This window comes from Lampris incognitus, chromosome 2 (genome assembly GCF_029633865.1).
Source record: "Lampris incognitus isolate fLamInc1 chromosome 2, fLamInc1.hap2, whole genome shotgun sequence".
Classification (NCBI taxonomy): domain Eukaryota; kingdom Metazoa; phylum Chordata; class Actinopteri; order Lampriformes; family Lampridae; genus Lampris; species Lampris incognitus.
In genome coordinates, this window is record NC_079212.1 from 23,415,841 (window position 1) to 23,560,019 (window position 144,179).

The 144,179-nt window shown below is 42.8% G+C and overlaps 4 protein-coding genes across 7 annotated transcripts; 3 read left to right on the forward strand and 1 right to left on the reverse strand.

Annotated features, from left to right (window-relative positions):
• The first annotated feature begins 1,150 nt into the window (after positions 1-1,150).
• On the forward strand, positions 1,151-20,223 carry lima1a (LIM domain and actin binding 1a). 2 transcript variants are annotated; one of them, XM_056274124.1, is made up of 11 exons: positions 1,151-1,402; positions 3,922-4,108; positions 5,190-5,235; positions 7,619-8,095; positions 14,093-14,159; positions 16,071-16,165; positions 16,425-16,490; positions 16,743-16,794; positions 17,415-17,479; positions 17,710-17,843; positions 18,078-20,223. In XM_056274124.1, exons 1-11 carry the CDS (start codon positions 1,198-1,200, stop codon positions 19,234-19,236), a joined length of 2,553 nt encoding a protein of 850 aa, XP_056130099.1. In that variant the 5' UTR covers positions 1,151-1,197; the 3' UTR covers positions 19,237-20,223. The 2 variants fall into 2 exon arrangements, with proteins under 2 accessions (XP_056130099.1, XP_056130100.1); XM_056274125.1 differs by having other exon boundaries at positions 1,296-1,603.
• Positions 20,224-21,666: 1,443 nt separating this feature from the next.
• Positions 21,667-101,485, reverse strand: spryd3 (SPRY domain containing 3). Its single transcript, XM_056274112.1, has 11 exons — positions 101,381-101,485; positions 100,553-100,678; positions 98,959-99,034; positions 92,873-92,997; positions 92,244-92,379; positions 91,944-92,132; positions 48,323-48,472; positions 32,191-32,248; positions 26,600-26,719; positions 25,664-25,803; positions 21,667-24,105 (listed from the first exon to the last, which is right to left on the reverse strand). The coding sequence occupies exons 1-11, from the start codon at positions 101,437-101,439 to the stop codon at positions 23,971-23,973; spliced, it is 1,314 nt and encodes a 437-aa protein (XP_056130087.1). The 5' UTR covers positions 101,440-101,485; the 3' UTR covers positions 21,667-23,970.
• A 4,395-nt stretch (positions 101,486-105,880) lies between these two features.
• On the forward strand, positions 105,881-110,689 carry igfbp6b (insulin-like growth factor binding protein 6b). The gene is made up of 4 exons (XM_056273962.1): positions 105,881-106,418; positions 107,362-107,396; positions 108,453-108,572; positions 109,184-110,689. Exons 1-4 carry the CDS (start codon positions 106,082-106,084, stop codon positions 109,295-109,297), a joined length of 606 nt encoding a protein of 201 aa, XP_056129937.1. The 5' UTR covers positions 105,881-106,081; the 3' UTR covers positions 109,298-110,689.
• Positions 110,690-112,122: 1,433 nt separating this feature from the next.
• On the forward strand, positions 112,123-121,082 carry pip4k2ca (phosphatidylinositol-5-phosphate 4-kinase, type II, gamma a). Of its 3 annotated transcripts, XM_056273141.1 has the most exons (10): positions 112,123-112,515; positions 112,906-113,003; positions 113,298-113,394; positions 115,105-115,254; positions 116,813-116,959; positions 117,188-117,226; positions 117,338-117,451; positions 118,767-119,034; positions 119,357-119,460; positions 119,680-121,082. In XM_056273141.1, exons 1-10 carry the CDS (start codon positions 112,357-112,359, stop codon positions 119,758-119,760), a joined length of 1,257 nt encoding a protein of 418 aa, XP_056129116.1. In that variant the 5' UTR covers positions 112,123-112,356; the 3' UTR covers positions 119,761-121,082. The 3 variants fall into 3 exon arrangements, with proteins under 3 accessions (XP_056129116.1, XP_056129115.1, XP_056129117.1); XM_056273140.1 differs by having other exon boundaries at positions 117,188-117,451; XM_056273142.1 differs by lacking the exon at positions 117,188-117,226.
• Positions 121,083-144,179: the final 23,097 nt, after the last annotated feature.

Here is a 144,179-nt window from a genome sequence, read left to right on the forward strand (position 1 = left end):
TAGTGTATAGACTATAGAACAGTGCAATATATCACAATGCAATTCCATATCATATGGAAATCATATCATATCCATTCCATATCAATTCCAATATCCATGACAAGTGTACAGACGGGCTATATGTTACGTCTGACTGTGTGGTGTCTTTTGTGACAGTTTTTAATGTCAAAGTAAATGATGTATTTTGAGAACCGCTTAGGTTAAAGTCAAAGTGTTGTAAGTCTATCGTTCTGTTAAGGCCAATTCGTACTTTCCGCGTCCACGTGACGTAAATGTCGTCATCCGCCCATGTCCGCGGACGTCCACGCGCAGCCCAAAATTTGTGACCGCGCCGACTGCGCATGCTCCCGATAACAAAATGGATGCTCATTTTGGAGAGGTTGTCCGCCGTTACCCACATCATTAAAAGAATACAAAGACTCAAATGTACGTGACCCTGTTTGTATATTAAGGCCAAATGGTGTTGAACCCCTGGCTTGGGAGAGATGAAAATGCCTGCCGTCAAAAGTGGAAATATCTGCGAGACAGATGTATAAAGCCAAGAGAAAGCCGCAAAGCAGGAGCAGCGATGCAGACTGGAGTGCCCACATACTTTCCGCTATTATGGATCCCACTGCTTTTCCGAAAAGACCCGCCCCTGCTTTGCCTGATTGGCTAACTCTACTCCTAATCCCATCCCCTAACCCAGCCTTAACCAACCTAACCAATGGAGGCAACGAGTACTAGCCAATCCTAGCATTTGAATGCTACGCAGGGCAAGTCTTGCCAAGAAAAGCAGGGGCTATTAGATGGGCTCTGGCTTCATCAGGCATACTGCGCATGCGTGAAACGTCAGACAACGCGGACCAAGTCAGAGGGTGGGAGAACCAGGCTTAGTTTAACAACGCCAAGGCAAACAAAAGGTTTAGCCAAAGCATTGTCATTTTAATGACGTTGGCCGATTCTGTGAAGACTCACGATGATGGAGGGGAAGAGCATGGGTGCAATGATTAAGGCCGAACAGTTTGGTTTTTTTTTACAAGGCACACAAAAAAGACGCTAGCCATCACCAGCTCAATTAGAAGGAAATGAAAACTTAAGATAGTATGTCATTTGGAGTTTGAGCCCTTTGTGGGCAGTATCTGCCCCCTCCCTTCGTTTTGTGAAGTCAGTAAGGATTATGAATGAATGAGTCACTTCCTTTAAACCCTTGACCTTATGAGAAAGCAAGGAGCCAGGAGTCTGCAGTTTGCTCAGTTCCAGGAATCGAGTGTGGGATTCCCCCTCCCCTCTCCTTGTCTGCCATGCTGCTCAACACCAGCCCATAGGCTATTCGCCTCCCATACCTTCAAATTGCCCCCTTCCGCAGAGACACACGGTGTTGTCGATTGGACGGGGACGGTTTTGTACCTGTCAGGTGTAGGTGAGTGCTGGATCTTCATTGGTTTAGATGAGATTAGAGGGAGCGGTAAGACTCCTCCCATTTCCCTATCTAGACAAAAGCAGACTGCTGCAAGCAGCAAATTGTTTGGGGGCACTGAAGAGTCAGGGAAGGAAATTAAAAACTGAACAACTGAAGAAACATTAAGTAGTGAAAGAATTGGGATACTACTGAACTTCACAGGTAGGCAAATGGAAAGTCTTTATTTAGATGTGTGTATGGGTTGTGTGTTAATTTTTTTAATGAAATTATGTATGAAGATGAACTGCTTTTAGCTTCTTTCTCATTTGTCATGTGATTTTTTTGAAGCTTGATATTCCATTTCACATTCTCAAGTGCCCAGGCAGGTACCTGCCATATTTAAACACAAAGCTAGGGTTGAACGGCTCAACGTGTTTCTTTTGTCATTTTGTAGTAAACTTTGAAAACCCCGCTTTTGCATAGTCAGCCAAGATCTTTGTATGCAGATTTGTTTTTTCTTTCTGTATTTCATGATATAACAAGTCTAAATGCACATGCAGATGGAACAATGTGCTGGCCTCCTCATTTTTTCCCCCCCTTTTGTATTGATCCTGCTTTGACACAATGGGAATCCAAAGCCCAGTGCTCCTTTTAGGCAGGTGGATAACTCTTGTTTGTACTGTGTGTATCGGGGGAACACCAAGGAGTCCCCAAAACCATTGGTCGTAGAACTAATGAGAGCTGGCCTAATTAGTAGACATCCTACAATAGCCCACCCGCTGAACGACTAGCAGATGAGCAGGGACCCCAGACACTCTGCTGGCATTGGCTCACTTGAGTTATTCATTTGGAGCGTGTATAACTCAATGACAGTTAGGCAGCCAGCGCCGCTGCGTGTGGCTGCTTGTCTGGGGCTCTGGGCCGTGGAGGCACTTATACTGGGGAAAGCAAAGGCAGGTAGAGACGTGTGAATGTGTGAATAAACAGCATTTATGACACTTTTTTGAGTGATGTAGTCACATCAGTTGTCTTGTCTGCCGGTAACAGCCCTTGGGCCTCTGCAGGAGCGGTGTCATAGAGGTATACTCAGAGGCGGAACAGATGGTGAACGGCTTACTCATACACAAGCACGAGCCTGTGCTTTGAATTGTAATGGATGGACGGATGGATTGTATTATACACAAAAATATATATATACGCTGAAAATAGGCTTATTATGTTGATTGCTTAGCTTAGTGTAGACCCGTGCGAATGTAAAAGGTTAGGGGTACTTAGTGATTCATAGGCTATGTTGGATGCTACATGGCTTTGTTGATACCTTCATGGTGCTGAGTGAAACGGGCAATAAGTGAAATAGGCAGTTTATTCACATTTTCACCAATTTTCAATGACTTCTTCATAACTTTAAGCTTAATTTCCATGACCCAAAGGAAGTGTTATTCTTTATGCGTTGCCACTGAAAAGGTGTTTGAACATTAATATATATATAGATATAGATATATATTTTGGGGAAAAATGCTATATGTGTCTATATATAATCAAGTGACAGTGAGTCAAGTAAATTTACTTGACTCACTGGATTATTTTGCTCCTTATTTGTTGAGCATTTTCCCTACCATTGAGTGTTTCTTTTAACAAAGTTATATATGCTGTGGAAGTCGGTCTAAATTTCAAATACTGAATACGAAGCTCTCTAGAACAAACGAGTAAAGGGGAAGGGGTTTTTACACAGGCAGCAGTCCATTCTCAGGTAGTAGTCTATTCTCAGGTAGTAGTCTATTCTCAGGTAGTAGTCTATTCTCAGGTAGTAGTCCATTCTCAGGTAGTAGTCCATTCTCAGGTAGTAGTCCATTCTCAGGCAGTAGTCCATTCCGATAACTATTTCCTACTCGACAGAATTAGTTACAAGGGAAGGACGCTTTGAGCGTGAAGCTCAGATCATCAGATGGACACTTGTGTGCGGTCGACACGATAGTTAATTAGCTGATACAATGTGCATGCACGCCCACGGTGGAAATGCTGAAGCCCCGCCGCAATGGTTACGCACGCTGTTCATCTATTTATTTATTTTTTTTATTGCTCAACCAATCTTTAACAGACTTGACACTATTTGTCAGATTTCCATGATTTTTACTGAAACGTTTCCACAATTATAATTAAAATATTTTGTCCAGGGTCCGGAAGACAGTATTTTCACATTTTTCCGACGTGCAAATTTAATTGGCTATTTTCCAAATGTACTGAGTTTTCCCAGGTTTTCACGACTGCATGAACCCCGAAAAGAAGTTTGTAACTATGCAGTTGTTTTTTGTTTTGTCATACGGTTTTGTTAGGATATCATAGTTAATATTCAAATGTCTTGTTTGTCCAAATCCCCCTCTTCCCAGAAGCACTTGGGGGGGAAAACCTCCCCGGCAGCAACAGGGCAACATCTAGCAAGACATTTCCTGTCCGTGCTTGTGGCTGTTTGTGAGTCTTTTCTGCCTTTCTGTGTTGTCGTTCGACGCAGTCCGTTTCTTGTTTGTGTTTCCTCCCCCCAGATCTGTTTTCTGCCACGCGGACGAACGGACAGACAGACAGACGTCACAGAAAGACAGCCGAGATGGCCTCCGCCGCTCCATTCAGCCGTAGGCAGTGGGCATCCCAGTCCCTCAGGGTCACCGCCCAGGAGTTGTCCATTGTGTCCTCCAGGGGTAAAAACAATGCCATCGCTGAGCGTTTCTCCAAGTAGGAATCGATTTCTTTCACCTTTTTTTTTGCTCCCTGTCTGTCTCTGACCAATCTGTTCGATCCTTTTAATAAAAATATGTTTTCGCATCATTTGCCGACCCATCCAGAACATTAACCAAGCCATGGTTGTCAGGTTGCGTTTTTCCGTTCTCCTCTTTTCCATAGAACCCAGTTCATTCACACACACAAAAGCCCAAACCAGTCAGTCCAGTATGGTAATATACAAATTCCATGTAAAAATACTTGCACTTTACCCATTAAAGTGGGAATTACTTTCATGTGGAAACACCACCACCCTTCAGGGGTTCTCTGTTACCAGCTAACCTAAAGTATCGTGTCGGAAATCTAAGGAACAGACCATTACATGCCAGCGCCTCCTCCATGCTTTTACTCCACTTGTCCACTAGGAGCCACTGTTTTTCCATCACTGTGGGTAGAGGCGAGTGTTTTCTTTGTGTGGTTTTTTTTCTTTTTTTTAAAGGAAAGTTGAAAGTCCAAGGTAGAGTAAATATGGTCAGAAATATAGACAAAGGCACTTGTAACTATGTGATTAAATTTTACCTAATAACTATGTGTAACTATGTGATTAAATTTTACCTTTTCCAAATTTTACCATTGTACATCACCTTGGATGAGTGTCAGCTAAGTGCCAAAATGTGAAGTGGGTGTAAACAGCCAAGTACTGTTCTCCACTGAAGTACAGGCACGCCAGTAAGTGATGGAGTGTCTCTTCTTGAGGCGTGATCCGATTACGACTTAGATTAGTTTGCCTTCAGTTTAGATGCAGAAGTGGACAAACGTTGAATCCCAAGGATCTCCTCATCCCAATTTTCCCCACCTCAGATTTCTCTGCCTCTTCAAAAAGCCAATATAAGCTGAAGCTTCTCCTATCTGGACTCATCCTTTCAAAACCAGCTTGTCTAGGAGGAAGGCAGCGATGTTTTTACGGTCCCACATGAGAGCGCTGTAGAGCAGGGCAAGACGAGATGCTGTTGTCTTACTGTGGCGCTGTTCCCCTAATGGTCACACTCTTTTATTTGAGGCCTACCATTCACTTCCTTTCTCTCCTTTCAATCAGGTACCAGATGGCCGCAGAGGAGGGAAATGCAGAAAGAAAGAAAACAGTATGTACCAAATACAATGAAAGAAATGCCCTTTTGTGACACAGAATCATGCTACTGCCAGTATCTCTCTCTTTCTCTCTCTCTCACACACACGTACAGTTGCAAGCAGGTTGCCCACATGTTGCATTTGAAGGCTAGTAAAGCTTTAATCCTTATTTAGTGGCTATAATCTGAAGGTAATACACTTCCCTTTTGAAGGTAGAGCAGCAGCTCCACCTGCATCAGTATTACCATGAAAGACCCATAATAGTAGCTGAGCCATAATTGGACACGTATTGATGATGAGGACCAACGACTCCTCTGTGTCACCCAGCCTACCTATGTGGTTAGTGTTGTTGGCACCTGTTTAGACACATGCAAGCTCAGGAGATGGCCGCTCTGTCCTTAGCGGGGGACGGAAAGCCTCTTTGCAATCTCAGGTAGGTGTCTTTGCCTTTACATTTAAGTCCTTTTATACGTAGACATTTACGGGATATCTCTTTTAAACATGGAAAACGCAGCCATCTCTTTTGGCACTAGGTGACCATTTTATTGCCTATTTTGTGATCCTGACCACATCATGGTGTTGGATTCAATATTTGATGTGCAACTGTTCTTTGACAAAGCAACGAAGTGGATTTGAATGTTACATACTCTACTTGGGGGCGTAAAGCTTCCTGCAGAAAGTCAATCCGTTAACCCATGAAAGGAATGTCAGCATAGGAAAAGCAGCAAAATTAGACATAGTTGGTTTAGAAGACTTCAAAGAGAGAGTCTAGCAGAGGTGGGGGCGCTGATCTCAAGCCCTTTTACCTCATTAAGTAATTTCAGAGATGGAATCGTAGTCAATAAGGCAGGTAATGAAGGAGATTTAATGATTCTTTGTCTATGTTCCTCTTCTTAAATGGGCTTAGCTACAAGTCAGTCAGGTTTCTTTGCAGTTTAGCCAGGGAGGATTTTTTCCAGATGCCTCTTTCTACCTTGTTCCCCCCCATTTCCTGGACTTTTTTCTCCTCTTTCCTTTCACTGACTTTCTGTTTCTGATTTTCTCTCCCTCCCTCTCTCTTTCCCTCTTCCCTCACTGTCCTCTGTGTTTCTCCACTGTGTAGGGGGTGGGCTCACTCCTTCATGCTGATCTGAGCTCTTCTCCTCACATCTGGGACAGCTTGTAGCATTTCCAGCCAGTCAGGAGACACACACACCCACACATACGCATGCACACATATACACACACACATACAAAGGACACCGCTCCACCGACTGGACTGCCAGGTTGTCAACCTCTCTCAGGTTTTTACATGATTCTTTTTGCAAGGAGTGTTTTGTTCAACTCTGTAACAAAGAGAGTCAGTTGAACTATGTGTAAGCTTTCTATTCTTTATTCAGCAAAGCCAGGCTAAAGGATGTGCACGCTGACTTGCTAATGGGTCTTTGTTTTGTTTTTGTAAAGTTGTTTTTAATTTCTGTTTTCTCCTGCTGTCTAACTAGTCTCCAGTCATCACTTTTCTGAGTGTCACTAGTTAACTTGTTCCAACGATTGCATGTTTGTGGAAAACGGTATGTTTAGTTTGTTAGTTTTAATCTGATTCGGCAGTTTTCTAGAGGATGAAATGGTATGATTTCAGCTATGATGAGAGTCACTCAGTAAATCCAAAAACTGTTTAACTGAGTAGCTAGCACTAGTCAGCCTATTTTCTCTATCAGAGTTAAAGAAAAAGGCTTGGTTATCATATTTTAGGTCTTGAGTGTGGCTATTTCTGCAGCCGGGTGTGTCGATGTGTGATAGCTCCACTCTATTCTTCCTTCTCAGTACTTTTAAGCAATGGTCTGTCTAAATGTTCCACTACTAAGCATTATGATGAGGCTAGACAGGCTATACTAGAGCACATTATGGGCAAGGCTACCTGTCTGACCAACAGCTCGTATCCATCTGTAGACAAAACGCCTGGGTTGACTTGCTAATACTGATTAGAGCTTGTTTAAACTTACCCGGGTACCAGATTTGTGGGGCTTTGCCAAATAGGGCAAGATGATGAGGTTAACATGCAGTTAAAATGTTCCCAAGAAGGTTAATTAAGCAGAATTTTTCTGTGATTTAAAACGTACCTTCTCTCAATGTGTGGGCCCCACCAATCTGCTGTTCTGAGGAGTTTAAAACAAATGCTATATTTGCAAATACAATTGACAGCAGGTCTGTCAGATAAGCACATGATCGCGACCTTGTGTTTTACCATCTCAACCTGTATTTGTTGAATTTATCCTGATGTAAATTGGGTTACTGGCACAGAGGTCTTCACATGATGGATACACGTGTATCTGAATGGGCCATGGTGAAACCAAACTTGGGTTCTTGGCAGAGGTTTCATTTTGTGTAAATAACAACTGAGTGCTTGTTTCTCTCCAGGTTACAGAGCCCTTGCCAGTGACATTACGTGGTGGGAATCTCAACATCCTGAAGAAACGCTGGGAGCAGCAGCAGCCTTTGGACACGCCCTGCAACCCCATCGTACCTTTGCCACGTGACGCCTACTCGGCAGCTTCGAAACCTAGACCTGCTTCACAGATCGAAACCCAGCCTGACACCTTGAAAACTCCCACCCACTCTCAGCAACCGGACTGGGATATCCAGGCCAGGGCCCACAGCCGGTCTGAGCCCGAGACGGAGATTCATACCCAGACCGGTGAATCTCTGTCCAGTCAGCCCTTGACAGCCAATCTGTCCTTCAGCTCAGAGGATCAGGCAGACATGGAGAGGATGTCCAAGAGAAACTCTGAGAAGCCAGAGGGAGCAGCAGCTGAAGTGCCCGCCTCTGAGAAGCCCAACATCCCCCTCAACAGCCTAAAGATGATGTTTGAGAAGGGAGAGATCCTGACCGACAAGGCAAGTCCGCCATCTATGATGGTGACTTACTTTCTCCCTTATTTTTGCATTTTTATTTCATTTAACTTCCTCATTTGGTGGACACTTTTATCCAAAGTGACATTATTTCCTGAAGCTTTGATGATTTTTTCCCCTTCTTGTCTGTTTGTATGTATGTTTGTGTGACTGCACAAGAGTGGAAACACTCCCAGTGACCAGAATCAAGTGTTCATGTCTACACTGCCATGAGAGTTGATCAGACGTGTTATTTTTTTAATTTTTTTTCCACGTTTGTCATTTCCATTGGCCTGTACCTCCCTAGCTGTTATCTATCAATGTTACCATTGTCCCTTTAGTTAGTGAGGCATGAGCCAACAGTTTGAAGACTCAAATGCTCTTTATTTCCGGTGGAATCAGTTTGAGTAAAGAATGTCTGCTTGTTCTTCCCAGAAGTCAGACCCCCTTGTACGGTCATGCTGCTCATCACATGGTGCTGCTTTGCTTCACTATGCACCACCCAAACACACTCAGCTGACTAGATATTTACACATCTTCCCGGGAAAGTAACTTTAGCTGGACCTCATGAACGGCTATTGTACATCTTGTGCTCCGAGGGCAGTAAAAATGAATGAGCTAGATCTCCAGTCATACGTTCCTTGAAGGCATGTTAAATGTAAAATGGTCATACTTCCGGTGGGCCATGAAAACAGGCATGCTGGATTTCCTCAAAACAGACCAGACAGACAAATTCATGCTTATCAACAAAACTCTCCCTGGTCTGCCCCCCCACTATATCTTTTTTTACTTGCTGCAAACATGAGCTACTGCTTACACTACCCATTCTGCCAACCATATTCTGTTGAAAATTCCCCAAACTATTGACACTTCTTGATCTATCATCATTCCAGTATGCTGCAGCTAGAGACGGGAATGAACTTCCGAAAAATACCAAAGTTGGACAATTTCATTCCCAAATCAGCTTGTAAGACGGCTATCTCAAGCATTTTCATGAATACCTGTAAATGCTTTTCTAACCAAGAACATCTATTGTCTTTTCCCCCCTCCCTTTCTCTGATCCTCTGCCTGCTACTGATTATTGTTATCTATGATGACTGCTTGTTTGCAAGTCTTTGTCAATCTTTTATGCATTTTGCATGCATAAAAGATTTTACACAGTGCTTTTGTCCTTCTACCGTAATTCCTTTTACCCTACCCCCTTTCGCAAAGAGTCTCTGCCTCTTATCAGGCTGCCATTATGAATAAGAAACTGTCCTTAATAACTTGCCTGGTTTTTAATAAAGATCAAATCAAATCAAACTATTCTGCCCAGATGGAACATGCATGTAGCAGAATAATAACAATGCTAGTATTAGAGCTCACATATTCTACTAAAGTCTGCTGAAGAAACTGAAGACTAAATCTATGTTGTAGCATGGCTTACTCTTCTTCAGTAACCAAATTAATTCAGTGTGCAAAAGTTTGAGAATCATTCAGACTAGATGTTGTGTGCAGAGCAGTTCCCATGACGTGAGCAGGCTCATATGAGATGCTTGGTGACCAGACACACCTCAGCTGCTCCCAATTTAAGTATGAATCTGAGCCACAGACACAAGAGCCACTCCTCTCCCTTTTTAGAAGCTGTTTACACATGATTGGGAATCTTTTGTCTAATGAAGTTAGCAGTTTTTTTTCTATCTAGGCCACCAGAACAGCAGGCATAAGCTTATTCACCACTGGCTAGGAAGCCAGTGATGTTGACTGACCCCCTTTTTGATGTTGAACCAGGGGACACTTCCAGGGATCAGAGACCATAGAATATGGCTAAGAAACGCAGTACAGACTGCGTTGTGCCACACCAAGAGAAATTGTTTAAAATACCGTGGAGCGTTAAATCAAGATGCCTGTACAGTAGATGCAGACATGTTCAAAGAGCTCCTCCAGTGGCCTCTGTCCTTTCACTGCTGACGTAAAGGGGCTGGAGGGCTCATGACTTCAGACAGCTGATCAACTCACTGGGCCTCTTCAGACGACTTTATCTCCCCCAGGGCATCACAGCTAGACCTACCCCCCCTGCCCTCCTCCCCTTCATCAATCATCCCCTCTGTCCTCTTTCCCCTCATCTAACTCTGTCTCCAGCCACCCCCCCCAACCCACTTTCTCCTTTTGCTCCTGACAATTTTCACAACCCACTTTCCCTTTCTGCCTCTCTCTCATTTTTCCTCTTTGAACCCACCATTTTTCTATGTGAACCATCCCTCTCCTCGCCTGTGTTTGTGTGTGTGTATGAGGGGACTCGTGCAGTCACGAGGCTGATACACTCTAAAATTAATTGACCTGGCCCCTCCTCTCTCCACCCGAACCCCCCCTACCCCTCTTTCCAGCACAGCCAGCCCCAACTGCTCCAACCCCCACACCCACCCCTCCCTCCCACGGTCATCCCCCTTCAGCAGCTGCTCCTCTTCCACCCTCCATAATTGGTCCGCCCCTGTACGCCTGCCTCTTTTATTCTGAGGCGAGGGAACTGTGACACAGTGTTAAAAAAAGAGCCCACCCTTTTCCAAATCCCTATCCTCCCCCTACACACACACACACGCACAGTACCGCGTCATCATCCTCATCCTGCCACACCCCCTTAAATTCAAGCCCCCTACCCCAAGAACACCTGCTCCCAATTGCCCAGCCACCTGCCCTTCCCTCCCTCCCACAGCAGCCATCCCTCCGCTCATGACTCCTTTTTCTCCTCCTCATCCTCCTCCTCCCCCAGACCACCCCTAAATGCCCTGCCCTATGCCTCCCCTTGTCTCTGACTACAGAGGGGGCACAGGAGCCAGATTGGAGTCTGCCCCTCTCTATGTTGGTGTGCGCTTCTCTGCCTTTCTGCTCTGGAGCTGATTTCCCATTGCAGGACACCTACCATACCATTGTAGGTAGGTCGGCATTAAGTTGGCTGATAGATTGGACTCTCAAAACTGACTGAAGAGATCTCTATAGTGACTTCTCCTCTCATCTGGATCATCTGCATCTGTCCAGCCATCCATTCATCTCTCTCTCTCTCTCTCTCTCTCTCTCTCTCTCTCTCTCTCTCTCTGTCTGTCTCTCTCTTTCTCTCGTGTGTGTGTGTGTGTCAACAGAGCTGGTCTTCTTCAACCGAAGGTAGCTATGGTGTTAAGTTGTCTCTGTTTAGCGTCCATATGGTGTTTTGTTGGTCTCCTTTGTTTGGCCTCTGAACAGAGCTACATTTGATGGGGGCGAGTTTTATTGCTACAGCGCTGAAACACTCTCCACATAAACAGTTCCTGTTTTCACTTCTCCATCGGATTAGAATGTTTTTCATCGAGCTTGAATGAAGTCTTTTGATGCCACAGCAGCACACTGACTTTTCACTGGCGTGAAAGTAGCCTTGATAAAGATGGCTTCTGAAGTGCCATATCGTGGGGTAGTTTGTACTTGTCAGTAGTTCCTTTCAGCTGTTTTAACTCATGCTGAATGGTGTTATTGTGTAGTTTGGCATGGTTATTCTGCAGGCTTTGCTCTAAAGGTCTGTTGAATTAGTCTATATGTAAATACAGGGGTCATAGCCTGCCTGCCGGCCTTTTTGTTTATCAAAAAATGTAATGTAAGAGAGTATTATTACTGAGGGGTGTGTTTGTGTGTGGGGGGGGCAGGGTGGGGTCAGTCCGTACGAGAGCTTTAATAGTATCAGGATTAGTGGCAGAGTCTTTGTCTAGTCCAATGATCAGGCCTCCTGAGACCCAGCCTGGCTTTCCACAGCCCGGCTGTCTGTTTACATCCTACTTCTGGTGCCACACAACACACAACACACACACACACACGCACACACCACCCCCTCACCTCCAGTCTTTGGACGATAATCCACGCTTGGGGATAGAGCCCTTATTATGATGATGGTTTTTAGAGACATTTTGTATCTGCTTATTTTGGTGATTTTTAATTTCTGTAATACCATTCATTAGTGATCAAATACCCTCTTTCCCTCCCGAATGTGCATGTTTCTATTTGTGCGAGTACACAAATATGTATGGGTTCATGGTGGTTCAGGACTTTGACATAGACCCAACTGCTGATAACTTCACCCGTATACTCCATCCATCTCACCCTGGTCACCTGTTTAACCCATAACCTGCAGCTCCTCAACTCTGGAGGTTGGTGAGGAAATGGAAAAGGTTTACTCACTTAATTGTGTGGTTTGTCCCCCCCCCCCCCCATGACAATAGATATTAGCAAATAGGAGAAAAGTGTCAAAAATTACAGTCCAACAAAAAAAGAAATTTTTGAAAGTAATACAAGTGGCAGTCTTCATCCCGTTGTGTTTTGGTGGCATTTAGCAAGAAGGAGATGCATAGGGAAGGCATGAAGGAGAATATCATTTCCAGTTAAACTCAACTACTGTAGTTAAAATGCAATACCAAAATAATTCCATTTACTTAAATGCAAATTACATGCATACAAACAGTTTGAGCTTCGGTATATGTATTTTTCATGTCTAAAATTGATTTACCTGAATTCAAAGTCCTAAATTGGTCTCAAACACAGTATTGTGTGTAATTTTAGAGATCAGCTTTGTGTGTGGAAGAATTAATTAGTTTTTCCTCAGTGTACTTTTCTTTTCTGTTGGAGCTACTGTTCTTTTAGTTATGTGTAAGTAACATGAGAAAAGGTCCCATAACTTTTTGAAGCCTGTAGAAATGATGTGCCTGCTTGACTAAACAGGCGATACCATGTGAGACACAACAGTCTAGTGACCGGGTGGAAAAGTCAAGGAGATGTGTGCATGGTGCTGGTAAACCCGCGGGCCAGCAGATGAATCTTACCCTCGACCGACTCACAGGACAAGGTGTACTGGAGATGAACCCATCAAACAAGTGTCAGAGTATTGATTGAGGTGACTGAGTTTAGTCTTTTGTAGGCTAAAGGCTGCAGCTTGAAGCCTTTGTCTTTGTGCAGGCCAGGTGCAGGACTGTGGGCCAAAGTCCTGAGTGTCAGGATCACTATGACCTATAGTTAAATCTGCATTAGAGTCTGGAGGAGTATGATGTGAGCTCTGACCTTGTTGAAGAGGTAGTTGACCCATTGGCAGAGCTGCCTGTGGGTGTGGTTTGACCGTGTTGCCAGAGTCCTATCAGCTCGTCTACCATCACCAAATGGATTTGGTTTTACCATGACCGTACACTCAAGTCTCCTGTTTGAGTTGAACTATATGAAAGAAATTCTTAAATTTGAGTCTTTAAGGTATAATTTAGAGAATTTTGCATAAAGGCCTGTTCCTCATTGAAAATTCCTTGTACTTTTTTTTTTTTTTTTTGCCTGTGAAGTCCCAGCTGCTGTCAGGACTGTAATCCATTTTGGGCCCTGACTCACTCACAGCTTATGAAATATTAAACAGTGGACAACATCTTAACAACTCTTTCAGCCATAAAAGTTTGCATGTCTGGTTTACACCACAAGAACCAAGAACTTACAAGTATGATTACTGAACTCTGTTTGTGTGTGTGTCTGTTTGTTCGTTCGTTCATTTACAGTGTGTGTGTGTGTGTGTGTGTGTGTGTGTACGCGTGCACACACACTGCATGCACTTGCCTTCTGGCTCGCTGCTTCAGACAGACGGGGTGTCTGTCTTGGGTGCCGTTTCTCTGAGCTCATAAGGGGATTAAAGTGGGCTTGACTGGACAAACACACCCCTTTTCTTTCTCTCTCCGATTCTCTCTTTGACTCCCTATCTCTCTCCCTTTTATTCCCTCTTCCGCTCCTTACATTCTCTTCTTTCTGTGGCCTTCCGGATGACCACCACTGCCTCTGGTCTGTTTGATCTATTGACTATAACATGTGAGCATCATATGTCTTGTGTGGCTGTACTTTTTTGATGTCTCCTTGCATGTTCTTGATCATGTGAGACACATTGAGACCGATAAATTCATATTTACTTGGGCTCTTTTGTCTGTATACGGTGTTTACTCAATGTGTTCGTTAGCTCTGACTGTCCTCTGTGTGTTTTCACAGACGTCCAAGGAGTCAACAAGGAGTGGAGGAAACAACGGTAGTACTGCCAACATGGACCAACTAGGAGGTGTGTACATGCACTCGCACACAAATATATTTTTAATACTGAGTCCTGTTTACAAACCCTGCATGATTTGGCAATACAATTTATTTTTTTTACATTAGCACATTGTTTAATATAAATATGTCTTGGAATTGGTATTTAGTGTTGTTTGGCAGTCTTTCAGTACTATACCATTGGATATATGTTGAAAATGGTATAAGACCATTAGCATATCAAAAGAACTGTTCACCAAAATATTGAAACCCAAAAAAGGAAAAAAAATGTAAAAAGAGAAAATTTGAATGTCGCTCACTTATCATCACAAATTTAAGGAACCTGAGTTCAAGTCGGCTGTGGTGATGCATAGGAGTTGAGTGCCCGTCTACCACTGCTGACTCAGAGCGTTTTGACCGTGTGTTCTGATTAAACCGTCATAAAAACAACGGTGTCCAAATGACAAATACTGCCCTGCCATCCTCTGGTTGGATTACATCCTTCCCCCCGCTCTGTGTGAGGGAAGTTGCATCCTCTGAAGTGACGACTTCAGCATCCCAAACTCCTGAGATCAGCGGACTGGTTCAGAAAGCACAGGAAGAGACGGACACCCCCCGCCCGACCTCCTGTTCTGTTACGCAGCCTGGCTGACTAGCTCGCACGGTTTGAACTGAGGCTGAACTGGGCTGGAATGACAAAAATAATAATAAACAAACACTAGGACACGGGGCGCCTCCATAGCCGAATGGTTACAGCACATGGCCATGTGGTCGCCAAGGTCGCTGGTTTGATTCCAGCATGCGACCTCTGTTGCATATCATACCCCCCCTCCTCCATTTCCTGTCTGCCTCTTCACTGTAACTGTGCAATAAAAATAGTCTAAAAAAGGGGCATCTGGGTTGCTTAGTGGTATATTCCATTGCCTACCAACACGGCGCTCACCTGTTTGAATCCCCGTGTTACCTCCGGCTTGGTTGAGTGCCCTACAGACACAATCGGCCGTGTCTGCGGATGGGAAGCCGGATGTGTGTATGTGTCCTGGTCGCTGCACTAGCGCCTCCTCTGGTCGATCGAGGCGCCTGTTTGGGGGGGCTGGGGGGAATAGTGTGATTCTCCAGCACTACATCCCCCTGGCGAAACTCCTCACTGTCGGGTGAAAAGAAGCGGCTGGTGACTCCTTATGTATCAGAGGAGGCATGTGGTAGTCTGCAGCCCTCCTCAGCTCGGCAGAGGGGGTGGAGCAGCGACCGGGACAGCTTGGAAGAGGGGGGTAATTGGCCAAGTACAAAACACTAGGTCACTTGTACACAAGCTTATGCCAGGGAAGCAGTGTCTATATGGGATTTCATTCCAACCCACACTGCACCAGCTGATTTCTTTGATTAGCACACCTTTAACCAGACACAGGAACGGGGATCACGGTTCGATCCCCATGTTACCTCCGGCTTGGTTGGGAGTCCCCACAGACACAATTGGCCATGTGTGCGGGTGGGAAGCCAGATGTGGGTATATGTCAGGTGAAAAGAAGCAGCTGGTGACTCCACATGTATCGGAAGAGGCATGTGGTAGTCTGCAGCCCTCCCTGGATCGGCAGAGGGGGTGGAGCAGCGACCGGGACGGCTCGGAAACATGGGATAATTGGCCAAGTACAATTGGGGTGAAAAGGTGGGGGGGATCTCTAACCAGACACAGGAGGGCAGTATTCAGTGAAATCACCTGGTGTAGTGTTGAGCTGGAGTGGAAACCAGCATACAAATGGCTTGACATGGCACTGGACTGTTATCGTTTTGACTTCACTAGCAAGAAAAACAAGTAAAAATGGCAAAAAGGTTAAAGCAATACTTGGGGAATCCTCCTCATCCTCTGGTGTCCTAGGTAATGGAACTGGTGATCTCAACAATATTTCCGTATATATGTGTGTGTGTGTGTGTGTTGTGTCAGATGGAGGTCTTTTAGAGTCCACTCCTCTGCGGGACAGGATGGCCCTCTATCAAGCTGCCATCTCCAAACAGGAGGTCCTTCCCACCTCAGTCAGCGTGAGTACTTGAGTAATCCCATACCTTTCTTAAACCCTCTCTGCACACCAAATCTGAATTTTTTTTCTATGCATTTTTTTTTAAATCAGTCATTGTGCACCACCTCCTGTTGACATACTAAGCTTTTAGCGTCAGTCATTGTTTTCAAATGTACCACGTTTTATATATAGCAGGAATCTCTTCTCATCTCATCCTCAATATCTCCCCCAGTACCCTCCAGCTTCCCATTGTAACCATTTGTCTGTCTTCTCTGTCTCAGAGTGAACAACTAGACAGTTACTGTGGGACTCAGAAGGAGAATGTTCCTCCCTGCACTTTGGACGTGGTGAGAAATCTGTTTAATCATGAATAACAATGTATTTAAGAAAACTTGGAATCTGTTATATATTTTCCATGCGTGATAGTTGAGTATGTGTAGGACTATATGTGCTTTGCACTGTACATAAACATAGTGTGATGTATGCATGTGAAGTGTCTTGTAAACCTATTTGGTCTGGGCATCAATAGTGTATGAATATGAAAAAGTCCATCCATTTTATGTTAGTAACGATACTTTCTCATCTTTCTCTCATTCTAGAGTCCAGACTCTGAGCCCAATTGCAGGAAAGATTCAACCTCAGACAGCAATGGTAATGCTTTACGCGCACATCTTACGGGGCGGCATGGCTCAGGAGGTAGATTGGGTCGTCTAGTAATTGGAAGTTCGCTGGTTCGATCCCGGCTCCTCCAGAGACCATGTCGTTGTGTCCTTGAGCAAGACACTGAACCCCTAACTCTGCTCTTGATGAGCAGGTTGATGCCTTTCAAGGCAGCCTCCATCATCAGTGTATGAATGTGTGAATATGAGGCATACATTGTAAAGCGCTTTGAGTGGCCAGTAGATGATAACAGCGCTATATAAATGCAGTCCATCTTACTGTAACACTCTTTTCATCAAATACATTGGAAGGATTTTACTTTTCTTTTCTTTTTTAATCAGCAGTTGGCTCACGATACACTGGTCACATATGACAAGGCTCAAGTTAGGTGCTTTGGTATGAATATATACGTCACACTTGGTCTTTTGTTGTAAATGTTTAAAAACCCCATATGTACTGCTAACTTTTTATATCAGTTTGTGCTCATGTGTTTTGTGTGCATATATCTAGAACAAAGGCGTTTTCATCAAACGTCAATGCACAATACCTCCCTCTAGCGTTGAGAGTGTGTTGCTGCCTGTTGTAACGCCAGTCTTGTTCCATCTCTGCAGCCTCCAGCTCAGTCACCCCAGTGCCCTCCAGTCAGAGAGATCCTTCTCAGCTGAAAACCACCAGGGTAAGTCCTCATGAATCTTCATTTGCTCAGTTCATTTAAGTCATTATTCAACCTCTCTCTATTTATACTGTCTAATCTCTCACACACACAAACACTCAGACCCTCCCATCAGTCTCTCTTGCTCACACATAGGCAAACACTTACATGCTAGCACACAGACAAATAGCAATATATTTACATGCATCTCATTTGTACACATAAATTCTGTGTGTGTGTGTGTGTGTGTTCAGAGCTTCCGCCTGCCAGTGAGGGAGACCTGTGTATCATGTCTGAAGACAGTTTATCCTCTGGAGAGGCTGGTGGCCAACCAACAGGTGTACCACACCACCTGTTTCCGGTGCTCACACTGCAACACCAAACTCAGGTGAGAAGGAGGAGGACACAAAGAGATGCTCTCTCATATAAATACACACAAACACACTCTGATACTGGGTAAAAGATACTAAATCAAGTGAAATGGGGACTGCAAGAATAAATGTGCTATCCAACTCTATAACTTACTGTTTTGATTTAACCTTATTAACACCGTCATTAAAGAGAAAAAAGGGTCATCTTCATGCTCTAACTACATCCCCTTTTGTCTCCCTGTCCCGGCTAGCTTGGGAAATTATGCCTCCTTGCACAACAGCATTTACTGTAAACCGCACTTCTGCCAGCTCTTCAAATCCAAGGGCAATTACGATGAGGGCTTTGGACACCGGCCTCACAAGGAGCTGTGGGAGACAAAAGATGAAGGCGGTGAATCCCCTCTGCAGCCAAAGCCAAAGATGGAAAACCCAACTGCTGTCTCAGACCTGTCGAGTCCCTGTGTGGAGGAGTCCCCCCTAGAAAAAGTGAATGTCCTGACGGCGACTATGGAGACTCTCAGCCAGGGATCATCCGAGAAGGCCGACCGACCTGCAGAGACCCGCAGGTTGAAGATCTCCTGGCCTCCGCAGACCGTGACGGATGACTCCAATGGTCTCACTGGAGCCAGCACTCCGGTAATCGCCACAGATGGGGGGTCGGTCAGTAAGCTTGTCCGTCCCAAGTGGCCGCCAGAGGAAGAGTCCCCCTCCTCATCTCCTGAGCAGAGCCCCGAGGCCAAGGAAGTGTCCTGTTTGCGCCGGACCTCCTCCCTCAGGGAGCGCTGTCTACCTTTCACATTGGCCAGCCAAACTGGCAGCAGTCCTGCTTCTGAGGCTAAACAACCGAGCCCTCCCCCACCTTCTGATTCGCAGTCTATGGATGACGGACAAGCCAGCCCTGAGTCTGTGAGCATGGAGCTCCAGCATGGTGGCCGAATGACGGGAAGTCGCACACCCACTGATGACGGCTGTGTGGACATACACACCAGCTCAGGAGAGGAAGAGGAGGCAGAGATGAAGAGGGTCGCATCAGATGATGCTTTTCTCACACAAGAGGGAGAACACGATGGCATTGAGGATGGAGAAAATGGGCAGGAAAGTGAGGATAGCGAGGCAGAAAAGATGGAGGAAGAGAACCTGGAAGGAGAGGATCGAGATTTGGCAGAGCAGCAGTTGCTGCCTTTGAAACGCCAGGAGACCCCCATGACACCTTCACCTATCTCATCTCCAGAGGGTGAGGCCAAAGTCAGCCATTCATCCCAGGATGTGGGATTCTATGACAGCGAGGAGGCCGAAGATAGGGAGGAGGAGGTGGTGGAGGAGGAGCAGCAGCAGCAGCAAGAGGTGCTGTCCGTGGAGGAATTGATCAAACGAAACCGATATTATGAGGAGGAAGAGGAGAACGTATGAAATAGCTTTGCTCTTTGCTGCTAACCAAGAGGAAGACCTTCTTAAATGGTTGACACCGTTTTCTTCTTAATTCAGTTTAAATTTCCTACCATGAGCAATTTCTGGTTTCTGTTCCATTCTCAACTTTGTATTTGTGCCTCTGAACAAATAACTTTTTGTTTCAACCTTTTAAAGAAATTCTTGTAAATCAACTTTTTTACTATAAGCCAGACATTGTGAGATTGGACACCATTCATTTTTAAACCTTTCTCTTGTTAATCTACCGCCCCGGGTTCCTCGTGCTAAAAGTACAACGAATTTTAAGATATAAATACCCAAATTTTATAAAAAATTGAGTCTATTTTATTTATGTGTTTACAACGACTATTTTCATGATTGCCTCATAGCTGTCGTGAGGCATTTTGGAAAAAGAAAAGATAGATGCTGATACTTGTGTTTACTATGTGGTTTTTTTTTCTACCGTCACCATGTTGTGAAACTGAAAGCTTTGGAGACATTGCACAGTGGCTCGGGCTCCTGTCTCAAAACAGCCTCTGTTTTTCACCTCGGGGTGGGTTTTCCACCTCATCTCGTGTCGTTAGCGAATGCGATTTGATGAGGATCCCTGGTAAGTTTAACAGGAAAGCAAACAAATGTTGAGGGGTGTTCTGTCTGCCTGACCACAGCTTTTTTATTAGGATTCGTTTTTGATGTGTCCCTTGTGAGAACTATTCCGGACTTCTGTTTTTTTCTACTTGTTCAACTGATGGGAGGAGAATACACACAAGCATGAATGCATTTCTACTCTGTAAAATTAGGACAACTTCTCACATCAACGTTATGTTCATCACCTTCAATTTTGTTTTCCACGTGTAAAACAGCCAGTGGGTGTGTATGCATCTGAATATTGCCATGTTGGTCTTTTTTTTTTTATCAAGGGATCAACCAGCCTGGCTTGTTACTGTTGATACGAATAAAGAACTGCCAGAATAAAATTTTTACTATCTATTTTTCCTCTTTGCTATGCTTGTGTCCACCAGTTTGTGTGTTGCCATAAACCAATGTGAGACAGTAGAGAAAGTCAGCCACTTGAAACCCGCTGACAATTCTTTTCAAAATGAGACCCATCACATAGGCTGCAATGTCATATTTGATTTTGTCAATATTGCAGCAAATACATCCCTTGAAATTCATATGAAAAAACAAAAAACGTTCTACTTTGTTTTGTCTGAAGATATTAGTTTTCTACATGGGTTGGGGGTGGGATCAGCTGACCACTAAACCCTGCAGGCAAGAGATTATTGTTGGCCTCATGGTGAGTACAGCAAGCTTTACTGATACGCATCCTTTGTTGTAAGGTTATCCATCGTGGAAAGATGTCGTGACATGGTCAAGGTGCCCCTTTATCGACACCACCTTCAAGATATACTTAAGGTCTTTACAATATTCTCCTATCCTTATCCTAACTTGAACCTATCAACAATTAATCCCCAACACCTAGTGTTGGCTGGTGCTCATCTCTTCACACATAGCTACCAACAAAATACCTAGCTATGAAACAAACGTTTAATTAAAACCTTGTCTAACTTATTTATGCACAATGACTTCAGCTGCTTGAAGGTGGAAGTAAATATTTTTACGGCCCCCAGTTATAAGCAGAGTGTGGAAGAAAGGTGAAGAGAGTGCAGGCAGGGTGAAGAGTGTCAGGAGTGATTTGCGACAGAAGGGTACCAGCAAGAGTTAAAGGGAAGGTTTACAAGATGGTTTGGAGACAGTGGCACTGACGAAAAGACAGGAGGCGGAGCTGGAGGTGGCAGAGTTGAAGATGCTAAGATTTTCACTGGAAGTGACGAAGAAGGACAGGATTGGGAATGAGTACATTAGAGGGTCCGCTAAGGTTGGACGGTTTGGGGACAAAGCAAGAGGGGCAAGATTGAGATGGCTTGGACATGTGTGGAAGAGAGATACTGGTTATATTGGGAGAAGGATACTGAAGCTGGAGCTGCCAGGGAAGAGGAAAAGAGAAAGGCCAAAGAGGAGGTTTATGGATGTGGTGAGGGAAGACATGCAGGTGGTTGGTGTGACAGAGGAAGATACAGAGAACAAGAAGGGATGGAAATGGATGATCCGCTGTGGCGACCCCTAATGGGAGCAGCTAAAAGTAGTAGTAGTAGTAGTAGTTATAAGGGATGTGCACATTGATCCAGCTGGTTGTTCTACTTATCTATTCTCTAAAACAGAAGTGAGTAGCCTCTTGTTTTTACATTTTGCATGTATCTACATCCAAATCGAAGCCGAAAAAGCCTTATTTAATGAGTGCCCATTTCAGGCCTCAAGACAGCAAAAAAAAAAAAAAAATTTTTTAATTAAAGGGTGTCAATGGAAATTTTCAACAGTGATGTCTTAAGAAATGTCCTTCTTTGAGTAATCTGTGCAAATGTCTCAAAGTCCTAAAGGAAAACAAAACATCTTTATTAGTTTCTTTTTTACATCTTACATTTGTACATGTCTTATAGACCGACGGAGGTCTACTGATTCAACCGTCTCTGCACCCACCAACAGTCCCAATCCTGAGATCTTTACCCATGTCTTTATTCTTCTTTTTTTTCTAAAAAGCTTAATAACTTGAATGAATATCCAATTGCCAGAATATCCAATATGCATGACAATGTTAGTAATCTCATGTAATAATACAACATAGTATTTCTATTGTATAAATATTGATAGCCTACATGCCATAATGTTTGTGAAACCTGATGTGAACACCTTTTATGACGGTTCAGAGGAATGTACACAGCATAGAGGGAAGAGTTCCCCGTGTTTGAGTAGACAAACATTAAAAAACAAACAGAAAAAAAACAGTATGTATGATGTCTGGAGTTTGAATAAGCATCCCTTACAGAAAAAAGGAACACAAAGAGAACAAACACGTATTTGGTTAGCCAACTGAGTCAACATATAAACAGTACAACACGGATGATAAAGTCCATATCCAAACCCAAAGAGCAGACTGTAAATCACAGCTGCAGCTAGAAACCCAAATCTTTTGGCGTGAACATCAGTTCCCCTTTATGACAAACTATTTCCTGAACATGAGGCCTTGCTCCTATGATTGCTAATATGCTGGTGCTGCTTAACAGACAGACCACACACATCATGAAAGTGCTCATGAGTACACAACCTAACATGTGATTTAAGTTTTTTTTTCTTTAAACATCAATCACATGTCAGAAACGAAATTGTCGTTTACCTTCACATTCAGCAGTTAATTCAACATCACATCCGTGGCATCACTGAGAGTATCCCTCTGATACGTTCACTGGAAAAACATTCAGCTATTTTAGAAGAGTTCATTTATTACTTATGCACCCCATATTCGCTTACCACCCTCACAATGGTGCAGTTATAACATGCTCACAATGTAAGAAAAAAACAAAACAAGAAAAGATGTGAAATGATCCTTAAAAAAATAAATGAGGGCAAACGTGCACAGTGCTCTGAGTAATTCTCTAAATCCTGTAGGTATCTGCTCCCCTGCAGTGAGAAAGATTTTAATGCCCCCCAAGGCTCTTTTACAAGTGACCATTCCATGTTCAGAGTTACACAATGCAAGGTAAAAAAAAAATCCCTCCTGTACAAGACACAGTTACACATAAATTATATATTACTAGATCTCTTTTGTATAAATACCTTATTTAGTTCAAGAATTTTCCATCGGATTAGGAAAACAAACTTTACGATCATTCATCCGTCCATCTTCCCTTCCCTCTTTTCCTCAGAGATTATTGATCACTGACATTGATCAATAGCAGCAGTTGGTGTCATCTTGGTTTTACTGATTATAACAAAGCTCAGGAATTGCTGAGAGAAATGGGAACAAGGGTGAACAGATTTCTGAGAATTTGCAATAGATCCACTTTTCATCCCCAGCCAGCTTCAAGGGGGGATTCCAGTTGATGCCTTTTTGTTCACACGAGGGCACCCTCTCCCAGAGAGAGAAGAGAGCGAGGGGCTGAAAAGAAGCAAGGAAGAGAGAGAGGGAGAGAGAGAGAGAGAGAGAGAGAGACTAGCGCCTGCAACATAAACTGCCAATGAGCTCTCTGACTCTGCACAACTGTTGGCCCTACTTTGCTGTGCTTGGGGCCATGACAAATAAAATAAGTGTGCCAGACCTCATGAGAGGGCTTTAAGGGCTCAATGTTTCAGAGACCCGCTGTATGTCTTACAGGGCGGGGGAAGTAGGGATGAGGAATGATAGTAGGAGAGATTGCATAGAATTATTCAACTTGGCATGTCTTGGAAGAGTAGTTTTTTTGTTTTTTTGCTGGATACAGTAGGCTATGCCTGTACCCATATGGTCCATGTGGAACCCTGCTCCACTATCCTGCAGTCTTTCTATGACCAGAAAGTCAAAATTTTGTATATCCCTTAATCCCAATTTAGTTCAGGGAGGAATTTAGACCAGGAAGAAGTTTAACTGGTGTTGCCATGATGATGGTAACATGTTCAAGTCTCACACATATGAGCTGGGGTCGTGCAGAGGACAACAACAGCAACAGGTATAAGAGCACTGCTAGGTGCAGAGTGACTTGTGGCCTGGAGAGGAAGAATTAGCACACTGGTGGGCTGAACTGAGTTTTCTCTGGAGAGTGAGGTTGTTAGCGACATGCTGGGCTACTGTGGGTCAGGTGCTAGACCGCAACTGGCTGGTTGGAAAACGACCACACAACGGTTTTCCAGTCCACTTCTCCATGCTCAACCACTGAGAGGATGCAAGTCCACCTTGACCTTCTCCCCGCTGCTCAGCATCCCCACAGTGGGGTAGAGGCCCCCGGGCGGAACCGCCACCTCCCTCCGGCCCATTAGCTTCCCATTCCTCGTGAAGAACACCTACGGGGCCACAAGGGGGCAACAGTGAGTCAAAATACACACAGAGGCCTTCCGCCAGAGGTGGTACACTGACGCAGGACTGACAATTAGTGGTGAAAGAACAAACCTTTAATCACCACCGATACTAAAAGAGACTTCACTCGCGAACATTCACTGGACCACTTACAAACAAGAATTATGTGCGGTTAAGAAATGTTGTTAAACAAATGGATGATAGTGTAATGTCTGTTCTCCAAGGGAAAAAAAGAATTGATGTTTACAGTACATGTCTCTACTAAATCATATTGTGTGATCAAACATCAAGCAACTGCTCTAGAAAGCAGCAAACTGTGCTGCGACAGAGCATCATAAAGCTTTTCAATGCTAATACCAAAGACTTGTTTCCAAATCAAAGAGCAAACACCTATGTATGACTACACGTGACATTACTACAGAGTGTATGTCTCTGATAAATCACACTGAGTCACTTATTAAAACATTTACAGTACCACCCACTGTAAAAAGAGAGGCTTAACAGCTATTCAGTTATAGGTCTCAGATGAAGGGTGAGTAAAATTGCAACAGCCCATATTAGTTTGAACACTGGCAACTGTGTGCTGTAGCATTCCATTGTACAGCCTTGTTGACATACACATATACAGCACATACACATAAACATGCATGCAACCATATCCCTCTAGCAGACACAGACACCTACACACATACACATGTGCAGCTGTGCCCGGAGAGACCTCTGTAATGTCAAGGAGCAAGGCTTTGTGGGTAATGTGTCCTGCTGAATAAATATTGACAAATCCCTGGATTACGACTTGGCCTATTCTATTCTCACCCACTTGGGTTTCAGCAGCACATACAATTGCACTCCCTCTGTGACCCTGGCCCTCGCTTGCACAACTGCGTAGGCAAGCCTGCCATGTGAGGGAGACCTGCGGCTGGGAATGAAGACTTTGTGCTTTAACAAACCGGCAACCGCAGCAATTAAAACAACAACAAAAACAAACTAACAAAAGCTGGAATGCTGGGGGAGGGGGGGGTAATTAGAGAATAAAATGACATACTGGAGGGACTCCACAGGCAGGGCAAGGTGCTTAGGTTTCCATTACAAAGGTCAAGAGGTACATGCCCCTCAAGGGACATGTTACAATACGAAATTACTCTGAAAGGATTGCAATGCAAACACTGTGATGCAAGTCGCTGAGCTTGTAGCTCTGTATTATCCCTTGCAAGTATTTTGAATTGATTGCGACAATTCCACTCTGCCCTTCACTTCAAGTTCATTCTCATCTCAATCCTGATGATGACAGGAAAACACTGGACTGTTATACAGTGGGGGCATTGCCACCAACTCTTTGGTTTGGATATGCACATTTTTGGCCCGAGGGAAATAAAATGGAAATACTGAGCCAGCTTCTTTATATGAGTAAAACACTGAGAACTGCTATGCTTCCCTCTCAAAAGTATATCTTGTTATGAATCATTAAAGGGTATCTGTACACTTCTATACAGGTTATGCGTCGATATCAATGCTGAATAGCATTGTTTTCTGAGTGTTCCTCACCGTGACCTTCCTGCCCTGCCGTCCGTGTTCCAGCTCATTGCTTCCTTCCTCTTCCTCCTCCTCATCGTTCAGGTACAAGACATTCTGAATGCCTCCTTGCCTCGGACAGACCTCCAACTGCTCCCAGTCGTCCATGTCAGCTGAGGGCAACACAAAGCAGAGTTGGAGGTTGATGCCCATGAAAGCAGATCAGGGATGTCACCATACATACCACAGTTTTACCCTCTGATAAAAGAGCAGACCAGGTAACAAATGCCAGGACACAATAGCAAAACCAAACCATTACTAAGAAAAAAAGACTTGTTGAAAGACACTCAGTGTTTGGAGTAATGCAGGAACAGAATCAGGACAATCACAAAAACTCACAGGTTTTTCTACATGCTTGGTTTGCCAATATAGACCACAAGGTGTGGCATGACGGGACTCATATGTTCTCCTATGTGCTACCAGCACAAACTGCTGCCTTTCACAGAAAGTGAATTTTGGTACTTACAATGCTTTTGATGCTTTCAGTACTTAAGTGTTTCATTTTAAAATTGAACTTCTGTTTTTGTTGCATATATTTTCAGGGTACTGTATAGTACTGCAGTATTTTGGCAGCACCAAACACTTGCAAAGCACCTTAAGCAGAGCAGCACTACCTGAGACCCGGAAAGCCCAAATACAGCATGTCTTTCACCACCAAAGGGAATTTCCACCTTCTGACTGACAGCTCAGTTTTCCATGCGGGGGGCCCTGGTTCTTGTCCAATCTCTTTCCCACACTCGACATAACGCAACTCTGTTAAGACAGAATGTTGCTACAACTCAATGTTGCTGCTAAACCACCCTAAGTACGTTTAAGAGCGAAACCTCCCACGGACACGCAAGTGGTGGCAATGGTAAGACTTTAATGAGAGATGGGCGTAAATGGTGTGCCTGAATCCTGTGCCCTCACCTTCTCCATCCAGAATGTAGTCTCGTGGGAACATAATCCCACATCCCATGATGTCACCTCTGAAGCAGCGAGGGCCGAATGCATCACCAACCCCACTACCATGGAAGATCTTCCCATCATCTGTCAGGGAGAGACCAGAGAGAGAGAGAAAGAGAGAGAGAGAGAGAGAGAGAGAGAGGAGATTGATTGAAGGAGGGAGAGAGAAAAGAGAGAGAGAGTGGAGTTAGACTTTGATTTGAATTATTGGCTGATTCAAAAATTTAGATTTTTTTCTGCAAACCTTCAGGGTAATTTTCTAATAAAACAGACTAACTTAAGCAGACTTAAGTGTATTTTGAAACCTGTTTACTGCAATGCACTGCAGCTCAACCTAAGGTGAGAAAGGTATCATTAAAAAGCATCTCTCTTTTCAAGTCATGTGTCAAATTCTACAATGCAGTTTACAAACAATGTCGACAAAAATATTGTCCTTTTTGAAGAAACAAAACAATACAACTGAGTAAAAACAGAAAACAGAGAAACAAGATTAACAGAATTCCAAGAAATGAGCACAAGACAAACAGCATAAAAGGTTAAAGAGATTTTTCAACCCTACACCTTTCTGAAAAAGAAAAAAGAAACATCAACAACATCCAGAGGAACACGTAGAAACAACACATAATACAGCTGTGAGTAACAACAATAAAATTTTTAAAAAAAGCAAAAGAAAAACATTGCAGAGGTAACCTGCAGACGAGCTCTCCTCGAACGCGGTAGCGTGGCTGCTGCTGGTAAATATTTATGGAGTTGTCATGGGACCCGTCCCCAGTTCAGGATACTGTTTAAACAATCTCTATCTGAGCAGCAGGAGGGAGACGGAGGCACTGTATCCTTACAGGTCCTATGCGGGCCCCTGTCACAACACCACACACTGGGCAAACAGTGGGGCCACACCGGCAGAGGAGCAGCGTGACTAAAAATAACCAAGCGGGGCTTTGCAGACTGAACAGGCCTAGGACTCGAGGTGAGCTGGGGTGTAGGGGTGCAGGTTTTAGTTCTAGGGATGGAGGTAGACCAGGACAAAGGTGAGAGAGATGGGTAAGGCCAAGCTATGGGTCAATAGCTGGGAAGGTGCTGACCAAACTAATGAGCAACTCCTGAGCCACCTCCCTATCCTTGCTCTGCTAATTGCCACTTACAGACAGATTGTAGAATATATCAATGGAATAGTTGCATTCATGCATTTAAGGACATCTATGATAAATTGAAACCCTTAATACTGACTATATCAGACTCATACACATATTCACATAATGACATCATGATGCATGATAAAATACATGCACGCACGCATGCGCACACACATGCGCGCGCACACACACACACACATTCATGTTATTTTTTGCATTAATATCTGTTTTTGGAGGAAATTTGTCTCAATTCTTTTGTAATTTAGTGTTATTTATTTCTAATGTGCTTTTGTATATCTCAAGTCTATTATCACATTTTTACAATAAGCCATAAAACATCTAATGGTTCTGAAATAATAGCCTTTTGTTATGATAGCCGAGGATATCTTCATTTCAGCTGGCAGCTTATTGTTTGCTGACACTCTTGCATAACACAAGACTGTAATTTTGACCCATCAGTATTTTTTTTTTGCACGATTGGATGTTGTTGCTTTTCCTAATGTGCTTTTATACTGAAAAGGTTGAAAATGGCTGTGCTAGGAGGACAGAGGACAAGATCAGAGGTATCTAGCAGAAGGAAGTGTAGGAGCCATGACTGAGAACTAAGAAGTTGGAGAGCAGGGTAGAGGATATGGACAAGGTTCGACTGGGGCTGAGGTTGAACGTATAATGTAGAATAACACATGCTGGTCTTGTTGCTTAAGTTGAGGTTACAAACTAAGGGAATTATTTGGCTAAAATGAGGTCTTGAGATGATGTTAAGTTTAACTAAAGAGCTAGTATTAATGGTGAGGTCTATGTTGATTCTCTGGGCTCTATATGGTCTATAACTGGAGCTGGGGTGTGTGTTTAGAGTTGGGAGTTAAATGAACACACTGTCTTCTGGCCAGCTAAGGGACCTGGCTGAGGACTAAGAAACACTGGGAATGGGAAAACAATGTAGACTTTCGTAATATGAGAGTTTGTCTGGAAAAGACTGGGCTTCCCTGCCTAGGGAACACTGACTTCACATACTCCTAAAACATGAAAAATAATAATAATAAAAACATGATTCCATGATTCCATACAGTCACACAGAGGTTACACATGTTCTCAAAGTTTACTATAAATTCCATATGCAGCTGCAACGTGATTGAAAATGCGAAAAAAGAGTTGATTTGTTGATAGATTTCCTTGGCTCATATGCTAGTGAGGCCCCAGCAGTACAACACATGAACACCACAATCAGATACAAGGTTCTGTAATATCTTGTTAGACCAGCTTCAGAATAAAGAAGCCAAGTCAATTTATTTAGTGGTTTAGCTAGGCCATTAGGCAGGAAAAAGCGGTCTTGCTTGGAGTGTATACTCTTGTAGCAATGAGGTTACCATCCTCTGTGGTCGTTGTTGGTTAGAGGAGGCCACATGCCAGTTTCTGTGTTGTGGCACTGATGCAACATACAGCATTGTGTTGGTTTATTGGTTTTTAGGAGATTCCCTGTCAACCGTGTTGAAAGCATGGTCTTGCTTACTGTAAGCAATTTAACTGTTGCGGCTTCACAATAATATCGTAATGTTACTGGCTGGACATGGCACTTTGGTTAAAGATGAACTCTACAATAAAGCAGTTATCGTGTGCAAAGCTGTTCCATGGTTACAAATGATGGAATTTAAAATGTACTAGTTAGTGATGTCCGTAAGGAGTATTGTACACTACCAGGCTATAAATGCACATGGCCTATCCAGGTACAGCATACTTTTTCTTTTAGCCTTTCTTTGCCTGTGGGGCTTTAAAGTGATCAACAGCAAATATATCATCCACATCCATCTTCTCTTACTTGCCACCTACACTTCCACAATATCTTGTCACAGAATCATTGCTTTTACAGTGCGTCAGCTGAGAGCAGGTTAGGTCATGTCACTGTGCAGGGGTTACACAGAGCCATGTTATCCCAGGTTGGATTTGGTGATGGCAGTGATGGTGGTAGTGGTGACAGGGCACAGAGCTGAGCAGTAGGTGTTGAGTTACAGCACATGAGAGCTGTGGATGGGAGGGAGCTTCTGAGAGCTCCCTGAGCTGGGAAGGGTATAGGGTTAATGAGCCTTGATGAGGAACACTCACTGCATAGATGGCTGGTTGCTCATGATAGATCCTGTAGGGACCTGCAGGGACCTATAGCCCTACTAACCTGCCGAGCCAACCCACCACATCACACAGGATTGAGGTCCACACTAGGCCAGTTCCCAGTACAAATACTCAGGGGCCCCCAGGTACAATATACGAGTGGAGTAGCACAAAACAGGCCATGAAGCTCACAAGCTACACAAGCTATACAAGAAGAGCAGGGATATGCTTGGCAAGCATTTGTGTATATAACTGGAATAAATTTAGAATAAAATAGGAGCCTTCAAAGCCAATAACAGACAGCACACATGATCGAAGGTCAACACTGGTTGTGTGCCCAACACAAACCTCCATAAATTAAAGTGGGGCACTAACACACCAAGAGTAGAATGATCAAATTGTAAGTCCAAGTTTTGAACTGTAGGAGAAGTAATACTACACTTGAATATAATGTATTTTTCCTCTAGGCTATAGGATAGAAGCCAAAAAAGCCCACCCAACAACAGTCATCACTTAATAATTAAGAGCCAATGCCAGAGCTAAAAACTGGTAAAAAAAATATAAATACAAAAGTAAGTAAGTAAGTAAATAAATAAATAAATACATTTAAATATAAAATATTTACATTAAAAAACATTTGTGCGCTCTGGAACAGTATGGGGTAGGACTAAAACAAGCCAGTGAGCTTTCAATAGCCTGTGTTGTTGGTGCACTACCAGGGATATCCTGACAGGCAGTTGCCCTCATTCATACCAGTTCAAACACAAGGGCCAACCATAAAAATCGATAACAGAGTTACCACACAGCATAGAAACTACTTTTCACCACAATCTTGGCTCCTGCTCAGCAGTAGAACTCAGGTAACAAAGTTGAAGCCATTGCTTCTTTAAGTGGATTCTGCTGTGGTTACGTGACTTGTTATATTAATGCACATACAAATTATAACCTTGTCAAACTGCCAAACAGAGTCTGCCTACAATTTTTGAGGTTGATGGGCTGTTCTGTGAAAATCTAGGATGCGTGGAGGAGCACAAGGAGACACCGTGGCCAGTGAAGAAGAGGCCCTGGCTGTTGATTTTAAGTAACTGGATTGGAGCCTGCACCTCGACCCAAGCATGTGAAGGCAAACCTCGTATCCACAGCGTGGAAAACCACATACATCATTTTAGTCTCTAACAAATAAGATTAATGGAAGCTGTGCTGGGGCGTGCACATTTCTGTGGTGTCCAGTGCACATCAGCCAAACCAGGCAGACCGCGGCGCTAGCTCGAAACATGAGTGGAATGTACATTGAGTGCAAGGAAATGTGTTTTGATAGTCGACTAGGAGGTCAACCCTAAGAGAGCATGTCGACTTTCTTCTAAAAGCAGAGTTCTATATCCCTCCTAATAACAAAGGTATAATAGGCAGATACATGAATGTATGTGGTGTATAAATCATTCAAGGTATGAAAAGCTGATATCCCCACTGATGGTGATTAACAACAGGACCAGAGTATGGCTGATAACACAGTAAGCTCTGAGACCCTTTGGTCCCATAACCATTACAGAGACCCTAACTCTGCCAGCAGTGTTGCACATTTCCAGATAAACAACCGTCTACCAGCTGTAGGTCGTACAACTATCTAGCTAGCTCTTGCAATTCTGGTATCACAACAGCAGCATCTGATAGCTAATCTCTTAGCACTGATAGCAGTGGGGTGCTGAAGCATGGAATGGCAGCTGTGGAAGTTTCGGCCAGATGCCGATAGAGATAATGGTCACAGGCCTGTCGTCACAAACAACCAAGACTGTACACAGAATCAAGGAAAGATAACTTCAACCAAGCTCTGTGTTGATTTTTTTTCTGTCAGAGATAGGTGAGGATGGCCAAATTCCAAGAGAGAGAGAATGAGATATGATCCTCTTTCTTGATATGGCCGTTGTCTGCTTTATCAGCCTTGTGATCCTCCTCGATTTCTATCAGTGCTGGGCACCTCAACATCCAGCTGAGATGGTGCCCTGAGATGGTCTCTAAAAACAGCAGATAGCTTCTTTTTTTTTTACAGGAAGAATGCTTGACTTCCTGATTGATTTACTTCACTAGAATGTCAGCAAACTGCAGGGGAAATTCCAGGTATGTCAATGAAAGAAAAAGTAAAATGTCAAAGGGGCACACAGTTGCTGAGAAGTCCAGCATTGTATTACAGTAGGTGACGGAAGGTTGGGAAATGAGAAACAAAACAATACGTTTGTGTGTTTGTGTGCGTGAGTGTGAGGGACAGAAACAGAAAGAGAAAGACAGACGGACAGAGAGAACGACAGACAGACAGGTGCTTACCTGCATGGTAGGCCACTGAACCTCGGCTCCAGCCCGGGTGCCTGTTCTTGGGGTAATCCTGCACAAAGACACAAATTTACACAGGTTAACACATACAGCTTGACAGACTCAAATGTCAGATTTACACAGATTAACAAATACAGCTTGACAGACTTTTCAATTGTTGTTGAGGCCTTATAAAATACATAATTTTATACATCTCCTTTTAAGATAAAAACCTGAACTTGTTTGACCATAAACTTTGGAAAGTATTATGTACATTATGAAAACATCTCTAAAGGTGAAAAATGTGAACAAATCATTCAAAAATTTTCAAATGCACGCTTATCTGCCACATAATGGCTGTCACTATATCAAATGCTCAGAAAACACATTTCATGGGAAATGGAAAAATAAATTTCATACCAGTAAAATCATTAAGCAATCACGGGATGACATAACCAGCTTAACATTTAGACAAGTACAGATTTACAGGAGGAGTTCTCTATTCCCTTACTAATTTTTTCAGAGCATGAGGATTCCTTTTTGTCTTCCTCCATTCTTGGATATGTGATTTTCTCCAGCTCTGCTGTTGTTTCCCAGTGCACACTCGCTCTCTCTCAGCCAACAGAAATAACCATTGGGCCAACATTTGGATAAGATCACAGTGTGACTCAGAGGTAATTACCAGAGATGTTTATCTGACCTCTACTGCTGCACCTCCATTAGCAGCGACACTAGCAAAAAGGAAGAGTAGAAGAAGAACAATGACACCGAGCTTCCCTTTTATCTATGTAGGCTACACTCTCCTCTCTGCAGCTTTTCTACTCATCTGTCATGATGAGGAAAAAAAACAAACATAAATCCCCCAAAAGACACATTTCAATTGTTTTTCATCTTGTCTTGAGTCACCCCACCCATAAATAAATAAATAAATAAATAAAAAGCTTAAACTACAACAATAACAAAAGGTAACACTAAGGACTAGCCATTACACAGGAAAAACAACAGGACTGCAGTGAGTCATAAGGAGAAATACAGGTCTTTGTACAAACAGAACAGTGGAGTTTGACAGACAGCGATGACTGACTTCAAGATTGGGGAGACACAAACCTCCACCGTTTTTTCCTTTTCCACACAGGTGGTAATGGCAAAACTCTGCTGGCACTTATTCCTTTGGTAGAGTTAAAGAGAGTGACATTCCAACGTGGAGTTCTGGACAAACAAAGATGATTAGGTCAGGACTGTCAGACAAGCATGACGGGCTTACTCACAGCCACGTAGAATCTGAGGCCAGGACGTTGGGGAAACAACCATGATCCTGTCTGACAACCCCGCTGAGGGTTGAGGAACAGGAAATGGAGACAGATGGGGTGGAGTGGGGGGGACACCGGCAGAGGAAGGCAGAGAGACGGGGAGGAATGTAGCAACAGCTCCAAGCCTTGATCCGCCAAGTCTGCTCCTCTTTTCCCAGTCTTAACCACAAGCCCAAGGATTTTTCTGGCTGCCATACACACAGCCTGCAGCTCAGGCATGAGGGGAAGACACCACTGGGGTTTCCTCTCCCATTGAATGGCTCTCTGATCATTGATTTGCAGAGACTGGTTTGATCAGTGAGTTAGTGCTGCATGCTTCAATGAAATTATATTAAGGGACAGATGACTGAGGGTCGATTTGTAGTGCCTCTTGTTAAGTGCAGACTTGAGTCTGACATATGGCTAATACCGTTTAGTCAACTTTATTATGAAACACTTTATACTAAAGAAAGTCTGAAACAAAAGTCTTTTACAGAGCAATACAGAGAGGACAAACAAAACAAAACAAAATATTAGTGTTAAATTAAGAACATAAACTGATACACAGGACACAATGAAAGGTCAGGGAATAGAAATATGTTAGACAGCTACTACCCCCCCCTTTCTCCCCAATTGTATCTGGCCAATTACCCCACTCTTCTGAGCCATCCTGGTTGCTGCTCCACCCCCTCTGCCGATCCGGGGAGGGCTGCAGACTACCGCATGCCTCCTCCGATACATGTGGAGTCACCAGCCGCTTCTTTTCACCTGACAGTGAGGAGTTTCTCCAGAAGAACGTAGCACGTGGGAGGATCACGCTATTCCCCCCAGTCCCCCCCCCTCCGAACAGGCGCCCCAACCAACCAGAGGAGGTGCTAGTGCAGCAACCAAGACACACACCCACATCCAGCTCCCCACCCGCAGACACAGCCAATTGTGTCTGTAGGGACACCCGACCAACCAGAGGTAACACAAGGATTCAAACCTGTGATCCCCATGTTGGTAGGCAACGGAATAGACTGCTACACTACCTGGATGCCCAGCTACTAAAATTTTAACACTAAGACCTTAGGCTCACCAGGAGGCCAACTGGCAGACCTGAAGGATTTGGTGGGATTATGTGGATAGAAAAGTTTGGAAATATACAGAATACATAATATATGCAGGAGAAAAATCAAGCAGTGCTTTATAAATAAAACAATAGGGCTTTAAATCAGTTTTGTATTGGGCGGGGAGCTGTTGTAGATGCCAGAACAGGGGAAATATGATCCCTCCTTTTGATTCTACTGAGGAGGCTGGGCACAGCATTTTGCGCAAGCTGGGGATGGGAGAACGATGTCAACTAATGCCAAAATAAAGTGAGCTACGGTAGTCAAAAAGGGAGGAAAAAAATCATGAATGACTAAAGGACAGAAAGGTCCTGATTTCAGAAATAATTCTCAACTGATTAAAAGCTTGACTTGACGGAAGAAGCCTCTTCATCAAATGTTGTGGCACTGTCAAATGTCACACCAAACTTTTCGATATGTTCTTAGAACATGATAAATGGCCCAAGTTTTGTGCAGCCTCCTTGGCAGGGTGGGAATGTAGTGCAATTTATGTTTTGTTATCAAAACTGAGGGTTGAGATCTGGCTGATCATCTGACTTCAATGGGAGATAAAGCTGAATGTTATCGGCATAGCAATGAAATTAGATGTTATGTTTTTGTACAATTTGACCCAAGTCAAAGTATGTTATTGGAAAATCAGGCCCAGGATTTTGCGATGTCACGATCGCAACAATTAATGCAAATTCAGCCAATCCCCATGAATTCTGCACAACCTTTCAATTTTGTCCAAATACTGCAACTTTTCCACAAATTTGACCAATCATCGTAGTTTCCCATAAGTTTCACCAATCATAGCAGTCCCCCACGCAAACCGTTGAGCCATATGTCACCAAACTCACTTCCTTGTTTCTGGTTGTGAAGATGCAGATAAGTATGCCATAAACATCTCACATTTACCAAGTAAAATTACTGCCAAAGACCGTGCAAGGCAATTCCCTGATGTTCTGCACGAAAGCGGGGGTAAACTGTTTTGCACCACGTATAACGTTGTGGTGGAACACAAACATAAATCATTGATTGACAAGCACTTTTCTACCGCAAAACACACCACGAGAATGGCTGAAACACATGGACAACAGACAAAACAAATCACCATGACAGAGGCTGTTGCATCCAGATCTATTGCAAGTGTGGAAAGAATCAAGGTGAGTTAGATTCAATATGCATGGTTAGTGGTAACTGTGTGTGTGTGTGTGTGTGTGTGTGTGTGTGTGTGTGTGTGTGTGTGTGTGTGTGTGTGTGTGTGTGTGTGTGTGTTGTAACGTTGGGCTGGTCTAGGTGGAGAGACCTAGCAGCATGTGGCTAAGTTAACAAAAGCAAAGTAAGGTGGTTTTGGTTAGGTTACTTATAACACTCAGAACAGTGTGGTTTTATTCTCACTGGAACAAGTTGCCTTCGGTTTTTAATGAATTTTACAAAAAAAAGCAACTATTTCTGCAATTTTCACTTGCTCCCGCAATTTCATTGCAAAAAAATGGCTAAAAATATTGCAACATGCATTGAATTTTTTTTAGAAAAGCTGCTGCGAAATCAGGCATTTTAGGCTGCAACAATCTCAATTTTTTTTTAAAAAAAAGCCCGCTAAATCCTGGAGGAACTGGAAAATAGAACTGCACTAAGAATCGAGCCTTGGCAGGTAGATCGAGGTGGGATCTGGGAGTGCACAACAGTTTCCCAAATTAAATTTAAATTGAAATAATCTGTAAATGGGGTTTTTCATGTAGTGTGGCTGTGTTGGACAAGTTAATATATAAATATGTTTTTAATTTGATTTTATTCACTAAATTTTGACTTTTATAGAATGCTGGCCTGCATCAGACAACCATCGCTGAAATGCCTTCCCTATCAGCTGCACACTCATTATTTCACATCTTAATAGCTCTTTATACAATTATTTTGTAGATATGTTTTAATTCAAGTTTCATTGTTCATTTTTACAAATCTATACAACGTTTGCATTGAAATCTATTGTTCATTTTTACAAATCTATACACATCTAGAGTTCATAAAGGCATGCAAGTTTGTGTAGCAGAACTGAAGTGTTTAGAAATGGATTTTACAAATCGATACATTTGATTTGATATTTATTGTTCATTTTTAGACCTCTAGTTTGCATTGATATTTATTGTTAATTTTTACAAACCTATACAAATATAGAGTTCACAAAGGTATACCACTGTTCTTACATTCATGCACTTTTGCAATTTTGTAGCTGAACTGAAGTGTTTAGCTGCAGTGGATGCTTGCATGCATGCTTTGCAGCCAGTATCATTTATCATTTTTTTGTCACTTTGTGTTTTCTAAGATACTGGCTAAATGTGAAATTGAATACATGGTTCATATATGGCCCCCAAGTCACCCCCCCCTTGTAGTTTTGCAGTGTTTTTTTCAGGCTGGCTCAAGGCATCATGCCACATTTTCTTTTCATTGATTGACAATTAATCTCCCACTAATACATCAAAAACAGCCCTAAAAGTTGTCAACCATTTTGAAGTTTACAGATTTGTGCAGGTCATCTCAGTTTGTCCTCCATTTCTACAAATCAGTGCAATTACTCATAAATAATATTTACTGTCCACTTCCACTATACAATTTTTGTGATTATATTGATTCACTTTTTAAAATGTTTACAAGATGTTATAATATGTAGTTGAACTGGACTGGGATCAACTGCACAGGATAAGCATTAATGATGGGATACATATTATATATGTTTACCTTCTCACCATTTGTCACCTAATATGCTGATGTTACATTGTATCTTTTATAAGTTTGCTTCTAAATCATTTCGGGTAAAAGCATGCCCTAAGTGACTAACTGCTATTTTCACATGTATTGCCCAAAAATTAGTGTTTTTAATTGATCTATAGGTGACCTCAATATATATCATCTCAATGTTCTTTCACCTCAGCAGACAGTTTATTTGTATGAATTCACTCCCAGTTCTGATATCAGTCATTTTATTATACATCATAATACTGGAAATTAATTAATGAAATGATACATAATTAAATATATGTATTTGTATATTCTACATATATTACATTACATATTTTTACCACAAATGTTGTTTCTTTGTGTTTTGTTTGTGTTCTTTTCAGGTAATGTTTCAACAATATTTACAAATAGTATCTCATAACTGCTGTTTGTAGTGACTGCAATGAAATCCACAATGGTTTGAGGCTCTAAGGAAAGACAGTGGTGTTACTTAGTCATTTCACAGCTATCAAAAACCACATAAAACAAGAAAAAAGGACTTCATATATACTTTGACAATATTTTTTTGCTTAGGTTTTCATTTGGAATGTAGTTCAGCCAGGGGGGAACAATAGTCTAGAATTCTGTGGCAGTTGGAAAAATGACGAACGATCAGATTGTTATAAAACATTAGAGAGTAAAAAAGGAGGTAATGTAGATTAGTGAATGCCTACTGCCTATCCAGCCACTGACCTCAGCACACGCCATTGCAAGGTGGTATGACTTGCTCACTGGTAGCAATGTTGATGCATGGACATTTGCCTTGTCAGTGAGTCTCATGTTCAGAGATCTGGCCCATTTGTCGCAGCAAGTAGGCAGCTTGTCAGAAAAAAATAAACCGCAGCAAACTATATTTTAGAATTATTTTGTCTGCTGAAGAATGAAAGTGTAGCGATATACTGGTATGATCATGATCAATTTTATTTGTATAGCTCAATATCACAAATTTGCCTCAGTGGGCTTAAGTCACATGATCAATATGACGTGAAAGGAGACAAGAGAAGCAACTAAGGGATGCAGAAGCAGGGAATTGGGTTGGGGTGGGTGGGTCGTCCTTGCCAGAAGTGTAGTCAAACCAAGGACTGGTGGACTGCAAGCTGGGAAAATATTAGCTGTGCGAGGCAGCAATAGCAAGTCAGTTCATGAAATGCTCATTTGTTATAATCTGATACTACAGTTGACATCTAGCCCTAAAATTAAGCAATCTTCTGGTTCAGGTTGCAACAGCCCATATTACCAGAGAGAGAGGTGAAATGCCAAAAGGAAGTAGCAGATACGGTGGTGACACTGGAGTAGCCTTGAGAAAGCTTATCTTTTTAGCTAGAGGCTCACCTGACAGTGGCCAGGTTGCAATCTGTAGCAAGATACCAAATGTACAAGGATAGCCAGGGCAGTCGATCGAGTTTAATATCTTTTTTTATAGCCATCTTGTTGGTAATTACTGTATTTTGTCTTTCAACTCCAATTCACATTCAATTGTTTTCTCACACACTTTCCATTATTCAAATAAGGAGAAAGACTAAACTGGCATGTTAGTCCCTGAAAGCACGATTCAGTATACAGGAGAGTTATTTCTATGTAGTATAATTATCTAGACCATCTCCTTTTCCAAAATGTTCATGCACAAATTATTCTTTCGAGCAAAAATGAAGTTTGGCTAATAAATAATATGATACAACTATATAACATCAATGTTTTGATGATTTTTGTCTAGCTTTAAACCTGCAATCTTGAAGATCTTTTTGGTTTAACTTGCTGACATATATGGTGATACTGCTAAATACAATGGTATTTGATCATTCCAAATCTCAGAGATCCATTGGAAATGAAACATTTACAAGTGCAGTCATTTTAGCACCATCAAACAAAAAGAAGAACAACATGGTTGAATCAAAGTTTTATGTTGTGGTATCTGCTGGTAAACACCTTCAAACTTGTTTTGTCATATCTGCCTGTTAGGCACAACTTCACTTTTGTTTTTAATCAACACTTTAAAAGCAGAAAAACTTGAGGATTTAAATAGGATTTTGAAAGAATGTTAGAATTAGAGTTTATACAACATTAAATCTTTTCTCCAAAGCAAAACTTAAATTGTGATTTAGAACACCAGAAATTATTTGGTAGGCCACCTAAATCTTTAACATGAACTTTTGCACCGTGATGACTACCCCTGCCGGCCCGCAGAATCCATCAGTATGTAATGCATGCTGCTTCCAAGAACAACAAACAGTGGTGTTGTGTCCACAGCATGGAGGAGTAGAGGTCTGCAATATCAGATGCCTGGCTGCTACATCAGTGTCACTGGAGTAACCTACATTTCCAAACTCTGGCAGTCAACAACAAGTGCCAAAAAAGTATGGTGCGGGCGGGAAGGGGAGAGCCCCATGGAGGCAGATACCCATCATCTATTGCAGCTATCTCATAGCTATATCAGAACAGTCTAAAAATAATACTTAAGCTGTGGATTACTATGAATGTGCATGCATGGTTGTTTGAGGCGAACAAGGGAGGGAAAGTTTGATATCATGTGCTTATTTGCTTGTACATGTAAGCATGTGCCAACACATACCACACTATAGGGGCTGGATAGAGACTATGATGGGAACGAATGCAGGTCTGTTTTTCTAACCCCTTGTCATCAGTTTAAAACCACTAGCGACCAACATGAAACAGTAACCAACAGAGATTAGACACTGATCTCTTTTGAGTGAATGGAACAAGAGCGAACATCTGTGTGTATGTTTGTATTTGTATGTATCTGTGTATGTGGTGTATAATCTTGTATGTCGACACACGCTGTACATCAACCATGTCCCACAAAACATGCATGTCTCTGATTCTTGTGCCCTTACTTGTGATTTCTGCAAGTATGTTGATACAAGTAGATAAATTATGGACTTTCTTCCGTTTTGTTCCTCTGTTCCACAGAACACTGGTCAGAGTGGTTAAGAAAAGCATGTGAATGCAGGTCATTGGTTACAAATGGCATGGTATTCAGCTCGGCCCACTATCCTGAGCCCCTAAATTATTGTTTGTGTTCGTTTGTATGTTTTATATGGGCCAAAATCAGTCTTTGGCACAGATATGGCTCCTTTGTTCTTTAATAAGCAGACTTCAGTAGAATAAACATGTTCACAGGAGCCGCATTCAGAGCAGTTAGCAGGAGTGCTGCATCATGGGAGGAAAAGGAAGAGGAAGAGGAAGTGGAAGAGAATGTTCCCAGGACCTGACCACGGGGCATACCAGGACAGAGGAAACGCTGCCATTCCGAGCACTGCTTGGTGAGAGTGTGTGTGTGTGTGTTTGTGTGTGTGTGCGCGCACACGTGCATGCGTGCGTGTGTTTGTTTCTAAGTGTAATTGAAAGTGTAAGTCTGTCTTTAGCTATACCGAATGATCTGTCTATATAGGCATGTGCATCTTTGTGATACAGAAAGAAAGACAAATCCTTAACATGAAGGGCTGACATCCCGCTGACTGCTGACCCACACATCTGACCCTTCACCTCACTCTCCACTCTGTAGTCTTCTACCATGCCTATCACGCCATCTTTCCAAATACAACTCTATTCACTGCCTTGCCTTTCACTTTGATATCCTCAAACTTCCATTTCTCAAGTGTTTTCTTTTTCAGGATTTCAATTATTATATTTTTGTGGAAACCTTAACACATTCTGTTTTAATGGAAGATTAAGTTTTTCTGATTTTCTTATTCATCTTCACTTACCCGATTTGCCTACTTCCTAGGCCGCTTTCGTCTCCTCACCTATCCAACCAACCACATCTCCATGCTACCCTCTATCCCCCTCCACTCTTCCACTCCATAAGTAGCCCTGGATCTCTCTTTGTCTCACATCCTAGCAACCACTGTGTGTACCGGATGCAAAACAACCACACTACCAAGTGTATGCATGCGGTACATAAAGTTAGACTCTTATCTACAGAGGAAGGGGAGAGTGAGCGAGAGGTCACGGTAGATCTAGTAATTGAAGTGGGATTACAACAGATCTTAGATTAGAACCAAACCTATCCCACTCCACTCCACCCGACAAAAAAAAAGGGGGGGGAACCCATTTACTTAACATAAACAAGCACACCAACTCCATGACTAAAATTCTTTTAACTCGTCTGCTGGGCATGAATTGCCACAGTGGCTGGTAGGATTCAATGACTAATGTGTTGCAGTCATCATTTCAGAAATTATGATGAACTTCAATACTGTCAGGTTCCATCCAGATTACACAGTACATTATAGTGGACAATCTTAGCAGTCATGTACTATTTATGCACTGCTGGGCATGGATATCTCCAACGCATTAATTTAAGGCTGCCCACATCAAGAGAAATGCAGTTTTTTTAATCTTCTGCTCACAAATAAAAATAAATTATTTCATGAGCAAATCAGTTAGACTACTTTTACCAGTTACTGTTCTTCTGCACTGGAACTCATTAATGTAAAATGGCCTCTTTTACCAGTGACCAAGCTGAATTGTCATTATGTCTGAAAAGCAGACATAATTATCTAAAAAATGAAAATATGCAATGCCACATCACGTTTTTGACATCCTTCCAAATGCATTTGTGCAAAAATATTTTCTGTGTTCTGCATACAGTTGGGCAAATACAGTAGGAATCTCTTGTAGGCATCACTAAAAAGGTGACTGGTTGCAGACTTTACCACTGGTTGGTGGTCTGTTGTACAAAGATCCAGTTAAATATGACTCAGCTCTGATGCAGCAAACACCGGGGAGGCTGCACGCTAGTTTCAAGGGAACTGCTAGTTGCTACTGTGCATCTTGCTGACAGAAACACAGCCGGAGGGGAAAGATAGAAAAGAATTGAGTCAACAGAGAGGGGGTAAAGATTAAAGAACAGGGTTGTGTAGTCTGTAGGGAACTGTAGTCTATTAATGAGGTTATCGGGATGTTCAGGCTTGTTCTCCGACTACAGGATGCTGTGTGAAAAGGACCAACCTGCAAAATTGCGTCTGTTGTGGAGTAAACAGTCATTACTGTGGGGCCTTCAATTTGTTCCTTTATCACCTCTCCTGGCCTTCAGCTTAATGTCTTTATAATCAAAGCCAGATGCAAGAAGTCTGGGAGGGAGTGAAAAGGAGGAGAGGAGTATAAAATTCTGGCTGAGCGGAAGGAAACAGTGCTCAAGTTATCACCACTCAACTTCTCCTCGCTTCCCTTGCTGTCTGTGTGTGCACGTGTATGTGTACGCATGCATAAATATGAATGTGTGTGTCATTGCATGTGAGAGACACTTTGCAGACATACATGTGTGCATATGTGAACTCTTTTTCCTTACCAGGCTCCATCACACAATAAACCAAAAGCTTGACTGCCTGAGTACTGACAAAAAATAAGCCCGCATACTGTTAGATGTGGCATCCAATGTGCTTTAGGGGCAGTAAAGAAAACAATAGGATTATCTGGCTTATGTAGGGTTAGACTGACTTCAGCATTGGTAGATACGCTAACTAATGGGAGGAAAGCTATGAAGTGACTATAATTGTCACGACGGTGGGATCCACTATCCGGGGATACCACTAGATGTCACCCTTCACCCATTCTTTATGCCCAGTCACGAATCACTATGTATTGTCAGCGGCACACCTTCATTCATTAGAGTTAATTTGGCACACCTGTTTTCCGTTATCTAAACCCCTCACTTCAGTCACTCCATTGCTCAGTTTTCACAGCTCTTTTGCCACGGTTATTACGCCATTCCTGACTATGCTTACGCCACCCTTTGAGGTTCACAGTTTTCTTGCCTGGCGAGTATTTTTCCTTTGTAGTTTGATGAGCGTCTTGAAGTCCTTCTCCCGTTTTGTTTATACCTTTTTCAAAGTTTAGATATTCTTGGTTGTTTTGTATACCAACTTTATCTCTGCCAGGCGGTAGCCTGGAAGGGATTATGCATTTGGTTGTGTGTGTGTGTCGCACATGGTTGACTTTAGATTGAGCAGCAACAGTGTGAGTCTTTAAATGAAGTCAAGTCAATCACTGACTGCTGACCTCAGCACAGGAGAACTGGTGGAACACTGGATGAACCAAAAATAATTGTCTTCATTTTCATAATATAATAAAGCTGGGTAAAACTGGGAACTGCTCCACAGCAAATCTATCACCCCCTACATCTGTCAAACCACTTCTTTATGCAATTCACAGCCTTCTTACTGGACCATCCTCACGTTCCTCCACAAACCGTCTTCTGCCGAAACATCTGGTCCCTTACACCAACCCAGCTTTCCAATGAGGTCTTGGCTTCCATGCCTCCTCATAATGAATTCTCTTCGCTCCCTGTCAACGAGGCTACAGACACGCTCTTTTCCTAACTAGCCTCCTCTCTGTCCTCTCACATCCAAACCTGCGTGTAACGCCCCCCCCCCCCAAGTCATGGCTCGCGGGGTTCACAGCAAAAATGGTGTAAAATTAAGAGTCCACTGACCTTAGCGTCTCCTAGCATCATTCTCCTCCAGCTTAAATACAGCTACGACCACTTACTATCGGAACAAGACCTGTGGCGCCACTGATGCTCAAAGTTTTTTGCTTTTAACTCACTCTTCAATCTGCCGCCTCCTCCAATCTCCACTCTGTTCACGTCAGACATGTTCACATCATTTACAGATAAGGTTTCTCCCATCAGTAACCAGTTCTGAGCCTGACCAACTCTGTCTACCGCTGCCAGCTAACGGTGCCTCACTCACCTCATTCTCCCCCCTGACCAAGGAGGAAGTCTCCAAGCTTCTGCTGGATTCTTGTCCCACTACCTTTCCGCTGGACCCGATACCATCCAACCTCCTACAGAGCATTTCCCCCAAACTTAACCCCGCAGTCTCACACATCAACTCCTCGCTTACAACAGGCATGTTCCCCACTGCATTAAACAAGCTCGGGTCAGCCCGCTGCTCAAAAAACCTACACTCAACCCAGCCCAGGTTGAAAACTACAGACCGGTTTCACTCCTACCCTTTCTATCAAAAATACTTGAGCACACGTTCTTTAATCAAGTCTCTGAATTCCTTTCTGAGAATCTGTACGATCCGAATCAGTCTGGCTTCAAGCAGGGACACTCTACCGAGACTGCACTCCGGTCAGTAACGGAATCACTGCGTTTGGCTAGAGCTGCTGGTCAGTCCTCAGCTTTATTGCTCCTAGATCTGTCCACTGCCTTTGACATGGTTAACCACCCAATCCTCCTCTCCACACTCACTGAGTTTGGTATCTCAGGATCTGCCCTCCACTGCTTCATGTCCTACCTTTCAGGGAGATCTTTTAGAGTACCTTGAAGGGGAGAAGTGTCCAAACCACACAGCTTAACCACAGGGGTGCCTCAAGGGTCAGTGCTTGGTCCCGTTTCTTCTCAATACACACTACCTCACTTGCTGCAATCATCTGCTCCCATGTTTCTCATACCATTACTATGCTGACGATACCCAGCTCTTCCTATCATTCCTGCCAGATGACCTCACAGTCTTGGCACGGATATTGTCATGCCTTGCTGATATCTCTTCATGGATGAAAGAACACCATCTTCAGCTTAACCTATCTAAGACTGAGCTCCTTGTCATCCTTGCCAGTCTATCCTTACAACAACAGATCAACATCCAGCTCAGATCAACCCAGCTCATGCCCACAAAGTCTGCCCAAAACCTGGGTGTCATAATTGATGACCAACTAACCTTTAAGGTTCACGTGGCCTCGACTGCTCGGTCATGCCAATTTTCCCTGTACAACATCAGGAAAATTAGATCCTACCTGTCTGAGCATGTAGCACAACTTCTGGTACAGGCTCTTGTAATATCACACATTGACTACTGCAACTCCTTATGGACAGGTCTCCCTGCATGCACTTTCAAACCTCTGCAAATCATCCATAACGCGGCGGTGCATCTGGCCTTCAACCAACCCAAAACAGCATGTCACTGCGCTGTTCATATCCCTCCACTGGCTTCTAGTTGCTGCCCGCATCAAAGTCAAAACCTTGATGCTTGCTTACAAAACAGCAACTAAAATGGCTCCCACCTACCTGAATTCCCTCATTCAGGTCTACACTCAGTCCTGCTCACTACGCTCTGCTAATGAAAGGTGCCTGGCACTTTTGCCATAACAGGGCCCTAAGTCAGTAGCCAGACTTTTCTCTTCTGTAGTTCCCCCATGGTGGAACGAGTTACCAAACTCCAATCGATCCGCTGAGTCCCTTTCCATCTTTAAGAAGCTAAAGACCCAGCTCTTTCACAAACACCTCCACACCTGATGGTATTAATAAAAATACCAACAAAAAAAAATGCTTCTATGCACCCTATGCATTGTCTTTCTGCACTTCTTATTGACACCTATGTCCTATCAGACTAGTTTTTTGGCACTTACTGGCATTGTTGTCTCCTGACTAGATCTTTGCTTGTGTTATACTAACTCTCAGATATAGGTCACTTTGGATAGGAGCAACTGCTAAATGAAATTGTAACATTGTAAAAGTTCACACTCGCGCATGCGCGAATCCATTTACAGTTGACTCAGATCGGGCAGAGACATGGCCAAGTTATTAAAAATAATTTTGATAATCCAAAAAAATGCAAATAAAGTAATAACTTCCTCTAGGTTGCAGTGAAAACAGGAAACATTGCATATTTCTTGTTGCTGCCTGATGTGAGTCGTGCAAGTGTAAACTGTTTACCCAACTTTATTATATTATGAAAATGAAGACAAGGGTTGGGGTTTGACCAAAATGGTCACAGAACAAACCTTTTCTTTTGGTAAAGATCAAGTTCATATTAGACTTGGTTGCATTGGTGTGAGGGTCCGCCTAGGAGGCTGCACATCCACAGACTGACAGGCAAAATGTTATTAGGTAGATTTTTTTTAAACTTCAGTGCGGCACATTAAACTTTTTTTTTCATATTTCCCATTCAATCAACTTGGGCACTGTGCAAAAGTCTTAAAATGGCAGGAAAAACGCTGGTTTTTGTGTCCGTGTGTATCTGTCCGCTGCTAATCTCGCATATTACTGGGCCCGTCAGCCTAATTTTTGTGCACAGTTATGGTTATGACCAAGGACCTCTCGTGGTTGCGGTGATTCAAAACCTTTTCAAGAACCTGTTTTTTTACCACAATGAGTGCTAACTCGTCAGCTCGTTTTTCACCTAAGTCCGAGCACCAGAGAAGGGACATACGCCTGGTGGATAGCTGCACTCTGAGTGCACTCTTCTAGTTGGTTCCTGATTTTGTTTCTTACGTCAAGACTGAATTATTATTTAAAGCCTGTGTTCCGCCTGCTGTTTTCTGCACTTGGGTCCAACCCCAAACCGCGACCCTAACAATAATACTAGCAGTTTACAAAGTGCCATCATCACAGCGTCATCATATTATGTGTGTATGTTCTCTTGTATACCCCACCCACTAGGCTTAAGACAGTGTACTTAAAGAGTAGAGCTAACTCGTGGGTTTTAAGCTTCTCATAATACTACCTGTTATTGTGTCTTACCATCAACACTAAACAGCTACAGTTGGATAGATAAAAGTTAAATGGCAATCTTTACAAGAGGCAATGAAAACAAAACAAACACTGAGTTTATTAATGGTCAAAAGCGACACACGGCTTGAATAAAAATCTATCAATGGAGGGACAAGTGTGTTGAGCAAATACGCTTTTCCATTCTAGCTGAAGCTCTTTGTACATATAGTTGTTTGTCTTAATGTGTTATTTGTTCAACCTCTATACCTCTGCTCTTTAAAACAACTGGAGCCCTTGAATAGAGCTTTGCAAGTTTAGAGTTCTAGTTTTTCTAATTAAAGGGGTACTGTCTTGATGCATGCTCAATAATCCAGGTAAGAAAATCAAAGAAGGTTGAATCAGTTCACCTGGATACGTTTATTGACAGATACGTTTCATCGCTCAACTAATGACTGAAGATGTCACTTAGTTGAGTGATGAAACATCTGTCAAACGTATCCAGATGAACTGATTCAATCTTCTTTGATTAAAGAGGTACTATTGATCCTAGGAGAGACACTGCTGCCTCCTCTCCATTTGCCTCCTCTAATGGTCCTGATTTCAAATTCATAATGCAAGCCTAAGCTTAGTCTTTAAAAAAGAAATAAGTCACGAGTAAAATCAGATAAAGATAAATAAAAATAAAAATTGGAAGCAACCAGGCTTTTTGAAAGAATCCATGTATTTGCAGGTACTCCTCACCATTCAAACCCATCCTGCAAGATGCTTCAAATGTGCTCATTAACCAGGATTGGAAACAACTGTGCACTTGCTCTGTTCAGGACCAAGACCTCTCAGTATCAAGGTCTTTATACTTTACATCCATGTAAGTTTATTTTAGAAATATCATGACAAGTTCACTCCTTGTCCCTCTGTGTTTCTCCTTATGTGTATTATTAGTTTTATTGAGTCCTAAAACAGCTATAAGTTGGTTTCTGTTTCACTCTTCAAAGGAGGTTATTATGGTAATAGTAGCTTGCAGAGCTGAAGCACTAATGTTGAAATGGGAACAGCATGTGCATTCTTTGGAAAAACAGATGAGGGCTCAAATGAGAGGTGCTAAAATTTCTCTAATTGTTTTTTCCTCTTGGTGGTGTTTCATCTCCCCAAAGTGGGCCATTAGTGCTGCCGGATTATGGGAAAAGGGTAAAGGTAATGACTGTGTGACTCCTATTACTATTATAACCACTGCTATTACTATTACTATAACCACTATTACAACACATAATACAACATACTCCTCAGTACTACAGCACTGTTTGATGTTTCTCAAAACATCTAAATGTTAAACTCCAAGCCAAGAACGCATGCGCATGTTAGCAATTGTAAAAATTGTATATGTATCTTGTGTCTTTGTTAAGTATATAACACAAGTCTGTATTCCAGAAGAAAAAAAAAACAAAACAAAAAGTAATGCAGAAAACATGTTTGCCTGCTGAAGGTGGGTGTGTAACAGAGTCCAATCTCCCGAGTGCTTTTCCTAGAAAGCTCACCCTCCTTGCCAGGCCAAGGGCAATGTAGCATTTCTCCCCAGCATCGACTATCTCCACTTCAAAGTAGTGGCAGCGGGTGGTGAGAGGCTGGCAGGCCTGGGCCAAACCCACGTCCATGATGCTCTTTCCCTTGCCAACATACTCCAGGAGCTGGGGAGGGGGGGAGGAAAGGGGAGTTAAGAACCGAAGCAAGATCATACAACAGCAACTTAATGTGTTTCTCAACAATTACTCGGGGGGGGGGGGGGGGGGGAGAAAAAAAAAGCATAAAAATGAAACAAAACAAATGCAGAAATATAAACAAAACAATGCATGTTTTAGCATTGCTGGTCAAACATCTTGGTGCTGAGCACAGTGACAAACTGGCACTAACAAATACAAACGATTCTACTCTGAAACTACTTAAGTGCCATACAAAGCCAAGAACAGCCACCTAAGTTTGCACGTACATGAAGCTAATACCATCATCTTGAGGGTTTAATTTGGTCATAGGAAAAAAATAAATGTCCAAACAGGTGAGGATGGGTGAGTTCGGGTGAGTAGGTGAGCAGCTAGGCAACCACAAAGCCCTTGGGCTCAGTAGTGTTTCCATGCCATATGAGTGTATGTGTGCGGATGTGTGTGAATGTAACAGAGAAAAATACGCCCCCAGTTTGAAAGGCAGGGATGACAGACAAGCTGGGGGTGGACAAAATGACTTTTGCTTTAAGCCTGTGTATTCACGTGAATGCGTGTGTCTTTGTGTGTAACACCACCTGGGTTTGCCATGTTCCACAATATAGACACATGAAGGGCACACCTGATGGGAACAGCAATTTAATATCTACTTCAAAGGGAAAATCGTGTCTCAATTAGATCATAGCCATTTTCATTTTCCCTTTGTGTTATTGCCCGTTGCTTGGTGATCCATCAAAGTGGAAACAACTCGGAGGCGGTTGGGACAGTCAAAAAGTTTCAATTCAACCTCTCACCTTGAATGAAGGATGATGGGGTTTGCAGAACAAAATACGAGTGGTACCGGTGTAGCAGTATGTTAAACCAGATTCAGTTAAATATAAGCTTAAGTTAATTTAAAGAGCTCAAACACACAACAGAGAAAGATAAATGCTGTCAAACTCAGCCCACACTAAGGAAAATACAACTAACAAAAGGGACTTGTGTTATAAATAGGTCTAGATCTTGCGGTTGGCAAGTGGTTCACAATGCCTTTCTCCATTTCACCACCCTTGGCTATGGTTCAGGACATTTCTTATGTTCCTAATTACTCTGCTCTACCTTAGTTTGCTGGGCATTTTTTTCAAGCATTTTCACAACTTCAAGATGAACAGTTAACTGATTAAAGCGCTGATCTGATCTGTAATTTAAGTATGGCGCCCCCTATTGACACCTTTGTTTACATGAAGAGTTATTGGACTAAAGACATTGTTTCCTGCATTGATTTATTTTGGCTGAGCCATTGCTGCAAGGTCTGACAAAATCTGACAGCACCTGCCGCTAAGTTTTATACCAATTTTGAACTTCTGAAGCTGTAAAATGTCTTTACATTGGAATGTGTAAATATGAAAGTAAAACGATCCTTTGTTTTTAAGATATTATGGTTTTAGGTCGCAGTTGTATATTTTACATGGAAAATTCATTATGAGGAAACTTCAAATGAATAAAGATTAAGATATCAAATAAATTGCATATTATTAAGAATGAACTAACAAAAGTATCACATCGTGTTAATATTAATAACATGTTATGTTATGGTTAATGGTCATCCCTCTCCCTCTAGCTAGGTTGGGTCAAGCCTCTAAAAAACGTTCAGGCTGGTGCAGCCAGTGCCATATATCAAGCACACCATAGAAATGACCCTGACCCCTGCAATTTCCATAGAAAACAAAACCAATATCTGCTTTGAGCAGTGGAAATATTTCTCCGAGAGCCATGCAACCACAAAAAAATACAGATCATTATGTCATTTGTCTGCTGTGGGTCAGGCTATGCGGTGACAAGAGGAGAGGAAGGGAGCCTTAGAAACTTGCACTACGTTGGAGTACTTACAGTACTTGGTGAAGCCATTTCAAATGGAATCTGCACATGAAAAGTAAATATAATCAACATTTGACCTGGCTGTTTATTTAAGGATAGTAGAAACAGATAGTAGCGGTGGAGTGTTTCACAAAACCCCTCTTTCTCTACAGACCTATTTTGGAGTTTACGAATTCAGTAGGTTTTTGTTTGTTTTTTTGTACAAGCTTGTGTGCACTTGCATGCGTGCATTAGGGGGTGCACTTCTGGTGCGAAATATGCCATTTTGGGTTGTTGGGTTTTTTTTTTTTCTTCCCCTTTTTCTACCCAATTGTATTTGGCCAATTACCCTATTTTCTCAGCCGTCCCGGTCTCTGCTCCACCCCCTCTGCTGAACTGGGAAGGGCTGCAAACTACCTACCACATGCTTCCTCCGATACATGTGCCAGTCACTTCTTTTCACCTGACAGTGTGGAGTTTCGCCAGGGGGACATAGCATGTGGGAGGATCACACTATTCCTGCCAGTTCCCCCTCCCTCCTGAACAGGCGCCCTGACCGACCAGAGGAGGCGCTAGAGCAGTGACCAGGACACACAACCACATCCGGCTTCCCACCCGCAGACATGGCCAATTGTGTCTGTAGGAACGCCCGACCAAGCCGGAGGTAACACAGAGATTCGAACCGGCAATCCCCGTGTTGGTAGGCAACGGCATAGACCGCTACGCTACCTGGACGCCCACCATTTTGTATTTTCAGTTTGAAAAAAGTTTACCATTCAATTTTTATACTTTACACACTTAACACTTTACTCTTTTAAATGGAACACTTTAGTCTTTTAAATGGCCTTGGCAGATGTTTTGAAAAATTATATGGATAGTACATTTGCATGCGCATGTTTCTATTGCAGAATATGGCCCAATGATCAATTGCTTTCTGATAATTTGATTAAATGTGAATTTATTTGAGAATATGCACCATTTAAGCACAACACCAGCTGAAATGATACAGGCCTTCAAGGTAAACCACCACGACTGTTAATATCTCTACATGTATAGGGATAACCAGCCATAATACTGAGCAGTCTTCTTTGTTAATGGACTGTGTTTATATAACACTTTTCTACTCAACAGGACACTTTATAGTTAATATAACTGAGATTGACAAATTCACATGATACACATGTACCAGTGGCAGAGGCTGCCATGCAAAGCATCCAACCTGCTCATCAGGAGCAGTTAGGGGTAGCCTGCTAAAGGACACTTCAACTCAAGGTGAGAAGGAGCCGGGATCGAATGAGCAACCTTCTGTTTGCTGATCAGCTGCTCCTGAATCACTCCTGAATCACTGCCCTGGTGTGTCTGATACGCCGCCACAATTGTGGGGAAAAGTGTCCACCAGACATGCATACTGTTGTATCAGAACACTCAAAGAACAACGATACATCATCCAACTATATGTAGTGTTTTTATTTGCATTTTCTTATGCAAAGCAATATACATAACAATATGCAATATTATATATATATATGTATATATATACATACATACACACACACACTCACACAAACTCGGAAAATGCAAAAAAAGAAAAGCAGTGATTTCTAAATGTACTTTGACTTGTATTTCATTGCAGACAGTATGAACACAAGATATTTCATGTTTTATCTGGTCAACTTCATTTCATTTATAATTCCTGCTATTCCCGCCATTCAGGCCTGCAACACATTCCCAAAAAAAGTTGGGACGGGGGCAATTTAGAGCTAGTAATGAGGTAAAATAATTAAATAATGATGTGATTTGAAACAGGTGATGTCAACAGGTGATTGTAATTATGATTTGGCGCAAAAGCAGCATCCAGGAAAGGCCTAGTCCTTTAGGCGCAAAGATGCTTTGCGGACGGCCAGTTTTCCAACAAATGCGTGAGAAAATTATTGAAATGTTTAAAAACAATGCTCCTCAAAGAAAGATAGGAAGGGATTTGGATATTTCACCCCTATACGGTGCATAACATAATTGAAAGATTCAAGGAATCTGGAGGAATGTCAGTGCATAAAGGGCAAGGGTTAAGCTGAATAACCGTGCTCTCTGATCCCTCAGACGGCGCTGCATCAAGAACCATCATTCATCTATAAGCGATATAACCACATGGGCTCAGGATTACTTTGGCAAAACTGTGTCAAGCACGACAATACATAGTTATATCAACAAATGCTTGTTAAAACTTTACTATGCCAAAAGGAAGCCCTATGTTAACCGTGTCCAGAAGCGTCGCCAACTTCTCTGGTCTAAGAGGCATCTGGGATGGACAAATCACATAGCGGAAATGTGTATTGTGGTCAGACAAATCAGTATTTCAGGTCTTTTTTTGGAAGAAATGGATGCCATGAGCCCTAGACTACAGAAGAAAAGGACCATCCAGACGGTTTATAGCAACAAGCCCAAAAGCCAGGGTCTATCATGGTATGGGGTTGTGTTAGTGCCCTTGGCAAAGGTAACTTACAATTCTGTGATGGCAGCATTAATTCTGAAAAGTACATAGAGATTTTGGCAAAACATCTGCTGCTTTCAAGATGAGATTTTTCCCAGGGACGCCCATGCACATTTCAACAAGACAATAAAGAAACACATTCAGCACACATTACAAAGACATGGCTGCGGAAGAAGAGGGTGCAGTGCTGGACTGGCCTGCCTGCAGTCCCAACCTGTCCCCAGTAGAGAATGTGTGGCACATTTTGAAACGCACAATGCAACAACGAAGACCCAGTACTGTTGAACACTTTAAGACTTGTTTGCAAGAACGGAACAATTTAAACCTGATACACTTAATCACTTGGTGTCCTCAGTCCCTAAACGTCTTTTTTTTTTCTCCCCAATTGTACTTGGCCAATTACCCCACTCTTCCGAGCCGTTCTGGTCGCTGCTCCACCCCCTCTGCCAATCTGGGGAGGGCTGCAGACTACCACATGCCTCCTCCAATACATGTGGAGTCACCAACTGCTTCTTTTCTCCTGACAGTGAGGAGTTTCACCAGGGGGACATAGCGCGTGGAAGGATCATGCTATTCCCCCCAGTTCCCCCTCCCCCCGAACAGGCGCTTCGACCGACCAGAGGACGCGCTAGTGCAGCAACCAGGACACATACTTGCATCCGGCTTCCCACCCGCAGACACGGCCAATTGTGTCCGTAGGGATGCCCAACCAAGCTGGAGGTAGCACGGGTATTTGAACCAGCGATCCCTGTGTTGGTAGGCAACGGACTAGACCACTACGCCACCCGGCTGTTCCTCCCTAAACGTCTTTTATGTGTTGTGAAAAGGAATGGAAACATTACAAAATGGTAAATACTTTACTGTCCTAACTTTTTTTGAAATATGTTGCAAGAATCAAAATTGAAATAAGTCTTTATTTTGAAAAAAACAATAAAATTCATGAGGCAAAAGATCAAATAATGTGCTGCTGTATTGTTTTCAATGTAATATAGATCACATCTAATTTACAAATCACTTTTCAGTTTTAATTTTAATTTTAATTTAACATGCCGTCCCGACTTTTTCTGATTAGGGGTTGTGTGTGTGTGTGTGTGTGTGTGTGTGTGTGTGTAATAAGTTGAAAATTGTCATTGCTTCTCTTTAAGGGGAGCTCTGCATTATTATGTGGTCTCAAGGTCCTGTTGTGTAGAGAGGCCCTTTTTCCGAATCTACTCTTAAAGGCTCTCTCATTTCAGTTGATATTGTGCTTACTTGGTTCATTTTCCTCAACCAATTTGAAATGGCAAACATGGGGCTAAGTCATATTCCAGCATACGGCTACTGGCTGGTTTCTGGGGCCCTAGACAGCATATAATTTGGGCATGTCCTCACCTGAGTCTTACCGCAGAAAAGGCTTAAGATATCACACAAACAAGTTATGATAACTTTGCTTCAACTTGCTCTTTTGTGTGTACAGTTGGGGCCCCTTGTACCCTGTGACCGCCAGCCATCCCACCCAAAGTTAGACATATGATGGGGTATGCTGGGATTTGTGTGTCAGATCACCTTCTGTCATATATTTATTGACAGGCTACCACAAGTTCTCTTCAGACGTGTGCCCCATTTACTCCAACCTTTACTGAATACCTTTGAGCCTGTCCCATTATCCACACTTCATCAGCACTTTAATGCTTGGGCACTTTGCGTGCACATTCATGCACTTAGTGTAAGTGCACAACTGTGCCCCGTTTCTCCAATGAGCCCACAAAAAAAAAGTTTGCTCTCAAGTTCACAAGTAAAAAGGCATGATTTAGTGTGGACCCTCTTTTTCTTTGATTTGTCAACTCTGGTTAACACACCATTTAAGTATTTCAACAGGAGTAAATGCGCAGTGTCTTGGACACGGCGTGCACATTCATGCGCGCAGTATAAGTGCACAAGTGTGTCCCGTTTCCAAATAAGCCAAAGAAAGGGGGTCTGAACTCAGGGTTGCAATTCAAAGAGGTCTGAACATGTATTTTTTTACTTGCAAACCTGAGTACAGACCCCCTTTTTCTTTGATTGGTCGATACTTGTCAACATACCTTTAAGCATTTAAAGAGGAGTGAGTGCGCAGTTCTCAGTTCTAATAAGTCAAAGCACAAAATGCTTGATGTTCACTTTATCTGCTCTTAGGCCAAGACCGGGGTGGAGCAGTATTTGGCTAAATGTACAACCCATAAACCACCATGTTGGTGATGTTCTGATGCCCAAACATTCAAGTGCGAATGAAGGGCAGGTAATGGGACAGGCCCTCTATAATTTCTGCAAAATCCTGTAAATGCGCCTGACTGGTGCCACTATTTTCTCTCATGTCTTTTTGGCAGCATTTCCCTGCCATGTGTACTCTGGTGTGTGCACTGTACTATGTGGGTACTTAATAGGGACAGGGTACATTCACAATGTACAGAGAGTGGAAAATTGGTTGGGCTGGTAGTGCCCATAGTACATTTTTGCCCCAGGGACCCCTAGCAGGTTAATCCAGCCATGATCAGAGCTTATTCGGTTGGAAACCATTCATTTTACCTTTGGCGTTGAAAGAGCGAAATGGCATAACATGCAGACGCTTGAGTTCCAAAAAAATGTGGTCCTCAACAGTGGAAATCTCCCGCTAGCCTCTTGACTGACCCTATCCTCCCTGTGCATGTCTAAGACTGCCATGTAGTTGAGTATGAAGTGCTGGCCAACATTTCTTGTAACTACTTGGTGCAGTCCATTTCGGAGAGGGCTGCTTTGGAAAGGTAACCTGGTGTCCTAAACTAGACACAAAGGACACTAACTGTGAAAATCCTAAAAAAAAGAGGCACAATTATGCTCTAGAGGCCAAAAAAGTGGTTAAGTTTTTAGTCTTAAAAATGATCATGCTCACAAAAATGTTGGTAGCCTGTGTTTGTTGCCAACATTTTTTTCCTTATAAGAATGTGTGAATAGTCAATACAAGTATTTACAGTTGATAAAAGTTCTTTCGATTAAACGCTCAAACTTCTTGTGTATGTACAGGTGGCCATGCTGAAAGGGGTCAGGAGCCTAGACCTAGACAAGCACCATTGTGTGTTGCTATGACAGCTTTGTCCATTACAGCCATCTGGTATTTGAAACAGTAGCTATTAGTGTCTACATATTAGTCTCTACTACTAACCACTTTCAAAGATCTTTAGAATATTGGGACAATATTCATCCCAAACCCGAACATAATGCTGGGTGTCATCTTGAACAGCATATTATCTTTTGAAGCTCACATCAACAATGTTACTCAGCCTGCGTACTTCCACCTATGCAATATTAAACATCTTCGCCTGTCACTTACACCTAACAGTGCCGCCATACTCATTCACACCCTGGTTACATCCCATATTAACAACTGCAATTCTATCTAGGGGTCGACTGATACGTTTGGGTTTTTTTTTCAGGGCTGATACTGTTATCGATTATCGGTACATAATGATGGCCAATAGCCGATATTTGGGGCCGATATTCAGTCACGGAAAATGTACAAAATTTTGTGCCAAAATTCACAGCAACACAAACCTCAACACAAGGCTGCCTTTAAATGAACATAAGTTTAATAGAAAATATTTGAAAAAGATAAAAATGTAGTGCATGATGTTCAAGGCACTATCTGACAACAATCTAACAATCTGAGTAGAATTCTTTAGAACAAATTTAAAGAAATAATGAAATTACATACAACTAAATCGAAGACAAAAAAAACAACTTTAAACTATTAGACTCCACATTCATAAAAGAAAACAATTAAACCAGCAGCATGCTACCGCTCTATGCTACCCCACACTGCGTGGCGAGCATGAGCTCTCTAGTAGCTTGCATAAAAACACATGTAATTTGGCTAATGATGCATGTGTTAAACGATGCAGTAAGACATGCTAAACAAAAACACATGGAATTCGGCTAATGATTCATGTATTACTGTACAGTAATTTCTAAACTAGAAGACATATTTCATGCACATCACCGAACTTATAAAGTATAACCATTGCTTACTTGATACATTAACAAGAATGGTGCCATAGCTAGGATGATTACCTTATAAAGGGAAAATGAAGACAAAGAGACGGACATGTTGCTTTCTTTCGGTTCATTGTATTGAATGAGGAAAAGTCAGCACATGCTCCCCTCTGTGGCAATCCTAGGCATTACCAATCAAGTTATGAACCATTCACCCAAAACAAGTCGATCTCAGATTAAATCTAAAGTGCTGTCACATATATGACATCAAAATATGTTGTGCATGATACCACGATTAATGACCGCCGCTCTCATAGCAACACGTTACCACCCAACCTCGTTGTCTGGGATTAACAGTGTTATATATGACAAGAAAATATGTTGTACATGATACCACATTTATTGACCGCCACTCTTATAGCGCATTCACGCATAACACCGACATTAACACTCTGTATGTAACTAAAATATCACACACTAGCTTTTTTTTTTTTAGCCTAGTTACATTTGAAGGTTAAGCATAGCAGTGGAAAGTGTGTTCTCTGTTTGAATTGACAACCTGTTGTCGATTTCATGTCAGACAGACATTATCTCTTTGGTGTGTGTCTGAGAGGGGAACAGAGACGGAGAAATTAATGTTATGGAGTGAGTTTTGTTACTAACGTTATGGCATGCTTTTCTACCAACCGAGTGGGTTTTATGGTATCTGGCATGCTCCTCATACCTTAGAAAAGTGGTCTGACTCCTCGATGCTTCTCTTCTGTGTTTGTGTTGCTGGAGTGAGTGTCGTGCTGTGCTTCAGGAGAGTGGAGGCTGTGTCGGAAGCATGCATGTTGGGCAGCAGACTTCTTTTTAATCGGCTTGCCGATAAAAATATGCCGATAACGATGATATGAAAAAATGACAAATGTCTAAGCCGATAATTGGCCAGACCAACAATCGGGTCGATCCCTAATTCTATCCTCTTTGGTCTTCCCCTCAAGTGTCTTCATAAACTTCAACTGGTCCAGAATTCAGCTGCCCGTATCATTACAACTCCTTCCATAGATCATATCACTCCTGTTCTTCAGCAACTCCATTGGCTCCCTGTTAAATACCGTATTGACTTCCAAGATCCTGCTTCTCACCTTTAAGGCCCTTAATAACCTAGCTCCTTCATATCTTTCTGAACTCTTTCATATCCACACGTGCTCCCGCACTCTCAGATCCTCTTCTGCTGTCCAACTCACTACATCATTGGCCCGCTTGACTACCATAGGGTCTAGACTCTAGTGCCTTCAGTCATTCTGCTCCCTGCCTATGGAACTCTCTCCAAGACAATCGCAACATTGACTCTCTTTCAACCTTCAAATCCCATCTCAAAACATACCTTTTCAAACTGGCATATTCAGTCTGATCCACGCTTCATTGAGTTTGTGCAGAGGATCATTTTATACTTATCTGTTGTATTAACTTTTTATTGTCTACCCTGCTTTGTTTTGATTTTATGCTGTCTGATAAAGTGCTGCTTGTTTTGTTTTTTGTTTTTAACTGTGTTCTGTAAGGTGTCCTTGAGTGCTCTGAAAGGCGGCCACAAATATTATTATTATTATTATTAACCAAGAGTAAAACTTTTCAATTTTGGCCTGGTTGTTACAGCCTCTGGGGTTAAAGACAGTGGCATACTTCTGCCTCTTGGCTATAGGTGAGTTATTTTGAGTCTTGATGTGTGCTTGTGGTTCTGCTGTAAATAAGTACCTACAATTGTGTAATTCTTCCATACTTACTGCGATATATGCAAAATTTTAACATTCTCAGCTGGTGAAGAAATGTATTACTGATAAGTGTGTTCCCGTGTGCTGTTTTGGTTCCATGTCTGATTTTGTTTTCCTGGTCCTTGGTAATATTTTGTACTGCTTTACTCTTGTGTCCCCACCCATAGAGCTCCAGAAGTTTTCTTGGACCTCCCACTTTGGGAGGCAATCGATATGTGGTCCCTTGGCTGCGTAATGGCAGCAATGTTCCTGGGAATACACGTCAACTCTTGGTGGGATGAATATGATATGGTAAGTAACCTAATATCCTTGGACTTGTGGTCGTGCAGCTACTCTAAAATCACCAGCTGCTTCAATACGCAGACAAAAATCTAAGAAACCCATTTTGGTCATTTGAAGTAGGCTAATGTGATGTATTGTCTCTCCAGATGAGCCATTGTGGTGATTAGGGTTGGCCAGACTACTTTGAAGAATTATTTAGTGCCTGAATACTGACTATACTGTCCTAAATATAATCAGTAATGTATTCAGTAACAATATTCAAAAAGAGTAACTTATTCAGAATACATTTAGAATGTATTTTCAAAAGCCACATATGAAACAGTTGTATTGTATGATTAATACTATTTATGTCACATTCTTGCTTATTTCTTGGTGTTGCTGGTATCTCCATGCAATTACCTAAATATGTATGGTGACCATCTGTCAGCTATTTCTGCATGCTGCAGACACGTGGAGCATGCAGGAGACAATGTGCACGCGCTGACTTGAAAATAGTTTATAAGGTTTTAAAGGTTTGTTGATTAATTTTAATTAGGAGTAGGGGTCAGCACCAGGGTATATAGGGTTCACCTTGGAGGCTTTTCAGTTGACTTCACCTTGATATTACAATTATCATAATGTTGCATGTATGGAAAACAGGCTGATGGAGACATGCAAATGTATACATTGGAGCTGCGTGCAGAAACACATGCATATGAATGCGCTATATGAACTACAATTATAGAGTAAATCAGTTGCGACAAATTAGATGTTTTCCTTGTGTTTAATCATTGCTGATTTGCAGACTGCAGCCTTAGCCTACCATTTCAAAGACAATTTTCTTCCATTTGGTTTTCAATTTTCACCTGAGCTCACGCTTGACCTCAAGATTTACAAAGTAACTGTAAATCTGAATACTAGTGTTTCTAAACATAATGCAGGCTGAATACAGATACTTTGTTTATGTATTATGAATACACAATGCCATTACTTTTATTTCATTATAGCCCAACCCTGGTGGCACAAGGTCTGCCGGCAGATCACCAAGTGTTTTTTTTTTTTCATTAAAGATACAAACCTGAAGGCTCAAGGTACTGCAGCAGAACAACTTCCTGATTTGGCTGGTAAGAAAACATTTCCCTGAATCTCAAAAATCCTTTTAAAATAGCTCTACAGAGCCATTTCATATTTTTTCTATGTTCTTTTTGTTGTCATGGAAATACCAGCAGGACATGAGACATAGGTTCAGGGAATGAAGCAGATTTACATTCAGCTCTTTAGATGGAGTTAAGTTAGTTGAAGGTAAGTGGTGCCTTGTTATTCAATAAATGAAGATTAAATCAAACGAAATGTTCACTTTTAAAATAAACAATTGTGAATATTGTTGTTTCTAAATCCAGCTCAAACTTGAGGAGCAGATGAAGACAAATTTCTTGACCTACCTCAATGGATGGTCAATCTGGATGCCAACCAGGTAATCACCCCAGTGAAACTCTGAGGCATAGATTCCTCAGATTCCTCGGGGGGGGGGGGGGGGGGGGTTGCTCATCAAGCCATGCCTAACTTAAGGTTCTTGATTTATAAAGACATATGGATTCATCGATTCATTCACTGAATTGATCGCTGATAATTTGTATCCAGTTTGATATACTCTTTCAAAACAATGGGTGCATTTACATGCACACTAATACACCAGTCTTACCTTGATCATAATACTGCAATTACTGAAATGGTCATGTGACCGCCTTAATCTGATTTCCAAAATCAGCATGGTCTTTATCGTCATGTTCAAAACTTGATAAGATCACTGGACTTTTGCCCAATCTTTAATCTTTTGAAGCATGTGACCATCTTACTCTGGCTTCTTTGGGTTTTTTTTTTTTTTACTGCATGTGTCAGAGGGAAGTCGCACATCCCTGATGACAACAAACACAGCTACCATGATGCATACCAACCATTTGCTCTGGGTGAGTAGCTATTATTGGAATTAATAGGCCACCATTTTCAACCCATTATCCAGTGTTTAAGACATCCATGACTGCCATGGTACCGAACAAGTCTCTGCACTTATCCAGCACCCTGTACAAAAACACCAGCTGATGACAATGTTGTCTACTATCAGTTGTTGCCAGCTATTGTTGTAGTAACACCAAAAATAAGACAGCATGAAGATTAAAGTGGAAGAAATTCATTGCACAGTCTAAAAGGACAGAGAGATCAAGGGAAACAGTCAAGGCGTCATTACTGCGGAGCATACAGCGATTATGCAAAGAGTCGTGTAAAACATGGCTATTGGAGTAATCCTATTACCAATATCCATGTGTACACAATAATCAAAATATTGGTATAAACCAGTGGTTCTCAAACTTTTTGTCATGCCCCCCTTTGGAGAAAGAAAATTTTTCATGCCCCCCACCCCAACAAAATGGTGACAAAATGGGCCAAGTTTAAATCTATTTAAATAACATTAAGATCATGAAGATTCCTTTTCACTTTTCTTTCAGTAATTTCTGTTGTGCAAATAACAAATCCAAGTTCCACTTCAACTTTATCGAACCTCTTTCTGTGACATTTGTCACTAGATTGCTCCATCAGTCTGTGTACTTTTTCAAAAACAGAGAAAATTTAAAAATCAATTTGCTATAACAATAACAATAAAGTTAAATCTGTGCAAAAAAAAAGAACAAATGCAGATATTTGGGGCAAACGATGAGCAAGTCAATTTGTGAGCGCTCGAGTCTTATCACTGCATTAGTGGCTGCAATGAGCCCATAAGTCATGTATAATGTTGAGCTTAGATCTGTACTTTGTTTTAAGTGAGGCAACAGTAGAAAAGCCCATCCAGAGATAGGATGTGGCAAAGGGAACCAGAATGCCCACAGCCCTCTGTCCACACCAAGCCAGAATTCCCTGTGTCTGAGCTGTAAAGCTCAGCCTCAGGGTGGTCAGATATCATCTCGATGAACTGGTCCTCTTCAGCAGAGCTGAAATCAGCAGGTGCTGCTGCATTGAATGGATCTGTCACCCAGTCATACTGAGCACTGTTGTTTGGGAAGTATTTTGAAAGAATCCCCCCAGGAAAGAGATGTGGTCCATAAGACAGGAAATCACTGTGGTGGCTCCAGAATCACTGGTTTCAACAAATTCACTCAGATTCTCATAGAGATCAGTATTTCCTTGATCAAGTCGCCTGCCCCACATCTCAAGCTTTCGAGTGAATGCACTGATCTTGTCTGCCAGGTGAGGAATGAGCTTGTCTCTGCCTTGAAGCTGAAGATTTAATTCATTCAGCTTTCCAAATATATTGCTCAGATAGGCCAGTTTCATTAGAAATTGTTCATCACTAAACTTGTTTGCAACTTCATGAATACGCTCCTCCACCCGAAACACCCAAATTTCCACTCTGAGCTCAAAGACTCAAGACAACACTTTACCTCACAACAGCCACCTAGCCTCGCTGTGAAACAACACAGCTGAATGTTCACCTCCCATCTCCTCACAAAGTGCAGAGAACAGCCGCGCTCTCAGGGGTCTTGTTTGGATGAAATTGACCAGGCTAACAACATCAGTCAAAACCTTGTTTAGGTCAGGGCTAATCTGTCTTGATGCTAGCGCTTCTCTGTGTATGACACAGTGCATCCATTGCGCATTTGGCGAGACCCTCTTGATTAGTGCCTAAAATCTCTTCGTTTTCCCTGCCATGGTCTGTGCACCATCCGTGCAAACGCCCGCACACTTCTCCCATTTCAGCCCATGTTCTGTCAGGTAACAGTCAAGAAGCCTAAAGAACTCATCAGCTGTTACTCTACTTGGGACATACTTGCAAAGCAGCAAGTCCTCACAAAGTGACTCTGATGTGACAACGCAAGCATAAGCAATAAACAAGCAGTCTTTCTTGCTGCCAGTAGCCTCGTTGACTTGTAAGACAAAATGTTTGTGTTTCAGTTTTTCAATGAGTTGTTCTTCAAGATCATTTGAAATGTTGCATATAAGTCTTGAAACTGTATCACTGGACAGAGGGACAGCCTTCAATTTTGTGGTGCTTGTCTCATCAAACATAGCTGACACCATATCTAAAGCCACGGGAAGTATGAGCTCCACTGCTATTGTGTGTGGTTTCTTGCACTGGGCAATTCAGTATGTGACTTTGTATGATGCCATTAGTGCTTTGTTCACTTATGCGGCTTTTAAAAAACAAGGTTCCTGCCGACTGTATGCACCAAGTTTTCACTGAAAGAAGTCGAGTGGCTTATTGACGTGACGGGTGTAATATCTCTAAGTGTTTTCTTAATTTGTTTGGTCTCATTCTAGCAGCTGCCAGAGTTTTCAGACATAAAATACACACTGGTCTCTTCTCATATCCCACCACAATCAATGTGAACCCAAGAGCAAGATGGGCTTCGTCATATTTTCTTAACTTGGTTTTTGGTTGATTACCGTCAGCTAAACAGTTTGTCTTGTTTGTCTCGGACGCATCGCCTGTCTTTCTTTTCGTCCCAGTCAAATATCTCTCCATTCTGTGAACTTTCAAGACGGCGGCGCACTGGACACAGCGGCTACCTGTTCAGTGCTATGTTTTCCTTGTTATTTATATGTTATTGTAATGTGCACGGATAAATAGACTAGCCCTTGGCTAATGGGTCAGACCCTTTAGTCAACTGGTTAACGTTGTCGCCTGCGGTGCGGAATACACAAGTTCGAGTCCTGGCTGTGGCGGTTTCAGGCAGTTAACCCCCCGGAATTCGCTGCACTGGTGTCAGAAGTGGGATGGTGAGACTGTGAGGTCATCGGAAGCGCGTGCGCCCAGAGGCGTAAAGGAGCTGATATGCTGAAGCACGAGGATGCGCTTCCCGAAAGAGTGGGGTAGTGTAACGTGCACGGATAAGTAGACTCGCTAGCCCTTGGCTAACGGGTCAGACCCTTTAGTCGACTGGTTAACATTGTCGCCCGCAGTGAAGGAGATACAGGTTCACGTCCCAGCTGCGGCGGTTCCCGGTAGCTGACCCCCCGAATTCTCTGCATTGGTGTCAGAAATAGGATGGTGAGACCGTGAGGTCATCGGAGGCGTGTGCGCCCAGAGGAGTGAGGGAGCTAGAGGGGGGGTAGTGTAACGTGCACAGATAAGTAGAAATGTTAGCCCTTGACTAACGGGTCGGACCCTTTAGTCGACTGGTTAACGTTGTCACCTGCGGTGCAGGAGATATGGGTTCACGTCCCGGCTGTTCCCAGCAGCTGGACCCCCCCCCCGAATTCGCTGCATTATGTTTTGCAAACTTATGTTTTAAGTTTATTTACAAGTGTAGGTCATGTGCTCGTCTACAGCCGTCAGGAACTTTTAAACCTCAGAACGGATTACTCACTTCCCTCTACCATCACGGACAATTTCCCAATCGATATTATCCGCTCACCGGTCTCACAGTGGAAATGCTGCCCCCGTCGGCAACGTAAACAGAAGAGGGGGAAACTAGGTGGGCTACATGCTAAGCTACATAGCGCTCCCTTCAAAGTTTTCCTCCCCAGCATCTTCATGGCTAATGTCCGATCATTAGCATAACAAAATGGACGTGATAAGACTCAGGCTATCCTCTCAGAAAAGGCTGGAGAACTGCTTTATGCTGATGTTTACGGAGAATTGGCTCAACAACAACATAGCCGACTCGGCAGTCGAGCTAGCGGGCCGCACAGCCTTGCATACTGACAGGACAGCGGACTCTGACAAGATTCCTGGAGGTTTGAGTATTTATGTCAATAACTCTTGGTGCAACAATATAAAGGTTGTTAAAAGGCATTGCTCTGCTGAGCTCGAGCTTCTTATGATTCAGTGGAGGCCTTTTTACCTGCCTAGGGGGCTAACGACCATTACCATCGCCGCTGTATACATCCCCCCACATGCTAATGCTAACGTTTCACTTAAGAAACTACAATGTGCCATCAGCAGACAACAGACCAAACACCCGGACAATGCGTTATCATAGGTGGTGATTTTAATCATACTCCCTACCCCCACCTGGGGCAGTCTGACCACCTCTGCCTGTTCCTGATCCCAGCCTACAAAGCCCTCATAAAACGGATCAAGCAAGCAGTAAAGACAATCACTGTCTGGCCAGGAGTTTTCCAGGAGCTGATTGTGGACTTCAGGAGGTCTAGATGCTGCATCCACTCCCTCACACATATCAATGGGGTGGAAGTGGAATGTGTCTCCAGCTTTAAATTCCTTGGGGTCCACATCAGCAAGGAACTTTCCTGGACATCAAACACCCAGGCCCTTGTGAAAAGGCCCAGCTACGCCTGCATTTCCTGAGGAGGCCGAGGAGCGCCCATCTATCACCCAAGATTCTCAACAACTTCTACCACTACACCATAGAGAGCATCCTGACCAGCTGCATCTCAGTGTGGTACGGCAACTGCACATCAGTAGACCAGAAAGCTCTGCAGCGGGTAATCAAGGCAGCCCAGTATATCACCGATACCCAGCTCCCAGCCATAAAAGACATTTATCACAAACGCTGCCTTCGAAGGGGTCTCGGCAGGGGATCCCACCCACCCCGACCACGGACCGCTCTCCCCCCTACGCTCTGGGAGGCACTACAGGAGCCTCAGAGCCTGCACTACCAGGCTCAAAGACAGCTTCTTTCCCCAAGCTGTTGCCCACCTGAACCTGGCTACCCACTGAATGTCTGTGGATATTTTTAAATATTTTGTACTCTTGCTCTTTTTAAACTTATTTTTAGCTTTTGGTCTTCATCTGTGTATATCTTATACTGTGTTTGCTGTGTTTGCCTACATCTGTCTTGCACTGTTTGGCGAAGCCAAAACCCTTATTTCATTTTTAATGTGCCTGCACGTTGTTTTTAATGACAATAAACTGAATTGCATTGAATTACAGACTGTCTCATGAAAGCACATTTTTTTGATTGTTCCGCTGTGAAAAACATTCAGACGTCAAAACAGTAGTTCCGCACTACATCCCCCCTGGTCACGTGTGCCCCCTGTCATGCCTCTGTGCCCCCCAGGGGGGGGTGTGCCACACACTTTGAGAAATGCTGGTATAAACTGATAACTCCTAAATAATCAGATTTTTTGTTTGCATATAAATGTATCTAGTGTCTATCTGCCCATTGATGAAATTGTATTGGGAGACCGACCATACAGAAACCAGTAGCCAAAACAACATGACGCTCTTCAAATACTCAAAGTCGCTTTACAATAAATGGGTTGAATCAAGACAACAGATAAACATACAGGGGTGGATGGGAAGGGGGGCTACGAGAGGGAGAAGCGGCAGCCACACACGACGCCAGCAGTACTCTCCAACTTGGACAGATACAAAAGGGAAAGAAAAACAAACATCATAAATCACAGATGAAGTCTGAAGAGGTGAGTCCTGATTAAGTGCACGTACTTCACGGTGCACGTATTTCACCTGAATATGCAAGGTGCACGTATTTCATCTAAATATGCACGTATTTCACCTGAATATTTCACGGTCCACATATTTCACCTAAGTGCATGTATTTCACCTGAACTTAACTTGGGTTTACTTTTACAAATTGTGATCTTTTGGGAGTTATAAAATGAATGGATCAAGAAAACACAAAAAAATATGAAGTGACTTTTTCGGGTCTCTAGAGAGAAAAAAAAGATGTGGACAACAGCGTGTTTTTTTTAAATGGTTTTACTTTGCCCAAAGGCAGGCGTAACCAAATTATAACCAACTACTGCTTTCCTATGGTACTGTGAAATAGCCTACTGTCACATATTCATGTAACCCAAAAGTACACACGTGCACCTATGCAATCTAATGTTGGACTACATAGATGATGTTTTTGATGGTGAATATATATTTTCAACCCCTCTCGATAGAAATTCCCAGCAACGCCAATGCACTGACCAACCACCCCACCACAGGAAGCAAGTGCAGAGGAGGAGAACAATTGGATGAAGGAGGGAGGGGATGCTAATAGAGGAGGAGAAGGGGATGGAAAGGAGAGAGACACTGGAAGAGAAGAGAATGGAAAGGAAAGGATCATCGAAGAGAAGAGGAGGGGGACATCGAAGGAAAAGAGCAAGGGCAGATCAGGGAGGAGTGTTGAGAGGAGGGGGAGGAGAAGAGGAGCAGTATGTTAGAGAGAAGAGATTGGTGGGGGACCAGGGGAGAAGAGGAAAAAGAGGAGGGGGAGGAGATTGAGGAATAGGAGAGGAAGAAAGAGTAGGAGGGAGGAAAGGAAGGAGGGGAGGAGGGAGGAGAAGAAGGAAAGGAAACAGGAGGGGAAGGAAGGAGGAAGAGCGTAAGAGGGGACGAGGAAGGAGGAAGCGAAAGAACAGAGTATGAGAAGACAAACCGAGAAGGAAAACATGATATCCCTACTGACAAAGCTAATATTTCTTCCTCATCCTCCTTCTTTCTCTCCTCTTCCTCCTTCCTCTCCCCTTCCTTCCACTCCTCTTCCTCGTTTTTAATCCTGCATCCATATAACAGATTCCTCTATAATTAACCATAAAGCTCATCAGCTCCTTCACCAGTTTTACCCGTACAGCTCCTAAAATAAAATGTCCAACTCCAAGTAATGACATATTTTTCTTTGTGACTGCGAGCTTGTGTTGCGCAAATTATCCATTATCCAGTCTTTTTATTAAAATGGGCTCAAATGGTTTAAGTTACCAATGGTTAAGGACTGCACTGACAGCTTTTGAGTCATTAGTCTCCACCTTCACATCTGTCCTTTTCTTAGTTGCTGTTCTTGCTTGTGCCTCCTCTTGTCTCATCAACCTCTTCAACTTTCATGCCTGGACAGTTGCAGTTCTTTTGGAAGGGAGGAGGGAGTTTCAGTGTGATGAGCATTCAGTCACACCTTTTTGCCTCTATGCTGCTGAGTAATGGAGGGGGGGGGCAGGAAGGGAGAAAAAGAGAGATGTAGCCTTGGGCAAAGCATGCTTCACCGAAAATGCTGACAGACCCAACACACTCTCCCTCTCCTTCTCACACAAACACACACGCACATACACACACACAAACAGACTCAATCTTTATCTCTTTTTCTCTCTCTCCTTTTCTACCTCTTTCCCTCCCTCCTCTCATAATTGGGGAGAATGGCAGTAGTGGTGTGTAAGGCCATGTTTTGTTGACCTGCTGCCTGGGAAACAGATGTAACGCCCAGAGTGGTCCTTCCAGTTTCCTGTCACGCCTAACAGGGGAACTAAAGAAAGGTGAAACTGAAATGAAGGAACTGCCTCTTCTATGTACTTGGTACTTCTTGACCAAGTCCTGACCTGGTTACGCATGCTGCAACCGTTACTGGATCGGTGCTACTGTAGAAAGGACATCAGAGTGCCTCTGACTCCTCTGTGAAATCTTTTTGTTGCATTTTTATAACCCTTTACCCCCCTAGCCTTACCATTCATTCTCTTTGCCCACTCTTGTTTTTCTATAACTCCTCTAATATTTTGGCTTTGGTCCTCTTTAAATTTGATTAATTATTTTCCATTAAGTCCATGGTAGATCTTTGTAAAAGGGTTTCTTGGTTTGTTTGTTGTTGTTTTTTTTTACATGCACATTTTCTTATCAACTCATTTCATACTCTTACTATAAACCCTGTATATCTGTTTCCTAAAAAATACGATATCAGAATCAGAAAAAGAATCAGTGTTATTGGCCAAGTGTGCCTATGCACATGAGGAATTTGACGCCGGTACACAGTAGCTTCTACCACTTGAAGACATCACTCAAACAAAGAAGGAGAAAAAAGAGAGAAATAAAACAAAACAAAAAAGAAAAGAAAAACAGAAGAAATAAATGGAACAACAACAGGACATCAGAGGCAAGTATGTATGCACAACAGGTATGTTGCTACCATACAGGGTTTTGTTATGGTTGAGTAGTCAACAACCTATGCCCATATATTATGCAACATTGTTTATATACTATATTGCTCATACACTATACCATATACCATACCACAATGCCACAACCCATATATAACGCTATATACTCCCACCATGTTTCACAACATTATCTTATGTACAGAAGTATACACTATATGTTCACCTACCATCCACATCACAATGACATAGTATGTTATACACCTATGTTACAACCACAAAAATAAGAGCAATAATTTGTAACCAGTATACATCAGTTGTATGTGCATTTACAATTGTACATTTTTATTTCACAAACATTTGTATTGCACATCTGGTTTAAAGAGGTAGTGCATATTGTAGATATATGTAGGTGAGACATCTTGGACCAGAGAGGGCTATTTACAAAGTGTCATATTAAAATATAAAGCATAGGAATGACCTGGACCAAGGTGCCTTCATAATTTGAAAAAAAGTATTAGCTGGCTTTGGCCTCGAGACAGCGGCTCTGATTCCCTGCTCGAATTTATCTCTTAGTTGACTTGGAAAGCCTTCTGCTTCTAAATCTGACTTGCACATCAATCACCTTTTTCACAGCTGGCAACCTAGATGGATTTCTAGACTACCTGAAATAAAAATATCTGTTATTAGGCCAGGCACAGTCACTGCTGCTTTTGTATGGTATGAGATAACTACCAACAGCTGATGTTTGCACTGTAGGCATCAATTATCACTGAACATTGTTAAAAAGAAATAATGGTCTTTTAAAAAAAATACATTGGAGCCCTGGTAGCCAAATAGTTACAGCACATGCCACACAACCGCAACGTCCCTGGTTCAATTCCAGCCAGTGACCTTTGTTGCATGTCATACCCATCTCTCTCTCCCCTTGTTTCCTGTCTGCCACTTCACTATACTCTACCCAATAAAGGTAAAAATGCCAAAAAATAAATAAATAAATATACACTACCGTTCAAAAGTTTGGGATCACATTGAAATGTCCATATTTTTGAAGGAAAAGCACTGTACTGTTCAATGAAGATAACTTTAAACTAGTCTTAACTTTAAAGAAATACACTCTATACATTGCTAATGTGGTAAATGACTATTCTAGCTGCAAATCTCTGGTTTTTGGTGCAATATCTACATAGGTGTATAGAGGCCCATTTCAAGCAACTATAACTCCAGTGTTCTAATGGTACAATGTGTTTGCTCATTGGCTCAGAAGGCTAATTGATGATTAGAAAACCCTTGTGCAATCATGTTCACACATCCGAAAACAGTTTAGCTCGTTACAGAAGCTACAAAACTGACCTTCCTTTGAGCAGATTGAGTTTCTGGAGCATCACATTTGTGGGGTCAATTAAACGCTCAAAATGGCCAGAAAAAGAGAACTTTCATCTGAAACTCGACAGTCTATTCTTGTTCTTAGAAATGAAGGCTATTCCATGCGAGAAATTGCTAAGAAATTGAAGATTTCCTACACCGGTGTGTACTACTCCCTTCAGAGGACAGCACAAACAGGCTCTAACCAGAGTAGAAAAAGAAGTGGGAGGCCGCGTTGCACAACTGAGCAAGAAGATAAGTACATTAGAGTCTCTAGTTTGAGAAACAGACGCCTCACAGGTCCCCAACTGGCATCTTCATTAAATAGTACCCGCAAAACACCAGTGTCAACATCTACAGTGAAGAGGCGGCTGCGGGATTCTGGGCTTCAGGGCAGAGTGGCAAAGAAAAAGCCATATCTGAGACTGACCAATAAAAGAAAAAGATTAAGATGGGCAAAAGAACACAGACATTGGACAGAGGAAGACTGGAAAAAAGTGTTGTGGACGGATGAATCCAAGTTTGAGGTGTTTGGATCACAAAGAAGAACGTTTGTGAGACGCAGAACAAATGAAAAGATGCTGGAAGAATGCCTGACGCCATCTGTTAAGCATGGTGGAGGTAATGTGATGGTCTGGGGTTGCTTTGGTGCTGGTAAGGTGGGAGATTTGTACAGGGTAAAAGGGATTCTAAATAAGGAAGGCTATCACTCCATTTTGCAACGCCATGCCATACCCAGTGGACAGCGCTTGATTGGAGCCAATTTCATCCTACAACAGGACAATGACCCTAAACACACCTCCAAATTGTGCAAGAACTATTTAGAGCAGAAGCAGGCAGCTGGTATTCTATCGGTAATGGAGTGGCCAGCGCAGTCACCAGATCTGAACCCCATTGAGCTGTTGTGGGAGCAGCTTGACCGTATGGTACGCAAGAAGTGCCCATCCAACCAATCCAACTTGTGGGAGCTGCTTCTGGAAGCGTGGGGTGCAATTTCTCCAGATTACCTCAACAAATTAACAGCTAGAATGCCAAAGGTCTGCAATGCTGTAATTGCTGCAAATGGAGGATTCTTTGACGAAAGCAAAGTTTGATGTAAAAAAAATCTTATTTCAAATACAAATCATTATTTCTAACCTTGTCAATGTCTTGACTCTATTTTCTATTCATTTCACAACATATGGTGGTGAATAAGTGTGACTTTTCATGGAAAACACAAAATTGTTTGGGTGATCCCAAACTTTTGAACGGTAGTGTATATATATATATATATATATATATATATATATATATATATATATATATATATATATATATATATATATATATATATATATATATATTTAAATATATGTATTATTCTGCAGGCTATATAACGTGATAAATAAAATACAGCAACCTGCTCATATGCGAGTTTTGCGGATGTACATTGAGATACCACCAGATGGGAGTATCATCACCGTAAACAGCAACAGCCTTCAAATGGCAAGATGATTGGCATATAGAATTTCAGCAACGGTTGCAATCGATAGGTGCTTTCACACTGGCCAAAAAAACCCCGCTAACATCCACCTTTTTACATTGACCAAAGGCGAACATTAGCGTGTTTTTTGCGGGTTTTTGGCCAATGTGAAAGTAGTATAAATAAATCTACATGGAAACTGTGTCATACCTTTCCGACTTCCTTTGTTTTCCAGTAGTTATTCAAATGTGAGTGCTGTCCACTGCAACGAGAAATCCATGACAGGTTGTCAACGCATGCTCTTGTGTTGCTCCATCTTGTATTCATCTATAAGTTAGTTATAAGTTAGCTATGAGTTTGTTGGAGAATTGCGAATTGTTGGAGTCATGGCTGCTATACTAGAGATGAAGATTATTTTAGTGATATACAATCATATCTTTTTGAAAAAGAATATTCAAATGAAGACAGCGGAAATGAAGACGGATGAAAACATTATCACCATTGCCAAAGATATTAGCTTACTCTTGCCTTCCCTTCTTGACAACCAGGAAGACAGGGCAACTGGGGGTGCACCTGCGGAAAGTAGCTAACATATAGCTAGGGATATTCTACAAGATGGGAGCAGGAAGCCAGTGAACACAAAAACACGTGTGGAAAACCTGTCATAGATTTCTCATTACAGTGGACAGCACTCTCATTTTAAGTATCTACTTGAAAACAAAAGAGATCAGAAAGTTATGAAAGTTTCCCTGTCTCATAAGAGGTTACTAGTCAAGTAAAAGAGATTTAGAAGGTGACCACACATTTATTTAGACTGCAAATGTTACAATTCTTCACGCCATTCATATCCCCATTGGGAGGTCAATGCTTTTCACAGTGATGACACCGTCATCAAGTGGATTTCCGGCACATCCTCCCAAAATGTGCATACATGAGCAGGTTACAGTATTTAATTATATATTATTTAATTATATAGCCTCCAGAATAATACCTTTTTCTTTTTTAAATGGCCATTGTTCCCCTTTCGAATTATTCTCTATAAACCCTGTCACAGCTTAGTTTATAATAAAACAAACGCTGCACTGTTTCTTTCCTCAGCCATGAATTAGCTTGAACAAAACCGCTACAACTCACAATCACCTATTCATTAGGAGTTCACAAATATTCAAAACACTCCAGAACCGAGTGCTCACTTGTTCATGAACATACTTAAGTTATATGTCAGCTACTTAAGTAAAACCTCAAACACCACTCTGGCAGGGACTGTCACTCTCTCTAGGTGTTCCTGTTAGTGTGCCCTTTTCTGCACCCAAACAAATTAATCACAACAACACAACGATTAAACATCTGTGCCGTGTAGGTAAATAAAATGGCATGTGATGTGGCAGGCTCTTTTTGGATGACTGAACTTGTTTGAACTGGGTTAGAGAGTTCAAAGAACCACTAAGCTCCGAAACAAAATGCAAAACCAAAACACAGCCTGTCATTACCACAGCACTGACACAGCTAGTAAGTGGGGTGAAGTTAGGTGAACGAATATTTACAGCTAGGAGACAAGCTGATATTAGCCTAGGTGCATTTAGCATGCCTCCAGGCAACCTTCACACCCTGAGCCAAGAACACAGTATTTAAAGTGCTGTGGGAGCAGGGATGACTACTTTTTTGACTTGACTGTGATTACATACGCCATAACACACTGGCAGCGGTTTCTGAAAATACTGCAACCTCCGAGTCTTATTTCACAAAGCGATTATAAAGAAAAGGTGTAAGCAGTTGCTCCTTGGCCTTAGTTGCCATTCCTCTTTCTGTGCTTTCTCTCGAAACTTTGGAGAGTTAACAGCGTGGCGTGTTGCCCTCCGCCAACACCTCATCACTCACTAGCCATGTGGAGCTTTTCAACACCTTTTCATACACTCCACTTTATTATCACCGTTACCACTGCAGGGAGGATGTTGCCCAACCACACCAGCCTCATATGCCAGCAGACACTGCCACAACCGCTGATTTCGTTGGATGGGTTACCAAGTCATAAAAAGTTAGGTTGTACAGGGGAGGTTGTCACTGCTGGAAAATGCTCCAACATTATTCTTGGGAAATACCTAAATGGTACCAGAGAGGGGATGCAATGAAGAAAAAAAAAGAAAAGCACATAGGTATATCAATAAAGAATTCACAGTTTCGTATACTTCACAGTGCCAAAATATCATATATTAGCCATGGTTAAAACAAATACACCATTCAGGAGATGAGGAAGGTGTTAGGCATTACAAAAACCCAAGTCTTCAGGAAGGTCCAAGTCAATACCATTGTCCAGAGACTGGATCTTGAAGTTCTGTCTAGGCCAAATGTGAATGGTTAGGGTGCTCCAACAAAGAATCAGTAAAACACTACTAGAGTGTAAGATTTTTTACCACAATATTTCCAAAACAGCAAAACCTAGGCAAAATCTTGAACTGTGTCAAGTACAAGACATGAGACAGACAACTGTGTTCACGAGAGCACTGTGGTAGCTACTATCCAGAACCAAGAAGACAAAGGCAGCCCAGGACCCGCCACAGCCGGGACGCAAACTCGTATCTCCTGCACCGCAGACGACAACGTTAACCAGTCGACTAAAGGGTCCGACCCGTTAGCCAAGGGCTAACGTGTCTACTTATCCGTGCACGTTACACTACCCCCCTCCTTTGGGAAGCGCGTCCCAGCGCTTCAGCATATCAGCTCCTTCACGCCTCTGGGCGCACGCACTTCCGATGACCTCACGGTCTCACTATCCCACTTCTGACACCAATGCCTTTCGCCATGGTAAGGCTACGGAAAGTTGTATTTTCCTGCCTCCTCTGAACAGTGTCTTGCCAAAGCCTCAGATGTTCCTATAGAGAAAACCGGTGAAATGCCTTCCTCCTCCCTCTCCATCTTAATCATCTATTCCACTGAGGCACTAGCATGAAATGTAAATTCTGCTGACAGTTCTTTTCTTTATGCAGAAAAGCAGCTGTTACATAAAGGTGTGAGAGTAATCGTCACACATTATGCACTGTGACATAAACTCTTGAAAGACGACAAACAATCAACACTGTGCTGAAGAAGAAAAAAAAAACTTTTCCTCTCCATTCTAAAATTCCCCAGCTGGGGCCATGAGTGACCTAGATATAATTCCTCTGTGCTCCTCCCCACAATGCGATATTAAGAGGATAATTGCCTGCAGCAGAAGCGCCCCCCCCCCCATCACCACCACCACCACACTGCTAATCTCTACCTACCTCCAGGGAGGCGCAGCTCACAATCAGTTTTATGTGATGATAGCCGAAAACAAATGGGCTGCATGGTACCGTAGGCCTGGAGGGCTCTAGCACACAAATCTGTCATCTGACAGTGCTTTATTGCCTCTGCAAGAACTGAGAGTCAAGGAGAACCTCAAGAACAGAGGAAATGTGTAACAGAGCTAGAGATGGAGAAATTGAAAGGATGTGGATAAAAGTAGGGAACACCCATATCCTCTAGAAAAGATCCAACAATAAGGCTTCTGTATGTTAAGCACGCAAAGACTTGCAGTGGTTTGCTACTTTAAACTGCTGCTATTGCTGAATTTTTCTTCCTTGAAATAGCCTGTTGTTTAAAACACTTTAAAATCACATAACACAATATATTTCAGGCCAGAAAAATATGAGATAACAATAATTATCATTTGGCCTGGCTGTCATAAATGATGCAGAAAGACTATAAATTTTACCCTGGACAGCTGGTCTAAAAGCAGTCCAGTACTGCCAAGCGAGCCAGTCAGTCCATGCACCTCCCTAGGATTAAGTCAGTTCTGGCTTCCTCTTTTCTCATGCTGCTCAGTTCCTAAAGCTGGAGGTGACAGTGATGGTGCCATTACGGAGACTGGCTGGTGGCAAACCCAACAGCTTTATGGGAAAGTTGTGAACTTTCATCCATCAGATGAAATAGCAGTGTCATGATGGGATTCATGACTATTGTTCCCTGAGGAAGGAAGGAAGGAAGTAGGTAAGCTTAGAGGGGTGTTGGTACTGCAGCTGGCCCAGGCAAGTTGGGAAAGACAAACACACTGGAACCATGATGATCATTACAATCTTGATGATTACTGGTGTGGTTCGCACCAGCACAACCTTACAAACATGAGTGAGGGAAAAGAAAAAGGAAATGGTCGAGTGGCAGTTGAGTAGACTGTAGAGTAAATTCTATTTGGAAGTGGACAACATGGCACAAATGATGCAAACTGAGATGAGTAAAAGCAGCCCTTGGAATTACTTCAGATAGATCTCAGTTGTAAAGTCAAAGCAGTTGAAAAGTCAAAAGCAGTTGCAATATTTTTTAAAAAAAGCTCAAACAAAATAAGCAAAAAAAGTCAAGCAGGCAAGAAGGGGGAATACATTCCAAAGAGACTGTACATCCACATGGAACAGAGGAGTGAGAGGGAGGGATGGGGAGAGCGAACTTGTGATATGGGCCATTAGGGAGCAAGAGCAAGCTCTGGAAAGCTGATAACTGCAGACTCAGGTACTGTCCACTTACTTGCCCATCCGCCTGCTCATCCGCAGCTGAGAGGATTAAGTTGGTGGGCACCACCACTGCTGTGGCAACAGGCGGCAGAGGATCGGCGGCTCATGTTCGCGTCAAACCGCACGTACGCAGTGGAGGGCCAGCCAAATGCCTCCTCGCAAGAAAAACAGAGGAACATGGCCCTCGCAAACTGATAAATCATTCAATGAGTTAAGTTTGGCCCCTTACTAATCTTAAGTAATTTATGTGGATAACCAAACATCTTGTGTTTGTATAAGACACCTGCCATTGGAAATCACAACAAATGTGGAAAGGGAAAAAAAAGCTGACTTATATGATTTGTAAATTTAAGTATTAACTCTGTGACTCTGACGCAAGCAAGTCTGATCACCTATAAAAGTAAATTTAATCTATTATTGTTTTAAACAAAGCTAGGAGACTAGAGCAAGACAATTAATCAACTCTTTATTGTAAACACTGTGAAAGCGGTCTGATTTATCAAAGAGCTAAGATTCCAAGTAGCTGTTCAGTGCTACACGATAATTCAACCTCATATTTCCTAACAAGGCGGCACGGTGGCACAGTGGTTAGCACGGTCGCCTCACAGCAAGAAGGTACTGGGTTCAAGACCCGGGGTAGTCCAACCACGTGTCTGCGTGGGTTTCCTCCGGGTGCTCCGGTTTCCTCCCACAGTCCAAAGACATGTAGGTAAGGTGAATCGGCCATACTAAACTGTCCCTAGGTGTGTGTGTGTGTGTGTGTGCGTGTGTGTGTGTGTGTGTGTGTGTGTGTGTGTGGGTGGGCCCTATGTGATGGCCTGGCGGCCTGTCCAGGGTGTCTCCCTGCCTGCCGCCCAGTGACTGCTGGGATAGGCTCCCGCCTCCCCGCGACCCTGAGAGCAGGATAAGCGGTTCGGATAATGGATGGATGGATTGCCTAACAAATTTTAGAAACACCTGTCCTTGCTAGAGACTTGAGACATGCTAAGGTTTATTGCATCAATATTGTTATCATTTAAAAGTCATCTGTTGTATTGTGTAGGCTAGTGGTTAAAGAGTGACATCATTTCAACTGCTAATTACACTGAAAAAAAGTGGTATCACACGTCCTAAGTAATGGGACTGTGTAACAGATAACAAATAACTTGACAGTGTCTGCTCATTCGCAATTGTCAACCTTTTTTTTGTTTACATTTTCTCATAGCGACGCACTAGCTTTCACCACATGCCAATGGACTCTTTATGGGCAAAACAGAGTTGCCAAGGACAGAGCCTCTGAATTAAAACTCACTCTATTTACTTCAGTCAAATGTGTGCAGGGGGTGGGGCAGGGGCAGTATTCACTTAACTGAACAAATGGCCTTCAGAGCAGAGATAGAAAAAAAACTTGGTAAAAGTAGGGATCTTTTAATGCAAGGTTGGAGGGGGCCACAGTGAAACGAAAACTTCATGAACTGGATTCATAAACTTTTCTGTAACACCATTATCTCAGCTGTTTCAAGGATAACCTAGATGGAAAGTGCAGAACCAACATTTGATGATGAGAGTGGCAAGAGTGAAAAATAGGTAGATGGACAGAAATATAGAGTTATGGAAAGACACATAGACAGAGACAGACAGACAGGCAAGCAGCCAGACATAGTGACTTTACAGAGAAACTTAGACTTGGATAGATTAGTGCAAAAGGAAGAATATTTGGCTAGATAGGCGTGATGACAGTTGGCAGAGAGCTGGGATCTGATACCCACTTATCTAAACAGGAGCGGCCGTCCCGCCAGCTGCAATGTAAACAGTTCACAAAGGCAAAAACTCAGCTACAGACAAGTCACTACCATTGCCATTGTGCTCTGTGCATTCTGCGGCTTTGCACTTCACAATCCCGCCTCATAAAAAGCATACCAGCCAGAAAAGTCATTTATCTTCCGGCAATCCTTCCCTCTCCCCATTTTTTTCCTCTCTTTAACCATCAATGAGGACAGCTATCATCCGGTAAAGTTATTATAAACACTTATCAAATGGCAACAAATAAAAACTATTCCAGTGTTTTGACCAAATATTATTGAGACTCACAGTTAGGGGAAAAAAATGTATGACGCCAGTAAGTGTGTAATAGAGCTATGGCAACAGAACAATAAATCGGGAAATCATCGGAAACAGACTGGAAATCTGTCTCATATAGCTATGCATCTATGAAAAGAGCAAGAATATTTTCTGTCTTCTTACATCAGACCTATGGACATGGGAACTAAAGAGCTATTGAAAGTAAAGATGTTTTGTTTGGATGTAGAAAGTGAGTAGAGAACTATTTTCGATGAAAGCGTGAAAATAGACCCAGATAAAGTGCAACAGAATTAGTACTGTTAAAAAAAACAAAAAAACAAAAAAAAATACAATAAAGTGAACTAGCAAGCCAAACAATAAAGAGATCAAGTAAGCCCACCCTCTTACTCACTTAATCTTCTGCCATTAAAACTTAAGCCTTCATCATACTAAATAATCCTGCAACTCAAAAGTTTTATAACCTTCAAAACAAATCTCTTCTTTACATTTCATCTTTTTCTGCTTTCCCTTACACTTCCGCTCCATTCAATTACACTCCCTCTCTTTACTTTCTTTTACCCCTCCTCCCGCTTTCCTTTTGTTTCCTCCTTGAGCCCACACTTATTCTTTCACTCTCCTCATTTTAACTGTTGTCGGTAGTGGCTACTGTGGCCGCTTTGCTCAATGAGGTGCCCTGTCTCTGCTACCCACACTAAACCCCTTGTGCTTGTCAAAACTCGACAGGCTTATCAATCTAAGAATCACCACCCGCTTAAGCCCTTACACCAGCGACCACACCATGCTCCTGAGGGCTGATGGTAGCTTACTCATGACTGGAAAAGAATGGGGGGGGGGGTCGAGAGAGAGAGAGAGAGAGAGAGAGAGAGAGAGAGAGAGAGAGAGAGAGAGAGAGAGAGAGAGAGAGAGAGAGAGAGAGAGAGAGAGAGAGAGAGAGAGAGAGATCTAAAAATCACTGCTGGCCTGCTGAGTGGGCCATGCAGCCGGGCACCCCAGCTGTGAAAACCTCCAACCACATGAGAAGAAGTAAAAGATTCCTTGGAGTCCCGTTACTCCCCTTATTGAATTTTTACAACCTGGTGGGCTGCCAGGCCCTTGGCTCCAACGGCACGTTCCGTGCCATTACCAGCCCTAGGTCCAGGAAAACAGAGGGAGAGAGAAATAGAGAGCTAGAGAGAGAGAGAGAGAGAGAGAGAGAGAGAGAGAGAGAGAGAGAGAGAGAGAGAGAGAGAGAGAGAGAGAGAGAGAGACAGTGTCAGTTGAATCATCCTCCTCACCCACAGCACCCTGCTTTTATGACCTCAGCCTGCCTTCATAGAAGATGATGGCCTGGGCATCTGTGCATGTGAACGTGTGCATGTGTGTGTTGGAGATGGACACCTCTATAATGCAACCACATGGGACACACACAGCCTCAGCCCTCTCTTGGGTGGCAATGAGAAACCTGCCTGCATTCTTTAGCTTTTCATCATATCATTGGAGTTAGGGAGTGGGGGTGATGAGTACTACCAACCCAAACACAGAACAAAGGAGTTATAGTTCACTGTCCTACTAAAATGGTGGGAGTAGCACCACAACACTCTTGACGTGCACATTTCTCTTTATTGAGAAAGACTCCAAATCTCTCTCAAATTCCTGATACCAACATGAATAACAGCTTAGTCTTTGTCTAGAAACTTGACCTGAACAAATTTCTACCTACAACCAACAAGGCAAGGTGGCTGACAGTATTAGCCATCCTTGTCTTTGGCCTAGAGAATGGAGGAAAATATACAATAGAGATACATTAATTTACAAAGCAATTTTTCCAACCCGGCCCCAGCTTCGTGAAAAGCTATGTCCTCCTGTATATCATCCTTTTTAAAAGATTTAAATTTCATAGATATCTGGTGTTTATTAAATCCTTCCACCAAGGATTACACCTTTTTCTCCCTATGACATTGCTCATTCTCTCTCACATCGATTACTTCTTCATCTCTCCTGTACCTGTAAAGTGTACTTACAGTGTAACCATACTTCCTATGCTACTTTCTGACCACTCTCCTATTATCTTCTCTCTGGAAAACCTAGGCTCTACCAAATTTAAGAGATGGCCATTTAATAGAACTCTCTTACAAAAGAGGAATTTTCTAACGAATATTACTCATCACTTGAGTGAATTTACACTTCACAATGCTCAATCACAAGTTAATCCACATATACTCTGGGAAGTAACTAAATGTCACAGAGGAGCTTGCACCTCTTTCTCTTCGAATTTGAACAGAACTCGCCGAGAGAAACTTGAGAAAACTGTAACAGCTCTTCTTGAATACCAACAAAAGTCAAATTATACTGAGGACAGGCAGAAAATGTCCTCTGCCAAGTCAGCACATAGGTGTCTTACTTCTGCACAGGCTGAATTTCTTCATTTGAGAACCAGACAAAAATATTATGAATTTGCAGAAAGACCTAGTAGACTCCTGGCATTAAAGGGTAAAACAATCAAAACATTTGGCTTCCATAGACTTTGTTAAAAATGTTATCAGTGTCTTATGTACCCTCCCTTTGGATATTAATCATGCCTTCGCCTTTTTAAAAAAAAAAATATTTTTAAATATTTTGCACTCATGCTCTTTTTTAACTTATTTTTAGCTTTTGGTCTTCATCTGTGTATATCTTATACTGTGTTTGTTGTGTGTGTCTGTCTGTCTTGCACTGTTTGGCAAAGCCGCAGCCCTTATTTGATTTTTAACATGTGCCCACACATTGTTTTTAATGTCAATAAATTGAATTGAATTGAATTTTAACTTTAATTTATATACTTCTGAAGCCCCAGAAAACTGTCACAATATGGAGGACTTTTTGAACTCTGAACTTACCCTCTTTCTCTTTGAACTTACCCTCTCTCTTAGCTATGCACTCTTCCTAACGAGATGCACCTATTACCTTAAAAGAACTTAAATATGCTCTTGATTCAATGCCAAAATCTGATTCTCCCAGTCTGGATGGAATTCCTCCTGAATTGATTTCTGAGTTAAGCCATATGGTAGGTCCTATCCTTCCTGACTCTTAACTTCTCGCTTAAGGTTGGTTCTTTCCATAGAGATAAAAAAATGCACTTATTTCTCTTCTTTTAAAAAGGGACAAGAACCCAGTGGAGTATGCCAGTAACTGCCCCTCATCAAATTTGAATTGTGATCTTAAACTATATGCCAAAGTACTCTCAATGAGGTTGGGTTCTTGCATTACTTCCCTGATTCAACCAGATCAGACCAATTTTGTTAAGAGCTGTTTGGCTTCCAACAATATACGCCATTTATTACATTTATTTGAGGCTTCTTCTGATGTGCATCCTCGGGCAGTCTTATCGTTAGATGCAGAAAAGGTTTTCAATTATGTGGATTGGAGTTATTTTTGGGCAGTTTTGTGACTCTTTGGCTTTGGTTCTACCTTTATAAAAATGGTCTGTACACTTTATGCCTCTCCTACTGCACGTGTCCAAACTGGCCACCCTGGTTCACCCGACTTTTTTAACAAGAGGGACTAGGTAGGGCTGCCCGCTTTCCCCAGGTCTGTTTGCTCTCTCATTGGAACCATTAGCCAAGGCAGTTAGAGAAAACCATGTCATACCTCCCATCACAATCAAAGGGACAATCTTGTTATATTTCCCTTTATGCAGATGACGATTTATTGTATCTTTCATACGAATCTAACTCTGCACCTCTTATTTTGAATCTCTTCCAAAAGTTTGGTTCCTTCTCTGGTTATAAAATAAACTGGTCAAAATTGATACTTATGTCACTATATAAGACAAGTATAAACTTTGATCTATCTCACCTTCCAGTCTCCTTTCAAAACCATGGCTTATCCAAATTAGACCTACAATTTCACACCTTGTCAAAGATAACTACAATTCCATTCTTATTAAGAAAGATCTTAACAACTGGTCTGGGTTAAAAGCTGGTCTCCATGGTCGTGTTTCTGTTATAAAAATGAATATACTTCCAAGTATCAATTTTGATTTTTTTATGCTCCCTCTCTCTACCCTGGCACATTTTTTTAAGGATCTTGACTCTATGTGTAGGAATTGTATTTGGAATGGTAAACGTCCCAGGATCAGCTTTTCCACTCTCTCTCATCCCAAAACCTCTGGTGGCTTCTCCTTACCCAATTTTAAACACTATTATTGGTCGTTCCAGCTGAAAGCCATTAATAACTGGTTGGATATTTCTTCAGATACATTGTGGCGTTCTTAAGAAAATGCTTAATCCTTTCCAATCAGGGCTAAGGATTTGCCTTTCTTTGCCATTAAACAAAAAACTGTGGAATTACATATTAGTCCTATCATTTCTAACACAGTATCCATCTGGCACTGTACAGGAATATATTTATGTATTGATTGTAAATTCCATTAATTATCACTAGGGTTGGGTATTGAAAACGGTGCTCATATGGCACCAACCAAAATATCTCGGTCCTACAGAGTATCAAACTCTTTGGAAAAAAACGGTGCCAAATTTCAATACTTTATGGTAGACAGCGTGAATGCTATTAAAGCCAGCCAATCACTACCACCACTGTCGTACACAGGCGACGGACTGACAAATCAGTTTGAAGCTATTTGGTATGCGTGTGCGTCATGTGAATGCGTTGGAGTTGAAAACTGGTGGGCAAGATTCAGTGAGCTACTATGCATTCCAAAGCGTGGCTACACTTTGTAAAAATAGACAGCAAACCTGACACAGTAAAATGCAACCGCTGCAAAGCAATCATCAAATGCAAGTCTGGGTTTTAAGTGTTGTTATTTGATGGTGCCCTTACTCATTGTATTATGTTACCAGCCGTATTATTGTTCTGGCTAAGGCTTTACGGTACATTCAGATGTGACATTGCCACGTTCTCTGTGTGCGACAGTGTGTTGTCAGCTTGTTGTAAGAGTCGGTACTCGGTAGGAGAGAGCCAAGAGACCTGCTGTATTTGCCTAAATAAATATGCCTAACATTAAAGGCTAAAGAGAAAACCGAGTCAAACTTTGCTTATCCTCCATACGCAAAAAGAAGATTGCGCATCCCAGCTCAACTCGGAGAAAAACGGTGCCAAATTTCGATACTTTACGGGAGACGATGTGAACGCTATCGCAGCCAGCCAATCACTACCAGCGTTGTTGTACATGTATACAGGCGACTGACGGACAAATCAGCATGAAGCTATTTGGTATGCGTGTGCGTCTCGTGACTGTGTTGGGGTTGAAAACTGGTGGGCAAGCTTCAGTGAGCTACTATGCGTTCCAAAGCGTGGCTACACTTTGTAAAAATAGACAGCAAACCTGACACAGCAAAATGCAGCCGCTGCAAAGCAATCATCAAATGCAAGTCTGGGAATATGTCGAATATGATGAAACATCTGATCACGCATGGGATAATTTTACGAGTGGACAATTGCTCTGTGTTTGATAACGTTAATGTCCGTGCTAATGCTAATGTTAATGTTAGCTCTGGGACATCTGCTGCTGGGTCTTCTTCTGGTGCCACTGTTAACAATGATGAAAAAGGTAAGGACGGTTACAATGATGTATATAAATAGGCTCATATACATTAACGATGTCAGTCTGCATGCTGACCTCGTTGTCATTGTTGACCTCACTTTCAATCTCAAAGTGCTAGAGTACAGAACCAAAATAACACAATGTGTCAATGAATTATGGTGCTCGATGTATAGAAAAGTAGTTTGCTGATAATCCTATAAGGTTTTCATAATATATAGTATAGAAAAAGTATTGTTTAGGTATCGTATTGAATTGAAGGTATTAGTTTTGGTATTGAAAATTTTCGCCCAATACCCAATCCTAATTATCACCCATCTGGCATAAAAATGTACTCTTGTCTCGATCTACACCTTTTCATTTTTCCACAGTGGTCTAAACAAAGCATTCGTCTGTTAGGCGATGTTTTTAACCATCAAGGTCTTCGCTCTCTCCAAGATTTGAAGGAGTACTACCCTCTTCCAGGCTCTTGGTGTTTGTTTTTTTTATCTCAAGCTCCGCACAGCGCTTAAAACCTATGGAGTACCTTGGGATGTACTTTTACCCTAACACCCTTTGATAGCAGTAATTGCTACCAAGTCTAAACTGGTAGCTTTGTTTTATAACAAACTTTGTTCTTGTGACACCAATCCACTCCCAGTAACAAAGTTGGGGAAAAGATTTTCAGTCTCTCAATACTGGTTGGAATTGGTCAACAGTTTGGAACATCATTTTTTTTCCTCATCTAAAAATCTCGCTCATCAGATAATTTACTATACAGACGCGCTCAAATTTGTTGGTACCCTTACAGCTCATTAAAATAATGCTTCATTCCACATGAAAAGTGATGAAATTAAAAGCCATTTTGTCATAATAAATCAAAGAAGCTTTGAAACGATATGAGTTATTGCTTATTCTACAAAGATATTCTAAAATGGCCAGGACATTATGTTGCTACCTTTTAGAAAAGATAACAAGTAATTGGATTATAGTGATATTTCAAACTAATTAATTTCTTTAATTAGTATCACGTCTCCAATCTTGTAATCAGCCATTCAGCCTATTTAAATGGAGAAAAGTAGTCCCTGTGCTGTTTGGTATCATTGTGTGCACCACACTGTACATGGACTAGAGAAAGCAAAGGAGAGAATTGTCTGAGGAGATCACAAAGAAAATGATACACAATCATGATAAAGGTAAAGGCTACAAGTCCATCTCCAAGCAGTTTGATGTTCTTGTGACAACAGTTGCAAATATTATTAAGACATTTAAGGTCCATGGAACAGTAGCCAACACCCCTGGGTGCGGCCGGAAGAGGAAAATCAACCCCAGATTGAACAGAAGGATAATGTGATTGGTAGAAAAAGAGTAAAGGATAACTGCCAACGAGATACAAGCTGAACTCCAAGGTGAAGGTACATATGTCAGTTTCTGATCGCACCATAAGTCGCCTTTCGAGCGAAAGTGGGCTCCATGGAAGACCCAGGAGCACTCCACGTTTGAAAGAAAAACATAAAGATAGACTGGAATTTGCTTAAATGCACACTGATAAACCACAATCCTTCAGGGAGAATGCCATTTGGATAGATGCGTCAAAATTGAAGCTTTTTGAAAAGTCACATCAGCTCTAAGTTCACAGATGAAAAAAGGAAGCTTTCAAAGAAAAGAACACCATACCTAAAGTGAGAGATAGAGGAGGCTTGGTTATGTTTTGGGACTGATTTGCTGCGCCTGGCACAGGGTGCCTTGAATCTATGCAGGGCACGAGGAAATCTCAACACTATCAAGACATTCTGGAGCGAAACATACTGCCCAGTGTCAGAAAGCTCTGTCTCAGTTGCAGGTCATGGGTCCTCAAACAAGATAATGACCCAAAACACACAGCTAAAAGCACCAAAGAATTGATGAGAACAAAACATTGGACTATTCTGATGTGGCCTTCTATGAATCCTGATCTGAATCCCACTGAACATCTATGGAAAGAGCGAAAACTTGCAGTCTGGAGAAGGCCCCCATCAAACCTGAGGCAGCTGGGGGAGTTTGCTCAGGAAGAGCGAGCCAAAATACCTGTTAACAGGTACAGAAGTCTAACTGACAGCTACGGTAAACATTTAACTGCAGTGATTGCCTCTAAAGGTTGTGCAACAAAATATTAGGTGTCAAAGATTGACTGGTAAATAGAGAGCTTTGTCTTCCAGCTCAGCTCCTTCTTCGCCACAACGGTCTGGTACAACGTCCGCATTACTGCTGATGCTGCACCAATCCGCATGTCAATCTCCCGCTCCATCCTACCCTCACTTGTGAACTAGACCCCGAGATACTTGAACTCCTTCACTTGAGGCAACAATTCATCCCCAACCCGGAGGGAGCAATCCACCATTTGCCGGTAGAGAACCATGGTCTCAGACTTGGAGGTGCTGACTCTCATCCCAGCCATTTCACACTCAGCTGCAAACCGCCCCAGTGTGCACCGGAGGTCATGTTCTTATGAAGCCAACAAAACCACATCATCTGCGAAGAGCAGATATGCAATTCTGAGGTTCCCAAAACGCACACACTCATCACCTTGGCTCACCTTGAATATCACAAACAGAATTGGAGACAAGGGACAACCTTGGCGGTGTCCGACAACCTTGGCGGTGTCCGACACCCACTGAAAACGTTTGACTTTGTGCCAAGAATGCGGACACAGCTCTCACTTTGGTTATACAAGGACCGGATGGCTTGTAGCAACTGCCCCGGTACCCCATACTCCCGCAGTACCCCCCACAGAGTGCCCCGGGGTACACGGTCGTAAGCCTTCTCCAAGTCCACATAACACATGCAGACTGGCTGGTCAAACTCCCATGCCCCCCTCAGCACTTCTGCAAGGGTAAAGAGTTGGTCGGTTGTTCCACGACCAGGACGGAATCTGCGTTGTTCCTCCTGGATTTGAGGTTCGACAATCGGTCGGAGCCTCCTTTCGAGCACCCTAGAGTAGACTTTCCCAGGGAGGCTGAGCAATGTAATGCCCCGATAATTGGAGCACACCCTCCAGTCCCCCTTTTTGAACATGGGAACCACCACCCCAGTCTGCCACTCCACAGTTACTGTCGGGGACAGTACCTGTGGAGTGGCAGACTGAGGTGGTGGTTCACATTGAAAAGAGCCAGTTGAGATGGTTCGGGCATTTGATTAAGATGCCTCCTGGGCGCCTTCCTTTGGAGGTTTACTGGGCACAGCCAAATGGGAGGAGACCCCAGGGTAGACCCAGAACTCGCTGGAGGCACTACATGTCCAATCTGGCCTGGGAATGCTTTAGGATCCCCCAGGAGGAGCTGGAGGGCGTTGCTGAGGAGAGGGACGGCTGGAGTGCCCTATTTAGCTTGCTGCCACCGCGACCCGACCCCGGATTGGTGGCTGAAGATGAGATGAGATGAGATGGGCAATAACATTGCCAACAAAGCACAATATACACACATATAAACAGTTGGAGGCGAGAGCACAAAAATAATCTCCAATCATGCAAAAGCACTAAGCAGGGAACAGGAATAGTCTAAATTCAAATGACTTACCCAGAGAAGATACAAAATATATAAAACGTCACATATCTCCATCTCCACCAAGCAGTAGCCTGGAGGGCAGGGCCGGTTCTGCGGGGGTAGCAATGGGAGCAACCGCACCGGGCCCAGGAAAAAACCTTTCTGCGCTGATTCTGCTGTTAGTGCAGTGATTGTTAATTGTGTGTCTCAGGAGTGCAAAGAGGCCCTGTATGTTGCTCCTCCTGGCAGTTTCCCTATTGGCTGATATCGATTTATTTTCAAAAATGTATCAAAAGTTGTGTCGTCATTCCCCTCCCCCATGAGTTAGTATAGCCTATGGTGAAGACGTGCAATTCGGTTCTACTAACCAAAAAAATGTCTGAAAACAAAGCTGCTTGTAAGAAAAGAAAATTACAGAAACGTAAGGTAGAAAATACAAAAAAAAGAGGAAGAAAACGCAAAGAAGGTATACGGTGCTTGGCTTAATGTTCGGGCAGCAGAACACTTGGAGGATACTGTGGATAGCAATGAAGCTAACACATCCACCACATGTGCTAACTCAGCAGCAGAGGATACCGGAGCGGACAGCGACCGTGGCGCTTGTGCTAGCACCTCCACCGCTATCAAGAATGCAAACGACCACAGAGAATCTGTCGAGGAAGAGGGAAGTCACGAAAGTGATGGGGAACGTGAGTTTGACTTATTTGATCCTGCACAGTGGCCAGACAGAATGTATGATGATGACATCAGAACGGACATAGTCAGAAATAAACCACTGCAGGTGACCGATTTTGATTTCCCTGAAACGGATGGCCGTCGTTTCACACCAGCTAATTACACCAGGACAGTTGGTGCCCTAAAAGTACCTCGGCCATGGTTAGTCTACTCAAAGTCTGCCAATGCCGTCTTCTGTTTCTGTTGTAAGTTGTTTGGAACTGACAAAGGGATCTTCACTACTGGTTTTTCAAACTGGGTCAAGTTATCAATGAGACTGACTGAACACGAGAAATATCGTTCTCATCTTGAGAATTTTTCAAAGTGGAAAACTCTGGAATTTGCTTTGGCTACTGGTACAACGATTGACAGCCACCAGCAAGCAGCGCTTCTCAGTGAGAGACAACGGTGGCATGAAGTGCTTAGCAAAATTTTGGATTGCATCATGTTTCTTGCATTACAAAACCTTGCATTTAGAGGAAGTGTCGATTGCCTTTACCAAGAAAACAACGGCAATTTTCTTAAGCTTGTGGAATTTTTGGCCAAATATGATGCGCCATTAGTACGACATCTCAATCATTCCAAGACTACCCACTACTTCAGCAAAAACATTCAAAATGAGTTCATTGGACTCCTAGCTGAGGCAGTGTTGGAAAAAATTGTGCAGAAGGTCAAAACAGCTGGATATTACAGCATCATGATGGACTGCACACCAGATGTGTCGCACAAAGAACAGCTCTCTCTCGTTTTGCGATATGTTACAACAGACCAGAAGGTAGAGGTACACGAGAGCTTTTTTGAATCCATTGCTGTGAAAAGCACAACGGACGAAGCACTTGCAGATACACTGCTGGAAAGGCTGGCTAAATATGGCATTAACATTGATGATTGCAGGCGACAATGTTTCGATAACGGGGCCAACATGAGGGGTGTGCACAGGGGAGTACAAGCAAGGGTGAAGCAGGTTAACAAGCGGGCTTTCTTTGTGCCCTGTTGCCCTCACAACTTGAATCTGGCCATTGAACATGCAGCCGAGTCCTCAAACGAGGCCAAGAATTTTTTTGGAGTGCTAAATCGGCTATACAAATTATTCGGAAAATCAACGAAACGTTGGGGGATTCTTGAAAAACATGTACGCATCACACTGAAACCACTCTCAGAGACCAGATTGAGTGCTCGCACTGACGCGACAAGAACAGTAATTGAGCAGCTACCCCAGGTCATAGATGCACTCATAGCCATCAGTGAAGATAGCACCTGTGATTCCGAGATCACCTCTAAAGTCACATGTCTCGTACAGGCAATTGAAACATTTGACTTTTTGGTCAGCTTAGTTGTTTGGCACAAAGTGCTGAATACAGTCAATCAGGCCAGTGTCGTCCTGCAGTCACGACATTTGAGCATCGGTGATGCAGTAAGAGTTGTCACAGCTGTAAAAGAAGAGATGGAACAATGTCGACTGAACGGTTTCCAAGATGCTGTTGACAAAGCAAAAGAACTTGCAGAGAATACTGACGTTCCACCGGCTTTCCCTGAACATCATACGCGACGCCGAAAATGACTTCCCGGTGAAATGTCAGTCGATGAGCCTTTGACAGGGGAGGAAAAGTTTAGAGTGAGCTTTTTCAACTGCTTGATCGACACAGTGATAACTGAGACAGAAGAGCGTTTTTCATATTTGAGTCAGTGCAATCGCCTTTTCCACGTTTTGGAGGACATTAAAAAGGTTAACCTGACTGACAACCACAGAGAGGCCTGTGAAGAGCTCGCGGAGTTTGTGGGGGGATTGATGGTGGAGAACTGGGCAGTGAATTTGGATTTTTGACACGTCTGCTCCCAGCTGATATAAAAAAAACCTCTGAAGTGCTGGATTTTTTAGTTGAGAGAGACATGAAAACGGCATTTCCGAACACTACTGCCGCTTGCCAGGTGTTTCTTACAATTCCATTCTCAGTCGCAAGTGCAGAGCGCTCTTTCAGCAAATTGAAATTGATCAAGACATATTTGAGATCAACGATGTCCCAAGAAAGACATCTGCGTTGGCTGTGTTGCCCATCGAGAACCGTGTGGCAAGACAGGTGGATTACAATGACACAATTGCAACATTTGCAGCGGTCAAGACACGACGCGTAAAGTTTTAAGGTAAGATAATGAGGAGGACTTTACAATAGCCTGCTGTGGCATAGTTGCTTATAATTGTGTCCTGTGGTTGATATTATTTTGAATTGGTTGTTTCTTCTGGTAGGCTGTGCTCACCCCACACACAGCTGTGTGGTGTATGCGTGCGTGCGTAGGCCTAGGCTTTATGGGTGTTGATGGTTGTCACAGTCATGCATGTCTGTGGTTTTTTTTGGGGGGTTTTTTTTGGGGGGGGGGGGGCGCAGTGAGCGATGGTTGCTCCCCGGCCCAGAATAGCATAGGACCGGCCCTGCTGGGGGGATTATGCATTTGTTCATGTACGCACGCACGCACGCACGTGTGTGTGTGTGTCCCTGACTAATCTCACAAACTACTGGACCTATCATCCTAAACTTTTTTGTGCACAATTATGATGGTATGATGAAGAACCTCTTGTGGTTGTGGTGATTCAAAACTTTCAAAAAATATCTGTTCATGTGTGTGTGTGTGTGTGTTTGTGTGTGTGTGTCTGTCTGCGGCTAATCTCGCAAACTACAGGACCTATCAGCCAAAAATCTTTTGTACAGTTATGACTGTATGATGAAGAACCTCTCGCGGTTACGGTGATTGCCGATCCCTCTCTTCATTCACTCTGTAGCTCAGTTGACCAACACTGTTTTCTATCATTGCCCGACCTGAGTCACCATGCACATGCATGACTCACATCTACGGATGAGTCAGATCAGGCAGCAACAGTGCAAAACCAAAACATTATGTATTCGGGTTTGAGTCTTGAAAATAAATGAGAAGTCGACTGTATTATCCAAGCCAGCAAATCATTCACTGATGATCTCAGCACAGGAGAACTGGGGGAACACTGGATGATCAAAAAATGCCTCATTCACCTCACTGCCACATGGAAATGCCAGTCTCCAATGTTAAAACTCCACTATAAAAATACAATTTCAAGAGTAAGATTAATCATAATCACAGCTGGAAATCATCTCAGTAGCTACAATAAAACATTTCCCATGGCGAAGCTATGTTTACTTACCATTGTTTTATGAAGGAAAGTCAATCCGCAGAGCAGCCATTCGCCTTGATTCATTTTATATCATAAAAACTGCGATGGTTAAATACATTCGAAGCGTTTTCTTACCATTGTTTTACTGCTTTAAAATGAATGAAAGTCAATCAGCAGAGCAGCCATTCATTCGCCTTCATTCATTTTATATCATGAAAACCGTGACAGTTAAACACATTTGAAATCTTTTAATAAGGGCTTTGAAATTATGATAGCCTGATCTCTGTCATTTCATGTCAAGAGTTGGTCGCATTCATGCAAGGGTCTGCCTAGAAGGCTGTGCATCCACAGACTGACAGGCAAACCTTTTTTATAAGGTAGATTTTTTTTTTAGCTTCAGCGCTGCACATTAAAAAAAAAAAATTTCCCATAATTCCCATTCAATCGACTTGGGTGCTGCGCAAAAGTCTTATAATGGCAGGAAAAACACTGTTTTTTCCTGTCCGTGTGTATGCACGTGTATTTCCCTTCTCCTGGTAGGTGAAAAAAGGGGTGGTTGGCAGAGACTGCACTCTACTGAGTGCACTCCTCTAGTTAATTAGGGAATCAGTAACAGGTTGGCTCTGTGTGTGTCATCAAGTGTATTACGCAGATCAAAAGCAAATCAAGAAAACAGTCATTGGAAATCTATTGGAAGTTGATTCATTTACTGACCCAATTTAAGCCGGCACTAATGATGATTGCCTTGATGGCCATTGCAGTAAAGATGGCTGCAGCAGCAGTCAGTCATGTACCAGCATTCCTGTATGTGTCACCCCTTGGTGCAACACCACTGGCACTACAGCTAGCAATCATAAAGCCCAATAAAGCTCAATAAAGTAAGACAGAAAATAGTCTAACAATGTGGTTTTTCATGGTGTAAACCCTGAACTAAGAGTTAATGACACTGTATTAACAGGAAAGGCACAGAACTAGCCATGATGCAAACAGATTAAGGACTGTGTGGCTTCTTCTCCTTACCGTTCCGCTCACCCTGACATCATAAAGACGTCCCCAGTCATCCTCGTGGCTGTCCACCATCATCACAGTATCGTCCTCCTCCAAGAGCCACTCAGCTTGCAGGTCCACCCTTACTTCCTCTCCCAGGGAGTGCATACCTATGGCAGGGAACAGGCCATCTGCTGCCATGGGCACCTCCACTGATCCCAACTGGATGTCATACAAAGACAGATCACAGGTAGAAATACGCACACAAACACACATATGCAAAAATATAAGAGACTATTATATTTTGGAACAGCTTAAAAAAAACAAGCTTACCTCTTTGCCATTTTTGGTAAAGAAAACCGTTGCGAACCCTGCCTCACTATTATCTGGGTGTATTCCACAGCCAATACGGTCACCACATCCACACTTTGGTCCAAACTGCTGCCCAACAGGGTTGCCATTGTATAACCTAAAATGAGAGAGATGAAGCATATCAAGCAATGCAAAAGTCAAAATTTAAGGTGAGTTTAAACACCATTGCTCTGTTCAGAATTCAAAGACTGGCTAAGTAAAACGAATTAGCAATTCTTGTGTCCCTCAGTAGTGAAACTGATTAGCTGCTGTAGTGGACAGCTTTCAGGTGAGCAAGTATAGTCTTATGAGAGTTTTCTTTTTTTCTTCCAGATACTATATAGATGGTATTCCTGATTTCTGTGAACATAGAGTGGATAGGATTGTCATGTAAGAGAGAAGTGCAAGGAAATTATATCACATAAGATCTAAGGAGAGTGGTATGAGAGATTCTGGTTCTGACAGCAATCATTGTTCTTGATTGCACTTATTAGGTATGGACCTGACAACTATTTGGCTAAAATGCATTAGGTCCCGAGTAACAGCCCATAGAACAAACCAGGATGTATGATATCGGATTGTGGTGCATGAATGATTGTGGTTTGACTTACTTGCCATTGTCAGCGTGGTAACCCACAGAGTGCGGCAGCCAACCAGGCTGGTGGTCCAGCCTATAGAACTTGGGCACCAGGCCCACAGCAATGGTCCCCCTTACTCCTGTGTCTACTATTGTCACCTGTAAACAGATGTGCACCACAACAATGTAAGTGTTGGTGTTACAGCTGACCTGGCGTATTGCCATCATTAGATAAGGCTCTAAAAGATAATCACTAATGTGTCCATAAATATAGTTTGAAAAAATGGCATTACTGAAAAAGCCAAACAACTCTTGAAAGAAACAGAAAACCAAAATCAAAAAACCAGTCATATATTTTACTGTGAGAAACTTCAGTCACACTTCCAATGGAAAACTGTAGTCAGGGAGGGAAGGCCGCTTGTAAATCTCTGGCTTTCCTAGCCCCCAGTCTGTCTGACTAGTATGGGTCTCTCGCCCAGATGTCCAGAGTCTGATTCTCTCCACGGGTGTGCAACTATCCAGAGCCCTGCTGGCGGCATTGGAAAATCTCCACTACCCACTGTCCTCCCTCAGACAACAAGACAGCCACTCACACACCCATCCAGCCAGGCAGGCAGGAAAGTAGTCAGGCAATCTTAGGTCCAAATGATGTGCAATACCAGGCAGAACTGGGTAAAAGGTGAAACAGGTAAACACAGGAGAAGGTTAGCCCTACTTGGGGAATGTGCATGTGTGTATGAGTGTTCCTTGGCCTGATAAGTGGCTGGGAACATTTACAGTGCATCCGGAAAGTATTCACACCCCTTCACTTTTCCCCACATTTTGTTATGTTACAGCCTTATTCCAAAATGGATTAAATTCCTTTTTTTTCTCATCAATCTACCCACAATACCCCATAATGACAAAGCAAAAAAGGTTTTGTAGAAATTTTTGCAAATTTATTAAAAATAAAAAACTGAAATATTGCATGTGCATAAGTATTCACACCCTTTACTCAGTACTTGGTTGAGGCACCCTTGGCAGCGATTACAGCCTCAAGTCTTCTTGGGTATGAAGCTACAAGCTTGGCACACCTATATTTGGGGTATTTCTCCCATTCTTCTCTGCAGATCCTCTCGAGCTCTGTAAGGTTAGATGGGGAGCGTCGCTGCACAGCTATTTTCAGGTCTTTCCAGAGATGTTCAATGGGGTTCAAGTCTGGGCTCTGGCTGGGCCACTCAAGGACATTCACAGACTTGTCCCGAAGCCACTCCTTCGTTGTTTTGGCTGTGTGCTTAGGGTCGTAGTTGTGTTGAAAGGTAAAACTTCGCCCCAGTCTGAGGTCCTGAGCACTCTGGAGCAGGTTTTCATCAAGGATCTCTCTGTACTTTGCTCCATTCATCTTTCCTTCGATCCTGACTAGTCTCCCAGTTCCTGCCGCTGAAAAACATCCCCACAGCATGACGCTGCCACCACCATGCTTCACTGTAGGGATGGTATTAGCAAGGTGATGAGAGGTGCCTGGTTTCCTCCAGATGTGATGTTTGGCATTCAGGCCAAAGAGTTCAATCTTGGTTTCATCAGACCAGAGAATCTTGTTTCTCATGGTCTGAGAGTCCTTTAGGTGCTTCTGGCAAACTCCAAGCGGGCTGTCATGAGCCTTTTGCTGAGCAGAGGCTTCCGTCTGGCCACTCTACCATAAAGGCCTGATTGGTGGAGTGCTGCAGAGATGGTTGTCCTTCTGGAAGGTTCTCCCATCTCCACAGAGGAATGCTGGAGCTCTGTCAGAGTGACCATCGGGTTCTTGGTCACCTCCCTGACCAAGGCCCTTCTCCCCCGATTGCTCAGTTTGGCTGGGCAGCCAGCTCTAGGAAGAGTCCTGGTGGATCCAAACTTCTTCCATTTACGAATGATGGAGACCACTGTGCTCTTTGGGACCTTCAAAGCTGTAGAAATTTTTTGTACCCTTCCCCAGATCTGTGCCTCGATACAATCCTGTCTCGGAGGTACACAGACAATTCCTTTGACTTCATGGCTTGGTTTCTGCTCTGACATGCACTGTCAACAGTGGGACATTATATAGACAGGTGTGTGCCTTTCCAAATCATGTCCACTCAATTGAATTTACTACGGGAGGACTCCAATCAAGATGTAGAAATATCTCAAGGATGATCAGTGGAAACAGGATGAACCTGAGCTCAATTTTGAGTGTCATAGCAAAGGGTGTGAATACTTATGCACATGCAATATTTCAGTTTTTTATTTTTAATAAATTTGCAAAAATTTCTACAAAACCTTTTTCACTTTGTCATTATGGGGTATTGTGTGTAGATTGATGAGAAAAAAAAGGAATTTAATCCATTTTGGAATAAGGCTGTAACATAACAAAATGTGGGGAAAGTAAAAGGGTGTGAATACTTTCCGGATGCACTGTATATTCTATTTTCACTTCCTTTGTACCGTCCCTTCACTCTGTGTATATCTTTTATCATATTTTAATTACTCCCCACCCTACCCACTAGGGTTGGGGTACCATTCACATTTGAACCGATGCCGGTACCCAACAGTACCTTTTTCAGTACTTTACTCACTCTATAATAACAAATATATAATTTCAGTTGTAAATATTAAGTCCAAATTTCTTAATTTCAACAATGTTATTTATCCATCTTGTTATTTATTTAGAACATTTTGTTGTAACACACCACACAAAATAAAACCTTCCCTACCTTGCTCTCCCCTCCCAAACCTGTCCCTACAATCTCTAGCCTGTAACAGTGACCACGGCATAGCATTGTGTGCGTCTCAGAGGAAGCACACATCCTGATCTAGGAGTCATAACAGCAAGGTTAGTCACTGTAAAGGGGTTGGTTGGGTTCCAAATTGGAACCGGTTCTAAAATTCCGACTCCAAAAGAATCGTTAAGAAATTCAAATTTCGATTCTGCCTCGGTTCCTGAATAAATTTTACTCGTGCTAAAGTTAGTTTCAGTTTCCATGGTGGCAGCATGCAGCTTCCGTAGTTCCTGCCTCCATAAGTTAAATGTGCGCCATCGTGGACCAGAACAAGCAGCGGTCGAAAATGTGGTTTCGTTTTGCTTTGAAAAATTAAGGGTTGGCACAGTGCAACGCCTGTGGCAAAATTATTTCATGCAAGGGAGGACGCACAACAAATATGGGCAAACACCTTCACCTACACAGTGTACAAATTAACCAGTGTACCGTATTTGACACATTGCACCGTTCTCCATCTCCTGCCTCGGTGTCCTTTTGAGCCATCCCTGAGCAAACAGCAAGAAGCACCTCATCGCAGTTGGGTACGTGAAAATTAATTAACGTTTGTCTCATTCACAACAGCGAGACAGCAAACAACTTATACATGAACGAATTGCTATAAACTGTATGCAAACACTGAAAAAAAAATTTTTTTCTGTGCTGAACGCTCGCGTATACAGCCTGAGAAGGCAGATATGCCCATTTTTCTAAACAAGAACTGTTTCTAATTTAAGAAGTTTAATACCTGGTAGTCCGGACCAGGTTGTGACTGTGTCTTTATTTCTTCATCTTCATGTATGAAGACAGTTGTTATAAATATAAGAATGAGACATTCACATGAATGATCCGTTCTTAAAACAGAATGGCTTGTATAGTTTTTTTTAAATAAAATTTTCTTCTGTAAAATAAGCATGTGACCTGTGAGCCCGCCTCTCAAAGAACCAGAATCGAGGATCATTAAGAACTGGAATCAAAAAGCAGAATCGGAATCAGAATCATTAAAATCCAAATGATGCCCAACCCTACTTGTAAGCATACTACTTTAGACCCTAGTTTGATAACAGGACTAAAATAGCTTTGAAAAGTTCCACCTTACACACTTGACACGTGTAATAACATTAAAATACCACAGGATATAAATGTCCATATAAACATCCATATAAAACATTAACAAAAAATGTGAGATGACAGAGTAGGAAAGAAGAGCGGTGGGCCCATTGATGAGCCATCTCAGCATGCTGACTAATGAATGGAATTTCTCAAATAAAAACCTGTTGAAATGAGTGGAATGCCACAGATGTTTGGCTTGGCATGAAGAAGATGGAAGATGAGAAGAGTCTGAAGGAAGTGCAGCAGCACTGACAATAGTAAAATTTATTCCTTGTGAAAGCGTAACGAGGAAACAAGGAGATGCTGCTGACGCAAACTCTGACAGGAACCTGACCTTTATCAGAATAAAAGCTCCCAAATTGTGCAGATATTTGTGTAACTTACAGCATGTGCGTCACAGCGAGGAGCACTATGTTGCATAAAACTATAGGATCCTTAACAATCCCCCCCTAAAATCCTGTCTCATAAATGCCAAACTCATCAAATTTAACCTGAATATCTACCAAGCTATGAGTCATTCTCATCTAAAACCTTTTTTTTGTGACTGTTGATTTTTTGTGACGAAAGAGGGAGTGAGAGAGAAAGACAGCCCATGTCAGTTGAATCATCTCTCAGAGAGAGAGAGAGATAGAGAGAGAGAGACAATGTAAAGAAGAGACAGAGAGCGTAGAGGACCATCTCCCATTCAAATATACAAAACTCTAGGGAGTTCCACCTCACATTTTGAGGAACTGTCACATCTGGCACAAATCATGGACACCTCACACATGTGATGCTTGGCAAAGAGCACTGGTGGTCCTTACCCTGCCAGGGTGTGTGTATGCTACCCCTTCACTTACTTTTATCTCTCTATTTTTGCAACTGTTCTCATGTATCCTTATTTCTACCATTTGTTTTTACTAATCGTCAAGGCTTTGCAAAATTTGTTTAGAAGATGTGGTGTGCAAAAAAAGTCCTTTATATATAAATGTATCATTATGCAGCATCTTACTGAGCCACGTATTAAAGTTAACTATGGTATGTTTCTACAATTCCCCAGCTATTGTACTTCCATCCATCCATTATCCGAAGCGCTTATCCTGCTCTCAGGGTCGCAGGGATGCTGGAGCCTATCCCAGCAGTCATCGGGTGGCAGGCGGGGAGACACCCTGGACAGGCCGCCAGACCATCACACAGGGCCGACATACACACACACACACCCACACACATTCATATCTATTTATAGCTATAGTCAATTCATAGCTATTTTACTTCTTCCAAATAAACCTGAATGTGTAAGTAGTAGGCTACATTATTTATTTTGACCAATCTGGGAGGGGAGCTTGGTTTAACTATAGAAGGCTCTTGCTGCATAGTCCTGTCTAACCCACTATATGCACTCCAGCTAGAAGATGAACCACTAAGCTGCATGATAATGTATAGGGTCCCATGTTCCTTCTTAAAGCCTAAAAAAAATTGTGGAAGGAAGTCCATCAAGCCTCACCTGCCACCACAAGACCAGATGCCAACAGGCCTGACTTTCACTATGCACACATGAGTCTGTCTACCCTGCCTCATAAATAACACACCACAACCCTCTGCTGGCCCCTAATTTATGACTGGACCCTTGCAAGCTTTCCTGTTCTAAATCACCAGGACACTTTTTCTTCAAACTGCACTGTATGGAGAGAGCTGCTGGACATGTCTGATGAATAGGGGTGCATCAGCCCTGCTAAACAAATGTCTAATACTCTCTCCTGCTGCTGAAAAACACTACGTGTTAGATTAATCTTTGCCCTCAGAGATACCACCTAACCCACACCCTTATCCCTCGCTCCATTGCAGCGAGGACATTTTTGAGGTAGTGGTTTTGCACTCTGTGAAATGGGGCTGCGGGGGGCTCTCGGAATTTAATATGAAGTTTAGAAAATTGTCAGCAATAGGATTCTGGGGGATAAAATTGCAGGCTGGATGGAAAAGCAATCTTGGGCACAACCAGAGTCAATGGTATGTGGGAACCCTATCATATTATGCATAATCCCTCCCCACTCCCAAAATATTTCAAAATGAATAACCGCCCAAAGGCCAAAATAGCCTCTTTACGCTCGGTAAACATAAAAGGGGGGGAAAAGTGAACACCGTTGGGTGGAGACAACAGCTTTTAGTAATCATGTTAAATGATAAGACAAAAAGTCTTGGAGATGGAATTGGAATATCAGTGTCAAGGCAATTATTTATGGTAATGTCAAAAGAGACAACACTGTTGAATGCATCTTACCTCAAAGTAGCAATTTCCCTTTGATAAAGGATGAGGAGCCACGTAGCAACCCACTTCATCAGAGTTCCCTTGGTAACTAAAAAGAAGAAATCCTAGGTTAAGAATAGGCAATCTCCAATAGGTCTGCTGGGACTGCTCTGTACAACATCAGAAACGCATTCAGGACTGAGTGGGTAGAAGACACAAAAGCAAGACACACATTCTACCCTTTCATCATAAGACTCTTAAAGCAATATTAATGTAGTTATTGCACAGTAGACATAGCTGTAACTGGCAAAAAAATGTGAGGTCATTGTAGACAATATAGAATACTGATATTGGTTTAAAATAGTTATTAGGTCACACAGGGAACACCAGGGACTAAGGAGATTATCAAGTGGGAAATGCCCTTCATCATTTTTTTCCCATTGATTTAAGCCTGTGACGCCTGACATGCACACATACAATACAGAAACTTGAGAAAAAAGGGGAAATGTTATGACATCTCATATGACTTCAGTCTTGTACCACCACCTCTGGAACACTGAATCAGCAATATGTGTATGTAGAAAGCTTAGGACCCTATAGAGCAGCTGTATCAAATGCCAACATCTTCAATGTAAAAGTAATAACTATACAGCCAAAATGCATAGGAAAGGGCTTTGAGGTTAAAAAGAGTCTAACACAACTTAGGCTAATTACAGAGGAGCTTATTTTCCAATAAGGGTAGCCTAGATTTTTGGGTAAATGCTGTGCCTTTAATCTTTTGCTGACCGGGAAAAACATGGCTCCACTGACAATCCTTGAAATTTTAATTGTTTCAATCAGTGGGTCTGAGGAAAGTTGCAGAGTTGTTTGGGTTTATTAGTGGGAGTGGGAAGCTGCACGCACACATCATTCCCCTCTAGCTGCCTGTTTGCCCCCCCCCCCCATATCTGTGAGTGTGCTTCACGAACATTGTCACTCCAAATATACAAGTCCATATTTACAGAAAAACAAAGACCAAACAGAAGGTAGTTGAGGGTTACAAATAGTACATTCTCTTCATCGGATAGAGACCACCAGATCTTTGTCAAGTCAGCATGCTCATACCACTGCTAACCCTTGAGGTTATTCTAAAGCCCTAACTTCTATGTCATTTTCTTTTCATAGATACAAATAAACACAAGGCCCATAATTCTTGAGCATGAAACGAATCCCGATATCCAAGCCATTGTTAAATAAGACCACTGTTGGATACATTGGCTATGCAGGTCATTTTGAAGGTCCCTTTGATACACAGGAGGAGACCAATATTGTATTTGAAAAGTTTCATCACTATTCTTGGCAAATACAGTCCCATGACAAAAAAAAACACTGTTATAATTATTACAATTATAATTTCTACTCTCCCTACACAAACATGATGAAGAATGGGCTTACCCGGGGCACCCCAGGGGCTTATCTGGTAGAGCATGTACCACATCTGAGTCCTTACTGTAATGGCCTGGGTTCGAATCCGTCCCGGGCCCTTTGCTGCATGTCATCCCCTCTCTCTCCACTATCACGATCCAATAACGGCGGAAAATGGCCAAAAAACAAACCAAACTTTAATGAAAAAAAAGGGGGGGCTTACCTGAGAGTGTCACCATCCTTCAGTAATCTCATATATCGCTCCCGTGCTGGGCGCATTTCCCCAATCTCACGGATTCGACGCCTCCAATTCAGGAACCTGTGGTGTAGGTTGATGTCATCCATCTGACTGAGGGCAAGTGAAGAGGGGAAACAATAAGTAGAATTAGTGCTGAACTTTATTACAAAACAGAGTTTGTTCATCCCAGGACAGACAGCTGACATACATGCATGCATATCCCCATTGACACAGGTGAGCAAATATCAAATACGTTGTTATTTCTGTATTTACCCAGATCTGATGTTCTTTTGAGTGCAAAGCTATCATACTGTCCCGTTTACTGGGTTACACATTTTGATTTGAATTTGTCCTCCAATTCATCAGCATCTTTAGTGGGGATCGATGAATCCCGTTACAAAACACAGGGTGAAACTGCAGCAGGAGGTGAGAGAAATGATGGACGTGGCTTTGTTTAGCTTACAACAAAGTTAACATTAGCCTTAGCCTTAGCTGTCAACTGGCAGCTTGCTAACGACAAAGCTGATTCTGTTGAATTTGGCTACCATGCTCATTGGACAGCTAACTGCCCCCTTCTGTTGATGAACGTTTCAAAACGGCATCTTTTAAAAAGTTATCTGGCAGATGTGGAGAAGCTAATTTTGTAGCTTAGGCTGGTCAATAAAAGGCAAAGCATCTGTGATTAGCGGCTAACAGCTTGCTTGCAGCTGAAGCGACGGTTAGCAAAAAAGCAATACGGGAGGTCGCTGCTAAATGTGGAAAGCGAGAGGGAAATTCAATGTAGCTATCTTCACCGACCATTTAAACACTTACCAGTTATCTGGGCGGGTTATAATACAATAATTTGTTTTGTTTTGTTTGTTTTTTTTCATCTGCTATCCATACCCATGAACAAAACTTTGGAATCTAGATTTCGGCGCTTCCTGGTGACATCATGCACAAGTGACTTCAATACGCCAATGAAAGGTAGCCCTAAGAGAAGGTAACAAGCACGTAGCCAATCCGTTTGCTCGTGTGTGTGTGTGTGTGTGTGTGTGTGTGTGTGTGTGTGTGTGTGCGCGCGCGCGCGTGTGCGTGTGTGCGTGCGTGTGCGTGTGTGTGTGTATGCGTGTGTGTTTGGGAGAGAGAGAGCGAGTGAGAGAGAGCGAGAGAAGGGGGGAGACATGTTTATTTTTGTGTATATATGCGTATGTACATCTGTGAGTTTGTGTCCCTGAGTCTATGCAGCCAGCTATACATTTTTATGTCAGCATGTTACTGCATTCTTCATAATACCCCAAAATACAAACATGTTGAATGTAATGTTGTCTCTGTAGAGCAGTGTGTTTTTTTAACCCAGTCCCCAAGGACCCCCTGCCTCCGTCCTCCAGATTTTCATTGTAACCCTACATGGGTGGGCCCACCTGTAGCTACTCAGCCAATCATATTAAAGCATTTAATTATGTCAGGCGTGCCAAATCTGACATAATTAGGTGCTGGTTTGTTGCGTAAGTACAAGTAAGTCTGCCTATGCAGGGTTACAATGAAAATGTACAGGACAAAGGGGCTTTAAGGATAGAGACGGAAACTCAGCTCCAGAGCAATAGTTTTCAAACCAGTCCTCTGAGTTACTATGTCAGGTATTCCAGTCATCTAATAAGAGGGTTTTTAGACCTGGTACAACGAATGAATGAAATAAACTACCTGGCATAACAGAAAAAACAACAGTGCTGGGGGTCCCTGAGTACCGGATTGACAACCGCTGCACTTTTACTTTAGCACTGGTTTTGCTTGTTTAGGTGCTTGTTTAGATGCACTTATGACCTCTGATGACCAGTAGTTCTCCTGATTTCCTACGTTAAATGCACTTATTGTAAGTCGCTTTGGATAAAAGCGTCAGCTAAATGACTGTAACGTAATGTAATGTAATGTAATGTAATGTAATGTAATGTAGAGGACCAATGCAAATGAAAATATAAGTGACTATTCAATGGGTTAGAAGTGGGCCTACAGCCCATTTTCTGTGCCAACTCATGTGGTAAATTGTGTCTGCTGAGTATCAGAGTAATCTCATATTGTTTACTCATTAGCTAGCATTATGCTTTACTATGATATTACTAGAGCTCTTGAGCTGCCTCCAGAAGCTTACAGCAGTGCAGGGTGACATTCTGCTCAAGGGCAGTGGAAGAAATACTACCCAAAATACCCAGAAGCGCTCTTTCTGTTGGGTTTCTATTGGCTTTATGAAGAGTATTGGCTTTATGAAGAGGGGCCAGGACAGAACAGATAGTGTCTGAGCCAGCTGGGATAGACCTTGACTGGGCAGGAAGGAGAGGATGGAGCAGGAGGAAGAGATGGAGGAAGAAGCAGCGTGGACTGGAGGAGGAAAAATGAATGGTCCAGGGAAGCTTGAAAAAAGAGAGCCCCCGTTGGTCTGGTGAGTCTCTTGGAACATTCTCCTGACAGGACATGTGTGGAAACAGACCAGTGGGACATCTGGCTAGCAAGCTGATGGGAACACAAGACGGCAGGTGATTTCTCCTCTTCTTGCCAAGATTAATCACCCCTAATCAGAACACCAGGCTTCTGACGACTCGGCAGATTTTTTGCCTCGTGGGGCCATGGGATTCCAGGAAGTATGGGCCAATGGATATGTCTGTGTGTTCTACAATTCTGCCCCTACATTAGTTGCGGCTGACCCAATGCAACGCAAACGAATATTGTAATCGTTATACTAACACTAATGCCAACACTTTTAAAGTAAAGGCGATTCGCACGTACACGCTTTCACATGCACATAGACACGTTATGTGTCTATGTGTAAATGTGGGTGTCTTCAAGGTCCAGAAAACACCTCTTTTTTAAGTTGGCAAGGTGCCAATGCAAGTCAGTATCGCTAGATCAGCTTCTTAATCCTGTTGTATACTCTGCGAAATACTGATTTGTCTTCGGTATCATAATATTCATGTTACTTCAGGGCAACAGCAAATAAACACCATTATTAGAGAGCTCAGAAAGACAATGTCAGATAACCTGGGGGAAAACAGGGCTCTAGATATGGCAGGAATTCCTCACCATTCTATCCTCTGTCAGCCTATTCTCATAAGCAACCTTGTACTTCCCTTTGTGGTTCTGTCTCTACAGCTGAGCGCCTCTACATTTGGTCTTGCAGTGCAGAATGTTGCAGTGAAAATGAAACCACCATGTCCCTCATAGTCTTGGATAGTGAGACAGTGTTGCTTTTGGCAGGGATGGGGAAAAGTTCCAAAATATTTCACTAATGTAAAATTACAGCTGCTACGGTAGAATTTGCTCAAGTCAAAATGAAAATATTTGTATTACTAGTTGATCACACTTTGGATTTGGAAATTAAACGTCACCCCTGTTAAAGGTAGGTGCAAATATTTAAATAGTTAAAAAGTAGCACTCAGCTACTTAGTCTGGAAGCTGGACTGATTGTAAAATTACTTTTCACCTTATGGTAACAAAATAGTGTGTCAGATTGACAGTCATTATTATGCAGTGTTGACAGAAAGCCAAAAAGCAATGTCTTAGTCTTTGTTGTACAGAATTATGCCTGGCATGTTGCGTTTTTAACAAGAGTACCATTTTTATTTTTTTTGATGTGTCTCAAGGAACATATATGAATTACACTACTTTACAATCTTCACCTTATTTCATATGTACTGTTTACTGCAATTATACACAACAGACTTCCATTACACTTTTACAATGCTGGGCAAGGCCTAGTCAAGGGTTGTGAGCTAAGAGTTTATGTAGACGGATGGAGAGCCCAGGCTCAGTATGATCTTTTGAATCTTAACTGGTTGAGTTGAGAGATGGATTGCATTATTGGCGCCTTGGCTCATAACGTCTCAGCCAAACAATATATTCCAGCAAAAGCAAGTTTTCCCCTTAATTATTTGGTTGATGCCTCCTCCAATACAAACAATTGCAATAACCACCACTGCCCTTATAATTCAAAATATAATGTGGCCCATATTTTCTCTGTTTGGTTAATATATGATAGCTGGCAAAATGAACGTCAGAAAATGACAAGTTTCTATAAAGCTGCCAATGTGCTGAATTTTCAGTATTTAAAGGCTGCAACACAACTTGTTGTTACAGTGCCACCTTTATCTACGTGAATATGTTTAGTTCAGCCAGAGGTTGAATTAGCCCATCTTGCAGAAGCAAAACAATGAAGTATGTACTAACATAGAAATGATCTGACAAAAGGAAATTGTTCAATAAAGAGTCATAATCTATTATTCATAATTATATAGTATTTGAAAGGGGTCATGATACTTGATGTGTACATCTACATGTTAGATTTCACAAACTGTTTTGTAATAAAAAAATTAACATCTATGAGACTGTTTATTAAGGGCTGTCATCTAAATGATTACTTGAGCATTTTTCCTTACTCTCATAGAGGATTTTGTGAAAAACATTTTGTGTGTGTGTGTATGTGTTTTATTGTTATAAATATTTATAACTATCCTGAATATGTTTGATTTCATATCTTTAGTGAGGAGTTAACTTTAATCTAGCTCAAAGGCCACTTCTTCATTCAAAAAGTTAATTTAGGTTTATCGTCTCATTTGTTATCACAGGTTTGCGTATGTAAGAAAATAGCATGGCTATCTATGCACTTGTAACAAATTGCACTGCATGCAATGCTGTAAGTGGCAGTCCAACATTCATTTATAAGTGTTACCATGGCAAATCTTCCAGAAAGGTCTGTCATATGTGTATAACAAGGAAACAGTGTAAATAGCTGCATGTGATTACTCTCAAGTCACATAATTTTGAACATTATTGCAAGAAAAAACTAGATGTATATGTTAGTATTTGACAGGAAGGGGTGGAGAGATTTTGATAATTTCTAAAAGGAACATAATCCACCCCCCACTTGCTCTCTCCCCTCCCTGCCACCTCCCTCTTTCTCCCCTCCCTCCCTCCGTCTATCTCTCCCTCTCTCTCTCTCTCTCTCTCTCTCTCTCTCTCTCTCTCTCTCTCTCTCTCTCTCTCCTCTCTCTCTCTCTCTCTCTCTCTCTCTCTGAGTCCCAGCCCCTGAAGGTGTCATAACTGCTCTCTCTCTCTCTCTCTCTCTCTCTCTCCCTCTCCCTCTCTCTCTCTCTCTCTCTCTCTCTCTCTCTCTCTCTCTCTCTCTCTCTCTCTCTCTCTCTCTCTCTCTCTCTCTCTCTCTCTCTCTCTCTCTCTCTCTCTCTCTCTCTCTCTCTCTCCCCTGTTCTCTATCACCGCCTTTCAGATCTTTAAAAGCTGGTGCTTTGCTGTGTCTCTCTCGATCTCCATTTGTCTCCTCTGGCACTGCAGGGGACTCCTGACTGCCTCTCGGCTCAACCGGCAAAGCACCAAGGAAAGCTAAAGAAACGGAAAGAAGACTGAGGAGGGGAGACAGAGAGGGAGAGAGAGTGAGAGTGAGAGAGTGAGAGAGAAATATACATCCAGAAATAGCATCTGCTACATTTAACTGTCAGAGTGTGGAGAACCTGAGACCTGGACAGAAAAATGCCTCTCCTTTCTAACTTAACCACCATTGTTTTGTTGCTGATTGGCCACTGCGGCTCCTGGACTTGGGCAAACCGCTTGGGCCCTTTCAAGGTCTGTCCCACCTGCAGGGATCCACTGGGGGCAGGTCGGCCCCCCAGGGACCATAATGCTTCAGGCAGCACGTCAGTGTTGGCCCAGGGTGAACCCTGTGGTGTATATACACTGAGCTGTGCCAAGGGGCTCCGCTGTGTTCCCCCACCAAGAGAGCACAGCCCCCTCCAGGCTCTGTTGCAGGGAAGAGGCATTTGCGCCAAACACACTAGGACTAGTCCCACTGAAAGGCCCCACCCCACAGGTAAGGAGATACACACACATCTACATATGTACGAACACACGCATACATGCTCACACAGATGCACTCAGAAACACATATATGTACTACAGTTAGTCTTGACATGTTTAGGGAAGTATTGAGTACATAGTGTCAGGGACTTAATATTACCATAGTTAACACTACTACATCCTTTTCTATGGAGAACCATTGAAAGCTGGTAGCATTTACACTTATTACATTCATTCATATGCCTTGCTTCATCAGCAACAAGAAGCATGTCCAGTTACAGTACATTAGATGAATGACATTTACCAGTGAATGCATTTTATGCACCAGTGATGGATATGCAAAGCCTCTGCCTTCGATACTGCTCTGCAGTGCCTCTGGTTTCATTGTGACAAAATGCCATTCAAGGGTCTGTTGTAAAGGACTATGGCTTGAAATTATTGCAAAATCTGTGAAATGTCATCAAGGACTCTTTGCAAGTGTGGCTTTAGGGGCCATAAGTATTTGAAAGCAGAGGTGTATGTATATGCAGTTAAATGATGAGCAGTGTCAAGTGTACATCCATTTCAAAGACAGGATGTATGACAGTGATATATCCTGTAAGTGTGCATTTCTCGTGGGAAATGTGAATGAATGTGAAACTGTCAAAGTGTTACCTACATCCAAATCAAGCTGCTTTTTATTGCAGTGGTCTCCATCTACTGTTCAAACTAAGACACTGCAATTCCCTTTGACCATATGAGCCAGGAAATGCACACAGAAATTGGGTCTCTCACTGAAAGTCGCTCCCAACTATTTCTGCTCTGAATGGCTGCTTGCTGATGTCTGTACAGAGGGGTATAACGCTCTCTGAAAAATATACATGTAGCATTTATGTGTGACATTACATATGTTGACATTTCGATGGCAAAGATGATTTGATGTAACATTGTCATGGCAATGTGTCATTTCTTCTCAGGTCCCCATCCCTCACACAGTAGTGAAATAGAAAAAGTAAGTTTATTCTCTGATGTAACACTCCTTAATGCATGACACTGCTGTTGATGTCCTTTGATTCTTACCCAGAAGATGCAAATTCTGAGAAAATGAAGACACCATCTTATATAATATGTTGCCAATCATGCAGATCCTCTATGATGGATAGGGCTTTGTGTCTAGCTACATTACGGGGAGTGATTACTGTAGCTGCTCTGCTGTCTGGTGTGTTGCAGTGGCATGTATATATAATGCTCCAAAGCCATGCATTATGGTGCATGATGTGTGTGCTGCTATGCGGCAGAACTAATTGACCAGGAAAGTTTCGACTCGGCCACGGCAGCCTCCAGTTTTTCACTTTATGAAGCTAGTGATCTGCAGCCTTCATTTTCTAGCTCCATTGTAACTGTAGGAAAGACAATATTTGGTGGGATTTTCATTTTGATCACAGTGTTTAATTTCACAATGTGACACAATCAGTCGCTTCAAATCATTCACTGACCCAAAAAGCAAAATTCTTTTGTAACAATTATGGTTATATAATTTCATCATATTATGTGACACACACGTACACACACATGCTTATCTATCTCTCTATCTATCTATGTCTGTCTGTCTGTCTGTCTGTCTCCATCTATCGATCTATCGATCTATCAATCTATCGATCTATCAATCAATCAATCTATCTATCTATCTATCTATCTATCTATCTATCTATCTATCTATCTATCTATCTATCTATCTATCTATCTATCTATCTATCTATCTATCTATCTATCTATCTATCTATCTATCTATCTATCTATCTATCTATCTATCTGTGTGTATATGTATATGTATATATATATTATTATAGCTGTAGGAAAAAAAAACGCTTAATACGTAGCAGTGCGAGCTTGTTTCGTGTGTCGCGCACTGTGTATGTACATGTGTGTGTGTATATATATATATATATATATATATGCCATAATGCAGCATCACTGTTTCTGATTTTACCAAAATTACCATCTGAATGGGGATAACCCGGTGTATGATAGTTCTCCTATGTTTTTCTGTGGTGATCTATGAATTCAGGCACCCTGCCGTAAGCTGCTCAACAGTGTCTTGAGGGGTCTTGAGCTGACAATCTTCCAGTCCGACCGTGACATTTATATACCCAACTGTGACACTCGTGGATTCTATAGGAAAAAGCAGGTAGGGCACAATGGTCACCAGGAGAAGATGGAGGATTCTCTCCCTCTCCAGGGAAGGAGATATTAAGATGTACAGTATACCATGTAATAAATATAGTAACAGAACTTTGCTATTTATTGTAGCTGACATGAAAATATATATTTTTTGTACAGATATTGTGTTACAGTATATGTTTCAGTTCAGCTACGTTCTGCTGCAGCCTTCTATTCATGCAGCCAGATATTTGTCCATGATGGCTGAGAATAACTAACAATTCTCTTTTTCTGAGCCTCTCAGCTGTTGGCTCAGTGAATCAGTTTTGCGCTATGATGACATATCATTTTGTCTCTCTATTTCTCTCTAAATCTTTCTCTTCACCTTTCCGTCTCTCTCCCACTCACTTATTCTCTTCTCTCTCTCTCTCTCTCTCTCTCTCTCTCTCTCTCTCTCTCTCTCTCTCTCTCTCTCTCTCTCTCTCTCTCTCTCTCTCTCTCTCTCTCTCTCTCTCTCTCTCTCTCTCTCTCTCTCTCTCTCTCTCTCTCTCTCTCTCTCTCTCTCTCTCTCACACACACACACACATTTTCTCTCTCAAAATCTCTCTCTTTGTATCACTGTCTTTTAATCTTGCACAGTGTCGCTCTTCCAAGGGCATGCAGCGTGGCCATTGTTGGTGTGTGGATGAGCTTGGCACAGCCGTGCCTTCACGTGCCAGTGAAGATGGTACTTTACCATGCGATGGAGAGTGAGGGATGACTCTGTCCCATTGCTCTGAGCCTGGAGGAAGAGGAGGAGGAGGTGGAGGAGCAGGAGCACAGGGAGAGGGGGTGGCTTAAGCTTATGCTAGACCCTGCCTGGACAGGAGGTAGCTGGAATTAACCAATTCCTATGGAAATTACACCACAATTAAAGTTGATGTCCGCTATAGAACCAAGAACCACATACAGTACAGTAGCAACAATAACACCTGCCTGAATGTTAAGTAGTTTCAGCAAAGTGCATCGTTCAGTGACATGCTGTATGCTCACATAAATGCTCCGTGAACTGCCTCAATGATCCAAGCAGTATTGCTCCGAATGATCTCTAAATTCCCTGGCTCTTGTCCTGGCTTTGTGGTAGATTTTAATTTAGTTTTCTAGGATAGCTGACACTGCCTGTGTTTGTTCTGATCTCAGTGGGCTGAAATACTGTTACGCTGGTGAAGTGACACAAATGTTTGAAAAATGTGTCTCCCCTCACAGTCCTCTCTCCCTTTCTCCAAAGATACACTGATATCACTAAACGTAACGGATAGTTTATTTCTGTTTGATTAATTTATTTTGGAGTATGTATTTCCGTAAAATACTGCTTGAATTCTACGTTCTACAGTAGCCTATACATATATTGAGTCAGAAAAAATAGTCATACGAATAGTCTTGGATGCATCTGTTCATTTCATTTGTCAAAATGGCATTCTGACCGCTTATTAGTTGATTGTTTGTACATATGTTGGAATTTTGTGGTTGATTGTGTGTTCTGAAGTGGCAGACAAAAAGCTTATGGCTGTTACCCTTTTCAAGAGGTTGTAAGGCATATTTTTATACACGTCAATATAATATTTTATATATGAATTGTTGGTTTATTTAATGAACTACAGTACAATGCCATGTATTTTTATATTGTCAGCAGTTTCTTATTTAAAGACAGAGATTATTTTATTTCATGTTAGGGAGAAGTATTGTGCTTTAGAGGCACCTTTATGGCAAAACTCATCACATTCATCAGTGCTATTCAACTGCTGTACATCTTATAGTTTTATCCTATGTTTTTATTTCTTTCTTATTTATGTTATATATATATATATATATATATGTTTTTTTATTTGGAATGTCCATGTATGTTTTTTTTGGCACGTCATACTCAAATTGTGATTTCACTGAGGGAAAAATGATTAAATGTAAGTTATGTTTTTCCCAAGTCCTTGCAAAAGCCATTGAACTATGTGCTTAAAAAATGTGATTAGAAATTATCTATTTCTGACCAATCTTGTTGTGCCAGTGTGTGTGCCGTGATGGTAGGTCCATGTACAGAGGACCTGTGAGATTTGCAAATATCAAAGTAGATCATACCAATAATAAAAATGGAGAACAATAAAAACACATATTAATATAACAGATCAGAAGTGTTTTTGTTTTTTCGTCAATAGTGGTTTCATTCCACACATCCACCCACCCACCCACACACACACACACACACACACACACACACACTTTCAGTTATATATATATATATATATATATATATATACATATATATACATATATATGTGTAGCTATGTATATATGTATATATATATGTATAGATATGTGTGTGTTAAATGTTCATAAAAATAATGAGGTTAAAGATAATGATAAAAAATAAGCACACTGACATTAGATTATGATGAAACTGATGTTGCCAGTGTCGTTGATGAGGAGAGACAAGAAGAACAGGTGAATGGTGATGATGATGATGATGTTGATGATGAATTTCTCTTAGATTTAAGGCCAGTAGTCAAAGTCATCATTTATTCTGAAGTCTTGGGTGCTGTATAGGTAGGTGTTCAGTAAATGAAGACCTTATCCTGTGCTTCTGTGTCACCAACCACTGCTATTATCAGAAGGGTAGAAGTGTAGCATAGATTTATATATGTTTGGTGCTTTGATGCTTCCATCCTTCTTTGCGCTGGTCACAGTAACATCAACCATTTCGCAACGATGAAACGGAAATTAATAGGCACATACTGCAAATGTCAAGCTGTTTTTTGTTTTTGTTTTGTTTTTTTGTTTTATTTTGTTTTTTGTTTTGCCATTTCTGAGGGCATAATTTTCTCCAGTCTCTCCACACAGGGACTCAATACATGACTGTTTCCAAGGTAACAGCATAGAATATCCAATTTGTCCATGCATAAGAAATTTCAAATGAATGTTTTGCATAACATGAGGGAGGAAACTTGTTCCTTTGTCGAATCACACCACCACACATGTCCTACATCTTTATCTAGGGTGTTTGCTTTTGCTATTCTTGGAAATTATGCTCTGCCCATAGAGCATGAGCAGAAGAATGATATAGACGTGCATCCTTCAATATTTCCCAATTTTGACTGTAAAATAAAGATGTAATATTAGACACCTCATCTTTTCATAAAATCAAATGCTTAAATTAAGTATTGGTAGCAGGTAGATCAGACTGACCCAGACTATCTGTATATGAATCTAGAAGCTCTTCTAATTTGGCTGACATCTAAGTCAATTGATAATTTGGAAACAGAAATAACTACTCTTTATATGGAGTATTCGTAGGGAGCAAGACGTTGCACAAGTTTTGCTACCAACAGAATTGCTCACAGTGGAGGGAGCCATAATTGCAATAAATACAATGTATTAATGAATACATTGCAACAGGAAATGGGATCTATGAGGGTCTGACTCTGGAGTATCCGCCCTTCTAATGTCGTCTGAAGAAAAGCTATCGAATCTCATTGGTCAACACTACCTGTCAGTCACACGTTTACCACGTGGTCAATGATAACACAGGTGGGCTGGAGGGGGCGGTGGTGGACTTTAGCAGCTTAGTAGTCGTACATGAGTGCGCCTGACAAATTAGTGTCAAGAAAGTCACACAAATCTAACAAAAGGTCCATATCCGGCGGTGGGAGTGTGTTTTGGCAAGCTTCGGTTCGTTCGCTTCGGCAAAGAGACACGGGGAAGTGGTGCGAAAGATCAATAGCGGGTTCAAGTAGCCACCAGGAAAAAGTCACCGGCGCCCTCCAACCAATACCCGGCTTGTCATGGCTTCCCTCGGTAACTCGGGGGCCACCTCGAGTCCAATGGTTCTGTTGGCCCCGAAGACTAAAACGAAAAAGAAACATTTTGTGCAGCAAAAGGTCAAAGTCTTTCGTGCCAGTGACCCGGTTTTGAGTGTGTTCATGTGGGGCGTAAATCACTCGGTGAGTCACGGAATGCTCGCTAGTTAGCATTACGTCGGACGAGCTAGCTTAACAATGTCACAACCGATGCTAACCCAAGTGATTAATCTTTGTGTCCAGCAAGTTCAGCAGCTCGGTTAGCGTTAGCAAATTAGTCTTGACAGTCAGAGTGATGTCAGTTCACATATCCAGAAAGATGACTTCAACACCCTATGCACCCACCATCTGGTGGCTCAGTGACATTTGCTTTGGCTAATAATTAAGGCCTCTAACTGCCTGACTGTGAAGAAGGGTGCAATTTCCGTGAGGCTGATTGAGAATCCGTTAACAAAATTCAAAATTAACTGAACTGATGCGGGCTTATGATCTGCTTTTGCAATAATGACCATTATTTTTTTCCTCCCATTTTAGATCAACGATCTTAGCCAGGTCCCCGTACCTGTCATGCTTTTGCCTGACGACTTTAAAGCCAACACTAAGATCAAAGTTAACAACCATCTCTTCAACAAGTATGCAGAATAACTTTTCATTGACGTTTCAGCTGAATTTGCATGGATTTGACCAAAGTATCCTAAGTTAATGTAAATCGGAAAAAATGCCTTAAGATACTTTTGGGAAGCCACTTCTGGTTAGATTAATTACTGCTGCAATGAATCCTCTCATGCTTTGCTTTATGGGGATCATTATGAATGAATCTTTGTTGGACTGTGTCAGTATATCTCAAAGTTGGAGTGATCCTTGTGCCTGCACGCACACATTCATACAGCTAAGTAAATGTAACCCCTCCCTCCCCATCTCTGCAGAGAGAATCTTCCAGGACATTTCAAGTTCAAAGAATACTGTCCCCAGGTGTTCCGCAATCTAAGGGAGAGGTTTGGAATTGAGGATCTCGACTATCAGGTACGCATAGGATGTACTGATATATAATTCAATATGAAATTATTAAACAGCAGTTAATAATACAATTTAAAGCTAAAATAGCCTTCTAATTATGTTATTTAGAATCTTATATAAATAATAGTGAGCATCTAAAAAGTATTAGAAATTAGTTTCAGTCCAAATTCAAAATTTTGTAATTTAAGTTTTTGTAAACTTTCCTGATATTTGAATTTGGCGTGGTTATGCTCGGACATTTATTATGAAAATTAGGCAGTTAATGCGATGCAATATACTTTATTGTCCCTGTAGGGAAATTTATCTTGGACTCGAGCGCTGCACATCATATAACTGCCTCCATAGTAGTAGTAATGATAAAAATTAATTTATCATAATTATTTAATGAAATAATGAAAAAATCAATTCTGCGATTAATTAATTCCGCAAACCAATAATAAAAAAATCCACATCAGTTTATGCTTCGTCCTCTGATTCTGAATCAGTTGGCTCAAACATATAGGGTTGGACTACGCTGATTGACCCTTGCGCCATTGCTGTGTGTGTGTGTGTGTCCACACCATTACCACAGCAGCATATGCTTGTGGTGCACCAAGTAGGCAGAGTTTCCACACCATTTAAAAGGCGTCTCAGCCGGCGCATACGCCAGATACCCCGCTCAATTCAAGCGGCGAAAGCGGCTTGTATGCCTACCTCGACCACATGGCTGATACAAACAACAGGGTAAGTCTTGATGCCAGGCAACAATGCATCGTAAATTGATGAATAAAGTCGGCGTATCTGCTTAATGCATTACATCTCTGTGGCATCGTTATCTCGTCAGTGATTAATGACACAGTAAACCCTAATTGCTCAGACACATTCATGCTTTAAGGTGACGCCTCCTGCAGGCTCTGATTTTCCTCCTCGCCTCCATTTTGCTCTTCCTTCGCCACTCGTCATCACTTCTCGCAGGATTGTGACCCGGCGAGAAGTGGAGCACACTACACCCTGTGACTTGCCATGAGATATTGTTTAATATAGATGGAGCAAGGGAGATGTCAATCAAAATGAGGGAGATGTCAATCAAAACATGATCTGCCACGCCTCCACAGTCTTGATAAATATTAGCTCTTTTTTTAACTAGATTTTCTAATAGTTATGAATGTTTATTTTCACTCAGATTTTTGTGGACCCTTAGTGAGACACTCAACTTTGATATCATATATGCATTTTTACTATTTCAAGCCAAATATCTAATGGCTTAAACTTCCAGTTTTTGGAAGTTCAGCTTTTATTGTTTAACTCTTCTCATATGTTCGCATGTGTTGTTTGTGGCTTATGTTGGCTGGTGTAATCATTCTAGCATGTCATACTCTCCATAACCTGTATCAGATCAAAATCTTGTGTGAGATGATATAATACACCTTATTTAATCTTTTTCTATACAAGAGTTTCTGATAGCCTTGCAAATCCAGCCCACAAATTTCACAGAGCTTAGCTAGCAAGATTTGGGTTGGCTATGCGATGCATGCTAAGTTTTGGGTGAACTTATTTTATAAACAGGAAGTGCAGTTCATTTAGAAATGAGCCAAAATTAACCCTCCATTATTTAATGTTTCATTGTAGTTGACTGAATTAACTGCACATGTATTCAATTTTCAGTTTTCAAAAGAACCTTTGATATATAAGATAGCCAATTGCAACCCTAACTGTGTGTTGTCTCCCACACCCCAGGTGTCACTCACCCGTAGCCCCCCTTTGAGGAGTGCTGATGCCCAGGGAGAGGGCCTGCTCCTCAATTCCTATGACCGCACACTGGTTGTCAAGCAGATTTCTAGTGAGGATGTGGCAGACATGCACAGTATACTGTCCGATTACCACCAGGTAGGTTCAGGAGGGTCGACACTCAGTCCAGTACTCTCTTGGACTGGATTTTACTTGTACTCTGGGCATACACCAGGCTAGACAATTGACCAGAGCAGAACCATGTTGGCTTTGTAAGGACCAGGCTTGGCGGGGGGGGGGGGGTGGCGGGGAAATTGGCATCACATATGTTTACAGCACTGTTTGATACCTGGAAACTTCCTTTAAACTAACAAATCAATTGTTTTTGGCAATAAGCCACAAAAGGACTCATGAAATTTCATTTTAGGAGTAACCCACACATTAGTACCTTAGGAACATCTCTTCTCATTTCTTCAGTCCTCCTTTTTCTGTAATATTTTAGTAGTAGCAATGTATTTGAACCTCCTTGAAATTCTTCTTCATTGTAGCCTTGGTATGTTTCAGGTCCATGAAAGCGTTTTGTCTTAAATAGAACTATCTCTGATTCTTCCTCAGGTGAAAGAACCGTTTTTGAAAGGGAAGTGAAGAGAGTAGACCTAAATTATTAAAGTATTTTTAGATTCAACTTTTAGCAAAGGTCTGAGTGTCTTTGGCATTGGACAGTAATGAGATATTACATGCCCTTTGCCTAGCTTAGGCTCAAAGCCCTTGGTTTATCTTCAAGTCCTATGTAGGGAAAAACACACATATTCTCTTATGACATTTGTGGTGTGACAAAGATATCCTACTTTCATATCAAGGTTCCTCATCACAATTTTCTTTAAATAGCCACTGTCATTTTCTCCTGGTGACTATTGTTTTATAGGAGAGATGAGACTAAACTGAAATTGTTTCACCTCAATTTATGAATTCTCACTTGTAAATAAAATGGTTAATTTTGATTTCGATCATGCTGTTGCTTAAGGTGTTGACAGTCTCAAGGCTGTGACCATTGACTAGAATATTTGCATAGCTGAGCTGTGTTCTTACCTAAACACAAAGTCTCTCTCCATGGAAGTATACTGGTGCTCAAAACCTTTGGTTGCCTTGAGCTCTGATTGGAATGTGTAGCCTGTGGTTACGTAGCCTACATAAAACTGTAGGGGGTGGGGTGATGAGAAAAATGGTAGCACTGTCTATAATGATTTGTCAACTTGTTGGACCTGAATAGCTACATTGTTATCGGTGCTCCTGGGTTGGGACTGCAGTCTCTTTTAAAGGTCTTTACAGTTTGTAGGTTGTTTGGAAAAATAAGTGTCTCACATCTGTCTTACATTCATTCCAGATCATCTTGATTAAACAAAATGTCTGAAAAGGCTGAAGGCCTCATGCAGTAATTGGTTTTGGCGTCAGAAGTGTTTACAATGTTATAGTCCTTCAAATGGAGGACGAAGCGGAATTAGAATTTTGCCCAACTCTTATGATGCGCTGGTATTACTGTTTGCTTTAACTTTCAGAAGCAAATACTTAAATTTTGCCATCCATAGTAATGTCGATGTTTTAAGTTTACTTCTTTAATCTGTACTTTCAGTTCCACATAGAACTAGGCTGGGGACAACCAAAATAGGAAAGCCTGGTGTGAGTGCAATGTTAATTCATTATCAGTTTCTTTCTGCAGCACATAGTGAAGTGTCACGGCAGCACCCTGCTTCCACAGTTTCTGGGCATGTATCGGGTTAGTGTGGAGAGCGAGGAGACGTACATGATTGTCATGAGGAACATGTTCAGCCACAGACTAGTGGTACACAGGAAATATGACCTGAAGGTGAGGAAGCATTGTATGGAGATCAGTTGTTCCCATACCCTGGTTATCAACACTGGCTCAGAACTACTCTAAATTCCCTCTGAATTACTCAGAAACTACCCTGTAATTGGTTCTTGCAATGTCAGGGATCAAAGACTCACTTAAAATTGGGCACCTGTCATTTTATACAGAGAACCTCTAATGTCCATAGAGCATCAGTAACTTTATTTTCAAGACTTTTTTTTTCAGGGTTCTTTGGTGTCTCGTGAAGCAAGTGACAAAGAAAGGGTAAAAAAAAAACTCTTAACGTGCTCCTGTGTCATTTGTTGGTATCACTATTTGTATAGTTGTCTCCTCCTAATTCGTAACTGCCCTCTAAAGATGTATTTTATTCCTAAGGTCAAAGAGCTTCCCACCTTCAAAGACATGGACTTTAGGAACAACATGCAGAAGGTGTATGTTACTGAGGAGCAGAAGGAGAAGTTCATGGAAAAACTCAATAGAGATGTGGAGGTAGGTAGTCTTTTCCAAATGGAACATTTTTTGCTGTTGTTACAAACTTCAACCACACAGTGGCAGCATCAACATTGTCCAGATTCTTAAAAACAGAACTGCTATGTGAGTTTTTTCAATAAAAGGGTGGAAGTGAATTTACCCCCAAATTACGTTTTATCATCAGCGTTACATTTTTCGAAACCAGGTCAAGGCAAGTATACAAACAATGAGTAGGATGTGCATTTTATTGCATGTGATAAAACCCAGGTCCTCCTAGTAGGTACTAAATCTACTTTGGCTAAACCTGATAGTTTTTCTCTTAACTATTGACAATTCTTTAGTTCCTCCATCACCTCAAGTTAAGGGTCTGGGTGTCATCTTGGACAGGACATTATCATCTGAAGCTCACATCAACAATGTTACTCGGTCTGCATACTTCCACCTACATAATATTATTGGTCTTCACCCGTCACTTACACCTAACAGCCCCGCCATACTCATTCACACCCTGGTTACATCCCGTATTGACTACTGCAATTCTATCCTCTTTGGTCTTCCCCTCAAGTGTCTTCATAAACTTTAATTGGTCCAGAATTCAGCTGCCCGTGTCATTACCAGAACTCCTTCCATAGATCATATCACTCCTGTTCTTCAGCAACTCCATTGGCTCCCTGTTAAATACCGTATTGACTTCAAGATCCTGCTTCTCACCTTTAAGGCCCTTAATAACCTAGCTCCTTCGTATCTTTCTGAACTCCTTCATATTCACATGCCCTCCCACACACTCAGATCCTCTTCTGCTCTCCAACTCACTACACCATTGGCCTGCTTGACTACCATGGGGTCTAGAGCCTTCAGTCATTCTGCCCCCCACCTATGGAACTCTCCCCCACAAGACATTCGCAACATTGACTCTCTTTCAACCTTCAAATCCCAACGCACCTTTTCAAACTGGCATATTCAGTCTGATCCACGCGTCATTGAATTTTGTACTGATGATGATTTTATACTTATATGTTGTATTAACTTTTTATTGTCTACCCTGCTTTGTTTTGAGTTTATGCTGTCTGATACAGTGCTGCTTGTTTTTTGTTTTTTTTAACTGTTCTGTAAGGTGTCCTTGAGTGCTCTGAAAGGCGGCCACAAATAAAATGCCCCCCCCCAACACTCCCACCCAAACATCATTGAAATCCCTCTGTCCAAATAGTTTCAATTGCCTGGACAACATTGTCCACCGCTCAGCTTTTTAATGGAGCCACTTCATTATTTAAATTACTTGTAAACTTGCTGTAAAAAATCCGATGGTCATTGTTTCTCTCCCATTTTCATTTAGTTCTTAGTGAAGCTGAAGATCATGGACTACAGCCTGCTGCTTGGTATCCATGATGTTGGCCGGGCTGAGCGGGAGGAGGAAGAAGGGGGAGAGGAACCTTCCAACGAGGAAGATATAGAGACAGAGAATGGCCTTGCACCATCCCATACAGTGGGCTCCTATGGCACTTCTCCAGAAGGCATTGCTGGTTACATGGCCTGCTGCAAACCCCTTGGGCCTGGGGAATTCGACCCCTATGTGGACGTGTATGCAGTCGGGAGTGTTCCAGGTGTGCCGCTGTTTTTAAACCAAGACAAATCTGCCTGAGCTCAAATGTAGAGTTAATCAGAAGGCAAGGAAAGACACTGCCTGCCTAAGATGTTTCTTAATTCTGGGTTAATTACTGACTGTATCGTCTTACGGAGTTATATGTGCCTCCAGCATAAGGTACTGTACAAAAAAAACAAAACCACAAACCGTACTACGTGCAACACAATAAACAATTTGTAAATCAAATCACTTATTGAGGAGAAGTTCATGGTTTAATCAATGTTTTTTGTCATTTGAATGACAAATTTCTAACTGCCACTGTTTTTTGCCTCTCATGTTAGGAGCACCTCAGAGGGAGGTCTACTTCATGGGTCTGATTGATGTTCTCACTCAGTATGATGCCAAGAAGAAAGCTGCTCACGCAGCAAAAACTGTCAAACACGGGGTGAGTTACAGAGGCAAGGGAGGAAAGGTGGTGAAGCGCTGCTGTCATATGCTCTAAAACATCCAGATGTACCTACACAGTCTGAGCTTTTGATGTTTGCTGCCATGTCGCAATATGTTTGGCATTTAAGTTGATCTTGCTCTTAATCTATTGCCTTTTTGTCTCCATATCTTCTTTCTTTCCTCATTTCTTTCCCTTCCTTCTCTCTGTCTTTCTCAGGCTGGTGCTGAGATCTCCACAGTCCACCCTGAGCAGTATGCCAAACGATTTCGTGAATTCATCTCTAACATTTTTGCATAGCATTCCATAGTTAAGACCGCTGCCATTGATCAGTACAACTTCCAACCTAGATTTCAGAGGTTTTCTTCCTTTGCCTTGCTGCTATTCTGTAACACTCTTAACATTGACCAAAAAAATGTATGCATAAGCAGATATTTTTTTTAGTCTGGTGATCTGAGATAAGACTACATCCATTGTTGATATACAACTACTGACACTTATTTATTTTAAGATTTGTGAGATGAATTTAATATTCATAAGCACTCCAGCTGACTTTGGAACAAAATGGTACATGAAAATAGACTGCTGCTGGTCCATGTTCATCAGTGTAAAACTGGATCAGTTAGGACAAGCAACACTTTTTTTGCAGTTCTTTTTGTCACTATGGTCTGTGTTCACAGACGAGGACTATGCTCAATTCTGGAGAATTTTTTTATGGAAATGTGCATAGCAGACATGTTAGTCTAGGAACCAGAAACCAAGAATTAAGCTCTTTGTCAATGAGAAATAGGCCATTTGAGTGTTTGCTTTAATCTGTGTGGTGTGCCAAATTGATGTAGAGGGGAAACAGTGTACCTGTTTTCATAATGACCGAGTTGGCTTTACATTTTCATGACAGTTTCTTTGACCCGACTGGTTCAGTCAAATACAAATAAGTCTTGAAAGGATTTCCTTTGTTTTATCCAAGATTTTTATCAGATATGTAACTAAAAACAGAGCAAAGCCCAGTTCTTTTAAAATCATGCCATGGAATTTAGAAATTCCAAAATGAAATCTTCTCCTGTGAAGATTTTAGACAACGCTGTATGTGTGCAACCATGGCCTAAAGTGGGGATGTACTGAAGCCAACCTAAATGTGACTGACAAGCCAAATTTGGTTTGGTCTTTCTAATGAAATGAACAATGTTTAAAGGGGATTTGATCTTTTTTTCAAACCTGATATCAAATCATCCTCGAATATGGTCCCAAACATGTCAGTTGGTTCAGACTTTTGAACATTTGAAATGGTGCAGTGCTTTGTACATCAAGGTGTGCTACATGAGTCATCATGACAGGGTAAATTATGTAGAATATATCTGTAGAACTAGGGGTCAATCCATTTTCTTTGTATTGCAATGCCACTGGAGAAAACTCCAGTGTTAGCTTGGGGATGATGTAATTTTTAAGAAAGGAAGAAAAAAAAATCAAAAGCTTTATGCAATTCACTCAGAGTGGTGAATGTTGACGTAGCATTCCAATACACTGGAGAGGCAGGAGTTACTATATGATGCCTTGTGAACCTATGATTGCACACCTTGTATTTTTGCAAAACAGCTTTTGGACCAAAATATATTTTGCAAAGATTTCCTGAGAACTGACTCATTTTTTTCTTGCAAAACCGGGTGTGATTGTACGTGTGTTTGCGAGAGTGAGGATTAAGTGGAGGAACTGAACGACTGCAAAGCATAGGAGCAAACATGGAAATTGGGGTTTTCATTCGTCACAATGTTCTTGGTGTCTTATTCCTACTTCACTAACTATAAATTCAAAGTTGGTGATGGGTGGAAACTGTCCACAGTTGAATTAGGACAGGATACCATGTTGCGATAAAGCCAGTAGGGACCACAGAGTGTACGCCTTCCTGGTAGATGATTTCTTGGTGACAATGCATCCAGTGTAGGGTGTCACAAAAACGATTGTGACAGTGTAGGGTGTAGACAGTTCTATAATTCAGTACTGAACAATACAAATTTCCCAATATGGGGCAAGAAACTCATCAAATGGGGTTTTTTGACTGAATGTTTATGTTGGTGTAGTAGAAAAATACACAACCACTTGTTCCTAGTTAGATGTCATGTACTGCTCACATGTTTTGCCTGTGACTTATGTTTGCCTACAACTGACCCACAGATGTCAGCGCGTCCTTATATCTCTGCAGATAGGTAAGGTCACAGCTAGCTAATATCGGTTAGGGCAGCTTAGACATCACGTACCCTTGTATCTCTAAAAATTTGTACTCCTGTTCTGGTCTCTCTCTCTCTCTCTTCTTCTTCCTCTTCCTACCCGTATGAGGGGAGCCCATTTGCAAACGCTGAATTAAACTTACTCAGAAAGACAAGACCGACTCAGGATTTTATTTTATTTTTATTACAAAGTTTGCCTCCACAAACTTAGCATTGTCGGCAGGATCACTCGTGTGAGGGGGCTTCTGGGATTCAGCGCGGCAGGTAACAGAGTGTGCACACCCTGAAGCCTGGGACTTAAACCTCAACCTCCCCATCAAAGAGGGTAGAGAAGTGGAGGCCTGATGCCTGAGGACCGGACTCACTCACTGCTGTGATCCAAAAAAAAATAAAAAGTGGTAAACTACGATCTGTCTTTCTGGTAAGATAATTATTTTACAGGAATTTTTTTTTTTAATGCACAAGATTTTGGGAACCTAATAAAGGGAAAAGGTTGTTACATTGTGTTCAACTTTGTATAACTGACGAGTTACTAGGGTAGGTACACACTGATTAATCGTTCAGTTGACTAGGTCAAAAGAGATGTACTGGGTACAAATGGTATATTTATGATATACTGTGTGAATGAGATTATCAGGGCTGATCACCGCTAGATAATCTAACAGCACTTAAGAGAAAGGAGAAAAAAGAAGAAAAAGAAAGGAATAATAAAAATCAAGGTAAAACAAGCAAGAGTGTGAGAGTAACAACAAAAAAGCTAAGCAAAGAGACAAAACGGGTAACAGGTTGACAACTAAAATTCTCAAATTTCAATTTACCGGTATGGGTTCTAATTACAGTAAATCCAAGTTGTATAAAGATAACCCGGCTCAGCCATCATCTCCATATGGTCACAAACTATGGACAAGAAAGTACTAATCTACTTCTGGCTTGGTCGGGCGTCCCTACAGACACAGTTGGCCCTGTCTGTGGGTGGGAAGCCGGTTGTGGGTATGTGTCCTGGTCACTGCACTAGCACGGCTCCTCTGGTCGGTCGGGGCGCCTGTTCAGGAGGGAGGGGGAACTGGGGGGAATGGCGTGATCCTCCCACGCACAATGTCCCCTTGGTGAAACTCCTCACTGTCAGGTCAATAGAAGCAGCTGGTGACTCCACATGTATCGGCGGAAGCATGTGGTAGTCTGCAGCCCTCCCCGGATCGGCAGAGGGGGTGGAGCAGCGACTGGGACCGCGTGGAAGAGTCGGGTAATTGGCTTTACAATTGGGGGGAAAATCCCCCCCCCAAAAAAAATCGGTACTTTTTTTCTTCTTTTTTTTTAGGGAACCCACATTCTGTGACCCAAATGGTTACGGAATGTGGGTTCCCTAGTACAGAAAGCTTCAATATTAGACAATTGCAGACATTAAGAGCAAAGTTGGAAGAGAAGGAAAAAGCAAGTGAAGGAAGGAAAAAGAAAGGGTTTAAAGCAGACTGAAAAACATATACATGCTGTTTAGAAGACTCAAACATCAGGGACTGAAAACTAAGACGGGGACAGTTCCCTCCTCATCCGTGTCTCAGTGTGTCAAAATGCAGGCAGATCCTGATCTGAACTCGACTCTGCCAAGAAGACAACAGCAGCAACAATCGCCACCACAGCTCCTAGTAAACTGGCCTACAGCACCACCCCAATTGGCACCGCAATATCCAGATCTTAGTCGTCTGGGTGCAGCTGGTGGTACAGTTCATGCATCACCACCATAGTTGGGAATGGAAAAGGTGTCACCGCATCATACCAGGCAAGGAACTCAATATCGTGCTTCACCAGTCCGATGTGTGTGATGTACTTAATCTCCCGATGATAGAGGAGGCGAACGGACAAGGGGATGGTCAACTGGTACACACACAATGGACATTTAAAGATACTAAAGAAGTGTCATCTCACCTCCTTGTTACTGACAGTGGAGTGAAGTTCATTGAACAACTCGATATTCTGCAGAGAATTCAAACCCCCAACCACTGAACTTCGACGTCTTCTCATGTCACACATGGGAAACCACTGGGTAAGAGTTTCTGCAGTGTTTCCAGAAGAGGACGTAAGACTCACCAACATAGATTATGATCACAATCACAACCAAAATTACAAAAAAATGTCGTTGACCGGTTGTGCAAGCGCATTCAAGTGGCCTTCCCATTGAGAATAGACATGACTAAAATCTCTGCTTGAAAGCAGAAGGATGAAGAATCTGTCGCTAACTATCTTGTCCGCTTAACAGACGTCCACACTGTCCATTGTGGCATCGAAAGACCTGCTGCCATAGGGCCAAACAACCCACTCACTGCTTGGGAAGCCCATCTTCGCGACCGCTTCATGAATGGTATAAAGCCTGAAATTCCTGATATGGTAAAACGCACATGCATCACCTGGGACTCCGGCCGTCTCTCCCTTGTTGAACAACACACTGTGCATGCTGAAAAACTCTTGAATGATAGAGAGAAGAAGAAACAGGGACAAATGGATAATAAGCTACAAATGGCTCAGATTATGCTGTTTGAAAGCCAAGCCAGAGGCCGTGGGCATGAAAGAGGATGCAGCAGGGGCTGTGGAGGAGGCAGAGGAAGATCCGATGCACTTTTTATCTGTGGAAAACATGGACACTGGGCCAAGGACTGTCCAGACAACAAGGATGACGCTGGGACAGTCCAGCACGCAGACTGACTGGCTGCGGAGTTGGGCGAAGACATGGACCCTCCTGGAAGTGACGCACAGACCACAGAGGACGATGATTAACCTACACATCAAAAGGGTGAAAGCACCATCGCACACACTGATACTCACACTCACACCCAAGCTGATATCGACACACATGCACACACGCATCAGTCAGTTTCACAAGCCGTCGATCACATTGAGGCTAGACAGAAAAATGAGAGGTTGCAAGAAATAGGCACATATGTCAAGTACACAACAGATGCTTTTATGTGTATGCCTTAACAGACATTAATAGTAAGTGGGGGGAAAAATCACCATTTTGGTAGATTCAGGTGCAACACAATCAGTCGTATGACACACAGAATTTGAGTTGCTTCCAAAAATGAGTGGCAGGTACACGAGGACCGTAGGAGCATCTGGCAATTCAGTTGTTGAACGCTTTACTATACCACTGAACTGTCGGGATGAAATTGAGGGAAAATTTAAGCATTCATTTTTGTTGTCACATCATTGTCCCATAAATCTGATGGGAAGAGACATGATGTGTAAATTGGGAATAGTACTAATCTCTACCCCCGAGGGAATAGTGGTCACAAGAGTACAAGACACACCAATTTGGGAAATATGGCTCTGAGAATCTGCTGCACGCATATCAGTGGGAGCTCTCAGATGCTGCTCCCACCTCGGAAAACAAAACTCTAATTGAGGAAGCTAAGCATCTAACCACCAACACCAGTAGAAGTGTAATGCAACCAGAAGATTTACATTGCACCATCATATGTAACACAAGGGCAAGACGATGAGTTCAAGAAGGTTTGGTACAGGAAAGGTCATGAATCACAAAGGTTGATGTTGGATTGGATGTATTGGAATGACAGGACTTGTGCCGTCTCAGTTATCTTGTCCAACACACAGGAAACAGTTTTTGAAGTACTGTTTACAGAGCCACATGTGTCATTGGTAAAACCTAAAAACAAACTGTGGCAATTCTTGGGCACCTGGACAAGAATGTGTAACAATGCTGTTGGTTGGATGCCCACTAAAGATCCTCAATATTCAGCACCACAACAATCTGGGGGTGTACCAAAAGAGGTTTCAGCTGTTGTAAACACAGCCAGAACTGTTCAGTTAGTGTCAGACACACACATGAAAAGCCACACAATTGTCTTTTTTTTGGGGTTTTTTTGTGTTTTCCCCCCCTTTTCCCCAATTGTATCCGGCCAATTACCCCACTCCTCCGAGCTGTCCTGGTCGCTGCTCAACCCCCTCTGCCGATCCAGGGAGGGCTGCAGACTACCGCATGTCTCCTCCAATACACGTTGAGTCGCCAGCCGCTTCTTTTCACCTGACAGTGAGGAGTTTCGCCAGGGGGACGTAGCACGTGGGAGGATCACACTATTCCCCCCAGTTCCCCCTCCCCCCCGAACAAGCCGACCAGAGGAGGCGCTAGTGCAGCGACCAGGACACACAGCCACATCCGACTTTCCAACCGCAGACACGGCCAATTGACCTTTCGCAAAGTACTGCCCCAGAACGGTGCTTGTCCAATCCTACCTTAGCAACGGTCCGTCAAGCTTTCAAACACACAACAAAATGCTGAAACGGTGTGCCTATGGGATCTTCAAATCGGATACTAGATATCTGAAAAGTTTGGAAGGGTGTAATATTCTTTCCCTTCCCGAAACCCAGAACGCAAGAAGCGCAATGTCGGCAATAGATTTCGCAGTATAGCAGACCCCATGGCCAGCTTAATCCATCCAAAATCAACAAAAATACCTGTCTGCTCCAAGCTAAGCTTGCTACTAGCTATTATTGATAGCTAATACAGCTAACGTATTATTACTGTTACTTTTACCCACACAATGCGCTGATTTCCTCCTTCATGTTTTGGTGTTTTCTACTTCCTGGATAGTTCTGAAATGCTTGACGGGCATAGCAACAGTAACTAAGGGGGACGGGACTTTGCGAAAGGTCAATTGTGTCTGTAGAGACGCCTGACCAAGCCGGAGGTAACACGATGATTCGATCCCATGATCCCCTTGTTGGTAAGCAACGGAATAGACCGTTACGCTACCCCGGACGCCCCGAGAAGCCACACATTTGTAACAGTAAATGAAGATGAGCTCTTTGATGCACACCATGGAAGGTACCGATGCATAAATGACGTCACAGAAATCCATACATTACAGCAGGTGCCAGCATGCTTATGGGCCCAGGGGAAACATGATGTGGGGTTAATAAAAGGTGTTGAACCTGTTGTGATCACACCTAAATCTGACTATAGGCCCTCATTATGCAAAACTGACACATGGAAAGGACCATGTGTCAAAAGGGTGGATGATGAGTGAAATCCAAAGATATTGGTTCACAAAAAGTTTCTCAATTTTCTCGCAAAAAAATTGTCAAAAGTGTGTCAGCTGTGCTACCAACAATGCTAGTAGAGGTATCCAAACACCTCAAGCCTCTCACCCACCACCAGACAAACTATTTGATCATTTACAAATGGATTTTATTGCGCTAACACCCAGCGAAGGGAAAAGGTATTGTTTGGTGATCATTGACATGTTTTCCAAATGGGTTGAAGCGTTCCCTACATCAAAACAGGACGCTAGTGCAGTGGCAAAGGTATTAATTAGGGAAATCATTCCAAGACGGGGAGTTCCAAGAAAAATCAGTAGTGATAATGGCACATCCTTTGTCAATGTGGCCTTAAAGCAGGTAGGAGAATACCTAGTATCTATATATCCCTACATGAGACAACACTGTGCCTACCACCCAGCTAGTGGAGGAGCAATTGAAAGGGAAAATGGCCCAATAAAAAACAAATTGGCCAAATGCTGTAAAGATACAGGGTTGACATGGACAAAGGCTCTTGTGTTAATACATATGAGAGCAAGGATCAGAAGCAGGAGTGGATGAAGCCCATTTGAGACTTTGTTCGGGAGACCAATCAACACTGGGATTGGACCTGTTAAAAGGCAACTTCCATGAACTAGCCATTGTGAAGATGAAATGTTATGCTATTGTGCAAACCTTTCCTCTGTGCTTTCTGATATCCACAAGCAGGTTAAAGCACTCCTTCCCCAGCCAGCAACTGGACCACTACATGACTTGAGGTCAAGGGACTGGATAGTGGTGAAGGACCTAAGAAGGAAATATTGGAAGCAACGGGGGTGGACCGGGCCATTCCAGATCCCATTGGCAACAGAAACAGCAGTAAAGGTTGCAGAAAGGGCAATGTGGATACATGCCAGCCATTGCAAGAGTTCCAGAACCGAGAGACAATGGCACAACAATACCCGACACTCTGAAAGGGAACTGATCTGTCCCCCATTTTGTAACTGGTGCATAGGGAAGGGTGAGAAACTGCACTCTTTAATACGATGGACCTCACCTCTGGCTTCTTCAACATCCCAATGCATGAAGATGACAAGAAGTACACTGCTTTCACGACTCCCCTTGGGTTGCATGAATACAATCGCATGCCACAGGGCCTTTGTAATAGCCCTGCAGCCTTCATGAGAATGATGATTGGGATCTTTGGGGATCTGAACTTCACGAAGCTTTTGTGCTATCTTGATGATCTTCTTGTCTTCGCGCCGTCAGAGGTTGAGGCTCTGTCGAGGCTCCGCACTGTGTTTCAGAGGTTGAGGGAGAACAACTTGAAACTGGCTCCAAAAAAGTGTCATCTGCTGCAGAAGCGGGTGCGGTTTTTGGGCCACGTGGTTGATGGCGGAGGTGTGTCTGTCGATCCCTCCACAGTAGAGGTCATCTCCAACATGACAGTGCAGGATCTCATGGAAGGTGATGGGTGCACGCCTTCTGTTCGTAGGATCAAATCTTTCCTTGGTATGGTATTTTACTACCAGCATTTCCTCCCGAACTGCTCCTCCGTGGCTAAGCCCCTGTTCGCCCTTACAGCTGGACAAAAGAGGAGGGGGAGGTCGGCTAAGGATAAGAAGCCCCATGGCAGCTTCCGTAAGCTTACCTCCGCAGACTGGACGGTGGAATGTGGGGAAGCATTTGATCTGTTGAAGACGATGTTACTGGAGTGTGTGGTGCTTGCCCATCCAGACTTTGAGGTGCCTTTCATTTTGGCGGTCGATGCGTCTTTGGACAGACTCGGCGCGGTGCTGTCTCAGGCGCCCCGAGGAGAGTCCAAGGCCAGACCTGTTGGTTTTGCAAGCAAGTCCCTCAGTGCCTCACAGCGGAAGTATCCAGCTCATAGACTGGAGTTCATGGCACTGAAGTGGAGGGTTTGTGAAAAGTTCAGCCACTGGCTGAAGGGTCAAAGCTTCACCGTTTGGACAGATAATAATCCGCTGACTTATCCCCTAACGAAGCCGAGCTTGATGCGTGTGAGATCCGCTGGGTGTCTAAGTTGGCGTCTTACACTTTCGATCTCAAACTCCTGCCAGGGAAGAAAAACGTGGTGGCGGATGCCTTGAGTCGCGACCCTTTTTCCAAGCCCGTCAGTCAGAGGCTACTTAGGGAGCCCTACCCGGCCCTTGTTCAGGAAGCCGACGGGGTTGAGGGGGACTCTGTGCAGGATGTTTTCAGACTCAGTTGCCAGTCCCAAACAGTGAGTAGTGCGCGATCTGGGTTTGCTTGTGATGCAGCTGAGGTCAGGGCTTTTTGTCAAGCCAAATGTGACTGGCCTGATGCATCAGTATTCACAGCACTCAGTTTGGTCCAGCACGTTCAGCATCTGTCGGGTGGTCAGGATACACTGCCAATGTTATCCACCGAGGAGCTCAGGTTGAGTCAGGAGCAGGACCCCTGCATCTCCAAGGTGTTGCCCTTTGTCGCTGTTCGGAAGCGGCCATCGAGACGTGAGAGGCATGGTGCTGACCAGAAGGTCCTCAGGCTGTTGAAACAGTGGGAGAAGTTGGAAGTCAATGATGGTGTCTTGTACAGGGTGACAAAGGACCCAGTGTCCAAGCAGAGGAGGTCTCAGTATGTTTTACCTCTGAGTCTGAAAGACAAGGCACTGTCTGGCATCCACGATCATGCTGGTCATCAGGGCCAGGACCGTACTCTCTCTCTTGCAAGGCCTGACATGGAGAGGGATATCAGAGCATATGTCAGATGCTGTCGGAGATGTGTGTTTGGGAAGACCCCAGAGCCAGCTGCTTGCGCGCCCCTGGAGAGCATTAAAACTTCCGCACCGATGCAGCTTGTGTGTATGGATTTCTGGTCCGCTGAGGACAGTAAGCAGCGGTCAGTCGATGTCTTAGTGGTTACTGACCACTTCACTAAGCTTGCTCACGCGTTCCCCTGCACCAATCAGACAGCGAAGCAGGTCGCCAAGAAACTCTGGGATCATGTATTCTGTGTTTACGGGTTTCCGGAGAGAATACATTCTGACCAGGGCACAAACTTTGAGAGCAACCTGATTGCAGAGCTTCTCAAGTTGGTGGGTGTAGCGAAGTCCCACACGACGGCCTACCATCCTATGGGTAATGGCGGGACAGAGCGTTTCAATCGCACGATGGGGAATATGCTCCGTTCCCTTCCGCTTCAGCAGAAGCAACAGTGGCCTCAGCAGATCCATTCTCTCATGCTCGCGTACAATGCCACTGTTCATGAGACCACGGGTTATGCGCCTTTCTTCCTGATGTATGGGCATGTCCCAAGACTGCCGGTGGATGTTATGTTCAGGCAGGTTTTGCATGACCCTCACGTTGTTGACTATGACTCTTATGCTCACTCTCTGCTTTCCTGTCTAAGGAGTGCAATGGAGATCGCTCAGAAGCACTCCACGGCTGAGCAGCAGCATCAGGCACGACAGTACAACAGACACGCCAAGGGCACTGTCCTGTCTGTCGGGGATCGTGTTTTGGTTGCGAACCAGAGTGAGCGAGGGAAGAGAAAGTTGGCTGACAAATGGGAGAACGGAGTGTACATGTTTGTCGGTGTCAACCCCAATATCCACGTCTACAAGATTCAGGATGCAGAGGGGCACACCAGGGTGGTGCACAGGAACCGTTTGTTGGAGGTCAACTTCTTGCCCCTACCTGAGTTAGATCAGGGTGAGGAGTCCAGTACAACCAGTCAGTTGCTTGACTGCGCAGAGTCCGATGAGGAGGACAGTGCAGATGGCCTGACGGTTTCAGGGGATGCAGTGGGGCTAGCAGTCTCATCACTTGGAGACTCGCCTAGACCTGAGTGGGCAGAAGCGGAAGAGTTCATTCCGTCTAGTCTGGTAGTCAGTCCTGTGGGGGCCACTGCTCAGACTCCACCCAACACACACGCACCACACAACACACATGCACCACACATAGAGGCATCACACTCACTCGATGTTGGTGTTATATCTCACACTGATTCGCACACAGAAGCACCACACTCACTCGATACAGATGTTGCAGCTCGCACTGTCTCACGCACACAAGTAGAGAGCGATGGTCGGGTTAGGACACGCACAGGGAGGGTGGTGAGGTCAGTGAACAGGTTAATAGAATCTATAGCTCAGATGCCATTTCTACGGAGTGTGAGGGTTTGAACTTTGATGGAGGTTGGAGTCATTCAAACTAGTTTAATGTGAGTTATTAGGTGTCTATCAGACAGGGTTGTTTTGGGCCAAGTGCATGGTGTGGCGTATCAGGCGTCACATTGATCTAGGGGAATACTGAGACTTGATCAACCTCATTATTTTCTGAACCTCGTAACCGAGGTAGCTCCTAAGTTGACTGGAGGACTAGGTCCTTCTTTTCACTTGTGCCAGTAGTCAGTGATGGGCTTTTCCTTTCCTCTTTCTCTTTTTATCCTGCTGTCAGGATGTTGGTGAATTTCAGGAGGGGTGAATGTAACCAGGTTAAAATTAATGTTTTTATTTTATTTTGTTTGAGTATGAAATATCACCAAATCCTGTCTGTGTGCTGTTATTTGTGTTTACTACATTTTATTTTATGTCATTATTTACTTTTATGTATGTTTTACAACGACCGTCATATACGTGTACTGTCGCTTTAAGAGAGAGGTCTTGTGGGTACACGGAAGAGGGAACGCGGGAGAGGCCATTTTTTGTTTTGTGGGAGGAGTCTCAAGCAGCGATCGAGCCGAGCCACACGTGTTTCTTACCGTAGGACAGTTTTGCTGGTTGAGGAGAACGTAACCTTGAGTATCCCTGTAAGAAGATACTGCAAGCTGTGGGATAAAATACTTGTTTATCCTTTCTTACATCGGAGTCCCGTGGACGGTTTCTCCTTCTAACGCACACGAGTGAAGTCCGGGCAGTGGTTGAACTTCGACCCCCACGTCCGTAAGAAACACCGCTCCCGCTGGAGGACTGGACGTTTGTCGAAGGGTTTGAAACCAAAATAAATGGCAAGGTGGGCCAAATAGAGTCCTGTGTGTCCCCCCTCCTTCCTTGATCATGATGATGATGATGATGATGATGATGAGAGACTGAGGGCCCCCCACAACACCTGGGGCCCCACCCAACTAGAACACAACGCAGAGTTAATGATGAGAGTGACGGGCATGCAGCAGGCTGACCAGCATAGAACAGCATAGGACTGCCCCCGTTACATAGGGCATTTGCTGAACTCAAACAGGCCCTCATAGATTCCGTTGTTTTGGCCCACCCTCATTTTAGTCAACCGTTTTTGCTGTCTACAGACGCCTCGTTGGATGGCCTTGGGGCCGTTTTATCTCAAGTGCGTGAAGGTGACTCAGTGGCTAGACCAATTGCATTTGCTAGCAAGTCCTTAACTCGGTCACAGAAGAACTATCCAGCCCATCGATTAGAGTTTCTTGCACTGAAGTGGTCAGTTTGTGACAAGTTTAGCCACTGGTTGAAAGGCCACGACTTTACTGTGTGGACTGACAATAATCCATTGACTCATATTATGACTAAACCTAAACTTGACTGTTGTGAGCAGCGATGGGTGTCAAAATTAGCCAGTTACAATTTTGACATCAAATATGTGCCAGGCCCAAGAAATATTGTTGCTGACGCTCTCAGCCGTGTCCCTTTTTGCAAAAGTGTCGGTCGCAGACTGGTCAGTGAACCACTTCATGACCTCACCAGAGAAGCTGCTGTTTTGTCTGACACAGCTATTCAACAGACCTTCAGAGAGTCAACCAACCAGTCTGTAATGGCAGAGAAGCAAACACGTCTTGTAGCCACAAATACCCAGTCCCTTCCTATGTCAGCTCAGTCTTTATCCACACATGAAGTCTCTGCTGTTATCCAGTCACACACTGAATGGGCCTCTGGAGCAAAGATGCGTGCGAAAGCCCTTGTGCGTCACCTACCCCAGCTCATTCCTGATGGTTTGCCCAGCCTGCCTGCCTTTACTGCTGGAGATCTCCGTGATGCACAATCTAGAGATAGTACGTTGTCTCGCATTCGTTTTTTTGTGGAGAGGTCTCGGAGACCATCCAGACGGGAAAGAGCACAGGAGTCCAGCCAAGTCCTAAGGCTGCTGAAACACTGGGAAAAGTTTGTTCTGAGTGATGACGTCTTGTACAGAGTGTCACGTGATCAAATTTCGAAGACAAGACGCCATCAGTTTGTTGTTCCTGATTGTCTGAAGACTAAAGTCTTGAAAGGAGTGCATGACAGTGCAGGTCATCAAGGTCAGTCAAGAACCCTGAGCATTGCCAGACAGAGATTTTTTTGGCTGCACATGGACAGAGATGTGAGAGAATACGTTCGTCTTTGTCAGCGTTGTATAGTGAGCAAAATGGCCGAGCCTGTAGGAAGAGCTCCTCTTGAAAGTATTGTCACTTCCAGACCACTGCAACTTGTATGCATTGATTTCTGGTCAGCTGAAGATTCGCACAACAAATCTGTGGATGTTTTAGTAATGACCGACCATTTTACCAGACTGGCTCAGGCCTTTGCCTGCAGGGATCAATCAGCCAAACAAGTAGCGAAAGTCCTCTGGGAGAAGTATTTCTGCGTCTATGGATTCCCTGAGAGGATCCACAGTGACCAGGGTCCAAGCTTTGAAAGCGAGTTGATCGCTGAATTTCTACAGTTATCTGGTGTGCGAAAGTCCCATACTACTCCATACCACCCGATGGGAAATGGCAGCGTCGAACGTTTTAATCGAACGCTAGGCGATATGATCAGAGCTCTTCCCTCAGAATCAAAGCAAGACTGGCCCAGACGTTTACAAACTCTCACATTCATGTACAATTGCACTGCCCATGAGACAACAGGATATGCACCATTTTACCTGATGTTTGGAAGGGTGCCCCGTCTTCCATTAGATATCCTGTTTGGAAACATCTTGACTGACCCTGATGTGACCGACTTTGGCAGATATGTCACGAAGCTGTCTGAGGACCTTAAGGAAGCCATGCTAATTGCTCAAGAGCATGTGACAAAGGAACAGAAAAGACAGGCAAGACTGTATAACAGGAAAGCAAAAGGACCGACAATTGAAATTGGAGACCGAGTGCTTGTGGCTAATAAGAAAGAGAGAGGAAAGAGAAAAGTTGCTGACCGATGGGAGTCTATTGCTTACACTGTGACTGAGCTGAATCCCCAAACGCACACATATAAGATACAGGACACTGTCACAGGGCGTGAGCGGACTGTCCATCGTAATCTAATTATGCTGGTGAATTTTCTTCCTATTCAAGATCTGCCACAGTCTTCTCAGTCTGGTCTCTCAATGTCCTCCGTCCAGTCCTCCGTCTCTGTCCATTCCATGGCCTCAGGTCAAGCTACGTCAGAGCACACTCAGACTCAAGTGTCCGTTCAGCAGGATGAGACTCAATGTGGAGTTGATGATGTGCACAGTCTTGTGAGCGTCCCTGAACCTGAAAATTACTCAGATATCCTGCCTGCGTCTGAGGAGAGAACCAGAGAATGGGTCAGTCACCTGAACAACACCCCAAGTCAACAGTCTCCTGAAGGAGGTGCTAGGGAGCCTTTTACTGACTTTACTAACGACGTGTTGACTGACAAGGTCCCAGACTCACACTCTGAACTCTCTCACGCCTCAATCACTGATGACACTGTTGATAGGGATGACACCTCGACTGTTAGTGGCCATCACACAGTTTTGTCTACAGTTACTTCTGACTCTGTAAGTGACGCTGCACATACTTTTGCACCCACTGAACTGCCTGAGTCTGCACCACACCGCACTACAAGTCTGGGTCATGTCGTTCGACCAGTTAACAGGCTCCTTTACACGATAGCTGGACAAGATGTCACTAGACCACTGCGGCACTGTAGTTCAAGCTCTTAGGGCATAAGTCTCTTTGTTTTTTTAATTTTTTTGCAGATCTTTCTAATGTCCTTAGAAGTGCAGTACTAGGTGAACACTTATACCTACTTCTATGTGTATTGACAGTTTTTAGGCAAGTGTAGAATGTGTAAGGCATTCTATAACCGGTGGTTGGTTGGAGAGTTTTTGACGTCGCTCTCTGTCCACCGCATCCTTAAAGGATACTTCTAGAGTTGGTCTTCTTGTGTGTAGTCCCATGACACCAGATGAATCATAGCTATAGTTTGCGAACATGTGTATAATTTTGTCCAGAATTCAGTGGAGGTGGGTGTAACAGAGTTGAAAATGACCTCACTCAGATAAAGTGAATTCTCCCAAAATTTGTATTTTAACATGTTATTGTAATCCAATGCTTTTTGATGGTTTGTGTAAACCCCAGATGTTGTACCGCATTCACTAAGGTTAAATATGAGGCTGCGCGACTGTTTGTCTATTAACTTTCGCTTTGATACATTTTGGGCATTTGCGCTATCCGTACCTGAGAGTTAGACCATTTCCGCTGGAGACTTGTATGCAGTCGCGTTGCAGCAGAAATCTCATGGATTGTTGTTTTATTTGTGAATGCAGGCAATAAAAGCCACTGTTAGGAACCCCTGGTCTGAATCTCTATCACGAACACCTGCACAAGTGAGGGTCGTTACACTCGCATTACATAAAGTACACTGGTACCCTATCCCAACGCCCTCAACTACACTGACCTTCTGAGATCACATACCTCATGCAATGACCTTGCATGAAGAGTGCATGGCCTGACCAGTGGTTGAGAAAGTGTTTGATATGGTCTTCTGTGCTCACTCTCTCACCTGAGATCTGCTCCCAGCCGGAATGTCCTGGTCTGAGGTTCGGGCCTGGTGTTTGAGTGTAATTGAAATATTTTTGCCCGCTTCATTTTGTACTGTTTATTTTGTGAGCATGATATGCTCAAAGGGGGGAAATGTAGTAGAAAAATACAGAACCACTTGTTTCTAGTTAGATGTCATGTACTGCTCTCATGTTTTGCTTACGACTTATGTTTTGCCTACAACTGACCCTTCCACAGATGTCAGCGCATCCTTATATCTCTGCAGATAGATAGGTAAGGTCGCAGCTGGCTGATATCAGCTAGGTCAGCTTAGATAACACATATTCTTGTATCTCTATAAAAATTTTGTACTCCTGTTTGGAGCTCTCTAACTCTCTCTCCCTCTTATTCGTACCTGTATGAGGGGAGCCTGTTTACAAATGCTGAATTAAACTTACTCAGAAAGACAAGACCGACTCAGGATTTTATTTTCTCGTTATTACAAACCCCAATTCCAATGAAGTTGGGACGTTGTGTAAAATGCGAATAAAAACAGAATACAATGATTTGCAAATCCTTTTCGACCTATATTCAATTTAATACACTACAAAGACAAGATATTTAATGTTCAAACTGATAAACTTTATTGTTTTTTGCAAATATTCACTCATTTTGAATTTGATGTCTGCAACACGTTCCAAAGAAGCTGGGACAGGGGCAACAAAAGACTGGGAAAGTTGAGGAATGCTCAAAAAACACCTGTTTGGAACATTCCACAGGTGAACAGGTTAATTGGAAACAGGTGAGTGTCATGATGGGGTAAAAAAGGAGCATCCCCGAAAGGCTCAGTCGTTCACAAGCAAGGATGGGGTGAGGTTCACCACTTTGTGAACAACTGTGTGAACAAATAGTCCAACAGTTTAAGAACAACATTTCTCAATGTACAGTTGCAAGGAATTTAGGGATTTCATCATCTACAGTCCATAATATCATCAAAAGATTCAGAGAATCCGGAGAAATCTCTGCACGTAAGCGGCAAGGCCGAATACCAACATTGAATGCCCGTGACCTTCGACCCCTTAGACGGCACTGCATTAAAAACCGACATCATTCTGTAAAGGATCTTACCACGTGGGCTCAGGAACACTTCGGAAAACCATTGTCAGTTAACACAGTTCATCGCTGTAATATATTCTCTATATTATCTGGATGTATCTTATACTGCTAATATATCCATAACAGTGATTTGAGCCGGAGACCAATTCCCAACGTCGTGTCCTCTTTATTGTAACTCTCCGACTGTCGCAGCAGTCAACATCCGGGGTATATGAGAGCCTAGCTTACCACCACTAGGTAGCGCTGTTGGTCTACTACACTCCTCCCCCTTAAACTATGAAGTTCCCCTAATAAAATATTATCACTCTAAAACATGCTGATATGGCAAATGATTTTCAACATCTTTTACTTGGTCATTACTGGTTACACAACCCACTTCGACCCACATTTGCTCTTTTACATATCAGTCTCAGGAACTCTTTTTCACATTTTTTTCTGAACAGGAGTTGAACAATTTAGTCTCTCAGGAACTCTTTTATTCAGGAACTCGGCTGATCTTACAAAGACAGTCGTTTTGGAGGTGCCCTCTCTCTCTGAGGGTATCGGCACTCAACCACCTCAGGGGAAGTGGATGCTCGGTGAGGAGGCGACACGGCCTTGCCCACCGAACCTCGTAAGGGTGTTGCAAGCTTCTCCGGAGCCTGCATCCTTGGAACAGGTGTATCTTCAGGTGAATACGGGCTAGCACCTATGGCTCCAGGTGTGCCTTTCCCCCCCAAATCCGCAACTGCAGGGTAGGTGTTGCTGATACCCATCTGGTCATCCTGAAACTGAAATGCCTCAGGAGGACTGGAGGGTCGGTCGAACAGCAGATGGTCAATGTGGACTGAACGTCGGTTCACTCCATTCCACACCAGGTAGGTGACTGGTCCGAGTCTCTTTTCCACTGTCCCTTTCGTCCACCTCTCCTTTCCTCCACGGAAGTTTCGGATCAGTACTGAGTCCCCCTCTGACAGATGTCTCAGCTTCGAGGCGGGTTGGTCATGATAGTCCTTCTGCTTTTGTTGTTTGTCCCCCACCACTCGAGCGAGGTCTGGCTTCAGCAGGCTGAACCTGGTCCTAGGCTGACGTTTGAGGAACAGTTCTGCTGGTGTGCAACCTGTAACGCTGTGTGGTGTGGTCCTGTATGACAACAGGAAGTTGGCGAGCCTGTGTTTCACTGTAATAGTGACGTTTTATTTCTTCTCATCGAGCAGCTGTTTCAGAAGTGAAGCTTTCACCGTCTGGACTGCTCTCTCTGCGGCACCATTAGAAGCAGGATGGTAAGCTGGCACCAAGGTCTGCTTAATGCCGTTGCTTTTCAGGAATGTTTTGTACTCCAGCGAGGTGAATTGTGGACCGTTGTCCGAGACGATCTCCTCAGGAAGACCGTAGGACGAAAAGATGCTCTGCAGCACTTCGATCGTTTTGGCGGCGGTAGTTGTTGCCATGGGGATCACCTCAAGCCATTTTGAATGACTGTCTACTAACACTAGGAAGTGTTGCTGATCCTTTTCTGCAGTCAATATGTAGCCTCTGCCACACTCTCGTAGGCCACTGCCAGCAGTGTAGTGGTGCTACTGCTGGCAGTTTCCTCACACTCTGACAAGCATCACATTGCTGCACTGCACGTTCGATATCCCTGTCCAACTGAGGCCACCATAAATAGCCCCTCGCCAAACTTTTCATCCTGCACCCTCCAGGGTGCCCTTGGTGTAGGTCGTACAGTAGTCGTTCTCTGTGTGCTGGTGGGATGATAATTCGAATTCCCCACAGAATGCATCCTTGTTCCACAGACAGTTCATTCCTTCGGTTGAAGTACGGTTTCAGTGTGTCATCGTTGATGTAACTCGGCCATCAAGACCGGGTCAGTTCCAGTACCTTGCATAGGACTGGGTCCTTGAGAGTGCTCTGTGCAATCTCTGTAGCCTGCACGGGTAGCTCATCTACTAATGAGAAATAAAAGTTGCTGTTCTCCTCCGCTGTGTTGTCCTTTTCTTTCCCCGGCAGTCTAGATAACGCATCCGCATTTGCATTGTCCGCTGACGTTCTGTACTCTATACTGTAGTCATAAGCCATAAGCCTCAGTGCCCATCTCTGCATACGCAAAGCGGCTAGTGTAGGGATTTCTGACTTGGGTCCTAAGATGGCAAGGAGGGGTTTGTGGTCAGTTATTAAACTGAATTTGCGGCCATAGAGATATTTATGAAATTTGGTCACGCCAAATATTATGGCCAACGCCTCCTTCTCTATCTGACTATATTTACTCTCTGCCTCTGTCAACGTACGTGACGCAAAGGCGATTGGTTTCTCGTCCCCATTTTCCATTATGTGTGACATTACCGCACCTATCCCATAAGGGGATGCGTCACAAGGTAATCTCAGTGGTTTCTGCGTGTTGCAGTGTACTACTACTGAGCTTTTCACTAACTGTTCTTTGGCAGCCTTGAATGCTGCTGCACTCTCTGGTGTCCATTTCCATTCGACTTCCTTCTTCAGGAGTTGGTGTAGTTGCTGCAATACGGTCGACAGATCTTTCATGAAACGGCCATAATAGTTTAACAGTCCTAGGAATGACCGTAGCTCTGTGACGTTTGTGGGCTGGGGTGCATTTACGATGGCGGCAACCTTTGTCTCAGTGGGGTGAAGTCCCTCTTTATCTATCAGATGCCCCAGGTACTCTACTTTCTCCTGCATGAAGTCACATTTTGCTCTTTTCACTCTTACCCCGTAGCTCTCCAGTCGGCTCAAAACCTCATCTAGGTTCCTCAGGTGCTCCTCTCTTGTTCTGCCTGTGACTAGTATGTCATCGAGTAAGCAGGTCACATGCTCTAAGCCTTGTAGTATCTGGTCCATCACATTCTGGAACATAGAGGGTGCACTCGACACTCCATATGAAAGTCTGTGATAAACATACAGTCCTTTGTGGGTATTTATTGTTAAATACTTCTCTGAGTCCTTCTCTAACTCAAGCTGTTGGTAGGCATGTGAGAGATCTAATTTGCTAAAGAGAGTGCCCCCGGCCAGTGTGGCGAAGAGATCCTCGGCGTTCGGTAGTGGATAGGTCTCCTCTTCCACACTCTGATTAACTGTGACTTTATAGTCTCCACAGATACGAATTGACTTGTCTGATTTGGGTACAACTACTATCGGGGCAGCCCACTGACTATGGTCTATCTTTGAGATAATACCAGCTTTTTCCAGCCTATCTAGCTCTTTTTCAACTGCGTCTTTTAGTGCGTATGGCACTGGTCTTGCCTTTCTGAAGACAGGTTTTGTATCTGGCTTCCCTTTGATATTTGCCTTAAATTCATGAATAGTGCCAGGCTCCTCAGCAAATATTGCTTTGTGTCTCTGTAACACTGCCTCTACATCTGTGTTATCACTGACCCCTGCTGGTGTAATTGAGAATATGCTTGCCCAGTCTAGTTTAAAATTGGCCAGCCAGTTACGGCCAAAGAGGGCTGGTCTGTCACCTTTCACAATCACAAGAGGTAAATCTCCACTCTGGTTGTCATATTTCGCATTGACAGTCACTTGGCCCATCGAGGGAATGTTCTCACCGGAAAAGGTTGACAGACGCACTTTACTTTCTTTCAGTGGCAGGTGTGAGAGATGTTCCTTGTACACTATCTCAGATACCAGGGTTACGGCAGCTCCTGTGTCAAGCTGCATGTCTACAGGGTTTCCTTCTAACTTAATATTGACCTTAATGTCCTTTTTTCCGTTACCAACTGTTTTTGTGGAGTACACTGTATTCATCGGATACGCACCAAACAGTTCATCCTCATTTCCATCTCCTCCCCCACTTGGACTGTGGTCTTCAGCCACATACTGTGTATGTCCCTGTCTATTTTTAGTTTTACACATTCTTGCTATGTGCCCTACCTTGGAACACTTGTGGCATGTCTCGGTTTTATACCTACATACTTGAGCTGCATGGTTGTTACCTCCACATCGGTAACAGGGTTGGTGCGTTTCTGTTCTCTGTGGTCTAGAGTTATCACTGGTAGGTTGCTTGCTTTTCCACTCGCTGGTGGACGACTTGCTTCTCCACGCACCCCGGCTTGTTCTCTTCTTGTCTATCTTATTTACAGTTGCAGCTCCGCTTGGTTTGCTGGCAAACTCCAGCGTATTCTTTGACGCCATTTCCATAGATAAGGCCAGCTCACATGCTTTTGCAAAAGTCAGATTGTGTTCTGCGAGCAACTTTCTCTGAATAGCCTCCACCTTTAAACCACTAACAAATCGGTCTCTCAGTGCTTCATTTAAATGCTGACCGAATTCACAATGTGTGGACAGGTGCTTTAAAGCAACCACATAATCAGACACTGACTCATTTTCTAGTTGGTTTCTTTTCTGAAATCTAAAACGTTCAGCTATGATTAGTGGCTTGGGTTTATAATGGGATGCTAGTTTCCCGCCCAGTACTGCATACGTGAGGCTACTCGGTTTTTCTGGTATGCAGAGGTTCTTTAGTAGGCCATAGGCTTCTGCGCCTATCACAGACAGGAAAACATTGGCCTTCTTACCGTCCTCCACTTCATTAACGATCATCCATTGCTCCAATCTTTCAAGGTACGACTCGAAGTCCTCTTTACCTTCCTTGTATTCAGCAATATTGCCGATGAAATGCGCCATGCTTGTGCTTGGCTTGGCTAGCTAGTCTTTTCTTGCTAGCTGGCTGTAAGCTAGCTTGTAGCGTCACGTTGCTTCGTCCGCTTTTATTAACTACCGGGATTACCTTCTCACATTAAAGGTATCCCATCCTCGTCGCCACTGTAATATATTCGCTATATTATCTGGATGTATCTTATACTGCTAATATATCCATAACAGTGATTTGAGCCGGAGACCAATTCCCAACGTCGTGTCCTCTTTATTGTAACTCTCCAACTGTCGCAGCAGTCAACATCCGGGGTATATGAGAGCCTAGCTTAACCACCACTAGGTAGCGCTGTTGGTCTACTACAGTCGCGTCATCTACAAGTGCAAGTTAAAACTCTACCATGCAAACGAAAGCCATATATCAACAACACCCAGAAACACCGCCGTCTTCTCTGGGCCTGAGCTCATCTGGGATGGACTGATGCAAAGTGGAAAAGTGTGCTGTGGTCTGACGAGTCCACATTTCAAGTTGTTTTTGGAAATCATGGACGTCGTGTCCTCCGGGCTAAAGAGGAAAAGGACCATCCATTGTTATCAGCGCAAAGTTCAAAAGCCAGCATCTGTGATGGTATGGGGGTGGGTTAGTGCCCATGGCGTCATGGGTAACTTGCACATCTGTGAAGGCACCATTAATGCTGAAAGGTACATACAGGTGTTGGAGCAACATATGCTGCCATCCAAGCGACATCTTTTTCAGGGACGTCCCTGCTTGTTTCAGCAAGACAATGCCAAGCCACATTCTGCACGTGTTACAACAGCGTGGCTTCGTAGTAAAAGAGTGCGGGTACTAGACTGGCCTGCCTGCAGTCCAGACCTGTCTCCCATTGAAAATGTGTGGCGCATTATGAAGCGCAAAATACGACAACGGACACCCCGGACTGTTGAACAACTGAAGTGGTACATCAAGCAAGAATGGGAAAGAATTCCACCTACAAAGCTTCAACAATTAGTGTCCTCAGTTCCCAAACGTTTACTGAGTGTTGTTAAAATGAAAGGTGATGTAACACAGTGGGAAACATGCCCCTGTCCCAGCTTATTTGGAACATGTTGCAGGCATCAAATTCAAAATGAGTGAATATTTGCAAAAAAACAAAGTTTATCAGTTTGAATATTAAATATCTTGTCTTTGTAGTGTATTCAATTGAATATAGGTTGAAAAGGATTTGCAAATCATTGTATTCTGTTTTTATTTACGTTTTACACAACGTCCCAACTTCATTGGAATTGGGGTTTGTACAAAGTTTGCCACCACAATGGATTGACTGAGACATGACAACAATGGAAGAAATTTCTACTGTAGCTGTTTGTTGATAACGAAATCGCAATTGGTGGGGGTTGTCAAAATTACAATTGGAAAGTGGTGCTCTGGAAGCTTAATGAGATTTGATGGGCTGTGACCAATAGCAGCTAAATGGTAGAGAGTAAGCTTTGGTAGACACTGCTGCAGTTAAGTTTTACTTCAGTCCTAGATGAAAACATGGTGAGGGTCAAGGACTTGTCACACCCTTCCCAGAAGCTGTAATTCTGCTGACTGTCTCCTTCCTGTTAAAAACGAAAAACGAGCATCGACTCCCACCAAAAAAACAGGAATCAAGCAGGATGAGCAAGGAAAGACAGAGATGTGTGTGTGTGTTTGCGTCTAGTGTGTTTCAAGGGGAGGGGGTCTCCATAAACTACAAAATGCTGACGATCAGTGAAGGCAGTTGGGACACCGTGTCCAGAGCACGGACCAGATCCTATTAATGTACACTTAATGTGATTCTTGGCCAACACAAATGTTCCTGCGTTCTCGCTCTGACCTGTGTCATGACCTTGCTGTCACTAAGTTAGGTTGATGGGGACCTCAACGTGACTTGTTTTTCCTTATGGGCGGGGGGTGTCCATGCAGTCCCCCTTCAATCATGCTTGCTGAGCACGAAAAAACTGATAACTCCTGAGCACTTTTGATTACTTTTGATGCATGCTGACTTAACTTAAGACTTTCAGTAAACCATATAATTCTACAGAAGCCTTGCTGGTAATGATGTCACCTTCACTCGGGATGCATTTTTTGCAATAGTTCAGTAGTTGAAGTGGACTTAAAGTGGGCATCGAAATTAGTTGTTGATGGATTAGAGGGCATGTGTGCTTGTAGTGTCCACTTCCTGACTGACGTTGATGTGCTACAGGGCTTCCTACATCCCCCATATACTCTGTCACTCATTTATTGCTCTTCAGCAGAATTGGGGGGAGGGGGGGTTTCCTGGCATTGTTCTGTGCCATGTGGTGAATGTTTTCTGTTGTGATATTGTAGTCTGCACTATGCCAACCGCCCATAGTTGTACTATTATATTTCATTTTTTACAGGATCTTGAGTACTAAATCGTTAAGCAGTCCCACTGTTGCCCACTCAACTGAAAAATGGTCCATTCCATGTAACGCTACTTTGGAAGGTTACTTTGGTACAAGTTAAGTTTAACACAAGAGCAAGACATCATGTTACAGTCACCTGTCTCAACTGACAGTCAACAATACGCAAACAACCCATAACCCCTGAAGAGGGACAGTGTTTTAAAGGCAAGGAAGAGCAGATACCATGATACAATTCATTGTTGGAATTTTATTTATATATATATACACACACACACACACACACACACACACACGAACACCCTCACACACAAGGCTTGACACCTGTCAAATGAGAGTAAAATTAAGAGACTACAGTAATACTGTCAAATTACTAGTTGGTGGGTGATGAATCACATTCTAAATGTCATTGCATCAGCATCTGTCTGAAACAGGCAGAAGCCACACTTCTCCAACTGTACACTTCTCATGAACGCACGTATCTTATATATGTATAAAATGTATGTCTGGGCTGTTAGTCAATCAAAGTCCAGCCCCCCAAAACTCAGGTGTCCATCCCCCAAACCTGGTTCCTTTTAGCTGTGAGGTTTTTCCTGCTCTTCAGCACCACTCCTGCCTCCTCACTGAGGATGTCCTGTTAGATTTGGTATGTGTGTGTGG

Coding starts and splice junctions, on each gene's coding strand:
- pip4k2ca (XM_056273140.1), top strand. CDS start 112,357: ATGGCTTCCCTCGGTAACTCGGGGGCCACCTCGAGTCCAATGGTTCTG. Junction 113,004..113,297: donor AACAACCATCTCTTCAACAA/GTATGCAGAATA, acceptor CCATCTCTGCAG/AGAGAATCTTCCAGGACATT. Junction 113,395..115,104: donor TTGAGGATCTCGACTATCAG/GTACGCATAGGA, acceptor CCCACACCCCAG/GTGTCACTCACCCGTAGCCC.
- igfbp6b (XM_056273962.1), top strand. CDS start 106,082: ATGCCTCTCCTTTCTAACTTAACCACCATTGTTTTGTTGCTGATTGGC. Junction 106,419..107,361: donor TGAAAGGCCCCACCCCACAG/GTAAGGAGATAC, acceptor ATTTCTTCTCAG/GTCCCCATCCCTCACACAGT. Junction 108,573..109,183: donor GATTCTATAGGAAAAAGCAG/GTAGGGCACAAT, acceptor AATCTTGCACAG/TGTCGCTCTTCCAAGGGCAT.
- lima1a (XM_056274124.1), top strand. CDS start 1,198: ATGAGAAAGCAAGGAGCCAGGAGTCTGCAGTTTGCTCAGTTCCAGGAA. Junction 4,109..5,189: donor ATCGCTGAGCGTTTCTCCAA/GTAGGAATCGAT, acceptor CCTTTCAATCAG/GTACCAGATGGCCGCAGAGG. Junction 16,491..16,742: donor CTCCCTGCACTTTGGACGTG/GTGAGAAATCTG, acceptor CTCTCATTCTAG/AGTCCAGACTCTGAGCCCAA.
- spryd3 (XM_056274112.1), bottom strand. CDS start 101,439: ATGAAAAAAAACAAACAAAACAAAACAAATTATTGTATTATAACCCGC. Junction 92,998..98,958: donor AGGGAAATTGCTACTTTGAG/GTAAGATGCATT, acceptor ATCTGTTTACAG/GTGACAATAGTAGACACAGG. Junction 26,720..32,190: donor TTCAGTGGCCTACCATGCAG/GTAAGCACCTGT, acceptor TCTCCCTGACAG/ATGATGGGAAGATCTTCCAT.